The following is a 144,179-nucleotide window of genomic DNA, read 5'->3' as shown; positions in this document are numbered from 1 at the left end:
CATGCTGCAAATTGAAAAAGCCTTTGAAAAAGAAAAAAAAATAGGAAGCATACGCACTAGGAACTCAGAAAGCAATTATGAACTTCACTTGCCTGCTGACACCTTTTTACATTTCTTTGTATATCTCCCTTTTATCACAGCAGATAAAAATCCATGGTATTGCTAAGTGTTGTAGAAGTTTGTCGAGTATGGCTTGAGTTTTACAGAGCTGCTTCTTCTTCTGTGACTAATAAATTGACTGTCTTGTTTTTTATATTTACAATTGTCGAATATTTATCCACTGTAATTTACTTTAATTGTTTTACATAAACTTGCCTTTAATAGTGGCCTGGATGATTTTTTGAACAAGTATAACATCCAAGACAATGGTGATCTTAAGATCACTATAAGCATCTATTATCCAGTAATTCCGGGTGCAGAGTTTCAGAAGGGGAGGTGGAATGAATGCACTGGTGCCAAGTGCCATATAGGAAAGTTCAATAAGCAGCTTTGCTCATAAGTAGCTTTAATGAATGCTGTCAATGTCAGTTGATTACAATTTTACCAACAGTTGTTGCTGTGGTTGAAAATGTTTCCTGATGTATGTAGATTTTTATTCAATTAGCACTGTACAGTAGAGGCTAATGTTGCACACACTTGTGCAATATCAGGCCAATATCCACGCCATGTATTCAGTTAGCAGGCAGGTTGCATTCCTGACATTGAGAACATAATGTGGGTAGTAGAGGGCTAAATAAGAGGTTTTTCCACTGGCAGAGAAAATGCTGCATGTGACATTTGCCTTAGTTCTTACAGTCTTGATTTCCCATGGTTGAAGATTCATCCCGGCACATGGGCTTAAGTTGCCTTGAGTTCATACAGACACAAAAGGTGTACTATTTCTAGCCTATTTTTTTTTAAAGGGTCAGTAAAACCAACAAATGAAAGTGTATTTAATTAAACTATAATGCACTGTTGGCCTACGCTGGTAAAACTGCTGTGTTTGCTTAAGCAACTCTACTATAGTTTATATAAACAATCTGCTGGGTAGCTTTGGGGGCAGCCATTAAAATCTGAAAAAGGAGAAAAGGCACAGGTTACACAGTTGATAATAGATAAGCCCTGTAGTATACAAAGAGATTCTACATATCTTATCTGTTATCTACTATTTGTCTTAAGCTTGAATTGGTGCCCCCGCCACTACACTGCAGCTTGTTTATGTAAACTATAATAGTCTTTCTGAAGCAAACACCCCAGTTTATTCAGTTCAAGGCAAAACTACATTATTTATTCATTACTTAAAAACACTTTCATTTTATGATGTTATGGTTCCTTTAAGCTTTAATCTATGCCTGGCGTGTGTATTGCCCTATGGTAGATGGATAAACAGTAATTTCCTTACTGTACCTCTGGAATATGATCCTGCTGTTTTAGCTTTTTTAATTAACAATATTAATGTGAAGAATGCTTTTAAGTATTTTCACACTCATTATGTGTGCCACTTTAAATTGTGATTCCATATTTAGAATCTTCTTGAATGACATCACATCAAATGCATGTTCCCAAATGTCTATCAAGAAGCACATTAAGTTATGTAAGATTACTGTCAGTCAAACGTTGGTTGATAACACAGTTGATTTGGGAGAATGATGAAACTGTCTTCTTCATTCCTGTTCTGAGTTTGAGCTACTGATTTATTGCTTCATATGCAGCAACTGTTTCACAAAATCTGGCTCAAGGATAGACTAAGTTCCAGTCAGAAACCCATCTTTACATTTATTTATTGTCTTCCATGTGAAATGGTAACAATTTATTTACATCTCATTCTATCCATCTGTAAAATTATATGATATCCAAAAGATGAATGTATAAAATAATACCGATATGGTTACTAGGGATGATGTCAGTTTAAATATATGAGAAGTTGTATGTCCTGACTTTGCTTCTAGTGTGTGGGGTTTACTTGAGGAACATGTCAAAATCTTAAAGCAGCAACACAAATCAGCAGCACACCAAGGCCTCTCTATGGCAGCAATCTTGGTGCAGAGGTCGTCAGCACCCTTTTCATCTATATTCACTTCAGCAAGTGCAGTGCACCGTCCTACTGGCTTCTATATACCACATCTTTCTTCTGTAGGTGACGTGGGGGAGAAGCAGGAAGGGAGCAGAGCCGACAGTGGGGGGGGGGAAAAAGAGTTGGGGTGATGCGCCCGGATAAAACGGCCTGAGATAACAGATAAGCTCTGTTGTATACAATGTATCTAGAATGTATCTATTATCTACTGTTTATCCTGTACTTGAATGGCCCCCCCATGGCTGCACAGCACCTTGTTTATATAAACGTTTTCTGAAGCAAACGCAGCAGTTTTACCAGTGCAGGGCTACAGTACATTATAGTGTCATTCTTTTAAAACACTTTCATTTCTTGGTGTTACTGCTCCTTTAAGTGCAGGCCTACACACCAATATTACAGTTAAAAAAAATTCACTTGTTGTTCAAGGAATAAAATGTTGTTATCTGGTAGAGTGAATTATTTGTAATACAAAAACAGTGTAATTTAGAAATAAAAACTACACCTTAAAAATCATAACAGAATCCTTAAAAGGTTTTTCTTTCATGTATATTCTCCAAAAGTGTGTGCAAACCTATAGTAAATAACTCCCATGTATGGTACCCTTTGAAAAAATAAATACCTGTGCATTTCACTGCAAAGAAGCAAAATGTAGGCATGAGTAGTTTATACCAATAAAGATTTCTATTGATTTTTAACTCTACATTCGTCTGATCCATGCGTGACCTTTTAAGTGCCCTGCTACAACATTTTGCTTCTTTGTATACGGTTTATCCGCACCCTTGAGCCGAGGGCCGGGGGCAGAAGCACCTGGGCCACCTACTCCATTTGGTGAGTTAGTTATTCTACTGGCGAAGCCCAGCTTAAACACATATGTTTGTTTCGCATTTCACTGCAAAGTCATGCTGCTCATACAGTAAACATTAAAGGAACAATTCAGTGTAAAAAATAAAAACTGGATAAATAGATAGGATGTGCAAAATAAAAAAAATGTTTTCAATGTAGCAATTTTCTTGTATGCCTACAACAAAGTTCAGCATGACTAAAATACCCTCTTGCACTACACAATGTTCTATGCGTCTTTATAAAGTGCATCCGTATGGTCCCAATGCATTCCTGAACTCTATCGGACTACACGAACAACATCGCCATGACAACAGATATCATTTACAGATAGGGTTGAAGCAGACTTCAGAAAACCAGCCAAAGAATTCTAATAGGGTTGGGCACTATAAGGTTACAGACATCAAAAAGAAGCAGACATACATTGTACTGCAGAAAAAAAAAAGTAAACACTAACACTATTTGTGTTTAATTTACTATAGAAGTATGGTTATCCTAGAATTTATCAGCCAGACATTTTTCAAATCAGATTATGTGCAAAGGCTTCTACTACTTTACACAAGGTACACAATACTGCCAAGCTGCTAATAAATTTAATGAATACGCTGTAAATGGCCTTACAGTTTCATTGCTAAGAAAAGGTTACCATAAATAATAAAGCGCAGGAGACGATCTGCTATTGTGCCATTTTTTTTTATTTTAAACCAAGCCTCTCGCTTGAACTACTTGCCCTTTCCAATGGATAAATAAATAATCACGAAGAAATGACAGCTGTATATATTAATAGCTGCCTTTGATGTGCTGCCATTTCAATAGCAGGAATTCACTGCTGTCTGTGATACTTCATTGTTATGCATACAGAACCAACATGCTTCTATAATAATGACACAATTGAATCAGTGTTGGACAGGTTTCATCATTCATTTCAATATACTGAAAGATCCATATCCATATCTATATCTATACACACCCAGTGGTGGCATTTTATCAAATGCATTTCAGTCGCACTTGCAATTCGTTACAGAGTATTTGCTTTTTAGATGGGGCCAGTGACCCCCGTTTGAAAGCGGGAAAGCACCAGAAGAAATCGGCAAATCATTTAAAAAAACTACAACTACTAAAAAAAAAATGAAGACCAATTCAAAAGTTGCTTAGAATTTGCCATTATATAACATACTAAACGTTAACTGAAAGGTGAACCAACACTTTAATGTGCGGAAAACAAGGGTTCTGTGTGCTTCCATAATATGCATATCACATGTAAAGGTGTTCACAGCCATGCCTGCTTACTCCCATAACGTTAACACTTTGTATTTATCTAGACACTGGGCAATTGTTGCTCAGTTTTTGGGTTACCACCTTTGCTTCTATTTCCTAGGCATACTGCTCATCATAAAAAAAAAAAAAAATACCAATACACTACTAACTAGTTACATGTTGCTTGACTTACACTAATGTCGTCTTACATTGCACTCTCTACACTAGGAAGGTAGCCCCTCCTCATCCCTGTCAGAGTACAGAAAAAGTATGGGGGGGGGGGGTAAGTGGGGGCAGCATTCATTAAATACTTACACTGTAACCTTGATAAAAGCTATGCAAATGATGCAAAAAGTTGGGTTACACTGATCCAGTAGCTTTTTCAATAAATTCATTTTCATCCTCAGTTCTGCCAAAGATACATGCAGTACACAGTGCCTGGCTAAATGACACCCCACTCATGCACCCCCACCCTCATGCTGCCCAGTGGTGACGTCAAAGCCCCCACTACTCATCTCTAGCTAGGCTTAGCAAGAAATGTTTATGTCCATCCAAACTTTTCTACCACTCCCAGCACTGATGAACTTACAGAAAGGCCAGACTTAGGGGTAGTCAGGCAGAATATTTGTGTGTCTAGTCTCTAGGGCCACCTGCCTCACAACTGTGCCCTAGGAACACATGTTTGTCAGCAAGAAAAAAAAAAAAAGGAAATATAGAACAAAAGCCTCAAAGCCATATGTGTAAGAGCTATTACCTGTTTTTGGCCACAAAGCATTGACAGCAATTTCTCCTTTATATTCCTCAGACATTCCCAGCGCACACATAGACATCCCATATTTTGCAATGGTGTAAGCTGAAATACACAAGTATTAAAGTATTCAGGGCCATAGAAGGATTAAAAATGACAAACACCTAAACTTTGTTATATACATTTGTAGTTCACAAATAGGTCTCACAAATATATACATACACACTGTATGGCGCTAATAAAATGGGACTGACTTTTCCCTACAATTTTCCACATATTCATATAAAATAATGCAAAATGAAAGAAAGCAAACCACATTTTTTCACTATTTTGCCAGAAGCTGCAATAGTGATTTTGATCAAGCTGTCAATTCTTTTTTTATAAAATAGCCCTTAGGTAACAATATATTGTCAGTTATTTGTATTATATATATTTTTTATTATTATTAGTTATTACTAATATTAATATTTTCCAGTGCAAAACATCCTACTTGAACTGGGTGGACTATGTGGAAACAATGATTTAGTACAAAAAATGTAATTAACATACATTATGATGTATTAGTTCAATTTTAGTTACACAGAACAATCTAGGTTTGTTCAAATGAAGACCATACCCAGATATTGGAACTTACCACAGTGGTTCTTGAACCACATTGGGTTGAGGTTTAATGGAGGGCTCAGATTTAGAATATGGGCCACTTTGCTTTTTTTCAAGTATGGGATGCATATTTTTGATCTGAAAACAAAAAAAAATTTTTAAATCGAACAATTGTGATAAAATATTTTTTACAGTATTAGCAATGCGCATACATGCATTTTACCTATGTCATACTACAACTGATGCATTTCAAAGGGAACCTGTCACCCAGACATAAAAAAGCTGTACAATAAAAGGACTTTCAAATTAAACATGAACTCCAAATTCTTTTTTTTTTTTTACATACCTGTTGTAAACTCACTTAAAAATCTCAACTGTCACATGTATTTTTGTATGTTGCATGTGTAGATAGATAGATAGATAGATAGGATAGATAGATGTTGGAAGCTAACAAAAATCACAGAATGTTTAAAATTCAAAGATCTCTGGTTACAGCAAATAACGCAAAGCTATTAAAGGCTGAGCTATTTGAAAGGGAATAATTATGGGATCCACCTAGCACATTCAGAGAGGGTTTTTTTTTACAAATTTTATTTTATATATGTAGATATATCCTGCTTAAAATGTCACTGTCCACCATGTGTTCAGTAACCTAAATCACAAACCTTACAGTTTCTAACTTTGCATTGTAAGTAACATACTGCTTGTTTTAGGTCTGTTGTAAGTCTACATAGCCCCTAGTAAACGTGCATAGCACCCACAGCCAAAACGAAACGTCACAGGCACAGCAGACAGGCATAATCATGCCAATTAAAATTTCAATTGAAGCCATTTTGTAAAGTTTAAATGCAAAATTAATTAGATGCCTCCTTTTTATCTATTGTCTCCTTCTACAATTACACATGTGAATGTAAAACCTTCCTCTTTGTCCCTTTCTGCAGCACAGCTATCATTCCGTGATCGTGGTTATTAGAATCAAAGTGCTCCCTGACAACTTCAAGCAGCACTTGAAACTCAGCTGTATACATGCAAAGGCAGATTTTAATCAGGATATTGTTGCACAGACACAATCATTTATATACAGACAAGATACGGAAGCACATTCTATTGTGCCAAGTTCAATAAAATATTCAAGTGTAGACAATAATTAGAGGCTTATCTGCTCTAGGCTGGCATTTTGTGCTAGGTTAAAAAAAAATTAAATAAAAAAAAACATTGATTAGACAAAAGGAAAAAAAAACACACATACAGAAATAGCTTAAAAAATATATGTAGTGGTGGATAATATATAATCCCTATAACAATAAAGATTTTAGATGTTGTTCCATAACTATGAAAATGCACAAGGTGGCAAGACCAAGTGCTTTTAACAGGCCAGTGAATTCAGACGTCTATTATTTTTATATACACTGTATAAGTACATTCTGCAGCATTGTATGCTATATTTGATTAAAAGAAACAAAAAAAACAAAAGCCTTTGCCTTTTTTCCCCTAGTATCTCCATTGGTGGAGCAAAACACAGATCCTTTTTGGTCAGCCACTTACTATCTGACTGCCTAGTGGAAATACCCTTTACGCCTATACACACTACTGCTCCTTAATGGTAACTGATAATACAACAAGAAAAACCGATAAAGATACAGAAGCTAATTTACTAACAAAAGTGCTAAATTGCAACAGTGCAGTAGCAACCCATCAAATATTTTCTTTTCATTATCAAACTCATTGCTGTCCAACTTCTGTGGCAACAATGGCCGGAATTTTTCTGGGCTACATGGTGGATGAACAATAATGGAAGCCAGTGTTGAAAACCTCCTTTTTTTAAACTACAGACACGTTCCTAACAAGAAGTTTAAAGGAAAACTATACCCCCAAAATGAATACTTAAGCAACAGATAGTTTATATCAAATTGAATGACATATTAAAGAATCTTACCAAACTGGAATATATATTTACATAAATATTGCCCTTTTACATCTCTTGCCTTGAACCACCATTTCGTGACTCTATCTGTGCTGCCTCAGAGATCACCTGACCAGAAATACTATAACACTAACTGTAACAGGAAGAAGTGAGGAAGCAAAAGGCAGAACTCTGTCTGTTAATTGGCTCATGTGACCTTACATGTGGTTTGTATGTGTGCAAAGTGAATCGTACGATCTCAGGGGGCGGCCCTTATTTTTTAAAATGGCAATTTTCTATTTATGATTACCCAATGGCGCATACTACTAAAAAAGTATATTATTATGATACTGGTTCATTTACATGAAGCAGGGTTTTACACATGAGCTGTTTTACTGAGCTGTGTCTTTTAATAGAGACCTACATTGTTTGGGGGGTATAGTTTTCCTTTAAGACCATGTCAGCATTAATGGTGGTAACACACCAAAAAAACAAATGGTTTGTGCTCACTGCAGGGATATCACATGTGAAAATTTAAGTCATATTAAAACATACCATTAAATCCACATGCCTCCTCCCCTGTGGATAACACAGCAACCCCCAGCAAACAATCAACATATTAAGGGCCTCTTAACAACAACTGCCAAATGCTAAACTCCCAGAATAAGCCCTACCAGGCTCACATCCCACAGATAGTGTAGGGCAGGCAGAGTAGGGCACACATGGAGCATAGGGCAGTCAAAGTATAGCACACACAGGGAGCATAGGGAAGGCAAAGTATAGCACACACAGGGAGCATAGGGAAGGCAAAGTATGGCACACACAGGGAGCATAGGGAAGGCAAAGTATGGCACACACAGGGAGCATAGGGAAGGCAAAGTATAGCACACACAGGGAGCATAGGAAAGGCAAAGTATAGCACACACAGGGAGCATAGGGCAGGAAGAGTATGGCACACATAAGGAGCATAGGGAAGGCAGAATAGAGCAGAAGACAGGGAAACCTATCAGGACTCTAAAATGAACAGTTCATACTATGCTACATACAGTGACACCATTCTGGTGCCCCTCCAGTAGTTTCCCTGAGCTGTGAACAGATGAATAACGGGGGGCTCTTTTAGTCTGGTGTGTGAACAATAGAGGTGTTACAGGTGTGAAAAATGCAGGGGGATTACAGGTGTGAATTATGAAGGATTTTACTGTCTGAATCAGTTAATCTTAGTATTGATACCTTTTAATTCTTCCACAAGGTAAACAGTCACAGCAAGCAGACTTTCAAATGGGCAGCCAGTTGGACAGCACAGATCTAACTTGTAGTAGACTGTTCAACTCACATACCCTGCCTTAGCTTTAACGCACAAAATATAACATTGATATTGTAATAATTTATTTTGCCCAAAATTACACCTTGTGAATAATGGATAATATACTTCCCTATATATAACATACATTAAGGTGGCCATACATTATAAAATCTGCTTATTTGGCAAGGTTGCCACACAAATTTAGCATTCACCCAATATGCCCACCAAAGGTGGCCAATATCGGGCAAATCCAATCCTTTGACCCTAGATCCAAATGATCAGGAATAGGGGCTGTCGGAGCAAGGAAGCATCAACAAGCCGATGCGGTCCTTCAAGATTCAAGATGAAGATCAAATGTGTCCGATCAATATCTAGTTGATTTTTGGGCAGATATCTGTCTGGTAGCCCAGTTGGAGGGCCCTGTATACGGGCAGATAAGATGCTGACTCGGACTAAAGGACTCGAATCTTCAGCTTAAATGTGCCCATGCATGGCCACCTTAACTTTATACAAGTAACGCTTATACAAAAAGCAGCAAACTATTTGCTATTAATGGTCATCCAAAGAACCTGAAAATCATTCCTGCAGCACCACAGCTTTCATCGTTACCTAAATATCACAAATGCCAAGCGTTCAGGATTTTAGTAGAAAAAATGGGACAGCTAGGAGGTACGCAGTATGTCAAACTTGTTCCCACACTATGGTTTACTCTTCAGCACTACCGGGAAACCCTGCCCATTATCACGCCACTTAAATATAGGTTAATAAGTATGACTGAAATGCTAAATTGCATTAAATGAACAAAACACATTACAGTCTTACAATACTTACGTAAGATATGTGCCTCTCGTGTTGATTCCCATCATAAGATCCACTTTCTTCATGGACGTTTCCAAGGTGTTGGTCAGACTAATAGCACTAGCATTGTTCACCAAGATGTCTATGCCTATTTTTCAAAAAAAAGCAAAGAATGTTACCGTTGCAAGAAACAAAATCAAACAGCTACTTTTCTCCCTATAAATATTCCGAATCTGCTATCAATCATTATCTGATACTAAAATGTTTAACGAATTAAAGAGGATCTGTACATAAACATGTAAATATGGAACATACTGACTTCCATGGAGCCATAAAGTTTCCCCTCACATTTGCCAGTTGGTGGTTTCTAAGATTTGTAGTCCAGCAACTTTTACCATTGACATTTTATAACAGGTGGGTTAGTTTTTAAATGCCCTCTTGACATTGCCATAACTTGGCTGCATGATCTTTGTCAAGTAATGGGCTGTGGGTTTATTTGAATTCTGATCAGAAGACACTACCAGCAGTGCTCCTGTCACTTACTACAGATATCCAGAATGGTCCGGACCTGAGGTTTTCTGGATAAGGGGTCTTTCCTTAATTTGCCTTGCCATTCCTTATTTTTACTTTAATTTTTTTAACTTTAAAGGGGTTGTTCACCTTTAAACACTTTTTTGTTTCAATTTAGAACAGTTTACAGGGTCGGCCCCCCCCTTCCAAAGCTGCTTCCGAAGGTGAAAAATTACACTTTACACTTCAATATTAGAAAAACCGTCACACATAGAAAACAGAAATTCATTGGAAAAAGTCATTATTTCTGGTGATCTATCTGAAAACAACTAGTTGTTTGAAGGTGAACCACCCCTTTAAGTAAAATGGATTGGATGATTTGTCAATAAGGATTTATTATAGCTCAGCTGGGGTAAAGTACAATGTCCTATATTATTATTTCAGAGAAAATTTAACGCATTTTCAAAAGTTAGAATTACCTGTATATATGTTATCCTACAGACAGAAAAAAAAAAAAGAGGGTTACACATCACACTACACTGTATTGGTGTTCTGACTGCTGCTTTAGAATTCAAATCATGCACAGTTCCAAAATGCAGATCTTACTTTATGACAATAAATGGCCTTCTGTCATCAAGGGTTAACAATTGAGAACCTTATTTTATATGAAGTGAGCCTCGATAGATAGATATAGATAAAGATATATATATATAAATCTAAGACTTTTTCCTTTGGGGATTTTTTTTAATGCATTTTATTATGCCATGATAATCCCTAGATTTCCCACCTACTCCACAGGATATGATTGAAAGTGAGGAAAAGGTAATATGGTCAAAGGGAATTTTCATGTGTGTTGAAGGTGAACTTAACCTGTATATTACAGTAAGGTCACGGTTGCATATATCTGTTTAAAAAGTAGTTTTCCATAAAACTTAAATATCGTTTAGCATTAGAGTGCTTATAGATGAAAATAAACTTATACCATACAATCATATATAGCAGACACATGCAAACAGGGAATGGGATCCCTATACAGAGAAATGCAAAGATTCTCTAGGACAGTAATGATAATGCAAGCAAGAGCTTGCTTGTGCCTACAACCAATTATAATACTACCATACCTCCAAATGCATCCACAGCTTTCTCCACTGCTGCACTGATTTGGTTCTCATCTCGAACATCCACAATGCAAGGTAAAGCCTTTCCTCCAGCTGCTTCAACTAATGCAAGGAGAGAGAATCAAGGTTTCCACTATTTGTATATCACAAGGAAGCACAACAAGATACAGCAAAGTATAAACAAACTCTGTTACATAGGGTACAAAGACATCTGGTCCAATAATCCAATACAATTAAAGTATAGAAATGTAAAACATTGCATAAAATAATTAAAACACACTAATATACAGCAAAGTATAGCCAGTATTTACCCTACTCATAATTTATTCCTTGGTATTGCACTGTAGGGTATGAAATCCTAACTGGAAAGTAGTGCACAAATTAAAATCTTCATATTCATTAGCTATCATCATAAATTAAGATGAGATTTTAATTAAAGTAATCTATGAACACAGTTGCAAGTGTGGCTGTCATTCCTCCTGTATAGTTGTGCTAAGGGCATTGTGTCTATCCGTCTCTGCTGAATAATGCAAAAGTGCCTACCCAAGCTTCTTAACCCTGAAACTTCTGCCAGGGAGCAAATCCATTAACAGCTGCAATTACTCTGGGATACAGAAAAGTGTACAAACAAACAACACTTACTTTCACTAGCTGCTGTATAAATTGTGCCTGGAAGCTTGGGGTGAGCTTCTGCTGTCTTGGCTGCTACAACAATGTTTGCTCCATCCCTGGCAGCCTTTAGTGCAATGGCTTTGCCAATACCACGACTTGCTCCAGTTATAAATAGAGTGCAACCAGCTAGTTTTCTGGAAAAAACAAAAACGGTTGATAACAGAACCACTGTAGACTGCAGCACTTAATTTCCTTCTGTTTGTAGCTGTAATTTATCCATCCACTCACTTAGATTGTAAATTGATAGAATCCATTGATACAATTAAGTTTTGTTCCAAACAAAATAGGTGAAGTAAAAAAAAAAAAGCATGGCTAACATGAAAAGGCCAAACCAGCAGCATGTGGCTTTCAGCAGATGTAATAAGAGCCACTGCTCAGCAAGTTGGAAAGCCCTTATCTGCTTCATTCATATCAGCTAAACAAGCTAGCACACAGGCAGATTCGGGGAGATTTAGTCACCTGGTGGCGAATCGCCTCTTCTGCAGGGCAACAAACTCCCCAAAAATTTAGTATTCAAAAATAGGTATACACTAGATATAGAATTCTGATAAATCGCTTAAAAGCTTGCAGTTTGCTAGTATTCTGAGGCAGTGCTTGGAAAATTTGGTAGTGTACTACCGGGAGCTCTCAACTTCTAAATTTCCATAAAAATATTTGGAATCTGTAAATTTGGGACACATGGGGCATTGCAAATTAGTTTCATACATAAAAGATGTTAGGGGAGTGAACTACACAGTAAAGATTTAGAAAGCTCAGGTTGATCTGAAAAACAAACATGAAATCCTGCTGGCACTTAAAAAGCTAAACAGGAAAGAAGTTAAACATGTAATATGCATGCAATTAAAACAAAGTAAACTCTTATTGACATTGAACAGAATGCCATCCCACACGTTACAGTCACAAAATGCTTACCCTGTATTTGGCAGCATAGTAAAGGACTAGATAAGGCACACGGTTCCAGACCAGGTTTTTGCTAAAGGTACAAACTGACAGCAGCTCGGTTTCTGTTCTGTAAGGTAAAGCAGGTGATATGAGACAGTTATTTGTATGTGCAGTATACACAGACAACCTTTGCCCTACATTACCAAGTTCGTCCAGGCAATTCAATGGATTAAAGGTCAAATGCAAACCAGTGTTACAGAGGTCATAGAACCCAGCATAGTTATAACCCACTTAATAATGATATTTGGGACATGCTGCACACATTATGGCGCTGATATAATGAAGATAGCAGGCATACCTTTACACACTTATATTCTCATTGCCAAGAAGAATCACCAAGCTGCTTCCTTTATACACACAAGTCCCAGAAAGGTATGCAAGCAGGAAGCAATAAGTTCCAGCCAATCAGTGAACGCTTGAGACAACTGAGTTGCATCTAATTGGCTGGTTCCTGCCAGCTAAGACTGAGGCTTGGAACGCAGGAAATTATGTAGTGAAGGCAAATAGCAGTGAGTGTAGTTAAAAGAGGCAAGGAGTTAGACGTATTGGGGGAGGGAGCTTAGCTACTCTCAGCCACTAACCATAAATGAGGGAAGGCAGGATTTGTGCTGCGAAAAAAGTGAAGAGATTGGGTATAATATGATGCTGTGCTAGTGCTACCCGATTCTGTCATCTCTAACTGCAAATTAGTGGAGACTGAACAAAAACAAGGCTGAGCTGCTTCTACCAGAAAGAAGCTTGAATCAAAAACACAAAGGAAACTAACAGCTAAAACAGAAACACTGTCACCAGCTGCATAAGGTGGCAAAGAGGAAAGACACTGACACTTATGTTTCTCACTTTGCAGCTTCCTCTCCCTACAGTAACACCAAAAAATGAAAGTGTATCAAAGTAATTAAAATATAATGTACTGTTGTCCTGCACTGGTAAAAGTGTTGTGTTTGCTTCAGAAACTACTATTGTTTATACAAACACGCTGCTGTGTAGCCATGGGGCAACAATTCAAAATGGAAAAAGACACAGGATACACAACATATAACAGATTAAATACCATTGTATTCTAAAGGGCTTATCTGCTATTTGACCTGTGATTTGAATTTTCTCCAGCTTGAATGGCTGACATTCACTATAAACTATAGTAAAGATTCTGACGCAAACACCAAACTTTTACCAGTGCAGGGCAACAGTACATTATACAGTAGTACCCCCATTTTACTGGTGTAAAATCCAGGAAAATGTAAAATCAGGGAAAATTATTATACATAAAATATATATATAGATGAGACCACAAAAAAATGGTGTAAAATGAGGGAAAACTTAAAATCAGGGGAGGTAAAATTGAGGTTCACAGTATTGTAATTACTTTGATACACTTTAATTTTTTGGTGGTACTGTTCCTTTAACCAGCGAGTGTGCATCAGGTAACCCACAAAATCTGATTATTGCTCTATGGCCTACCCACAAAAGGCAGAGGCATGTTTACCATATAGGCATTTGAGGGCTTGTGCCAAGGGTGGCAAGTCTAAGGGGACGACCCTCGGACACCTTTCCAGGGGGAATCTCCCGCTCACTTCCACTGCTGCCAGATATTTTTTTTATCATAACCGGCAGCAGAGGGGGGGGGTAGGGGGTCCCTGTAGTGGTGCAGGTGGAAGTAATGCACCATGACATCACATGTGCAGTTTGAGAGCTCACAGGTCTGGTGCATGAGGCAGCTCAGGACCTAAATATTTTTATGTTTAAAAGCTTTTTATGGATTAGTGGGATTTGGTGTTTACTTGAAAAGTGGCATGCAGGACGGTAGCATATGTCATGAAATGGCAGGCAGGAATAGGAATCTAGCTTTACTTGAACTGTTTTCCATAGCAGAACTGGTGGAAATACGGGCTGATAAATTGGAGAACCAATCAGTTCTCTTTGAGTCAGACAACATGTGGTTCACATTATTAACTACCAAAGGAAATCGGCAAATGAACTGATGTTGTCCTTGCGGCACCTAAATCAATGGTAAGTAATAGAGATGCACCCTGGCCTTCAATTAGGATAATCCCTGGTGCACAGCAATGGAGGAATCGGCGTCCCACCTTGTAACAACAGATCAGAAGAAAATTCACTGGCACACAGGTACTGCTAGCAGGGTAAACCCTTGCTGATTTATTAAATGGTTTGCTGCAAACCATTTAATAAATCAACAAGGGTTTACCCTGCTAGCAGTACCTGTGTGCCAGTGAATTTTCTTCTGACCTTAATCAATGGTGTTACTGGGACTCAGGGTTCACCTCTTCTATACAGGGGCCTGCAACAGGGGACTATGGGAGACTCATGATGCACACAATGTGCACTGCAGGGCATCCACAGTTTCACTTGCACTGTATACCCCCCCCCCCCCACACACACATAATTTCACCTGCTGCACTGCATATCTTTATGTTTTCATTGTGGGCATGCCTTTATTCACTGTGCTTCTGCGCCCTGACATCAACATTAAAGCTAAAGACCCATGGACTTTTTGTCAGTTGTGGAAACTTTTTATACACATGGACGACAAATGAACTGGAATACCTTTGCACCAGGAATGGAAATCACAGTGGGTAAAACACATATATTAGGTAGACATTCAAAGTTACCTTGGAATGAAACATTGTGCTATTACCTTTATTTTCCAGTTGCAAAAGTATTTCAGGTGGTTTGTTGGCCACAGTTAGTACAACTCCAGGAGACACTTAAGGCTATTATATAATTGTTGGGGGCAGTAGGAGGTCACACCTAGGGACACAACCGCATCCTGGGTGGTATTACAAAGCCCTACCTATTGTGAACAATGCGTGGCCTAGCTGAAAATGCTACAGTCAATCTATTACCCACTTGGACACCATAGAGATAAAAAGAAGGTGGTGATAGGTGTGCACAAGCTTCTAACGTATATCCCACCTCCAGGGGGTGGGCTCTGCATGTGGTGGTTTGGAACTTCTGGGGTTAAATGCTGTGAATTATTAAGAAAATAATTGAAATAATATGTCAGTTCTGTTTTTGGTTAGTATTTTTATTGCAGAGCCAAGAAGATGTTATACACTAGTTATTTTCATTCAACACTTTCAAGAACGTTATCATCTATAATTGTGACATTAAGCTAATTGCACGCACGGCTACTTTAAGGTACTAGTTGGCCTGAAAGAACCCCTTGGTAAACCCAGTTATTGTGTCATATTACCCCTTTCCTTCCTAATCACACACACAAATTGGCAAAAAACTAAAGTCATCCTACACATTTTTAAGGTAATGGGGCACAGGGGATGTCCCCTCTAGCATATGGTGTCCCTTCTTTACCTGTCACCTCTCTGTGTGAAAAACAGTTAAGTGTTCAGTGTTCATCAGCCATGGCTCTTTGAATAAAATCAGGAGTGCTTACAGGTGGAGAATGTTTTGTTTGATAGTTTTCCAGATGGCATCTGTGAACAAAACGCCTGTTTGCCATATGCCTTATAGCGGATGTTGAGCAGTATATTTTAGATAATGATGCACACATTGTAGATTTCGGTGTGAAACCACACAACTAAGCATTTTCATGCCAAAATCTACCCTGTGTGCGCACTGCCATGTCAGTCAATGCTACAGTAACACAGGGTGGAGAGGGTTGGTGTGTTGCCACTACTCTTAGTGCTTTCTTTTCCTTCTCAAAAGTACAGGTGTCATAAGTTATATCCTGAGAACAAATCCTTAATGAAGTAAATGAAAAACAAAAACATATTAGCGAACACTTTTATTCCTATTTTCTACCTAACTTTACAAAATAGTTTCTTAAGCAAGCATGATTTAGCGCTTCAAGTGTCAGCAAAATTTAACATTTTATTAACACTCAGTGCCAGACATTTATGATATTTCTCTTCAGGGGCTTTCTTAGGCTAATGTAACATGGTTTTGTTTCTTTTTTGGTGTATATATATGCCATCCAATACCCTGCCTTCCGTACACTTTTATAGCATAAGATTAATACTTAAGCGTTTCTGCATCAAATCTGCTATATGTATGTGCTGAAGGGCAGGGCCAGAAATATGGTAGGGGTAGACAGGAGGCACAAGCCTAGGGTGCAACACAACTGGGGGAGCAAGGTGCAAGACCCCTTTCTGTCTACTCAGTTTAGCATTCTATAATCTATAAACCAGCTGAGGTCCCTGCCTCTGACTATAGTGATGAGAATTGCCGTTCATTCGTGTCACATGAGCAGGGTGATGTAGGGTTTTCCAAGTCGCCAATAGTGATGTCGCCAAATGAGCAGATCTTTGAGTCTATGGCCAGCTTAAGCAACTGCAGTGAAGTCTAGTATACCAAGATAGACAAGGAAAGAAACTCACTATGATCTAAGAAAAATCTGTAGAACCTCTGTATATGCAGCACTGTTTTACCATACCTCCCAACTGTCAGTCAGTCGAGATTTTGACTGCTCAGTCCCAGATTTTTATTAAAATGACCCAAGTTTCTCTTTGATCTCTTGTACAGACGCCAGAAAAAGTTCCCGAAACTTCCCGAGACTTTTTGGAAGAGAACCCAGAATATTCAGCACCTTCACTTAGATACACCTGTAACTAATAAGAAAATAAGCCTTTTAAGAGAACTGTGACCCGGGGCACTCCGTAAATGGGGCGAGTTGAGAAACTCACCTCAGGCAGCAGCGCTCCCCCTGGCTGCCAGGGGCGGCAAAAATGCTGCTATTGGTAACTTTAAGAGCCAAATTTTAGTTTTTTAACCCAGAAATTTGGCTCTTTTAGTGAGGTATCTGCACTAGCAACATGGACTCCCAACCCCTCCGGCGCTGAAAAGGTGAGTGCCTTCGGGAGGGAGGGGGAACGGCAGAAGGAAGGCTGGCTCGGCCGCAAAATGGCCAGGATCGTCCCTGACTGTGACTGACAGCTTAAAGGCCAATTTCAGCTTCATTAGCAAAACTGCTATAACATAAAACATGGCCTTAAAACTCTCAGAAATGTGTTCAAACCTTGACAACCTGCCAAAATGTATTTGTTAAAGAACATGGTATGTAGGGGGTGTGGCAATAAAATTGGCAAGGACAAAAAATTTTGCCTCACTACGCGCGGCAGATCTTTTTGTCCCTCTTTTAATTTTTTTAAATGTTGGGAGGTATGCTTTACTATTACTAGGCAAATTTACATTGGTGCGGAAATTCATAGCAGGTAGACTAAGGAAAGTGATCATGGGATTTGTTGATATTGGTTAGTGCACTAAGGTGAATTTACCCCAGTGGCAGTAAGAAACAAGCAATGTGCCTATAGGATACAGTTTTAATCAGAAGCTTTTGAAACCAAATTTATGAACAATGCTGAAGCGTTAATTATTAGAAAACTGGTTAAAATCTACAATTCTAAGAAAAATACATATCTTTCAATATCATAAAACAAACAGATTTAAAACTCATCAGGGAAATGCTTTATATGTCTGAGCAGATATAGTAAACAACATAAAAGCTTTTTATAATTGAAAATAAAATGTGCCATCAAAAGAAAAAAAAGGAAGATGCACAATGAACGGTGTACATTCTGTTATTAACTAACAAATGCTTCGCTTAAAATGACAGCAGGTAAGACAAAAGGCTCAGTAACGAACATAAGCAAAACGGAAGACCAACAGGTTACCCAAGAATCAGGTTGTCAACAGACAAATTAAAGATTTCCCAACCTGAGAACAACACCATTTTAAATTTAAATATGCAGTTTAATATTTAACACATCCTATCCCAAGTAAAAGAAGAGAGCACAGTAACATGCTATATACAGGTATGGGACTTGTTATCCAGAACGCCCGGGACCTGGGTCTTTCCGGAAAACAGATCTTTCTGTAATTTGGATCTTCATACCTCAAATCTATTAGAATATCATATAAACATTAAATAAACCCAGTTGGTTCTGCTTCCAATAAGGATTAATTATATCTAATATTGGATCATTAACAAGGTACTGTTTTATTATTACAGAGAAAAAGAAAATCCTTTTTAAAAATTTGGATTATTTGGATGACAGGTAGTCTATGGAGTCTGTAATTCTGAGCTTTCTGGATAATGGGTTTTAAGGGATCCCATACCTGTACTAGTAAATTATTTCCCTTGCCCAGATAAGGTAATAAAGAGATTGTAGAGTTCAGAATGGAGTCCCTCAATATCGTTTTATTGTTTAAAAACAATTACTTTTATTAATCCACATTAAAACAGCATGCAGAGTGTGTCATCTGACGCGTTTCTGCACTGCTTATAGGCAGAAATGGATGTGTCTGTTTGAATGGTTGAATATAATAATATTATGTTTATGTTCTTGTATATGTTAAAAACATCAGGAAACTTGGAACTCCATACTAATAAGGTAGCAGGGCTATGCCCTATTACTAATTCATTGGTCACTAGGGCATCCTGGACAAAAGGCCTTCCCAACAAATAGATCTTGATCTGTTTTGACCATGCCCCATTATGACAAAAGCCTGCCCTGTCCCCCTTTAAGTCCTGCCTCCTTCATGACCCACCCTAACTGCATTTTTGTGTCCCCCTCTGCCACAAGGTCACTGCTCAGAGTCACCCCTGACGGTGGCCCTGCTTTACCGTTTCAGAACTCTGCCCAAAACATCCCAGTCCACATGGAAAAGTATATCACTGGCATATTTCAGCATACTGATTTTAAAAGTTCTTGGTAGATAACGAATACTTTTGCCTTTTATTATTGGTCATAACCATTACCACATTTAAACTGCAAAGAGACAGGTTAATCAGCTTCTGATAAAATTAACCACAGCTTGTAAATGTGATAGGGACCTTAGACTGTAAGCTCCAGTGGAGCAGTGATGATTTATATTCTTTGTAAAGTGCTGCTGAATATGTCAGCATTATATAAATAAAGAATAAGAACTTAATTAGGGTAGCTGGGTATCCACGTTGTCATAATTGCCTTCATTCTGAGTTATTGGCAAATACCTCTATATTACCTTCTCAATGTGTCGACTTTTCTTGCATTAGCTTTTGACTAATGTGATTCTTTTTTCACTTTATTATATTTAGGTTGCAGCAGGGTCTCGCAATTCACTTCATTCACCTGACACAAAACTTACTTGCTATAATGGGTTACATAGTTACATAGTTAAATTGGGTTGAAAAAAGACAAAGTCCATCAAGTTCAACCCCTCCAAATGAAAACCCAGCATCCATACACACACCCCTCCCTACTTTTAATTAAAATTCTATATACCCATACCTATATTAACTATAGAGTTTAGTATCACAATAGCCTTTAATATTATGTCTGTCCAAAAAATCATCCAAGCCATTCTTAAAGGCATTAACTGAATCAGCCATCACAACATCACCCGGCAGTGCATTCCACAACCTCACTGTCCTGACTGTGAAGAAGCCCCTACGTTGCTTCAAATGAAAGTTCTTTTCTTCTAGTCTAAAGGGGTGGCCTCTGGTACGGTGATCCACTTTATGGGTAAAAAGGTCCCCTGCCATTTGTCTATAATGTCCTCTAATGTACTTGTAAAGTGTAATCATGTCCCCTCGCAAGCGCCTTTTTTCCAGAGAAAACAACCCCAACCTTGACAGTCTACCCTCATAATTTAAGTCTTCCGTCCCTCTAACCAATTTAGTTGCACGTCTCTGCACTCTCTCCAGCTCATTTATATCCCTCTTAAGGACTGGAGTCCAAAACTGAACTGCATACTCCAGATGAGGCCTTACCAGGGACCTATAAAGAGGCATAATTATGTTTTCATCCCTTGAGTTAATGCCCTTTTTTATGCAAGACAGAACTTTATTTGCTTTAGTAGCCACAGAATGACACTGCCCAGAATTAGACAACGTGTTATCTACAAAGACCCCTAGATTCTTTTCATTTAAGGAAACTCCCAACACATTGCCATTTAGTGTATAACTTGCATTTATATTATTTTTGCCAAAGTGCATAACCTTGCATTTATCAACATTGAACCTCATTTTCCAGTTTGCTGCCCAGTTTTCCAGTTTAGACAGATCACTTTGCAAAGTGGCAGCATCCTGCATGGAACCTATAGTTCTGCACAATTTAGTATCATCTGCAAAAATAGAAACAGTACTTTCAATGCCCACCTCCAGGTCATTAATAAACAAGTTGAAAAGCAAGGGACCTAGTACAGAGCCCTGCGGTACTCCACTAACAACACTGGTCCAATTAGAAAATGTTCCATTTACCACCACTCTTTGTAGTCTATCTTTTAGCCAGTTCGCTATCCAGGTACAAATACTATGTTCCAGGCCAACATTCCTTAATTTAACCAGTAACCTTTTGTGTGGCACTGTATCAAATGCTTTAGCAAAGTCTAAGTAAATCACATCCACTGCCATCCCAGAATCGAGGTCTCTACTTACATTCTCGTAAAAAGAAATTAAGTTAGTCTGGCAAGATCTATTACGCATAAAACCATGCTGGCACAAACTCATAGTATTATGATTTGCTATGAAGTCCAGTATCTTATCCTTTATTAACCCTTCGAAAAGCTTTCCTAATACTGACGTCAGACTAACTGGCCTATAGTTTTGAGGCTGAGAACGGGATCCTTTTTTGAATAGAGGCACCACATTAGCAATTCGCCAGTCTCTTGGCACAATACCAGATCTCAATGAATCCTGAAAAATTAAGTAAAGAGGTTTGGCAATCACAGAGCTAAGCTCGCTAATTACCCTGGGATGAATACCATCTGGCCCTGGACCTTTGTTAATCTTAACCTGTTCAAGTCTCTTTTGAATTTCTTCTTGTGTGAACCATGCATCATTAGTTGTATTACTAGAATTGGTAGTGTTAAGAAGGAAACCTTCACTTACTGGTTCTTCATTTGTGTAAACAGATGAAAAATACGAGTTCAGAATCTGCGCTTTTATTTTGTTTTCATCAACCAGCTGATCCCCCTCTGATAGTAAGGGTCCCACCCCTTCCTGCTTCATTTTTTTACTATTGACATATTTAAAAAATAATTTGGGATTTTTTTTACTGCTTGCTGCAATATCCTTTTCTATAGCAATTTTAGCTTGCCTTATAGCTTCTTTGCATGATTTATTGGCCTCCTTGTACCTTATAAATGTTTCGGCTGTACCAGCTAACTTGAAAGCCTTAAAAGCACGTCTTTTCTTACCCACCTCAACACCAACGCTTCTATTGAACCAAAAAGGTTTTGCTTTGCAACGATGTTCCTTGCTTACAAGTGGAATATACTGACAAGTATATTTATTAAGCAGCATTTTAAAGACTTCCCATTTTTGTTCTGTGTTTAACCCTGTGAAAAGCATTTCCCACTTAATATGTTGCAGAGATGCCCTTATACTGTCAAAGTTTGCACGTCTGAAATTTAGTGTTTTAGTTACTCCCTTATAGAATTGCTTCTGCAACAGAATCTCAAAGGAGACCATGTTATGATCACTATTCCCTAAATGCTCACCCACACAAATGTTAGAGATGAGTTCAGTATTGTTAGTTATTACAAGGTCCAAAAGAGAGTTATTCCTAGTAGGTTCTTGAACGAGCTGGAATAAAAAGTTGTCATTCAGCATATTTACAAACCTACTAGCTTTTTCTGTCTTAGCAACCCCATTACCCCAGTCAATGTCTGGATAATTGAAGTCACCCATAGCAACAACTTGACCCAGCTGTGAAGCCGCTTGTATCTGCAAGAGTAGCTGGGCTTCATACTCGACACTTATACGAGGTGGTTTATAGCATACACCAATGATAATTCTTTTTGATACCTTTTGCCCAGTCGAAATCTCTACCCAGAGTGATTCTACACCCTCACCAGTGCCAGCTATTTTTATTTCTTTAGCGCATGGCTTTAATTCAGGCTTTACATACAAACCCACTCCTCCACCCTTTTTAATCCCTCTGTCCCTCCTAAAAAGGGTGTAACCATTTAAATTCACAATCCAGTCACATGTTTCATCCCACCAGGTCTCAGTGATACCAATTATATCATAATTTTTAGAGCATGCAATTAATTCTAGGTCTCCCATTTTACCTGACAAACTCCGTGCATTTGCCAGCATACAGCGGAGGTTACTACTTTTACTTTTGAAATGTGCATTACTTAGTGAAGAATTATACGTTAAGTTAGTATTATTCTGTTTTCCTTGTAACAGAGGGACCTCCTTAGCTGGTAAACTGTATGCCCCCCTCACTCCTCCCCCATGACCCCTTACTAACCCCACTACCCCATCTACACTAGCTTCCCCATAATCCTTTATCTCACCCACCCCCCTCTTGCCTAGTTTAAACACTCCTCCAACCTCTTAGCCATTCTTTCCCCTAGCACCGTGGACCCCCTTCCATTGAGGTGCAAACCGTCACGGCTATATAGGTTGTACCCCAACGAAAAGTCAGCCCAGTGCTCTAGGAACCCAAACCCTTCCTTCCTGCACCAAGACTTGAGCCACGCATTAAGCTCCCTAATCTCCCGCTGTTTTCCTAAACTTGCACGTGGCACAGGCAAAATTTCAGAAAAGATTACATTGGAAGACCTTTCCTTGATCTTAGAGCCTAGATCCCTGAAATCATTCTTTAAGGTCTTCCATCTACCATTTATTTTGTCATTAGTACCGATATGCACTAAGACAGCTGGGTCGTGCCCAGCCCCACCCAATAATTTGTCTATCCGATCAACCACATGCCGAACCCTGGCACCAGGTAGACAGCAAACTGTTCGGTTGTAGCGATCCGGACGACAAATTACCCTATCCACTTTCCTAATAATTGAGTCCCCTACAACCACAATCTGCTTAGGCCTGACTCTACTCTCCCCCCCACCACTACTAGAGAAACTGGTCTCCCGGCTGTTAGAGAGATCAGCCCCATCTAGAATTGCCAATCCAGAATTCATACTCCCATCATCTTCACACAATCTGGCAAATTTGTTGCGATGTATAATCTCCGGATCAGCCTCCATTTTCCTTTTGCCCACCTTAGATTTTCTAACTGTCACCCAGCTAGCTGCCTCAACATCCTGCTGCTGTTCTGTTCCCCCCAAACTATCTGACCCCGCTAGGTCCTGCTCAGTGAGCAAAAGACTCCTTTCAAGATTGTCAATCGACCGCAGTGTTGCAATTTGTTGCTCTAGTGCTCTAACTTGAGCCTCCAAAGTGGCAATTTGCTCACAACCACCACAGAGGTAAGCATTTTGGATCTCTTGTTCCAAATCTGCATACATATGGCAGACTGTGCACTGAGTCAGACCTTCAATCTTGCTAGCACTCATTATCCCAGTTACAGATCAAAACAGGAAAAAATATAAATAAATATATAGAAAAAAAATGAGGGTTTAGAACAAACTTTTGACCTACAGTAGTTTGAACCTCCTTTAGTTTTCAACTCCGGTGTTTGTAACTCCACTTACAGATCCCCCACTTAACTCCGGTGTTTGTAACTCCACTTACAGATCCCCCACTTAACTCCGGTGTTTGTAACTCCACTTACAGATCCCCCACTTAACGAGCAAACACTTAAGAGAAGCTAACACTAGAGCAAGCTCCACTGGAGTCCCAGGGGTTCTATTTATACAGTCTGTTCAGGTGCAACTAATCAAACCCCACCCCCTCAAACGGAGGGAAAACTGCAAAGTAAAGCAGGTTGTGACAAACTTGCTGTAAGCACACTAGCACACCAAACTTTGCTGTTTAGCACCCAAGACAGAAAAAAAAAAAAAAAACCTTTTAAAAAAAAAAAATTAAACCACAGTAGTTAAATATAAACCTTAATATAAAAAAGCAGTTAAGAAATACGTATCCTTTTCAGATGATTTGTTTGCTTTAAGTTGCTTTAAACCTGTCAGCAGCCTGATTCAAACAGACTCACTGGAGTCCCAGGGGTTCTATTTTTACAGTCTGTTCAGGTGCAACTAATCAAACCCCACCCCCTCAAACGGAGGGAAAACTGCAAAGTAAAGCAGGTTGTGACAAACTTGCTGTAAGCACACTAGCACACCAAACTTTGCTGTTTAGCACCCAAGACAGAAAAAAAAAAAAAAAAACCTCTTTTAACCTCTTTCTTTATACTTTCTTTTATGTTGTTAATAAATATTGCTCTTGTATCTAAGGTGTTTTACACTCTCCATGTGTATTCAGTATTGGTACTTGGCTTGCCCCAAAACTAGTGGAACAATCAAATTAAACATGGTTTATAAGGGAACATCTTGCAAACTAAATATTGCTGGTCTTTAATAAATGGGGTAGATAGGTCAGGTGTCCACAAAGCAGTTTACTATTGTTTTATTATGTAATGACCTATACAATTATGAGTAAGGTACCATAACGAAGCACCTATATGTTTAAATATATAAGGGGAACTTTAATTAAACACTGATGTTTTATTTAGCAGTGGGTCCTTCCAGCAGTTGCAAGGGCATCCACTGAGATTAGAAGAAAGGATATTTTATTTTATAACACCGAGTACTATGATTTCTTGAACTTAAAAGAGGTGTACTAGCAGCTACATTAGATTCAAGAAAGTATTTCTTAAAATGGAAGTTGAGCCACACATTTTATTGACTCTACTTACAATAGAAAGAAGGGTAACAGTGGATTTAAAATGTGAACTACATCAAAAAATAGACAAAATACATATAAATTACAAATGCTGCTAAATTAGCATGATATACAATGTTTCTATACAAGTTTTACTATCCCTTAATATTTGTATGAAAATGTTAATTTTATTATCTCATTCAAATATCCATTTTGCCACATGTATAGGAATACTGGAAACATAGTATCAATAGGCTTCTTGTGTAGACATAAAATAAATGGCTTGCATTTCCCCTGAAAAGCTAATCGGGGTGTAGTGCATGCACTGACCTTTCTGGTTTTAAACACTTTAGATATGAATTTGCTAGAGAATTACTACAAAATCGTTGTAACTTGCAGATCTGATAGTGATTACTTTACCAGACAATTTGACAAATGGTCTGCTCATCTCAAACCTCCATCAGCCAGTATACGCACACACAAAAAAAATCAATTTTAATTGAATATTCTATGAATTAGAACATCCATTACTAGAAAATCTGTGCAGAGACTATAAATATAGACTTGATTGTGAGAAATGTGCCTCTTTATTTCCTTTGGGATGCTCTGGGGCGTGCCAAACATCTGATGCTTTCCAAGTATTGTCACATCTGTATTTGAGTCATGGCTTCACCCACATTTCACAGAAGCTAAGCATTATTCTATAAAAAATTTCAGTTCTTTCAGATTGATAATGCGGTAGCTATAAAAGACACAAAACAGATGTAGTTTACAGTGGCTACAGATAGAAACGCACTGAGACATTTACCATTCCTAACATATTTCCTTACAGTTTCTAATTGTTTTGTGCCTTCAAGCAATTGCTATAACAAGCACAGTTACTATTACCCCCAGAAACACATGATCCATACTCACTAGAATGTTATCCTGTACTGTGCACTTGCTTTATTTTACATATTTATTTATAATCCACAAAAGCCATGAATATCCTGTAAATTATATCCTTATATACAGCTTAGTGATGTAGTCAGTTATAAACGGAGCTTAGTGTTGTCATTTTTGTCACATGACTCACTAAAAAATAAAGTACCCCTTGTTGGAAAATATGAGGATATTAGAATATATGTATATATGGTCATGGAACTCCTCATAGACTTATAATATCCTCATATTTTACAATAGGCGATACTTAATTCACTATATATGTGATAAATAACTCAAGAGCTGAAGCAGGAATTATACTACTGTTGGACAACCTACAGCCATCCACATTGATGAAATATTGCCCATGTTTATCACATTATTAAGGGCTAAAGGAGAACTTAACCATAAAAACAGATATGGCTTAATGGTTTATATACTGAACTTACAGCAGCACCCTTAAAAAGTTGTGCACAAGAGCTCACCATCTTGGAAAATATTAGGAGTGTCAGTGACAGGCATGCTGAATGCATAATCCTGGAACATAATGGGTGTATGTAATTTTTTTGCAAGCCTTGAACAAATGATCAAGATATGGTAATAGCCAAGTCAAACACAAAATAGACTAAAGGATATTTTCTGTAGTATATGATTTAAACAATCCTACAGGGCCTTCTTCCCAGCCCCCAGTTTGTATGTTAATGATAACAGGATTCTGATGATGCTCTTCCATGCATGTCATCAGAAATGCACCTATCCCCAAACACAACGTACAAAACAGCCAGGCAAACACTTGGTATGCATATTTTAATCCACTATCCCCAAAACAACGGACACAACAGCCAGGCAAACACTTGGTATGCATATTTTAATCCACTATGCAAAAAATATGGCTGCAATAAAGCCATGATTAAAGCCATGTTTATCCTAACATTATCAAAAGGTGTGCGTGTGTGGAGGGGTGTTATTATAACTTTAGTTTCCATTTAAGGCAATACTGCTTGATAAAATATTATCCAGATCTCTAGATCCTCCAATGAGAACCTCACCTAATCTGTATAAATCTGACTCCATGGTTTTTCTTGCTGCAGCTGTAGTTGGTAACATTAAACACTGTATGGTTAACTCATTTACTACCATAGGTTCTACATTGTACAAGTGCAGTTGCCCATAGCAACCAATTAGAAATTAGTTTTGAACAGGCTACTACAAGTTAGCAATGATCTGTTTCTATGGGTAACTGTAATTTAGTACTTTCTCTAAAGTAAGTATAAAACAATAAAGAATAAGCAGAAGCATTCTTATACAGAATCACTCCTTCTTGTGAAGCTGGGATGTGCCTGCTTATGAACGATATTATTAGATGTAAATTGTTAGGACCACTACATGGCTAAACAATTTTATGAACTGTACTAAATTACAGTTACCCATAGCAACAGATCATTGGTAACTTGTAGTAGCCTGTTCAAAGCTAATTGCTGATTAGTTGCTATGGGAAACTGCAAAAATCCCTAGTTTTGGAAAAGGTATGCACTTGCAAAATGTAAATTACTAGTAAAAAAATGGGGCCCTGCCATTTTTGTGTTACATAAGGAGATTAACTTTTCTTGAAAGGTTCAGTAAAAAATGCTTGGCATTATCATCCACAACTACCCACTCTGGTGAACCGATTATTAAAACAAGTATGGCACATAACTGTTGCCTGTTGGCAGCTACCCACCTAACTTTAATTTTGTTGGGCTTACTGGTCAAAGTTATGAATATATGTAATTCAAATTATGTATAACATTTAAAGAATATATCAGCTGCTGTATGTAAAAAAATACAATAGTGCTTACATTTAATAGATGGGTTGCTAAGGTTGCTACCTGACAGGTAAAATATGCCAATTGTATTCATAATAACAAAGCTTAAGATTACAAGGTTGATCATTTTACAGAAAAGGTAGCAGATATTTGCTGTTAGGAAAATGAATAGATAATATAATAAAATAGGGATTTAGCTTTCAAGAAGATATAACCATATTTAATAAAAATAAATATATAAGGCCGGTGATATATAACCATATTTAATTAAAAAAAAATATATAAGGCCGGTGGTCTGCTTGGGTAAATGGGGTCTGGGTATACTTTGATTACTGTTGTGGAAGACAGACATCAATGGGGCAAATTCACTAGAGCGCAAAGCGGCGAACGCTAGCACAAATTTGCCAGCGTGACGTCATTTCGTTAATTCGCCAATTTACTAATGGGCGCTGGCGTAAATTCGCTAGCGAAGTGGACCTACTCTAGCGCTACTTCACACCATTACGCCAGACGAAGTTGTGCTATGGCGAATCGGACGTAACTACGCTAATTCACTAACTTGTGCATTTTACTGAACGTTACCTCTTGCGCCAGACTTGCCTTCGCCACCTGAGACCAGGCGAAGTGCAATAGAGTAAATAGGGCTTGCTTCAAAAAAAAGTCTAAATTTTTTCTAAGTCCCATAAAACGCTGGTGTCTTTTCCTTTTTTAAGGGTGATAGGCTGAAAAAGATCGTAAATTTTTTTTGGGGTACCCTCTTCCCCCCCTACATTTCCTAACATATGGCACCTAAACTATACAGTGGGCACATGTATAGGGGAAAATAACAACTCTATTTTATTTTATGAAGCTTTATATACGTCATATACGTCCATTGTACTTTAACTTGGTGCCGTATGCAAATTAGGCATCGCTAGCGTAAATTCTCTTTGCTTGACGAATTGACACTAGCGCAACTTCAATACCGTTCGCCTCCCTGAGAACAACTTCGCATTTTAGTGAATTTGCGTATCGCTGGCAAAACTACGCCTGGCGAAGTGCGGCGGAGTGCAGCGCAACTTCGGATCTTAGTGAATTTGCCCCTATGTGGTTATACTGAAATCTGCTGCTAAATTCACAACAATCCTATGGCTCTCTGCTATGTCTTAGTATAAAAGAACCTAACTATATCTAGGAGCCAGGAGCCATTCATCCTTCCTTACTGGCTAAAAATGTGTTTTTATGGCTGCATTTCTTACTAGACAAGTAGGCATACTGGAGCCAATGCCCCCATGTTTTTCAAATTTGCTTTGTTTGTGTGTTAGTATACTTTTTTGAGTTATTCTTTTGGCTTTTTCCTTAAGTAAATTTTAGCTACTGAGTAAATCTATTAACCTGTTTCACATCTCTTGGGTATAACAATCATGTATGGAGGCCTTTTCCCCCATAAAATGTTTGAAGTTAAAAATTTTAAAAGTTCATTGGAAGGAGCAGAAAGGTTTGATTAATTTGTTCATAACTCATAGGATAGCAGAGACTGCAAATGTGTTTTATATGTGTAAGGTGCTTAGTTACCCAACAGGTATGGGTATGCTCATAAGACTAAGGTATTTGGCCCAATACATTTGTGAATCCAGGGGAAAAACTGGGGACATCTGAGACCCCACAATTTTACCCACATCGGACAAGAGCTTGCTTGCACTGCCTGGTAATATTTTTCTAGCTCTGGAATTCCAAGAGCACCTCTACAGCTAGCAGCTGTCATGTGAGTTTAGATACTCTAGAAGGCTTTGAGGCCCACATAACTTTTATTATTCTTTGTTAGAGGGTGCCAAATCTTTCTTGGGAACATTAATTGGTAAAGTTCTAAAATAATATAGGAGTTTAGGGAAGATAATCATGTGAACCCCATGTATCCACCCTATCCATGAAATTTAATATTTCTCCCATTTTTTCCAGCATTGTAGCTGTAGATCTATCTAAAGGGCTGGGGGTTTAGTGGTTTTATAAAGATCAGATGGGGTTATTATTTTAACCCATAGCTATTTCAAATATGGTGTATTCAAGTTGAAAGTAGCTTAATTATACCCCTTGGGAGGTTAATATTCATTGCTTGTGTTGTGTTTACTTGACCCTAAGGGCAGCAATGGTTTTAATAAAAGGCCAATGAAAGATAAATATCATGCTAACTTTAGCATCAAATGCTATGTGAGGAGTGTGTAAACTTCACTGCCCAGCTTCTGGAAAGATCATAGCTAATAGACTGTCCATATAACTTCAGTTAGTTTTCTGAGAGACAGTCCAGATTTTTACAGCTCAACTCCCAGTCCCGGGTTTCTTACTGTAATGTCCTGAGTTTCTCTTTGATCTCCTGGACTGACCAGACAAGCTAAAGTTTCTGAAACCTAATTAAAATAAGAGGCTTTTGGCATAAAGCCCAGAACATGAGCAGCTGCACTTCGATACATTTGTAACAATTTAAGATAAGCAAAGTAACAATTGTAACAATTTAAGATAAGCAAGTCTCTTGGGGAAACTGTGACTAACAGCTTAAAGGACAATTTCCACTTCATTAGCAAAACTGTTATACCACATGGCCCTAAAACTCTCAGAAATGTGTTCAAACTTTCATCTGCCAAATTTTATAAACTGGACATGGTCATTAGGGGATGTGGCCATAAATGCGTGTGGCAATTTTTCTCCAATGCAATACATGCAGCTGATGTTTTTGTCCGTCTTTACATTTTTCATATGTTGGGAGGTATGCCATAACCCTTTGCCTTAAGCCAGTTATGTGCATATGTGGTACAATGCCCTAAGGTATCTAGTAGATAGAAATCTAGAGCAACTGGACTTTCTTTCGAGGCAGATCAGTTCAGTGCCACTGAAGTGAATAGAATTAAGTCTGGTTGGTACACAAATGGTCAATATTAAAGTATGGTCAGCAGCAGAGTGACCACATGGCAGTGAGATAGGGGATGGTATCTAGAAACTGAGACAAAGAAAACTTCCTTTCTAAGGAATGTATAACCCCATTCATGAGCTGCACTCTGAAACTGTTTTATTAGTACATGTGTCTTCCATGAGGTTGAGGAGGGTCTTTTCCCTACATAAGAAAACGGATATGATGTAGTGAATGGGAGGAGGAAACAACTATATACTGCAAGGGACATGAGATCATCTTCCACTTTGGATCCTGGCCTCTTATATCTGTGATGGCACAGGTAGAGATCTGTAACATCCGCAGCGTGCCAGCGCCTAAACGCTGGCGCGCATCAACTTAGGTGCCGGCGCATAAACACCGGCGTCAATTTAGGCGCCAGCGTCAAAACGCCAGTGCACGGACGCTCCCGCCAAAACACTTAGGTGTAATGACCTCATAATGGTGTGTCTATTCTTCTATTGGCTGTTGATGTGCCTGTCCTTCCTCAACCTGCTCCTGATTGGTTCCTGCTCCCTTAAATACCTTCCTCTTCCTCCTCTCATTGCCCAAGCTGGATTCAGTTTCTACTGTTCCGCTAAAGCCCTGGTTGTCCGTGTTCCTGTTTGACCCTCTGCCTGTTTTCCTGGACCTTCGAACCTTCGCTGCCTAAAACCTGCCTCTTCCCTGAAACTTGACTACGCTTTTGTTTGATCCTTTGGTACCTCGCTTCTCTGACTTCTGGAACTGACCTTGCCTGAACTTGACTACCTTCTTGCCTGATCCCTTGTACTACGCTTTGGTAACACGCTTGGCTCCTTTGCTGTCTCCGCCGCAGAAAGCCCAGGGCCCCAAAAGGGCGTCGGTGAAGACCAGTCCTCCGTGGACCAGCCATCTTCCTACGGGATCCCAGGTAACAGAATGTTACAAGATCTTTTGTAAATCTGCTTTACTGCAGGTAACGAATCTACCAGGCCCGGACTGGCAATCTGTGGGGCTGTTATAAGGTCCCATAGAAAGTCAGTATTTAGTGGGCTGGTGTGGACTGTTTGGGCCTCTGCGTGGGCTGATTGGGCCTCTGTGTACCTGAAATGCCAGGGTCTACTTTAATTCTCAGCCCGGACCTGGAATCTACTAATTAGTATAACCATGGTTAACCTAAGTGGCAGTTCCTGATTATTTTGAAAAACCAGTGCAACTGGTTACTCAAATTGACAGCATTTGAAGGAAAGATTTTCTAAGAAAATCCCCTCTGGATATTGTCTAAGGCTCTTTCTGCTGGTATAGTTTTAAACTCGTCCCATCTGGATGAAGAAATAACTACCCATTGCCCTTGTTAGACAGACCCTGTCTCCTGAAGAATGTCTTGCAAGACAAATACTATATTTTATTTGAGGTGAATGTAATAACTGGTCTACTTGTTCTTCTCTTATCTGTTCAACTACATTAGTGTTTCCTTCATCTTCTTCTCATATTCTCCATTTCTCTTTACTCAAGCCATTGTTAACTCTGAGCAAGTAACTGCTTTTTGGACATTTCTTTTGTTCAGTATCATTATATCCCTCTATCTAAAAAAAGTTTACTAAAAAAAAAAAGTTTACTTAAAAAAAAAAGTTCACTATTGAGATCAAAAAATATTTCAGCCCAACTATACTCCTAGGGGCACATTTACTTAGCTCGAATGAATGATTAGAATGAAAAAGACTTCGAATTTCGAAGTATTTTTTTGGCTACTTCGACCATCAAATTGGCTACTTTGACCTTCGACTACGACATTGAATCGAACGTTTCAAACTAAAAATCGTTCGACTATTCGACCATTCGATAGTCAAAGTACTGTCTCTTTAAAAAAAACTTCGACCACCTACAACCTACCAAGCACCAATGTTAGCCTATGGGGACCTTAGGCTAACTAAGGTGCTGTTGACCACCACTGGTAAATTTGGTGTGTTTGCTTCAGAAACACAACTATAGTTTATATAAACAAACAGCTGTGTAGTCATGAGGGCAGCCATTTAAGCACTGGATACACAGTATATAACATATAAGTTCTGAAGAATCCCATTGTATACTACAGAGCTTATCTGTTATCTGTTGTGTATCATGTGCCTTTTCCCCTTTGAATGACTGCCCCCATGGTTTCAAAGCAGCTTGTTTATATAAACTACAGTAGAGTTTCTGAAGCAAAAACACCAGTTGTATCAGTGCAGGGCAACAGGGCATTATATTTTAATTACATTAAAACACTTTCATTTTTTGGTGTTACTACTCCAAGTTTTCCAGAATGTTAAACTAAAAGCCAGGGACACAAAAGCAGCAGGCTGCACAAAAAGTAAAAATTGTATAGGTCCACTTTTCACTAGTCCATTATTAAACCACGCCACATCAAGACCATTGTTGTATATATGGTTTGTCAACCATTGAACTATACAGAGATTGGTCTTGTTACTAGTAGTGGGATTTCATCTCTCAAGAGATGCCTTCTGACTCTTTCCAGATTTCAAATGGGGGTCACTGACCCCATCTAAAACAAAATGCTCTGTAAGGCTACAAATGTATTATTATTGCTACTTTTCATTACTCGACTTTCTATTCAGGGCCTCTCCTATTGATATTTCAGTCTCTTATTCAAACCAATGCATGGTTGCTAAGGTAATTTGGACCTTAGCAATCAGTTTGCTGAAAACTGGAGAGCAGTTGAATTAAAAATTAAATAACCCAAAAAACAGTAAAACAATGAAAACCAAATACACATTTTCTTAGAATATAGTTGTCTGCATCATGTTAAAAGTCAATTAAAAGGTGAATACCCCTTTTAAAATCCCAGTGTTTGCAAACCCAAGTCAGTTGTCTGTCTGTGTGAAAAATGTAAGGGAAGTAGGTACACGTTTCAAGCCTAAATATTCGGAAGGGGTTTTTTACAGTGAGAGCTGTGAAGATGTGGAATTCTCTCCCTGAATCGGGTGTACAGGCTGATACATTAGATAGCTTTAAGAAGGGGTTGGATGGCTTTGTAGCAACGGAGGGAATAAAGGGTTATGGCAGATATCTCAGGGACTAGTCTGATTCTAGACTAGACTCCATTTTGGAGTCAGGATGGAATTTTCCCCCCTCTGAGGCAAATTGGAGAGGCTTCAGATGGGGTTTTTCGTCTTTCTTTGGGTCAACTGCCAGTTAGGCAGGTTAAAAATAAGTTAAAAGGTTGAACTTGATGGAAGTGTGTCTTTTTTTTAACCTAACTTCCTATGTAAATGTGGATTTGTGCTGGGATACTGTATTATTTTCATGTGCATGACACACTTAATTTAAGTACATTTTAATTACTGGCAGAAGCTAGTAAGTTGCTTCTTTATGTATGTCTTTTTCCTTTGAAAGTGTGTAACTATTAGTATTGCATATTGCATTACTGCTTTGCCCTGGTGTAAAAATGCAATATTTAAGAGCATGTTGAAATCTACCCCACTGTCATGTAAAATATTTGTTATGTATATTTTAATATCATTGTATGTGCAGCAATGTACATTTTAACAGTGCATTTATAGGACATAATGCACTGTTCTATAAATATATATATATATTTGCAAACATTAACCCCTTGCCTCATGGGCCTTTGGAAAAATAAAATCTATGGTGATGACAGTTGGGTCCTTGATAACCAAGGGCACAAATTATACAAACAGAGACACAGGAGAAAGAAGGTCCTCATCCTATAGAGTTCGCAATCTTATATTTAAACATATTGCATGCATGCAAATACAACATTTTGTTTAATTATAAAAAAAAGAAAACTAGTTCCATATTTCTAAAAAAGCTAATTTAAAAATAATATTTTGAAACTGGCATTGGAATGATCTCAGATTGTGGAAAAGGAAACATGGATTTGTGAATAGAAACAGCACCACCTAAACACGAGAAGTAGTAAAATGTGACTGAAATCCCATTATCAGATTATCACAAGATTGTTTTCTTATTATTTCTTGGCTCCAGTTTAGCTAGCCATCATTTTTTTAACTTTCTTTATTTTTCATTTTTCAACAGTATAGAAAAAGCAAAGAAAGCAGAAAGTATAGGCAAGAAAGGAGAAAGTATATGAAAGAAAGGAAATGTAAGAAGGAAGATGATGTACAATACAAAAGCCATTAGTTTTCCAGGTAATCAGAGTGTGCAGGCATTTTCGCTCAACACTGCATTACAGACAGGGTTCACTTAGATAATACATGAGTGAAAATATATACGCAATAAACATTCATTACAGCCTTATTAAGGTGTGTGTACTCCTTGGCTTTTCCTGGGTACCCTGTATAGCTGACATATATTTCTCATTCTCATTTTCTTTCCTATTTCCCTAATCCATTCAGCTATTGAGGGGTCTGTACTGATTTCCAGTGCTTAGGGATAAATGCTCTGGCTGCCTGTAGTGCAAATCTAACAAATAATTTTTTGATAATGCTCATGGTGCCCAGTAGCATTGAAAGCAGGGGTACTTCAGGGTATCCGTGTAGATCTATGCCATTGGCCTTCTTTAGATATGCTAACCATTATTTTAATATAATTTAACTCACAGTTCTTTAGAATATTTTTTTTTAAGTATTTTGCCCGCTAGGAAGAAAAGATTGGACAGCACTAAGGTTCATTTACTGTATAAATTTGCTCCAGTGCAGTAACCCATAGAAACTTTTAAGGAGCAATGTAATAATTTGTTCAGTTCAGTGAATTGGTCTTTTGCTGAACATAATTGTGTCTATAGTTTAATCAGAGCTATTGTTTTTGTTAGTCCTTCAGCTAATCAGGGCAAACAGGGTAGCTAAAGTTTCTCCATGTTTGGTCCTTGCAAGGTAGATAAATACAATTTGAATAACCTATTCCTTCACTGTTTTGTTAGCAGGAGCCCATTATTCAGAGGAATTATCTGTGCAATTACCTTGCCAACAGAGAAAACCCCTAGCATGACACAATCCTTATAGTGAAAAGAAATGTCTTCTAAATAATGTGTGTAGGCATTTGTTATATGTTGCTGAATAATTTGAATTTCTACAACCACATAGTGGCCCTGAGACACTGAAGTCCAAAGTTTCCATGGATTGCCTAGGAACCATCTTTACACAATCATTCTGCTCACTAGTAAAATAAAAACTCTGATTATTGCAATAGCTTGCTGTTTACTGAGGATTCTGTTTCCCCCATTAAAGTGTCCACTGATGGTTCTGAGTAGTCTTGGGAAGGAGCTTACTGTGCTATACAACCTGAAATCTAGTTCTTACATTTCAAATATGATGCTCAATGTCCTTTATAAAGATAAACCTCTGTAAAATGTGAAGCAACCATGCAAGGGTGTCAGCCATTGTTACTGAAATGAATAATACCTTTCAGCTTAACACAGTGCCGTGTCATCTAACAAAACACCCACAATCTAGAAAAAATGCTTATTGATACATGCTCCATTTAATGTTCTGAAAAACATTTGCTCCTCAGTGATACTTTCTTTTCAGCTGAATATTTATTATCATGCCATGGAAGAATGTAATCATCCCTCCTCTCTCTCTCTCACGCACTCACTCAACACTAGTCACTGGAGAGTCTCACACACACAAGAAATGTAGTGCACTCATGTATACTACTGTCCATTTTTATTGCAGACCTCTGAATGATGCCATGCATAGGACAGTATTGACTCAAATATGAACCTTGAGTGCCATCTTCGTCAGTATATACATACATACAGACTTGCTCACTAGCTTTCTAAAACCTGAAAACCTATGGTATTAATACTGTATGTGTAGCAAGTTATACATATTTAAATTATTAATATTCATAGCTAATTTTTTTCTCCTGTATTAGTAAATAGATGTCACATTTATACTCTGGACTGTGTAAACCAGAGAGAGCAGATAGAAAGTGTAAGATAGGGATGTCCTGAATATTCAGATTAGACCATTGTTGAATAGAATTCCTTTTACTCCTGATGAATAACAAAACTGATTTCTACAATAGTAGAAAAAGTAATAAGAGAAAAAGAGACATATTCAAAGACAGTTTTATAGCAAGTCTTTTTGAATAGACCCTATCAAATTATGCATGTACTGTGTTTACAGCTCTTTAAATAGGCAGTACAGCATCTTACTTAAGATTACAGGAAATTACATGCATAATTTGATCCAAAAATAAAAATATGAAAGCAAAGTACTTCTCGGTTGCAGACTGCATTGTCCTGGCCTGAAAAAACAAGAAACATCCAAAACTGTAAAATGATAATGATGATGTTGGTGTAAACACTAGGACCCTCTAAAACATATCTGCACCTTAGTCACACAGCTCAGAACAACAAAGCTAATTGTTTTTCTGCCATACATATAGCAGCAGCAAATTTCTTCTTTGGTCATTCTGCCTAACCTTGATTCTTCGTGGGGGTTTTTTCATGAGCAGCACCTTGGAATGAAACTCATATGCCAATGTCGGGACCTAGAACTGTCTAGTGACACAGCCTTGTAGGAATGCCCAATAAAATCCAACCTAATGGTAAAACAGATTCAGCAATTTAGATCCAGAAAATTAATATTGTTTATTAAAAGGGTTGTATCAGTTTTATTACCCCATTACCGTTATTATATCGTTATTTATTTTATTATTGTACTTTTTATGTTTTGCAGAGGTTACACATCAGTCCCTACCCTAGTGGATCTTACAATCTAAATCCCTATAACATTAACACACATTATGTTCAAATTTTATAAACAGCCATTTGCCCTGCCTGCATGTTTTTCAGGGTGGACGAAATCCTGGACCTGGACTTAAGACCCCAGCACTACAGGGAACACTGACCTCTGCACAAGCAGCAGATTTGAAAAAGTGCTGTACAACTAAAACAGTATTTTGTAATTTATAGACCACAGTCTTCTTTAATAAAAACAAAAATTGTTACAACCTTTGCTATATCAATGTTACAAACCCAAATATTTTATCTGTTACCAGTTGAAAGGGTGGTTCACCTTTAAGTTAACTTTCAGCATGTTATAGAATGGCCAATTCTAAGCAACTTTTTAATTAGTCTTCATTATTTATTTTTCATAGTTTTTGAATCATTTGTTTTCTTCTTCTGATTCTTTCCATCTTTCAAATGTGGGTCACTGACCCCATCTAAAAACAAATGCTCTGTAAGGCTACAAATGTATTATTATTGCTGCTTTTTGTCTCAACTTTCTCTTCAGGCCCTCTCCTATTCATATTCCAGTCTCTTGTGCATCAGTGCATGGTTGCTAGGCTAATTTGAACCATAGCAACTCATGGTTGCTATGCCACAGTAAATGTATGTACTTATTATTGCGGAGTGCTCACCTCACAGATACACACTTTTGTAGTGTCAGGTGAAGAAGACCCACTCCTGTGGCCGGGTCATAATAATATGCAAAAAGGAAACCAGCAGCACACTGTGTTGAATTGCAAAAGTGCACAAAAAGATATTTATTAAGCCCACACCATACAAAAAGGCAAAGTTTCGGCCTACCAGGCCCTTTATAAAGCTTGATAAAGGGCCTGGTAGGCCGGAAACGTTGCCTTTCCATATTGTAATACCTGGCTTCTGACTACAGATATTTTTTCTCCATGTATCATGTGTTAAGATGCTCCTTTTTTGTATATAAACAGCTTTCAAGAGTCACTTTGTAGCTTCTCTACATAGTGAGTGCATTTAAATCAATATACAGTAGATGATTTACTTGTGCCATTATCTTGATGTGCTACAGATAGTTTTGCAGGCTTGAAATCCTACAGCAAATCTGATGATTGTCATGAAAGATCTCCTGCAGAAGCAGTCAACGGGATGAGACAAGAGTGCATGTTATCCCTCTCATTCACCTGCTTTTATATATACAGTTTCAAAATGTAGGATTCACAAAGGACTTTTAATAGATCATGTATCTTGAGATTTGTCCAGCCTTGACATACTATACCTAGTACAATGTAACGTACACAGAGCCATATGTTAGCTATTGGGAGCAATATTTTCCTTAACTGAGCTCACTTTTACTATGTACAGGCCTAACCTGGTGGTCACCACAGTGTCATTATATTGTGGTTCAGTGGCATACCCTCCAAGATTTTCAATCTAACTGATACTGAGAAAAAAAAATGAATATATAGTGAATAAAGTACCCCCTCTTGTAAAATATATGGATATTATAAGTTACCGAGGAGTTTCATGACCATATAAAAACACGAGGCCGAAGTGAGATTAATCACCTGAAGGAGTGATTTGTCGCTGGGCGACTAATCTCCCAAATTAGCAGCGTCTGTCTCTGCCCTTAGGTTTAGGCTAGTTCTATGCATAAGCATGCTAAAGGAAAACTATAACCCCCGAAAAATGTACAGTAGGTTTCTATAGAAATATATTGCATAAAACAGCTCATATGTAACCCTGCATCATGTAAATAAACCATTTTGATAATAATATACTTTTTTAGTGGTATGTGCCAATGGATAATCATAAATAGAAAATTGCCACTGCCCCCTGGGATCCTATGATTCACGGTGCACACAAACAAATCATACGTTAGGTCACATAAGCAAATTCTGTATTTTACTTCCACATTTCTTCCTGTTACAGTTTGGGGCTGATTCACTAAGGGTCGATTATCGAGGGTTAATTAACCCTCGATATTCGCCTGGGAATTGAAATCCTTCGACTTCGAAATATCGAAGTCGAAGGATTTAGCGCAAATAGTGCGATCGTACGATCGAAGGATTATTCCTTCGATCGAACGATTAAATCCTTCGAAACGAATGATTCGAAGGATTTAAATCCAACGATCGAAGGAATATCCTTCGATCAAAAAAAGTTAGCCAAGCCTATGGGGACCTTTCCCATAGGCTAACATTGAGTTCGGTAGCTTTTAGATGGCGAACTAGGGGGTCGAAGTTTTTTTTAAAGAGACAGTACTTCGACTATCGAATGGTCGAATAGTCGAGCGATTTTTAGTTCGAATCCTTCGATTCAAGGTCGTAGTCGAAGGTCGTAGTAGCCCATTCGATGGTCGAAGTAGCCCAAAAAATACTTCGAAATTCGAAGTTTTTTTACTTAGTGAATCGGCCCCTTATAGTTGTAGTATTTCTGGTCAGGTGATCTCTGAGTCAGCACAGAGACCATCACGAAATGGTAGTTCAAGGCAAGCTTAAATATATATATACCAGTTTAGTTAAGTTTCTTTAATATGCCACTTAATTTTATAGAAACTATCTGTTGCTTAAGTATTAATTTTGAGGGTATAGTTTTCCTTTAAACAACGCATTGTTAGTAGTTCCTAGCTGTGTGGCAAGCAAATGGGCAATTCACAAAGAGTGTTGTTTGTTAAGGCACTTGCCCATGCTTCTGCTTGTGCCAAAAATGCTGAATAATATGGCTAGTAGCACCAGGAATGGCGAAATATTAATGCTTATTTGAGGTGGAATTAAATGGGCTGTTCAACTTTTGTGTTATCTTTTAGTACAATGTAGAGAATGATATTTTGAGGCAACTTGCAATTGGTTTTCATGTTTTATTATTTGTCGTTTTTGAATTATTTTGCTTTTTATTTGGTAGTTTTACCGTTCGCAGTTTCAGCAGTCTGATTCCTAGGGTAATTTATGCTGTGATTTGAGAAACTGTAATTTGAAAGCTGGAAAAAGTCAAAGAAAAAGGCAAATAATTAAAAAATCGTAAATAATAGAAAATTAAAGCCAACTGTGAAGTTTCTTCGAATCTGCCATTCTTCACCTTTAAGGTAACTTTTAGTATGTTATAGAATAGCCCATTCTAAGCAACTTTCCAATTAGTCTTCATTATTTATTTTTTTATAGTTTTTGAATTATTTGCCTTTTTCTTCTGACTCTTTGCAGCTTTCAAATGGGCGTCGCTGACCCCTTCTAAAAAGAAAATGCTCTATAAGGCTACAAATGTTTTGTTATTGCTACTTTTTATTACTCATCTTTCTGTTCAGGTCTCTCCGATTCATATTCCAGGGGAAAATATTTTTACTTCCTTGTTTTGTGACAAAAATCACGTGATTTCCCTCCCCACCCTAATTTGCATATGCAAATTAGGATTCGGGTCGGCCTGGCAAAAAGATTCGGCCGAATCCTGCTGAAATAGGCCGAATCCTGGCTGAATTCCGAACCGAATCCTGGATTCGCTACATCCCTATTTTATAAACATCTCTTGCTGGAAACACCATACATATTTGTATCTTTCCCGTCTCTACTTATTAATAAACAGGTTCCTGTGATTGTGTTATTACAATAGCCCTCACAATGGTATACTAAAGCCCCAAAAATGCCATAAAAGTATGTTTGTGAGGATGAGCCTCCTATATACTAGTTTCTCTAGCTTCTCTTGGGTTCCATGGGTTGGGCAATACTGAGGGTGGGTAGGGGGCATTAGTATCTCCTAGAAACTTTTATCCATATACCGTTCTAGCAGCAAAATATCCATCACGTGCGTTGTTTTTTTCTTAAACTTATTTCACTCAAACTCTTTAAGTTTTTTAATAAAGTTGTGCCTCAGCTTGCTCTAGTACTAGCCTAATTGAGACAACTGCGGCCATTCCTCCGACAGAAACGAACCTTGGCTTTCCATGGGGTACTGGTGACACTTGTGTGTCAGTCAGTAATGGCTCCTGTGTAGTTGGTGTTTTGTGGGAATCCCCGGCAGTGAAGCTGTTAAACGCTACTTCCCCCACCTCCTCCTCCTTCGGGCTCCGGTCGCACCTCTGTGCCTGCCTTTGCCTCCTCCTCTCATCTTCCTTCTTCCTCCGCCTCTGCTCTCTATTCTGCACTGGCTCTCTCCGGCTCTGTCTCCCTTTCTTCCTGATTTCTCTCTCGTCCTCTGGGCCATGGATGGGTAAGTGACTGGAAACCTTCTCTGTTGTATTTCATTACCAAACTCAGAGCACGTATATGTCATGTTTGCAGTCGGAGGTGGGCGCTTCTCTCCGTCTCTTTCTCTCTCTCCCAACAAAACAGCTCATTAAACATCCCTCTAGGGGTGGGTGGGTGGTTGTGTGCTTGTTAATGGTTCGACTCCTCACACTGTACAACTTTGTGCCCAGACAATTCGTAGTTTAAAACTTCTCAGTTGTAGTAATTGCGACAGCTGAAAGCTCAGGCATTATAGACATATTGTACATTTCCCCCTGCCCTTCCCTGATATGGCCGAGCCTGTCATTTTGTGAGGATCTTGTTGGCTTTGATTATTCAGTGAGAGAGGAAGGGAAGAAGCCTCAGCCCATCCCTGGTATCCAAACACACCTGGAAAGCTTCACCTCTCAAAGGCCTGGCCACATACTGACTTCTGGGGGATTTTAGCACTGCATGCAAGTTGCTATAGTTCAAAGTTATGTTATATATGAGGTTAGTCATTCACCGAAACCACTATTTTGGATTCGGCCGAATCATTTGCGAAAGATTCAGCTGAATACCGAAACCGAATCCTAATTTGCATAATATAATTTAAACATAAAATGCGTATGCAAATTAGGGGTGGGAAGAGGAAAACATTTTTTTTTATTTCCTTGTTTTGTGACAAAAAGTCATGTGATTTACCTCCCTGCCCCTAATTTGAGTATGCAAATTCGGATTTTTGTCGGGCAGATGGATACAGCCGAATCCTGGATTTGATGCATCCCTAATTTGAGAGAAACCTAAATACATGTACTCACAAAACAAAATATAATGTGTATCATCTGATTACTGTCAATAAAAATGTCAGGGAGAATGTGAAAGTTGTAGCTCAACAAGATCTTCGGGTTATAGGCTGAATATCAAGTCATTTCCGACCTGCCATGTCACTATTCCTTTACCCATAACGGCTGCGAGTGCATTGTCATGGGGCTTTGTTCCTTTTTTTCTTTTTTGTATTGTATACATGTCACTTTTTGAATAATTTCGTTCTGTAAAGATCCATTATCTGGAAACCCATTAACCAGAAAGTTCTAAATTGTTCAAATTATTGTTCTCCCATAAATTGTATTTTATGAAAATAATTTAAATGTCAAAAACGTATTTGCTTTTTCTCTGTAATAATATAACCGTACCTTTTATTTGATCCTAACTGAGGTATAATTCATCCATATCGGAGGCAAAACAAGTCTTTTGGATTTTTTTATGTTTAAATCAGGGGTGCCCAAACTTTTTGCAACGAGGGCCAAACATTCAGCCCGACATTCTTTGAACCATTAACATTAAATTACAGGAATCGTGTAGCCGTAGCAGTAATATTTGGGCACATTAGTGAAATGATCTGCCACTTAGTCTATACTGCTGCCTGTGTGCTGAAGGTGTTAGCAATAGAATCTTTGGAATGAGCCTGGCATGTTTGTGCATGCGCAGTTGGAGCAATTTTCTGTTTCGCGACTGCGCATGCGTGAAACTGAAGAAAATTGTACCGAAGCATCTGAAGATGGCCCATGAACTCAGCCGCGCCACTTCATTTTCCGAAGATGCCTCACAAGAAAACTTCGGGCGACTTCGGAAAACGAAGCGCCGCGAGTGCCATGCCGCAGGCATTTTCTCACTGTAGCAGGCGGAAGACAGGAGGAAGCAGTTTGGGGAGATTAGTCACCCCAAAGAAGAGGCAATTAGTCACAGGGCAACTAAATCTCCCCGAATCTCCAGGTGTGACATTACCCTTATGGTCACAATATATCGGTAGATCTATTTTCAGGGTCTCTTTACTTTTCTTTTTGAGTATGGCACAAGTGTCATTGATAAATTCATTTTCTCTCTGATGATAATCATTACTGCTTAGAAGCAGATAAACAAAGCAAATTACTCATGCTGTATATTTGCATCTGAATGCCTCTGAGTGAATGGCGACAAGGATGAATCTGTTGCATCAATTTTATAATTGCAACTGTTCTGTTCTTATTTGCATCCTACAGGACCACTGGTAATTACATCAAATACATCAGCCCTTTACTTATGCCTGTGCACATCTACGCATTAACAAAAGTGCTATTATAACTATTAACTACTACTATTAACACCAGTTTCTGTTTCATTGGAGCTTACAATCTAAGCACAAGTAGATTACATCACTTGTACAAGCTTGCTGCATCCCTAAAGATACAGTATGTATTTTAGTGAATAAAGTACCCCCTATTGTAAAATGTAAGGATATTATAAGTTACCGAGGAGTTCCATTAACATATAAAAGCACGAGGCCGAAGGCCGAATGTTTTTATACAGGTCATGGAACTCTGAGGTTACTTCTAATATCCTCATATTTTCCAACAAGGGGTACTTTATTTATTATAATACACAAGTTTTAGTGAGTCATGTGACAAAAATGACATCACTACTCACCGTTTATAACTGATGACATCACTAGTCACCATTTATAAGGATATAATACACAAAAGCCATGAATATCTTATAAACGGTGAGTTCTGATGTCATCAGTTATAAACGGTGAGTTATGATGTCATTTCTGTCGCATGACTCACTGATTACAATAAATAAAGTACCCCCAGTTGTAAAATATGAGGATATTAGAAGTTACCTCGGAGTTCCATGACCTGTATAAAAACACTCGTCCTTCTGCCTCGTGTTTTTATATGGTCATGAAACTCCTCTGTAACTTATAATATCCCTATAATTTACAAGATATTCATTGCTTTTGTGTATTATATAGTGAATAAAGTACCCCCTCTTGTAAAATATAAGTAAATTATAAGTTACCGAGGAGATTCATGACCATTTTGCAACTGGGGGTACTTTATTTATTATAATACACACACGTTTTAGTGAGTCATGTGACAGAAATGACATCAGAACTCACCGTTTATAACTGATGAAATCAGAACTCACCATTTATAAGGATATAATTTATCCTTATATTAACTGAAGTTCCAAGATATCTGATTAGTTGTCCCATAGGTAGATATTAGTACAGTATGAACAAAGACACGAATGAGCAAATTTACTTTATGTACTGGATTGCCGGGTCACTACATAAAGTTGTGGGGAGCATGAACAGTGGATTTATTGGTTGGCCAGTGAAATGATATGCATCATCAGTCATCTGGTTTTTCATTTTGGTTGATCAACTTTGGTGGGATTCCACCATGATTAATAATTACATATTTTATGTAATGACATAAGAACAGGAGAACATACAGTTTGGTCAGAAATCAATATAACTGTTAAAATCTGTGCATGTTGCCAGTTTGGTCTGAATGACAAAGCTATGGAGTCAGACGCAATTTTGGGTACCTGGAGTTGGCAAATATGTATTGAATCAGACTCCTAAATAAATATAAATTGTAATGAAAAAAAATGTACAAATACAGGCTTGGATGACCAATAGCGTAGTACATCATCTTTCAAGCCATTAGTTCTTTGGTTTGTTCCCAAAAGCAGATACCATCTTCATATAGCTTGAAAATTGCTGAGTTTAGCATACCTCCCAACTGTCCCGTTTTTTGCGAAACAGTCCCAATTTTGACAGCTCAACCCGCAGTTCAGGATTGTTACAGAACTGTCCTGACTTTCTCTTTGATCTCCTGCACTGATTAGCTTTTGGCAGAGAGCCCAGAATATGTGGCAGGTGCTCTTCAATACGTCTGTAACAATTTAAGATAAGCAAAGATACAATTGTAACAATTTAAGATAAGCAGATCTCTTGGGGATCTGTGACTTGCAGCTAGGGCGTTATTCATCATAGTTGCTGCTTTCTGCCATAACCACCATTTTCATAGTACAGGTATGGGACCTATTATCCAGAATGCTCAGGACCTGGGGCTTTCTGGATAATGGGTCTTTCCGTAATTTGGATCTCCATACATTAGGGGGGCACATTTACTAAGGGTCGAATATCGAGGGTTAATAAACCCTCAAATTCGACCCTCGAAGTAAACTCCTACAAATTCGAATATCGAATTTGAATGATTTACCGCAAATCCTACGATCGAACAGTGAAATCCTTCGAATCTAAGGATTTTAATCGATCGATCAAAAGATTTTCCTTTGATCAAGAACACCTTAGAAAACTGATGGGGAAGGTCCCCATAGGCTAACATTGTACCTTGGTAGGTTTAAACTGCCGAAGTATGTAGTCAAAGTTTTTTTTTAAAGAGACGTACTTCGACTATCGAATGGTCGAATAGTCGACCGATTTTTAGTTCGAATCGTTCGAGTCGAAGGTCGTAGTAGCCTATTCGATGGTTGAAGTACCCAAAAAAATACTTCGAAATTTGAAGTTTTTTTTACCTCGAATCCTTCACTCGAGCTTAGTAAATTTGCCCCTAAGTCTACTTATATAATCATGTAAATATTAAACCCAATAGGATGGTTTTGCTTCCAAAAAGGATTAATTACGTATATCTTAGTTTGTATCAAGTACAAGGTACTGTTTTATTATTACAGTGAAAAAGGGAATCATTTTTAAAAATTTGGATTATTTCATTATAATGGAGTCCGTAATTCGGAACTTTCTGGATAACGGGTTTCCGGATAACGGATCCCACACCTGTACCTCTAAATCAATGTGATTTGAGGAAATTCCTCTGGTTTTATTGCTATATTTTTTTTTATTTCTATATGTCCCTTGAAAAAATGGCATGTGTGAGACCTAGTGCCAACAGATGCTTGTTATTGGTGATATTAGTTTTTTTTTTCCCCCTCCAAAGGAAGGGAAATCTGCTGCTTTCCGTCTAGTTTTTACAGATGGACTGACATCTGTTAGTCAGGTGCACACACACAGTACAGATTTTTCTGCGAAAATGCAAAAGTATGAGTTTTGTGCCAATATTCAACACCTGTACACTGATATGGGAACATGCCTATCAGCAAATGTGTAAACATGGGATGGGAGTCAGCAGATTTTCTTTTAATTTTTTGGTGGATGAAACACACCTTGTGACACTAGCCGTAGAAATAGGATTGCCTTCCTGGCATTGTTACCAACATTTTAACATTTAGTGGTTAATATTCATGCAGTGATGCACTGGATCATGTTTCTAAGCATCCCTGATTAAAGTGATGTATTAGCAACTTGCAATGACCTGTTGAAAGAAGCAGGGCAGCATGACATCCAGATGGGCAAATCTCCTTTCTAATTTCCTGTCCGTGATTAAGTAATTTCTGACAGAAGCTGTGATTCAAGTGGTGACAGTTGTACTTCTGACTATGCCCAATACTTGCATGACAGCTACACTGGCTGGTCTCTTATTCAGAGCCTAGCGTTTATATAGTGAATAAAGTACCCCCTTCTGTAAAATATAGGGATATTATAAGTTACCGAGGAGTTTCATGACCATATAAAAACACGAGGCCAAAGGCCGAGTGTTTTTATACAGGTCATGGAACTCCGAGGTAACTTCTAATATCCTCATATTTTACAATTGGGGGTATTTTATTTATTATAATACACAAATTTCAATGAGTCATGTGACAGAAATGGCATCAGAACTCACCGTTTATAACTGATGACATCAGAACTCACCGTTTATAAGGATATAATTTACAGGATATTCATGGCTTTTGTGTATTATAATGTGTTATTCATTTTTGGAGCCTAGTACGTTGAGTTCCAGTGCAGTCAAAATTTATTTACATTTTTACTGTACATGTATGGGACCGGTTATCCAGAATGCTCGAGACCTGGGATTTTCTGGATAATGGATCATTCTTTTATTTGGCTCTTACCTTGTCAACTAGAAAATAATGTAAACATTAAATAAATCCAACAATCTGGTATTGCGTCCAATAAGGATTAATTATATCTTAGTTTGGATCAAGTACAGTCTACCGATTTATTATTACAGAGAAAAAGTAAATTATTTTTTAAAATTTGGATTATTTCCTTATAATGGAGTGTATGTGAGATGGTCTTTCTGTAATTCAAAGCATTCTGGATAACGGGTTTCCAGATGACAGATCGCATACATGTAGTAGCATCTTGTGGCTGCAAACCAGAGGTTCAAATGGTACATATTTCTCCTTCAAAACAGAGAATAGGACAATTTTGTCTGTGGTCGTCCCTTGTTTGTAGTGACAGGAATGCAATTCACCTGTCCCTTTGCAAGTGGGGGTGGATTGTGGCCAGATGACACCCGTGTTTGAATTTTCAGGCCAAAGTCTTGTTTAAAAATGCAGGGTGCCATAAGCCATAGGTGTAATTTTTTTTGCAAAGATTACATTCCCAATATAATACAACCTTATTTTAAAAATATAACATTTAGGTTGGTGGCACACCTGAATATTCGGGGGAGATTAGTCACCCAGCGACAAATCTCTTGTTCAGGTGACTAATCTCCCCGAAATGCCTTTCCAGCGGCAGGATTGCATACGGTTCGCTTCGGTTTTCCTAAATCACCGAAAGTTTCCTTGTGAGGCAACTATGGAAAACAAAGCGAACCAAATGCCATCTCGCCCGGCAATTCACATACTTGGGAAGGCATTTTGGGCAGGTTACTTGCCCAAAGAAGAGGAGATTTGTCGCTGGGCGACTAATCTCCCCCGAATCTTGTGTGCCACCACCCTTAGGGATAGCCATACATAGTAGCATTCCACTAAGGGGTTGTTCACATTCTAAAAACTTTGTTTCTGTTCAGTTGTTTTCAAAATTGTTTCTAAGAAATAAAGAATTTTTTAAATTACTTTCCATTATTTATTTTTTACTGTTTTTCCAAAATCTAAGTTTAAAGTTGAATGTTCCTGTCTCTGCTGTTTGTCTGACAGCTTAGTAATTCAGGTGCAGACTTACAACTGTTACAAGTTTGCAACATTAAAGCTCCCCATAGACACAAAGATTTCTCTTGCCGAATGACGGATTTTAGGGAAGTCCGACAAATCCATCGAAATTATCGTGTGGTTAGTGGGATTCGAACGATCGTACATCTTACGATTTTTCGGCCGACATCTGTCAGGAAATTGATCGGCCAGGTCAAAAAAATCTTTGTCGGTCCCAGTGCAATCTATCTATGTTTGCAGGGCCAAGCAGGCAGCTCCCCTTTGTTTTCCTGGCAAATTGGTCTTTTTAGTTGATGGACAATTCGTACGATCGTTCCGAGAAGATCATGGTCTCACGATCAGGATCTGATCTTTTAAAAATCTCAACATCTATGGCCAGCTTAAGTTGATACATTTCTCAGCAGCATCTCTGGAGTATTAGCAACTATTGTATCAATTATAAAAGCTGCCTTTAATAAAATCCAGAATGCTACTCAGCACGGACAAAGACAAGAAACGCATCAACTAAATGTATCCATTTAGAACAGTTTACAGCAGGAGTGCCCATACTTCACTTTTAGTGATGTTGTCCCATGATGATCTACATCCATAAAAGCACTGTTAGCTGTTCTGTTCCATGGAAAATATTACTTGAATACTGATTTATGGGAAAATGTATATTGCTATATTTAACAAAAAACTATTTCTAATGTAACATTAACATAATAAATATCTGAATGAAAAGCATGAAATAGGAGGGTAATTTAGACAAGCTGTTTGTTGACAGTCATGGAATCTACTGATCACCAGCTAAAGATCTACTGGTAGATCCCAATCTACCTTTTGGGCACCACTGCTTTACAAGGTCAGTGACCCCCTTCTCAGAGCTGCTTTAGAAGGTGAAAAATGACACTTTACACTTCTATATTAGAAAAACTGTGACACATAGAATATAGAAAGTAATTGGAAAAAGTCATTATTACTGGTGATTTATCTGAAAACAACTAGGTGTTTGAAGGTGAACAACCCCTTTCAATACTAAAAATTTCACAAGTTTTCCTTTTTCACCAATCTATTATAAGCTGACAGAAGCAGTGTACTCTAATGTAGTTGGAACAGGCCCACATCTTGTAGTTGGGAGAGAGTAAAGGAAAACAAAAAGTATTTATATAAGGTAATAATCCTGAAGAAGCCTCCATCCTGAACTGCTTCACTGCACCCCCAAAACTGCCCCAGAGTAATGCAGCGAGGGTGGTGGGCCCAATATTGTGGCACGTTCAGAGATCTTGCATCAGGAGTATTCACAGCTGAATCCAAACCAGAACTAGCTTCAACTGTGGACGCTCCAGGTCATTGATTGTTTAGAAGGTAGGTGATTGTGTAGGTGGCACAAGATGGTTCCCACCAACTGCAGTAGGATGTAGTATCTGTTTTAAAACAGGTAAGGCAAATTGGGAAGTATTGAAAGGGACAGTGGTTTGGTTCAGTATGGTGCAGGGAGGCTTCTCCAGAGTTACTAACATAAGGTCCCCATAGACGCAAAGATCTTTCGTTGGTGAACGATCAATTTCAGTGCAATCCGACCAATCCATCAAATTATCATGAAGTTAGTGGGAATCGAACGATCGTGCATCTTACGATTTTTCATCCGACATTTGTCAGAAACTTGTTCGGCCAGGTTAAACAAATTTTATCGGTCTCAATCTGTGCAATCTATCTATGTCTGCACGGCCAAGCAGGCAGCTACCCTCAGTTTTCCTGGCAATATCGCCTGAAATGGTCTTTTTACTTGATGGACACATCGTACATTTAAACGATTGTTTCGAGATAATCATGGTCTCACGATAACGAAAAGATCTTTTAAAAAATTTTAGATCTATGGCCAGCTTAGCATTAATACATTTCATTCTACTTAAAAGAAATGATACATGTAAGAAGGAACACTGGGGCTGTTACTTGCAGCCCCCCCCCCCCCACCTGAGGTACAGACCAATAAATAGAAATACTGAAAACTTGTATTTGTTTAAAATGTCTTTAGTTAGACAGTGTTACAACCTCTGTTCCCTCTAAAGGTGGCCATAGACGCAAAGATCTTATCGTACGAATCGAGGATTCGTACGATTTACTGACTGTGTGTGGAGAGTCCTGACATTTTTTGTCCGGCAGAGATTGGTTGTTTGGTCGATCGGACAGGTTTGATTTTGTCCCGACCAATCCCGCCAGAGCCCATTGTGCTCTCATCGTAATCTGATCGTTCGGCTATAGGGCCAAACGTTCAGATTACCCCCGATATAGCCATGCCCGTTAGTGGCATATCGGGGAAAGATCGGCTCGTTTGGTGATGTCGCCAAACGAGTGGATCTTTTAGTCTATGGCCACCTTAAACTGTGTGCTCCGGAGCGTGCACACAAATTTTGAGACCATAAATTCTGGTGCACACAGAATTTTGTGTGAAAACACATAGTTTGATGTGCCGATAATTTCTCTGCATGTTTTGCCGATCTGAAGATTTTCAGTGGGAGACTGTCACCAGCTTTGTCGGACATAACTTTCGTACGATTGCTGTCAGGGGCAGAACATAGGCTGATTTGTTCTTTTACTACTTTACTTTGCATCTATGGCCAGCTTTATTTTGCAAGCTCTACCAAGAAGAAAGAGGGATTGATTACACCATTTTGAAATGTCTTTTGTGACAACCCTGGAACATATAATAATATCCATTTGTTTGGAACTATAGACCTCACACACTTGTAAACCTGTATCACTATGGAGCCAAGAAGTTCATCACGAGAATATAGAAAAATATAGTATATAATACGTATAGAAATTGGTGTTGGTACGCCTTTACATGTAGTTAGAAGATGAATTCCAGAATGTAGTTTAAAACCTATCAATCTGCAAATATACTGTGTAGGACTGTTAATGACTATGTATGTTTTTATAAATAAGAGCTATTTTATATGTTCTTTCTTTATGTTTTGTTCAGTGCTGGTAAATGTGTGTACTACAGGTGGTGATCTTAGTGTTTACAGAGAAATCAGAGTAAACATGGTTAACGGATCTCTTCTTGGCTCCCCCACATTTGTGTGTTTTAGTGATTTTGCTTATAAAAGTTAAAGGGTTGCAGCTGCCCACTTGCAACAACAAATATGTCACAGGAAAGGTAAATTGTTCTTTTCTTTTCTTCTGCACACAAATGTTCTTAAGGGGAGTAGATATTGGCATACACCATGTTTGCCCAGTGAAGGAGCAAATGGAATGTGTGGTATGACTTCCAGACCTTTTCTTACAAGAAGTAATAAATCATACATTCTTTCCCCCAAGTGCCAAGCTAATGAGGTGACCCTGGTTGATAGTTTGGGGTCAAGCAAATAAAATAATTCTTTCATTCAGTAAAGATCTTGTCATTTGACCAGATAGAATGCAGTTAAAGGGGTAGTTAACCTTTAAAATGAACTTTTAATATGATTTAGATAGCAGTATTCTAAGACAATTTGCAATCTTTTTTTTGGTTTTTGATTTATGTGTATTGGATTAATTATCTTGAAATCCATTATCTAGAAAATTCAGAGGTACAGTATGAAAAGGCAATCTTTTGTTTTAGGCATACTCCATGTTTTTTAATTATTTATTTTCCCTGTAATAATAAAGGTGCCTCGTACTTATTGGGTAAACTAAGCTGCATACATTGTATTGTATTTTTTTTAAAATGTTACATATTTTTGGTATATGTAAAAGGTGGGTAGGTCCAGGACAGCCAGAAACGGCAGAATAATCTTGACCAGTTAATAATAATAAATTCAGAATGAGTTATCTTCAAAATACTAAATAACTTAAAGGTATAATTCCACTTTTACATGAGTTGTATTTTGATTAGTTAATGATTATTTAATGTTTCTACTCCTGGTCAGCAAAGAGGAATACCTATGCAGTCTTAATGGCATATTTATTATGCTGTGTAAAAAGAAATTCACTGAAAAAGCTGTGTAAAATAAATGGTGAGTTTATCAAGGTGTGTGTAATTTTACGCCATGCAAAACACCAGAGGACGTTATTTAACATTTTTCTGGGGAAGTCACTTGTAAATGCGTAAAAAAGTTTCGCCATTTTTTTACATGGCGACGCCTGGAAATGTGTGATGTATTATCCCACAGTTTTTTACACAGCATAATAAATATGCCCCTAAGTTTTATGATACCACTATGGGTTACGAAGTAGTCCATTTACTGCCTTATTGCATGACCTTGTCCCCAGTGACATCAAACTGTGACTTGTTATAAATGCTTGTACAAAACGTTGTGATGCAAGTGTTACCCTCAGTTTTTAATTTTTGATAATGTTATACATTCAACATTTTAACAATCACCAATGTACTGCTGAAAAGTATTAGTACTCTTGGGGGCAGATATATCAAGGGTTGAAGTGAAAATTAGAATTTTTGAATTCCAAATTGAATTTTCAAGTTTTATTATGGCCAAAACAGTCAAATTCGACTTGGGAATTGATAAAATTTGATTCGAGATTTTTTAAAGATTTTAATTAGATGTTTCAACATTTTCATACACTGGCCCTTTAAGAACTCGAATTTGACACCTTAAATCTGCCGAATTACTGTTTTATCCTATGGGGGACATCCTGGGATCAATTTGTTGTTGCTGCCTTCCTGACATTAGAGTTTTTTTTACAAATTCGATTCTAGTTTCAGGGTCGATCCCATTCACCAGAGTTTGAAAAATTATTATTTTTTTTTTAAATTACAATTGATCGAATTTCAAGTTCATGGAAGTTTTAAATTATTCCCATGAACTCAAAATTTGACCCTTGATAAATCTGCCCCTTGGTGTCAGGTATAGGCAGCCGCAATTTAAAATGCCACTGAGAAAGTCCAGTGCTGAATCAACCTAATAGTCTGTTGCCCAGAGGTAGGGTTACCACCTGTCCAGATTTCACCCGAACAGCCCTGTATTTGGAAGTGCCTGTCTGGATTTCCAAATTAGAAAATCCGAACAGGACATTGAAGTTAATGACATCGTGATCAACTGATCACCACGTCATCAGCCCTGCCCCAAAGTCACTGGCCCATCCCCCAATGCCACTGCCCCGCCCGACATTATCCACCCTGCCCCCCAGCCCATTTCCCCTCAATTGAAAAGGTGGCAACCCTACCCAGAGGTCTAAGGATTTCGCTTTGCAGGTTTTCTTTAGATTTTTTAGAAACACTTCAGTATTTTATGTGAGGCATTGAGCTTTAAAGGAAAAGTTCAATGTGAAAATAAAAACTGTGTAAATAGGTTGTGCAAAATAAAAAATGTGTCTAATATAGTTAGCCAAAAATGTAATGTATAAAGGCTTGGATGACTGTCTAACATAATAGCCCGAACACTACTTCCTGCTTTTCAGCTCTATAACTCTGAGCTATTCAGTGACTTGAAGGGGGGCCACATGGTACATTTCTGTTCAGTGAGTTTGTAATTGATCCTCAGCATTCAGCTCAGATTCAAAAGCAACAGATATGACCCCCCCCCCCCAAGTCTCTGCTTGGTTACTGCCTGTTAACCAGGGTAACCAGTCAGTGGAAACAATAAAGATGAAAAGCAGGAAGTAGAGTTCTGGCTATTATGTTAGACATCCTCTCACTCCAACCTTTATTCATTACATTATTGGCTAACTATATTAGAAACATTTTTTAATTTTGCACAGCCTATCTATTTACCCAGTTTTTATTTTTACACTGAACTGTTTCTTTAAAGGAGATTTACAGCATAATTGAAACCCCACAATCTTGTAGGCAATAATGAATGTTGTTAGTCTCAATCTGGCTTAAAATGATCATTATCTTAAAAACATACCCATTATTGGAGCTGCCAATGATGGACATGTCCTATTGGTACCTGCCAGAAGCACAGTAGGTAGCCAAGCACAGCCTTGCAGGCTGCAGTTCCCTGTCAGATCTGCCTAGTTGTTGATTAGTTCTCATTCTACAGTGCAGTTTCCGGAGTACTGGTGGCTCCCCTGCACAGCATGTGATAGTAGGCTGGAAGTGAAACAGATAGGCGGGACTAATATGGATTTTGGAGAAATTTTCAAAAAATCAAGCCAAAACTCAATTTTTCATGAGCACATTTTTTCTGTATAGAGGAGTATATTCCAATGGCACATTCTAAGACCAGTGCTAATTTACTTGCATAGGGGACCTTGAGAACTTTATTAAAATAGGATATTAAGGGAAATGTCTTTACCGTTCTTTGACCCTTTCTGAATAATGGTTTTATAGTAGTGATGAGCGGGCCAGATACCCGCGGGTTTACCCGCAGGTCGGGGGGGGGGTTTGGGCCAAACTCGCTGTACCATTTGCAGGTCCCTGCCGGGTTTGGGTTGAGCTTTTCTGCCTGCTCTCCCCTCCCGCGACCTTACACTGCCGGCTTCCGACTATAAGCACTCGCCTGCCCCCTTTGTGACATTGACGTGGCGGCGCAGATCTATAATTGAAGGGGGGAAGACAGGCACGGGATCGGGCTGGGAGTAGGTCGAATTTTTCTCAACCTGTACATCACTATTTTATAGGTAAAATATCCCACACCTGAAAAGTACAAAGTAAGACAAACCTTACCAAAAGTATGACAGTAGAACTCTGCTTTTATGGTTTCCTGGAACCACAAAAAATCAGCAGAAGTTCTGGGAAAACTTAAAATCTGCTTACCTGCATTAGACCACAAATAAAGAACATTTCCAGGAAAACTTAATTTCAGGGTACATAAAAATGTGGTAATGATGGAGTCAATATTTGCAACAAATAGGCTTTCAAGGAATACAGGATTTGATTCTGGATTGTAATGAATCCCAGGACGTTTTGCAGGAGTTGGCTATGGCCACCAATGGATGAGGTTTAGTTTCGGGTAAACACAATTAAACTCTTTGGACAACTAAATAACACAACGTAATATGCAAAGAAAAAAAAAAATTTTCTTGAGAACTGTGGATTTGACCCAAACCAAAAATTATGATTAATCTTTAATGACAAAGTATATAATCGTGGTTCTTCCAAAGTAAATTTCAAGTACTGGTATGCCTCAGCTGACAATTACAGTTTTAATTATACATAAAGAGTAACCCTGAGGGGTGTAATACAGGCCTGTCAAGTTGGTTTATTAAAAAAGAAAAGAAAAAAAGAAAAAAACATTAGTCTTGAAGTATACAGTGGAATGGGATTCTGTTGGAAAGTTGGAACAACATTGTCCAGAATCAATGGTATTGGCTTTGAAATCTATTCTGATCTAGTAAACTGGGATGGCTGTGACTTGTTTTAGATGGGAAGTTCGCAAAATAACTTTTATTAAAAATATTATAGCAATTTAAATAAATAAGAAATAAAGCAGCTTGTCTTCATAATTTTTATTTTGATTTATTTTGTCCAAATTGTATGTAGTTTTGGTTTTAACCCCGTAATCACAGCTTTATTTCTAATACTGGAGTTGGAGAGGCCCTGAAACTGTGTGCCAGAGTTGTACTGAAGTTGTGGCATCCACTTTATACCGCTTTGGATGCTGCACCCGTCTCTCTCTCGCTCTGGTTTCTGTCTTATGTTCTAGGACCAATCCTGTGCTGGAGGCACTAACAGACTGGAGTACCAACTATTCACACTTCTCAAACTATTTTTTAGGGCAAGCCTTGGAGGGGCTAATGTTCTAACATGTTTTATTCTTAAAAAAAAAACCAATGATGTAGTCTTAGGGCTTTTGCACAAACATTTTATCATCCATTGGCCTAATTGGCCAATGTGTTTCTAATGAACCTATTCCATCACCACTCAGTGCATTGCAAGAATACAGGCAACAGAAAAAAATGGACTCTGTTAACACATTATACACAAGGCTTCTTACTGTACTGCAGATTTGTTTTGATTTATAGCTATGGGGATCAGTAACCAGAAAGCTCCAAAATACGGGAAGGCCATCTGCCATACAGTCAATTTAAAGCAAAATCTTGGCATCTCCGAGGGATTATGATAACTTGCCTAATACCCCAGAGTACTTCTGAGACAGTACCACAGAACAATCTTCTTTGCATCAAATATACATGTGAGAAGAGTAGAAAGCTGAACTTTAAACAAAAACATTGCTTTCTCACTCATGAGCAGACCAGTGGCCAATGAAGAACAATAAAGCTGAAGAAGATGAGTTCACTGTGGTGCTTGTGAGGAACACTGGCCCAGGGTATAAGGTAAGTGATTATAATCATTGGGGGTGCCTAACATTTGCCACTCCCCAGTGATTAACCTTTGCTTCTATTTTTCTTTGTAACACAGTACCTTGTACTTTATATTGTTGTGCTCTTTGCAGCCTCTTCCAGACAGCTTTTCTAAATCTGCGTGCATTTTTGTATAACTTCACTTCTGTAGAAAGATGTGTTCCCCCTACCAAAATGTATATTTTACATAATTGAAAAGCACAGCAATACTGAATATAAATAGGTTTGTACAGATCTCGGACTTCTATAGATGGAAAATTACACAGCAGCACAATACCAATGTTTTTTTAAGATTTTTTTTAATAAATTGCTACAAGCTTTCACATGTAGGTGCAAAAATGAAAACATCATAAATATGAATGGCAGGAGTCTTTTGTATAGCAGGCTGTACTATATATACTTAGGATTACCAAACATAGAGAACCAAAATGTATATTGTACATACATATTTGTATGGCTGATATTTGATGATGCAACCAGTAACTCATTGTCTGAGATTTATGTATAGGAAAACCCCCTTAACAGTAACTGCTAGCATAGCAGGATTTGGGGGTGTTGCCAAAATTGTTATGAAAAAAGCAAGAATAATTGTAATCATTCTGTATCACTGTAGTGGATGTGATACATACAAAAACAAGTTTGCTGTAGATGCACTCTCTCTCTCTCTTTCCTCTCTTTTTTTTCCTCTAAAATAAGTTGGCTTTAATCCAGTTCAGTTGCTTGGCTTCTGTTTACCCTAATATGGAAAATTGGCTAGGAGAGTTATTGGAATCTCTTTGTTTTCTTATTACATAAATGGGTTAAAGTAGCAATAACTGTTATCTGTATGAGGTGTCTTCTTTCATGTCAGGCCTGAGTAAGCGAGAGATGTCCATGTGTAACGTGTCTACCACTTACCAGTTCTTAGGAAGGCAAGCTGTACACTGGAAATGACATCTTGCTGGAAAGAGATAATCAAATAACATCTTTTCAGAAAGGACTTAACTATAGTACATTTTGAAGCTACTATTGGAAATTAGACATCTGTTCTGTCTCTAAAATAAGGTAACCAAATGCTGCAAGTCGCAAGCATTTGACCTGGATATACAGATAGCTTACAAAAAGGTTCTCCTTTAAAAAAAAAAAAAAAAAAAAAAAGTAGATATGTGTATATTGAGCTAAGCCATGCTTGCTATTGATACCTTTTTACACGGTTTCACAAGTAGAGCGTGTGGGGTAGCTAATGGCTTCACCATATTGTTTTATTGCAAAAATGCAACCATTAAATGTTTGGCCCAACAGCCTTCAGATTGCATATGTTTTAGGTGAAACATACAGTGCTTGAATTACTGAAGTAAGTCAAGTCTTTGCCTGCTCTCTGGGTGAAATATAAAGGTTATATATCTGTAATTGATTACAGACAACACAGCTTGTCTGTTGAAGGATTTCCACTGCAATTAAAGGGAGCTCTGATCTTATGCGTAAAGTAGTCTATATATGTACTTGTGATGTGCGAGTCAGCCCAGGACTTGAGAATAAGATATGCCTCCTCTAATGATGTCAGAGAAGGGGTGGATTGGGCACAGAAATATAAAGCATGAGTTAGGGTTGGATGTGCGAGTTGTGCTCCAAATTTATGACGGCCACTTTTTTACTGTGCCATAATGTTCCTTTCAATCGTGCCAATTTAATGCATGATTTATACAGGTTACTTGCCTGTAAAATTCTTCTTCCTCTTCTGGTCTAGTTTCTCAACAGTCATAAAACCCCATTTCTTCAAGTTCCCTAAATTTAACATTACCACGTTTCCAACTTTCTTTGGATATACAGTAAGGAACTTTCGACTCATTTGCTTTCATAGCTATTCATACTCTGCAACTCTTTAAAATTCTTAAATTCTGATTCATTTTTAACAGCAGCAAGGTCAGCCTTTCCCTAGCATACTTCCTGTGATTTACTATTAAAGCTCGGTCAACTGTTACTATTAGTTAATAACATTCTTCTGATGCTGCTGAGAAATGTATTAACTAATGTAGCAAATTACAGTTTAGAGAATTGGCATCATGGCTTATGGGACTGGGAAACACCACATGATGCAAAATAAAACTTTAAATTTACAATTTAGAAAAATAGATAAAAAAAATAGTTTCTGGTGAATGAATTAAAAACAAATGAAGTACCCCTTGAAGTACATCTTGAAGTTATCCAAGGACTCCTCACTAACTAGGTTTCATACATACTTGAATTCATTCTCTATCCTGGAGTATAGATCCACTCATCCAGGAACTTTAGATAAATTATTGGGAAGATTTAGACCCTATACCAGGAGGAAGCTTAAGTCATGTGCCTTGCATCTACATCAGCTTCCTGGGTCTCTGCCTGCTAGTACTTTTACTTTGTCAATCCATATTTGTCTCTTCTGGATTCAGCATCGTACTGGGCCAGCGGGACACCAGGAGCAAACCCGGTGGGCCCCTGCCGACCCAGGTCCGCTGCTGGAAACCTCTGTCTCATCATGCATAAGGTATGTGCGGGGGGGGGGGTGTTGGTTTAACTTGTGATTGGAGGCGGCACTTGTGACCAGGGGTGGGCCCCCGTCCGACACTGTCTCGATTTTCCTCCTTATTCCCATCCCTTTTTACAGGTTTTGTAGCATTAGTGCTATATTTGAAATTCTTTGTGTATTTGAAGCCATGCTTTACGAAAAATCACTTTTGATGACTCAAAATGTATGTATCTCTATAAACCAATGCACAGTATCTCCAGGCTATAGCATGTCTTAAAATGAACATGTTGTTGGTCTCGCAGTCTAAAGATCACAGAAAGGGCAATTAGATTGTTTCAATGAACATTTTATTTTCCTATCTTCTCCCCCCCCCCACATACAAATGCATTATTGCTGATGAGTTAAAGGGTCATCGTAAAGTCAATAGCTTTTCTTGCATACACACAACACACGCAATATCCTACTGAACTGCACAACAATTTATGAATTCAATTTATAAATTTATAGAATAAAATTATTTAGTTTGCATGGGCATACTGTACCTTTGTTGCTGTAGTTGCTATTACACTAAAGAGAATTTTGTGAGTTCTTCTTTAAAAAATGTTATCTGGAATACTGAAATGTATTCCAGATAACAAAAATAAATAAATATATATATATATATATATATATATATATATATATATATATATATATATATATATATATATATATATATATGTCTCAAAAATCTTCTGACCAGCACTCCCTTTAAAAGTTTAATAATTTTATTGTCATTCTGTAATATCCGACGTTTCGGTCTACATTTGGACCTTTTTCAAGTGTGGACCGAAACGTTGGTTATTACAGAATGACAATAAAATTATTAAACTTTTAAAGGGAGTGCTGGTCAGAACATTTTTGATACATTAATTACCGTGCACCCCGCCATTGATAACAGCTTTGGAGTGCGGATACTCATTGGAAAACATACACACATGTTTTGATTCAGTTGGGACCTGTATTTGGGCAATATTTTGATAACGTAGTTACAGGCAAAGTCATAGAAAAGTTATTACAAAGGTTATAAGATTATATATACATATATTAATGGTGGCCTGGAGGTTAATAAGCAAAGGGTAGTACCTGCAATGAGTAAAGTGTAGAATAAAGTGGAGGAAGTCGGAGAATTCAGTATATATCTATTACCCACAGTCAGAAAAAAAATCGAAACATTAAAATGTGTGGGCAAAGTAGGTTTATAACTTTCCTATCAACCTCATCTAAGAAGCAATTGTAAGGAAAAGTAGTTGTTACATATTGTCAGGATTTTGCATATCTTTTAAAACTCTATAATTAATAAATACTCCCCTTGGAGAGAGACCGTTTTTAAAATACCCCTTGTATTTAGGGATGTGAATAGATGGTTTGTCTGCGGCAAAGCAAACCTAAGGTGATGCAATGGATAGCCTGGGGTTCTAGGTTTGATTTCAGTTAGGGGCCCTATCTGCAAAGAACTTTGTTAGTTATATCTGTATCTGTGTGGGGGTTTTCTCTGGTTTCCCCCCACATTCCAAAAACATACAAGTTGGTTAATTTGCTCCTCATAAAATTGACCATAATTTGCTTGAATGTGATATGGAGCATATATTGTAAGCACCACAGGGACAGGGATTGATGAAAATAATGCATAATGCTATATAAATCAATAATAATAAGAACCTGAAAACCCAGTATTTGGATTGTTACGGTGAAGACAGCAGTCTAGGTATGTGCGATGAAACTACAGGTAATGTCACTGTAAAGCCGGAATCTTTATTGTCCAAGGGTAGAGGATGGTGAAAAAGGAGTCTTAAAGGGGTTGTTCACCACACTTTTTGGAGGTATTTTAATATTGTTCACCAAAAATTAGGGATTCACTGAATCCACTATTTGGGATTTGGCCGAATCCTGATTGTCATATACAATTATGGGTGGTAACGTAAAAAAGTGGAAAATGTTTTTTACTGCCTTGTTTTATGACGAAAAGTCATGTGATTTCCCTCCCTGCCCCTAATTTGCATATGCAGATTCAGATTCGGTTCGGCCGATTCTGAAACCTGATCAAAAAAGCCGAACCCTGGCCGAATCCCGAACTGAATCCTGTATTCAGTACATATCTACCAGAAATAGACTTTTTTCAATTGCTTTTCATTTTTTGTTTTTCCAAAATTAAAGTTTAAGTGATACTGACACAAAAAACTTTTTTTTTTTTTCAAAATATTAATCTATATTAAAAGTTACATTTTGGTCACGTTGATCGTTTTTTGCTGATATTTCTGCTTTTGTAAGTAATTATTACTTGAAGTTTCTAAACCTGACTGTTTTGCCAACCTGACTGTCCCATCTCAGTCTGTTAGATTTTCTAATGCTAACCAACAACTACTGCACAAACATGGGGGTAGGAAAGGTAATGCAAAAGCATCAGGCAAATACTTTTATGAAATTATAAATAGCATTTAAAGATAATGTTATTATGGATATAAAAAATGGTTATTTTATGGTGTCAGTATCTCTTTAATGTTCCTGTCTCTAGTGTTTCAGTCTTGCAACTCGGTAATCCAGGTGCAAATTCTGAACTGTTACAATTTGGTAAATTTAGTGTCTACATTAGTTAATACATTAATCAGCCGTTTCTTTGGAATATTAGCAACTATTGTATCTGTTCTTACAGCTGTCTTTGATGAAACTCAGGGATTTTGCTCAGCAGGGACAGAGATAAAAAAAATTATCAACTAAATGTATTGAGAACAAATTGAGAACAGTTATTTCTGGTGAACAATATGAAAACAACTCAGCTGAAAAAAGTGTTTGGAGTTGAACAACCCACTTTAAGTCCCAGAATCCATCACTTCACAGTGGAACAGGGCGAGGGAGAGGTTTCATTACATTTGGAGCCTGAAAAATGTAGAGAAATAGTAACATGGGTTTCTTTCTGCTATAAGTGTGTAAAATAAAAAATATATTTTCAGATAGTATTTATGCACCTTTTTTGGCACAAGCCCAACTGAATGAGCTTCTATCAAAATTATATTTTTAATGAGGAGGTACAGACGTTCAGAGGGCTGTACTGATGACAGTCCCTGGAGCCAACAGTGTGAATGTGGAACAGGAAGAGGATCTGGAGAAAACATATAAGTAACAAAAAAAATACAACAAACAAACAAAAACTTGTAGCCTTTCAGTCAGTATTTTTTGGTATCCTGGGGAAAAATGGATATTTAAATTCCAGGAAAGATAACTTTGATTCACAATATACTAAGGGGCAGATTTACATAGGGTCGAATATCAAGGGTTAATTAACCCTCGATATTTGACTGCCGAAGGTTAATCCTTCAATTCGAATATAGAAGTTGAAGGATTTACTGCAATTAGTTCGATCGAACAAAAAATCCTTTGAATCGAACGATTCGAAGGATTTTAATCCATCGATCGAATGATTTTTCTACGACCTTCCCCATAGGCTAACATTGCACCTTGGTAGGTTTAAGGTGGCGAAGTAGGTTGTCGAAGTTATTTTTAAAGAGACAGTACTTTGACCATTGAATGGTCGAATAGTCGAACGATTTTTAGTTCAAAATGGTCGATTCAAAGTCGTAGTCGAAGTAGCTAAAAAAACATTCGAAATTCTAAGTTTTTTTTTTTCTATTCCTTCACTCGAACTAAGTAAATGTGCCCCTAAGTATTAAAAATGAATCTTTCAAACATGTACATAAAAATAAAAACAACAAGTAAACTAACAATTTGTAGAATCATTTTGAAATATTTATATTTGTGACTTTATTTCAGAGACTTATTGGCTATCCTGGTTGAATCATTCCTTAACATTAAAATGTTCAATGATATTAACAAGTGAATTTCTATGATATAACTCTATTCATGATGATAGTCAGGACTTTGCCACATGTGTAAACAAAATTACAACACAATGGAGAGCCAACCGGAACTATAGACTCTGAGGCTCACATATTCAAAACCGGTTTGTTTTTTCTTCTGAAGTCACTGATAATGAGCTTGGTATAAACAAACCTCTCCCTTCTCTAAACTGCAGACTTGTAATAAGTCATTTGGATTATCTGTAACTTATTTTATCATTCACTTTGACAATCCATTACTATGAAAGAGGTTTCATTTTCTGGTTCAGTGCGAGAAATTACAAAAGCAATAGATATATCTTACATGTCTATTCTTTTAGATGAAAGCTATAATTACAAGGAACAAATGAGCTGCAAAGAATGCATGTATTGTGGTTGTGTATGGAAACTGTTCCAGTTCATGAGAATGCCTTTTAATTATGAGAGTTGAGCCTAGTTCCTATATGGAGCTAAAACTGATTATGCTTTATTCAGAAAGTATCACGCAATAGAGCAGTGCTTAATTCTTTCCCTACTTCCCTGCAAAACCAAACATATGTAAATAGAGCAAATGCCATGTTATTGCTTTGTGTGTCTAGAATAAATAAGCTGACTTGGGTTTCGTATGATGGCAACACATACCCAGTTTACAAGTACAGACCAAACTATATTATTTTTGAAGTGTAGGTCCCATTTAACAGCTGTTGCATATGGCAAAAAAATTCTGTTACAACAGAACTAGCCTTGATCAGTCCATAGAAAAACCTGAAGAACTTATTCACAGCATATATGGGATAACTGGTTGAGCTGCAACGGTTCCATGTAACAATTTATCTCCAACCATGGTTGTTTGACCATACAGTGTGGCTAAACTGAAAAAAATATCTGATTCTGCCTGCAGACCAATTGGTTTTTATGAACCCATGTGCCTCTAGTATGTGCATTATTCTTCACAAACCTACTACAGTAAGTAAGGTAGCGAAAGACAAGTGAGTTCTGTCTCAGTAAATTCTAATGGAAACAGACATCTAATAGTGTGCAGAGTTTGCAGTAAATCCTAGTCGTGCACACCAGGACTGATAGCCTTGTGTTGTTCTATCCATCTCAGTTATCTGTAATTCTACAAGCTGAAACAGAGGAAAAGGACTGGAACACTGATGTTGGTAGAAACTGGCAAATGTTTAACTAGCCCTAAAATCTCTCTCTCTCTCTCTCTCTCTCTCTCTCTCTCTCTCTCTCTCTCTCTCTCTCTCTCTCTCTCTCTCTCTCTCTCTCTCTCTCTCTCTCTCTCTCTCTCTCTCTCTCTCTCTCTCTCTCTCTCTCTCTCTCTCTCTCTCTCTCTCTCTCTCTCTCTCTCTCTCTCTCTCTCTCTCTCCTCTTTACTTTACTGGGTTGCTTTCTAACTTTGTTTTCCATTTCTTTTTATTTCTGCTTTCTGTCGCTGTGCAGTGTTGTCACAGATCTTATATCAGTCGGTGCAAAGGTAGGACTGCATTATGCCACCACACATGCCTGTTCCCCTTCTCCTATCTGGTTGCCAGATCATTCTGTTTCTGTCTGTGGTTATATTTGTTCCTTTAATTCTGGTTTTAGAGTTTTAAGTGTATCTGAAATATGAAATAACTGCAGAAATTTGTATGATCTCTTTTATATCTTGAGTATTCTACGTGTTTTAATGTAATCTATTATTGATGGCAAAGTTATATATAGCAATTATATGTCCTTATTAAATTGCATTTGAATTATATTCCAAATAGGAATATGGCTCAGATTTTGTAAAATTAACCATTTGTGTGGAAGATTCAGCTGATTTCTCAAATAATTTGTTGGCTCTATAAAATAGTCCACAAAAAAAAAGGCATGCTGCTTAATAATGCCAAGTTATTCTTTCTTATTATAGTCCTAACCAAACATAAAGAAGGACAACAAAAAGACATTGAAGGGCATAATAAAAGTTACATAACCATCCCTTTCGGTTTGTTTCTGCACAAAGCCATTGAACAAGCTGTGCTGCAGCCATGCCAGATTCTATAATCGCTCTCATTACTGTATTTACAGCCCTTCAGACTTCCGCTGTTATAATAGTCTGCAGCTAATATACTGCTGGTGCCTGAAGCAGCTAATATTGTCTGATATTTAAAGAATTTCAGTATTTATTTTCAGCTCTAAATAGATAAGAAATCCTGAATAAATGTGCATCTTATTTTACTGGTGTTGCATTTTACATTGCATGTCAATATCAAAAGTATAAAAGGTGTTTTGATACATTAACAGGTATTTAAAAGGATTCTGCTGGAGATGGCTACAGTGGAAGCATCAGTGTCTGAGCATTCATTGTTGATGTGTGGGGAATTAACAAATCATGTACTGTATGTATGACATTTGCCTCCTATAGTAACACTTGGGAACCTATCAGAATTGTCTTTAGCATTGCTGCAGTAAACCAATCAGAGCAAATTGATGATTGGTTGCTATGGGTTGTTAGTACAGGGTGGTGCGAGTTGTTATAGTTAGTAATTGTCGGTGGACACCAATCCTGAAACAGACCATTGAGAAAACATCTATTAGAGATGTAGTATCAAATTCAGACTCCAAAAGGGAAAATATCTTAATAGAACCATTTTGCACATTTTGACTTTTGCACCTGCCATCTATATTTCACGACCTAAACTGGATTGTTTTACCTGCACAATTAGGAGCAAAGATCATGCATCTGTTATTTTAATACAAAAGCCTCAGTAGTGGTGTAGAATGACAGAGTTCTACTCATTCAGGGTCTCCTGTTTCAGTTGTATCAACATAAGCAGGACTGAAGCACTTCTTGTTTGTACCTTGAAAGATTTATTACAACTGTTTACTTGCTTCTTGACCCTCATGTAGTCATTAGAGATGCTTATTGTATACTCTTCTTAGATCATTAAAGGAGACTACACCCTTGTTGAACATGAGTTCAATAAATAGGACTTGTGCTGAACATATGTTTTGCCTATTATTTTAATAATGAAAAATCTATTAATATTTTTTGTGGCTTATTGTGAGATAAAGCTACTCCATGACTGGTCTTTGTGAGGTAGATAATTAGATTACCACAAAACCAATTAGGACCACTTCAAACTCACCACAACTTGGCTGCTCCCCTGAAATGCCGGGTCCTCAGTCCGCAGCGTCCCCACTGCCAACAATAGATAGAAACACGAACATGAGGACGTCACTCCGGTAAAAACACAGGTTTTTATTGCTGGGTACTGTAGGAATACATAGGCCTACAGTACCCAGCAATAAAAACACGTTTTTTTACCGGAGTGCGGTCCTCCTGTTCGTGTAATTAGATTACCGTTGAACAAGTTCCTCTCTTGACTAGGGATGAGCAAATGGCGAGTTTCGCAGCGGAAATGACGCACATAGACATCAATGGGAGAAAAAAAATGATGCGTGTCAAAAAAAAAAAAATGACGCCCATAGACAGTGCTGCGAAATATGTTGGCGCTATATAAATACATATATTAATAATAGACTTTTAATGCATTTTCGGTGAATTTTCACCTCAGGCAAATTTTTGTCGTAGTGGAACGGGTTAAATTTGCTCTACTCTTGACTCTTGACCTCTATGTTGTGTTTTGGCTTACAGATAAGTAGGAGTGTGTTATACAGGGGGATTATCTGTGCACTGTCAATCTAATTATCCACCTTACAAGGACCAAAAAAAGAATTGCTTTAATTTACCTGTTTGTCATGTTTAGCTCAAAATATAACAATAAACATGTGTAAACAGGAAACATTTTTAAAGGGATATTATGGCCTCATTAGATGCTTTGTTAGACTCTGAAATTGGGAGCAGCTCAAAATATAGGGGATTTATTTGTTGATTAGTAAATCTGTTTTACCAGATTCTCATGGAATATATATATTAGTCCCAAGCTTGGTGCACTCCAAACAAAGTAATTATCACATGCCTAGGTGCTGTCTCAAATTTCATAAATATGGTAGATACCGCCAATAGACGCACTCCAGGACTTCATAGTGCATATGGACATGAATATATATATAGAAGCTGTGCAGAAGAACGGCACCCCAGGACTTGCTTAATCAATCTTCCAAAGGTTTATTTTGCTCAACCTTTCAGTCCCCCCACAGGGACCTTCGTCAGGAATCGACCAGACCCACAGTAGTGTGACAGAATTTATACCCTCCTTAGTTTCCACCCCTACAACTTCCTTGCGCCAAAAGTGGTTGCTTAGAGAACACAGGAAGTTTACATTGCAGGCATGTCACCTGTTGCAACTGTTCATGCAGACATGCATGTGTATAATGCAGCAGACATAATCTAACATTAGTTAGAAAAGAGGAATAACAGAAATTATAGGCTTATATGAGAAAAAATACCAGACTAAAAAATCAAGCGAAAACTACCCTTAAATGCCATACCCTTTTAACAAGCAATCATAAGTGTCCAAGTAATGATTTCCGAAAAGGTTTTGTAGGACTTATATCTGGCAGTGGTAAGTGTGTGCATTTCTGCATACCAAGTCTCCATATCTCACCCTTACACATGTCATTGCTAGGCAACACATCCTTAGTTACCGGAAGCATACAGCCATTTTGGCCTACTCCAAGGCCTTTCTCAAAATGCCTAATCATCAGTTAACATGCCATAAATACACAACTGGTGGGAAAACAGCCGAAGTAATGATGACGTATCGTCGTCACCACTTAGCGACTACCATTTAGACATAACACAGTAAATGCATCCAGACATAACACATTAAATACATTCATAAAATAATCCATATACATACCACAGAAGTTAAAAAAAAATCCTAGTTTCAACAATCATCTAAACCAGGGATCCCCAACCTTTTTAACCCGTGAGCAACATTCAGAAGTAAAAGGTGTTGGGGAGCAACATTAGCATGAAATGTTCTTGGGGTGCCAAATAAGTGCTTTGATTGGCCATTTAGTAGCCCCTATGTGGATTGTCAACCTACATAGAGGCTCTGTTTAGCAGTGCACCTGGTTTTTATACAACCAAAACTTGCCAAGCCTGGAATCCAAAAATAAGCACCTGCTTTGAGGCCACTGTGAGCAACATCCAATGGGTTGGAGAGCAACATGTTGCTGTCGAGTTACTGGTTAGGGATCACTGATCTAAACCATAGATAAAACCAAGATACAGTACATTGTAACATTGTTCTACTTATAGTTAAACTGTAACAGCTTCTCACATTATCTATAATGGCAATTAACATTGTTGCCTGTGTTACTAAAGCATCATTCTTTGAGCTGTGTTTAAAGTCTGACGCGTAGATCTATATTTCCCGGTTAATAGATTAATTGCTAGATTTTATGTTCATCCCCATCCCACAGGTACATAGCCTTATTTCCCTTAGATATATTTAGTCCCTTTACTCCTACATCTACAATGTACCACCTTTACGGCTAATGGTATCGCCAGTACTGTTTGCAGCTCACGTCACCCTCTATACACTTGCCCCTCAGCACCGACATTACTCTCTCCGCATCCCTCCAGAATTTGTCTAACACCTATTAACAAACTCATTCCTGCCCAGTTTCCTACTGCTATGTTCTTTATCATGTGAATCTGTGATCGATGGGACCCTTCTAGCACTCACACATTTGGATGATCTAAACCAAGTGTCAATACTATGATTATTTAAATAACGTGCAAGTTAAATACATAAAAAATGTCATTAGTGTATACTATCTAGCATTAACTTAAGCCTTTAGTCCCCATAATTATGCATATCAAGTGCACAATAATGCTAATTTAAACCACCAATATGTGTATATTAATACTCTAAGATTCTCATTAAATCATAATAATAGTGCATACAAAATACCACTGTGTCCTTGAAGTCAGGAAGGAATTTTTTCCCCCTCTGAGGCAAATTGGAGAGGCTTCAGACAGGGCCGGCTTGCCCGGGCGCCCCAGTGGTAGCGGATAGGTGCAAGCCACAAGGTTTTTACTCTCATGAGAGCGGGTTTCTCTGTCTGGGTGCTGATTAAATGCCAGCTCCATTTGACACCAAGAGGTTAGCACTCATGGGATCCCCCACGTATGTTTATAAAATGCATTTGTATACAGATTTTTATGATTTTATATATATATAATCCAGTAAATGGACCCGCACTCGTTCATATTAGTGAAATAAATGTTTTTTTATTCACAGGTTCATTTCCAACGTTTCGGTCCTCTCTGGGACCTTTTTCAAGGATATATATATATATATATATATATATATATATATATATATATATATATATATATATATATATATATAATATCAAAACAGGGGGGTTGTGGGAGCACTCTAAAGGCTTGCTGGCTGTTTTTTCACTGAAGGCTAAATCCTCCCCAGCCAGCAATCAGGCTTTTAAAGGAGAGATATTCCCAAAACAAACGCCCAATTTTAAAAGCATAGGATCACCACTAGTTTAAAGGGGGGGTATGGGGTGCTACAACCACTGAAGCTATGCCACAGCTCCTGGCTAAATATACAATATCAAAACAGGGGGGTTGTGGGAGCACTCTAAAGGCTTTAAAGTATATATATATATAAGTATAATAAATGCTATTGCATATGTACCCAAAACAGGGGTTATTTTGTTACAAAGTTATGATCATAAAATTGATAAAATATATTTTATGTGCATTTTAGCATTACCTGTAATCAATGTCCGTTGAACGCTGTTTTTTCACTGAAGGCTAAATTAGCCCTCAGTGAAAAAACAGCGTTCAACGGACATTGATTACAGGTAATGCTAAAATGCACATAAAATATAAAACAAGTTAGGGACCGCCATTCGGGGTTTACCTTGACGTGGTATGGTGGCTTATCAATTTTATGATCATAACTTTGTAACAAAATAACCCCTGTTTTGGGTACATATGCAATAGCATTTATTATACTTATATATATACTTTAAAGCCTTTAGAGTGCTCCCACAACCCCCCTGTTTTGATATTATATATATATATATATATATATATATATATATATATATATATATATATATATATATATATATATATATATATATATATATATATATATATATATATAATTTGAGCAAAAAAGTTATGCAATAAAAACTTTTATATATTCTTTGAAGCAGACATATGGCCGTGAGTGCTCTTTTTTGCTCAAATTGGATATTCCTTTGGATGAGCACCCGGCAGGCTGATCGATTGAATGGAGAGTGCCTATAGAAGCGGTGATTATATATATATATATATATATATTAGAGCTGTATAGAGCTGATTCTTGCTACCTCCTCCTTTTTTAGCAATTGCATCCCTCAGACTTCGCTTTCTCTGGGGAATCATTTAGCATATGTTTTGGTAATGGATAAACAAATGTCAAACAGTACAATAAAAGGCCCTATTAATTTGTTTTACTATGCTATAAAATGGGTCTTGCCACTTGAGGACAAAAGCTGGATAACTCTCAAAATATGCATTTTGTGCATTTATTGGGACTGTATTTATTGCTGAAAAAATTACAAATGCATATACAAACAAGGATGTTTCATTTTTCATAATACAGTATTTGTTTGCAATGTGCTAGCAACTGAATATTTCTTAACTCTGCCATACACACCCTTATACAGGTATGGGATCCATTGTCTGGGAAACCCGTTATCTGGAAAGCTCCATCTCCTATAGATTCCATTTTATCCAAATCTAAATTTTTAAAAATGATTTCCTTTTTCTCTGTAATAATAAAGCAGTAGTAACTTGTACTTGATCTAAACTAAGACATACAGTAATTTAGCCTTATTGGAAGCAAAACCAGCCTGTTGGGTTTATTTAATTAATGTTTACATGATTTTCTAGTAGACTTAAGATATGAATATCCAAATTACAGAAAGATCCATTATCCAGAAAACTCTGACAAAATAAAAGGTTGCAGTGATTCACAGTACATATTATAGCCAAATACACATAATATTTAAACAGCATAATCAAATACATTGCTCTGCTAATGATCTTTGGAAAACAGACTTTTGTCTTAAAAATACTTCTCCCTGTGCACTTACTTGTCTCTTTAGCATTAATTGCTGCCTTTTTATTAGCATAGTATACATAAATGGTTTACATATAGTTCTTTAGTGGTGGTATGGTGATGATAAAAAAAAGCGACTGCAAAAGTATGTTAGCCAGAAAAACATTTTGATGTGCTTTTTTCCCAGCAAGGATTCTGGTAATTACTATTTCACATTTGAAGGGGACTTAAAGTATGCTATAAAACTAACCACAGTAGCTATAGGAGCATTTCTATCTATATAGGCAACTCTCTGGCAACTTTTTGCATCACTGTCTTGGCTAAAAAGATTGGAATCTGTACCAGGAATTGGCAATTGGTGAAGAATCATCGAGGTGATGACTTTAGCAAAGCCATTGCATGTCATTTTACCGGATTGACCTTTAACATCTCTTCCCCATTGGCTGCTGGTACTTTCCCTGCATTGACTTAACAAAGCATTAATGACTAAGGAATTTTATGATGCAGGCTTTGAATTTAAACTCATTGTCCATTGTTAGGTCTAACTACATTAGTTTCTGGGTGTTTATTCTTCATGAATCCCATTATGACCCTTGCCTGCCTACCTGACTATTCTGAACTGTGTAATCATGACCCTTGCCTCCCTGCCTGACTATTCTGAACTCTCCAATCCTGATCCTTGGTTGTCTGACCTTACTTGAACTCTGCCTGTACCGTCTGACCATGATTGAATTCCGTTTGTTCCTTCCGTGTTGAGTTGCCTTCTGTCCTAAAATCCTTGGTAAACAATCGTGCCCCTTTGCCTGTCCAGAACTCTTGCTTTGCTCCTCTTATTAAGACCTGGCAGAATCTGAGTATCTGAGGGGTCCTTCCGAGGCCAAAGGTGGCTGATACAGGTTGAAACAGAGCACCTGTTCTGAATTTAGGGAGCTCATCGTGACAAACGGACAGTGGAAGTGATGGGCAATGCTGTTATTTTAGATATTAATAGGTATTGGTATGTATAGATTCAGTGGGTGGTTGTAGGTATGTGCCCTGTATTTCATTTGGAGGGGCTGAACTTCATAGACTTTGGGTTTTTTCAACCCTACTTAATTTCTTTTTTCAAAATAGAAAATACATAAAGGTAACTGTTAAATTCTATTTTATGATGTGGATAATGATTTTGTGCAACTTTTGCTATTGACTCTTTATGCCACCTTTGACAGTATTAGGGTAGTGGCACATGGGAAGATTTGTGTCTTCTTCGAGTGCCATGGGGGTTCTACTTACTGAAGGCCTTTTTTTACATTTCTGGCCATTTGCATTAGAGAGACTAAGTAGTGTTGGTTTAAAATCCTATAGTTGTCATTTCCCCTATGTTGCCATGCTTCCAAAATAATGTCTACATAATTATTCTTTCCAAAAAACGATAATGCTTTGGGCTGACTTCTGCTATAAACCATACATATCTGTACTCTACAATACATAAAGTGTAAAGAAGAGGTTCAAACTACCGAAAATTACAGATAGAACAGACATTTAAAATGCATTGTGGTTCAGTGTGGTGGGACATGCTGGAGTTGATCATTTTCTGCACTCTTGGCATTTTCTTTAAACTCGCATTTTACTAAACATCTAAACTACTAACAAAGAGAGCAGGTTTTAAAGGCGGTGTTCATTTTGCAGAAGTAGCACTTTTCCAAATACTTTTATTTAGAAGATATCAATTCTTTTAATGTAATTAATACTCAAAATCAGAGCTGATATGAAGCACAGATGCAGAGATTGGCAGCAGGTATGAATCCTTAGGAAAGTGCAGCATTATTCGCTTCAGATGCTCTTGCCACCCTCATTCACTTGTACTACATTGATCTAATTGGCTGCTGGGCAGGAACATATGGTCTGGGCATTTGCAGTAGGACTTACTGTACATACGTGATGTCCTTCATGAGGATTGGTTACCCACTGACGATCTGCAGTTACATGGTGGAGTAGGGGGTCGGCGGCCCTCTTGCCTAAAGGGAAGAGCTACTTTGGTAGAACTTTGCAAAAAGGTTAACATCCCCTTTAAGAATGCATTTATACATACAAGTACATTTCTGTTGCAGTCACATAGATTTAGAAGTGCAAATAACAATAAGGCTACTGTCACACAGGCTGAAGGTCCCGGCTGTTATCAGCCTGTTTATTTTTGCAGGCTGAAAGAAGCAGATCTGTTCAGTGCCTTTGCAGAGCTGAAGCTGAGGTCAGCCCAACAATGCAAAAGAAGACATCTCCAGGCTGACCTCAGCTTCAGCTCCGCTGTGTGTGAGTGCACAGAGGCTGATCAGATTCAAATCAAAGGAGCAGGGGCACTGAGCAGATCTGCTTCTCTCAGGCTGCAAAAATACGCAGGCTGACAACAGCTGGAGCCTTCAGTCTGTGTGCCCTTAGCCTAAAAGCATGCGTCCCTTCTATTCACCAGGCTTTTAAAACACAGGACAGTAAGTTGAAAAGTATACTATATTTTTAAATCAGCCTGATACCTGTGCTGTTTGATATATCTAAATACTGCACCTTTAATGAGAAGTCCGCCCCCAAGCCCCATCAGGCAGTCCTTCCTCAGCCTTTGCAAGGCACAAAGCTTGAGATCTAGAAGGGTCTGGGGGAAACCCATACAACAGACCTTATGGTTGGGCTCCTGCTTATTGTGCTTTATGGTAGTTACACCACTAAATGCTGCTACTCTACTGATCTTATATTAGGCAGATGCCATATGGAACACTGGCTGAAAAATTGCCTTATTGTCCTCTGCAGCCTCAGATTCTTTTGCAAGGAAAAATCCTGACCATAAAATGAAGCTGTAATATTGGGTGAATATTATAACACATATCTGCAACTAACAGGAAGGCTTTCGGGAGAAATAAGACATACCTCTGTAGCAGGTTTTCTTTTGATATTTGGATAACATTGCATAATCTTACCACCATTTAATGGTGGGAAAAATGGTGTTACAGCGACCATCTGCTGCTCTAGTCAGCTAGTTTATAAAAAGGAGAGATTTTTAGTTTAGCAGAACTTATCGCCCAGGATTTTGAATACTTGGTCAAATAGACAGCATGTCCAGGCTCTGTTTTCTCCTTTCACATTTCTGTGACTAAAAAGTAGTTGTTGAGCTCATCCCTAATGAGAGGGTGGCATCTTCATTTTGTGTCCAAATGCAACAAAATGATATGGGGCCCTGGGATATGCACACAGGTACCTCATGGTTTTTTTTAATATAAAACCAAAAGTACCTGCTGCTCTTGCTTAGAAGTTTCACTTTGTCCGAACCCATATATAACATGCAAACAAACAAATAGTCAAGCTTTCCTCTTTACACATAAGATGTAGACAGTACCTTCAATAAGATGCTGATTTGCATGCTGCTTATTGGGAACTTGGACAATTTATAACTGTACTGACAGCTGGATGGAAGGAGCTTCCCAGGAAAACCTTTACATCCCCTATTCACTCTGGTGATTGACCTGACAGACTATGGGAAAAGCATCTTAAAGGAACAGTAACACCAAAAAAAGTGTGTTAAATTAATGAAAATATAATGTAGTATTGCATTGAACTGGTAAAACTGGAGTGTTTGCATCAGAAACACTACTATAGTTTATATGAAGAAGCTGCAGTGTAGCCATGGGTGCAGCCATTCAAAGCTGAAAGAGGAGAAAAGGCACAGGATACACAGCAGATAACAGATGAGCTTCGCTGTATACAATGTCTATCCTGTGCTTGAATGGTTGTCCTGTTTCATGTTTAGCTGTTGTCAGGACTAGCACTAGGTACCACCTTTAGCAATGCAAACAAGTCCTTTAAAAAAAGGTGTGGTGATGCTGGGGTTGCTGCTGCCTGAGGCCCCGATGCCACCCTCTCGGCCCCCGCTCAAAACATCAGCATCGGCGTGGGTCAAGGGGGGGCATCGCTAGTGCAATGAGCATAATGGCACTCTCTGCACTATTGGAGCTGAATTTGTGGGTTTTAAAGATACAAGAGACTGCTTTTTGCTGCCCCTTGTAACTGACCAGTTGCTACCCCCTGAGGCAATGTTCTCACCTTGCCTCATGGCAGGAGCAACCCTGAGCAGAGGTGTCAGGTAGCTGCTATCTGATTCTCATTGTTCTTTTTGATAGGCTGCTGGGGAGGGAAAGAGTGACTGAAGTTTGACAGAGCACTAGTTGCATGACCTGAGGACACCTGGGAAACTGACAATATGTCTAGCCCCATGTCAAATTTCAAAATTAAATTGAAAAAAAATCTGTTTGTTTTTTTAAAAAATGGATTTAGTGCAGAATTCTGCTGGAGCAGCACTATTAATGGATGTATTTTGAGAAAAACGTTTTCCAGCAACAGTATCCCTTTAAGTGATTAAGGCACAATAATAGATAAAGGGATTGGGTTAACTGACTGCATGGCTGCTGCAGAATTACAATGAAGGGGACAGGGCCCAAATTTGTCACTGGAGCGCCATGTACTGTAGTTAGTCCACTTTGCATATATCACTTAGTCTACCAGATGTAAAGTACAGCTGAGAATTGTAGTAAGACTACATATTTGTTGCATGATAACAAAGATAATATACTGCTAAGATAAAAATGCTTTCCCTGTCGTATGCTAAAAGTTTTCCTCTGTCTGCAAGACCACTTGCAAAAGGCAGAAAGTGGTATAGGATTTACATTGTTTCTCTTTTCAAAAGATACTATTGACAAGGTTGGATGAAACATTGTCTCTGCAAGATTATTTCTTTGCTTTTGAACAGTCTTGCACCTGTCTTTCTATATAAACAGAAACCATCTGCTTGGTTTCGAGATGAATGACAACACTGAGTCAATCATATCTGGAGTGCTTTACCCATTCAGTTGGAAACAATACGGTCAGGTTGGAAGCATCGCATAATGTGGCAAACTAAAGTCACCGCAGCATGGAAAGGTGATTTGTGCAACAACATTCTAATTAGAAGCGATGCAATATAAAGTTATTACCAAGCTGTGTGATCACGGGCAACTGAATTTTACAGTTGTTTCTATAAGCTTGTGTTTAGAAGCAGCATAAATTTCACATGCAGGAGTTGAAGCCTATGGATGAGGTGCGGGTATGGAATATAACACTGAGGTTAAATATTGTCTTGATTGTCCAGAGGTAATAAGGAAAGGAGCATGGATAACATATAACACAAATATATTGAGCCCCTAATGATACCACAAGTACAAAAACAATACAGCCCGATAAATGTTACATGCCCAATTGGATCAACATGTTTTAGGCCTAAGCGCTACACTTAAAACATACAGTTACAACCAGAAATGCTCCTGATCTGCTTTAAACCTTTCCTACCCCTGGCAGTAGCAGTACCAATTTTCAGGTCCATGAATTATGGAGGTATGGAAATATGTAAACCTCATTCTAGTATTTTTGTCACCTTTGTGTGTTCTTCAGGACTAAAATCCAGGCAAACTGCACTTGGGAGGTAAGCTTGGCATTACACTCCCAAGAGTGCATTACTACTGGGTTTTGATGGAATGTACCGTTTACCACATTACTCAATTGCTATAAAGATGTTTAAAAATGTTAATTTATGGAAATAAATCTAGGTAAAGGAAAGATATGTCTAGAAAATTCTACTTATATCTTCATCCATTCCAAGCCAACCTAACTTGGTTGTTCAGTCTCACCTTTTCTTCTCCTTTACACAACTAGAAAATAGTAAGGCCTGTGGTACCCATGTTTGTTCACCATATCAAAAGCCACCTTTCGGCAACTATCGGCAACTATCACTTGAAGTGATATTCCTTTCAAATCATGTAATTCTGGGACAGCATCTTAAAGGGAATATATACCCCTTTTTTGACATAAACTCATAGTTGTTTTTTTATTTACCATAAATAGAAGTCCTGGTAAAAAAAAAAAAAAAGTGGGTCTTGGGCTCCCTTCCCTGTTGCCTCAAACATGTATATCCACAGTAATAACCAATTTATTTCCATTATTCCATTTATCTATCCAGGCCCCAACTGGCAATCTGTGGATTCTTTCAAATGCCACAGGGGCTGCTGTAAGATGCCATGCAAAGTTACTATTTATTGGGCTGGTGGGGGTTGTTTGGGCCTCTGTGTACTCTTAATTCCAGGGCCTATTTTTTATTCCCACTCCAGAACTGTATCTAATTTTGTGGACTGATAAAAGCAACAATGCTCTTTTTGGGTCTAGGGGCCGCAGACAGTTTGTCAGACTGAATTTAAGCCACAGTACACTGTGAAGACAGTGAAGAATAGTGGCACAAGCATCATGATATGAGGATATTTCTCATACAGGGATCGTGGATCAGTTTCAATACATCAAAATACTTGAAGAGGTCATGTTGCCTTATGCCAAATAGGAATGCCCTTGAAATGCACCAGTAAACCAGCAACATCTTGGTACCAGACTAAAAAGATTGACATTGTGGAGTGGCTAGCCTAGTCCCCGGACTTTAGTCCAATAGAAAACGTGTGGGGTAACTTAAATAATGCTGTTTCTAAGGCAAAACCAAGAAATGTGGAAGTTGGTCGACTCCATGCAACACAGATGTGCAGCAGTTTAGTTAAGTGATTCAAGTGACAACACTTCAGAGTGTTGTTCTGGAGCGTGATCTGCATGCAAGGGGACCTTAATGCCTTAGCACTGTACACACTGAGGTCCCTGGGATTTAGGTGGTGCAGGAAAAACAAGTGTTATTATGTCCCACTATTCCCGGACCGACACAACCTGTTGAAAATGAGTCTTCTTGCACTGTGAAACGTGGGCTTCCCCTCCACTTTCACTGCAGTATCTGTAATGAAAAACACTTAGCATGACTGGCGGTCCTAGCATGGCTCCTGGAATAAGGGTATGTGACCCTGGATGCAATTTGGTCAGTTCCTTATGTAACTGAATAGCATATTGAGTTAAGCTTCCATTGTTCATGCATAGCAGATCAGTAGGAGGAAAGTATTGGGCCATGTGTGCTGGTCTCCCAAAAAGTATCTCATGCTGTGTGAGTTTAGTTAGGCTTTGGAGTGTAATAGACATGAGAACTAGGCTAAGGGCATCAGGCCCTTTTCACACACTTTGTTGAGTCTAATTTTAATTATGTCATTTAACCTTTCCAGTTCCCACTAGCTTGGGGTTGTTATGGCATATGCAGTGCTTGATGTATCCAAATGTCTTTTTCATAGGACATGCAATTTCATTATCTGTCCTGTGAAATGTGTACCTTGATCTGAGGACAGTATCTCGGGCAGTCCATATCTGCACACAATCTCTGCTAACAGCTTCTTAGCTGTGGCTTCGGCTGAAGCCTTAGCAATTGTCCATGCTTAAGGCCAACCAGCGAATTGGTCAACACAGTGCATATTCCACTGAATATAATCTATCTGCAACATCTGGAATGGATACATTGCTTTGAGAAAATGTTTAACAGGTGTTGGAACAGTTTTACCTGGATTATGTTGTGCACAAATAAGACACTCGTGTGTCTTTGGCTGCAATTGATGTGAATCCTGGAGCAAACCACAATTTTGAGACTGTGTCACACATCCTCCCTTTTGAATCATGGGAACGGGCGTGTGCAACAGCTGCCAAATATGGCAAGAGAGCATGTAGTGCAATGGGATGATCGTGAAGGTGCCAAACTGACCATCTTGTGTAGCTGTACATCCAGCTTTAAGCCATTGTTCCTTCTCCTCAGGCCAACTTCCTTACCGAAGGGCTGATAAAACAGCACTAGCGTTAACAGGTTGAGCAGGTTCTTTTACAACAAATGCTTTGAAAATCTTACCATGCAGAGCTGCTTGTTTAGCTGCTGCATGAGCATTTTCTTGTGGTATGGGGTCAGAAGATCCAGTATGTGCCTGATATTTAAAGGGGAAGTAAAGTATAAAATAGAATAAGGGTCGAATAAGGCTAGAAATGCTTTATTTTGTATACTAAACATAAACATGAACTTACTGCACCACAAGCCTAATAAAAAAATGATTTATACTTTCAAAGTTGGCCACAGGGGGTCACAATCTTGTAACTTTGTTAAACATCTTTGCAAGACCAAGACTGTGCACATGCTCACTGTGGTCTGGGCTGCTTAGGGATCGTCATAAATTATCAAAAGAGCACAAGTCAAATAATATCTGTCAGAAGCCGATACAGCAAAACTGATTAATAATCAGAATAGACAGACTGCACTAGGTCCTGTGTTGTCATGGAATCTTATGTGGATTTTATAGTTTTTGTATTGTTTAATACAAACTTTCTCCAAGTCTGCAGAACCATTGGCTGCAGCAAAATAATCCTCCAAATAGAATCACAGTATATCTGTTTAAATCTGACTCCATGATCTTTGTCCCTGCAGCTGGGGTTGGAAACAGTAAAGGGGTTGTAAAGCCAACATAAAATCCAATACAAATCTCTACACCGTCACGACTGCTCTACAGGGAAAAAAAAACTGCTTGAGTTCTGCATGGCTGGGAAGTAAGGTGGGTGCTCCCCCTGCTGTTCATAAGTATGATTGTTTCCCTGCAGAGCAGTTAGGGACCGTCTGACAATTTTTGCCTGCAGAGCAGTTAGGGACCGTCTGACAATTTCTATTAACAGCAGTAAATGAAAGGGGGAATTTCACTGCATAAAGTCAGGTTTCTTAAAAATACACATTTTTTAATTAAAGTATACTGGAGATAGGTTTCTTTTGTATTAAAAAAGTTAAAATTGTATTTTCTTTTTTTTTTTGCCATTACATGCCCTTTAATGACAGCTACCTTTGTGGGTTGCTGGTGAAAAATGGTACTGGAGCTGCCTCGCACCTTCAGTCGAAGTTCACGAGGGCAGACTCACTGCAGGGAGAGGCAGAATTACTTGCTGAGGAAAAGACTTTCTTAAGGCCTTGTCAGTCACGAGCTTAGTGACCTGGTTTATTGCAATTGTAACAAGTGAAGTTCTTGCCATTTACGCCATTGTTGCCACTTCTGTTATTTTTGTTGTCTGTTCTATTTGGTCTCATGTTGTTCCTATAATTGTTCCTGTTGTAGTTTGATTGGTGAGCTTGCTGAACTAACATTACTTGCTGGGTTTTGACTCATAGTGCTCAAAGCTTGTGGCAAGGGCAATTACTTCAAGTGTTTTGCACACAGCAAGAGCATTGATTGTTTGTGAATACTTTGTCTTTAAGGTTCTTTAGTCATCGTGACACAAATGCTGTAACGATTAAAACTTTTTGTCCTGGATCTGCAAGGGAAGCAGGTCCACCACAGGCAGTGACCTGATCTTTTAATCTGGCAGCAAATTGGATAACTGACTCTTGGGCACCTTATGATATTTTAAAAACTGTTTTACAAGAGGCTTCAGGGAAAATAGTTGTGGTTAAGTGGTTCCCTACTTCTGCAGGCCCGGCAGGATCAGTATCCCAAGTATTTTGGTGTTGGTAATCCCCTGGACCACAAACGTGTGGAAGTAATGCTAGCATGTTGCTACCATTCAGGTTGTGTAAGGCATGGACAAATACAAGTTCCTGCACAAATTAGTGAGGATTGCTGAGAGGATGAGGAACATCCTGAAAGATCCTTTTAAGTTCTGAAGCCTCCTCCTTCTTACTCTCTAGTTTCTGTAGTCTGTGATCCTAGGTGAAACTGTGGCTTTAGTAAGCAGATGGTTGCCAAGGACAATTAACCATCCGGTTGTCTCTAAAGTACTTTCTTGACCTTTCTTTTCCTCCTCTGCTGCTTCCTCCTCAGATTCTAGTTCTCCCCTACAATTAGTTGTCATTGGGTATATACCAGAGTAAGGTGATGGTGCTGTTGGAGCTGGTTCTGATGGATTGAGATGTCTGGTCTCAATTACCCAAGTTTGTAGGGCGAGTGCTTCCAATTTCTCTAAGTTTAGATATGTATTTGGAAGCTTTTAACCATATCCCATGATCCCAAGTACCCTTAAAAGGGATTTCCCATGGCTTGCTTCTCTTAAGCAAGTGCCACCTCAGCACTTAGGACACTATGTCCTTACCATAATTGCCTGCCATCACCTCTACCGATATGCGGTTGAAGGTCCCAGACCTTTGATAAACAGATTCTTTCCCTACTGGGTTGGAGGCTGCAAGGGAATCATGTTCTCTGTGAAGTCTCCCCAAGTTGCTGGTTCGGGGTGCTGCACCTAGACCAGAGAGGTGGAGCGGTGAGTGAACTGTTAACATCAAATGCGTACTGAACTGTGAAGTTGAATTTTAAGCGTCGGGTAGGTCCGGGCAGCTGCACCCACCCACTCACAGGGTGAGCGGCGTAAGATTTATGCCTGTTTATCTTAAAGGGCTTGTAATGTAGTAGGATTGGAGCTCTCCCTAATTGGTATATTGGATATTTTGCTAAGACAGGACAAAAATAAATAAGAACCATTTTAGTTGATCAATATATGGCATCGGCTGAGACAGCAGCAGTCATATTTATTTAGCTCCCCAAGGTAGACACAGGGCTGGATTTACATAGTGGGCACCCCTGGGCCCGCTGCCGGTCATTCCCCCGTCCCCCCCATTTTTTCGCGGGACATTTAAAAAACTATTGTATCTCCTGCGCATCCCCATTGTTTCTGAACCGATGTGATTGGGCAGCATGCCACCTTAGGCCCTGGTCTTTCCACAAATTTGGGCCTGTGTAGACCCCACATTGGTAAGATGTGAGCACCCCTGGCATAGGCCAAAAAAATAAAATATCAGTCAGGGTAGTCCTAAAAATGTTGCGATTAAAAAATGGTATAGAAAGTTTTTGTGGCTTAATTTAAAACAGGCATATGTTGTAGAGGGCACAGACACTGTGCAGTTATAGGAAGAGAAGGGCCACAGCTCTGAAGATCAGGAGAATTTTGCCGTCCGAGCCAGTTACAAAGTGGCTCTGCCTTTTGCCAGTGCGTCACAGATCTGATTACAGGATGATGAGGTTCCCTTCAATAATTGATTTGTGGGGCCGGCCTAGTAGGGAGGGAGACGGGCAGGCCCAGGCATCGGCAAGCCATTTGAGCGAGGCACGACCAACCTGTTGAGAAGAGAGAGAGAGAGAGAGTGTGTGTTTTCCGTCCCTCCCCTCTCTCGCCTGCTCTTGCAAGCTCCCCATTCATCTGCGCTGTGTGCTTGCAATGACAGCCCTCTTTTGTGTCAGGGTAATTTGTTTATCTACTGCGTGCAGCTCCCACTGCTTCCTCTTTTCTCTACTGCTTCCCTCCGGTCCTGTCTGCCTCTCCTTCTCTCTCTCTAAAATCTGCTTCTCATGCTAGAGGCCTATACATGGCAACTCGTATTGACTCTACCGCCTGCCTCACTGAGCACCCTGCTGAGCACCCTGCTGGCCCGCGGCTCATCTTGCTGCCACCCCTGATGCCGCTGCTGCCTTTTTGCCATAGTCTTCTCCAGCCTCTCGTCTGAAGCAGTGCCCAGCTTATGAAAGGTATTAACCCTGGCAGAGCCTTTTTTTTGGGGGGGGGGGTGATGGGGCAGGCAGGGGTTGCCACGCTTCCTACTTTTGGGGGGCGTTTAACCATCAAAGTGACTGAGCCCCTTCACTGGACTCCCTTCTCTTTCACACTTTTTGTTCTCGGGGCTTTCGCAGTTGATTTTCACTTTCTGGTCATGAGGAAGCCTCCATGATTCTGCATTATATTTTCAGGACAAAAAAGACATTGCTCAGGTTTTTCAAGTTCCACTGGCTATGTACATGTATACACATGCACACATATTCTACAGGGGTTTGTTTCAAGTTGTTTCCATGCAAGTTTCTTATAGATGTTTACCACTGATGCCAGATCTTCAGATATTGTTTAACTACAACTCCCTCGATGCCCTGATAGAAGGCTTTTAGAATATTTTAGCAACTGGCTGATCACTATTTGATATTCCTTTTGAGTTTTCAAGTTTGTCTGCTGACAAAACAAACGCCTTGTATTTTTACTCAATTTACCATTTTGGTAGACAGACATTTTTTATGGGGTGTTTACTAGCAGCCTCCCATGTAAATTAGTACTTATACGTTTGTTTGTGTAGCCTCTCTGATCTATAGATCTAATTTTCCCTGAAAAGAAACATGTAACTTCATGACTTTTTCTTAAATAGGCTTACTGGGGAAAACGAATGAGAATGAAACTGCCAGTATTTGTGCCAAAACTATGCTGGAAATAGTTTATAATACTTATTTTGTGACTTAATGTGTCCCTTTAAAGAAAAAGTGCAAATATAATGAAACAAAATGAGTGTGAATAGACTCTGCTACTTACTGTTCCTTTTTTTTTGGCTTTAATTCATCATAGTGTATTCCCTACGTCTACACTTGCAGAAGCTCTGTCATATATAGAATTAAAATATGTATGGTTCATCTTCACATGCAAGTAAACTATATTTAGAATGTTTGTGTACTTAAATGGAATCCCTTTAACTTTATAGGTAGCATTATTTATCCACGTAAGCTAGCAACTTTTTAATGAAAATGGAGATAAAAATATAAATGTACAGCTGTATGTAATACTGAATTGAAACTTTGCCCAAGCTTTTAAAAACATGATTGCAAGTTAGAAATGGGTGGAGTAATTAAGTTCTGCTTTTTAACAGCTTAGTAAAACTTGCTGACAAACACACCCATTACACTTTGTTTCTTATGCCTGACTTCCCATGCTTCATATCTGTAATACAAAATCTTGCCTTGGTTGTTGGTATTGATATATAATTGATACATAGTTTGAATAACAACAGTTAGTGTGTTGCAAATCCAAAAGAAAGTAATTGTGGTAATCACAAAGGCAAATGTGCAGATCAAGGAAGTGTGCTCTGATTTGGTTGTGCTTAAGGTTGATAAGGCCTTGGTTTCATAGGCGACGTTAAGGGTGGAGCATGTATGTTCATGACATGCCACAAGCTCTGTTTTTTTTTTTTTTTATCTTCTCTTCCGCCTTCAGTGTGCTGGCTAGACACAGTCAGGTCTCAGCAGGTATTAACCTAGTGTAGCTGAGATACTTGTAAAGTGTTAATTCAAGTTGTTTAGTCTTCACACTGCCTGCAAAGAACCAAAACATTTGGGAATTTTCGAGGAGTTTTTGCTGCATCTGAATTGCTTATGTTACACAAATATAACACACTTGTGACTGTCCCTGTAGACTACATGACTGTACTTCATAGGCCAGTGGAAGGAAGTGGATTGTGGCAATCTAGGCATGTATTAAATGTTGCCTGTAAAAGTCTTTAAATGTTTAGAATTTTCTGTCTTAAAGAGACCTATGCTAAGCTTCTGTCATAATTAGTTAGCTACAATGAATTTTTGTACGTGGCAAAGCAAGGGGGAAAAACCTGTTTCCTGCATACATAATCTGCTTCATAAAAGATTTGTTACATTTCAAGGAAAATACATTTATAAAAGATTGCAGATATTTTGAGGGGAATGTTTAGTTCTCTAAATATGTTTGCAGCGTGTGTAACACATTTTATGTCTTTCTATCTTCAGATAAGTCATGCAAAGGGAAGCAATACACTTATTGTTTACAGCTGTTTACTGTGTACTTACTGCAGACTGGGAGCTAGTGAATGCAAATGCCTTTGAGTGGCATACTTTTCAGTTGTTTCATTTATTTGTGTATTCATTCGAAGTAAACACACTTTTGGTTTATTAATCAGTAAATTATGTACTCACCAGTGTGTTTAAAATAATTCTAGTTGTATTATTTAGGTTACAGTACCTATTTACTTTCATTTATTTGTCATCAATTTAATGTTGATTAAAATATTACTTTGTATTGCATCTGGTGAGCTATTTGCATTGCAGAGATAAATCGATATAAAACTGAAAGCTGTTGAATATATATATATATATATATATATATATATATATATATATATATATATATATATATATATATATATATATATTTTTATTTTTATTTTTTATTTTTCACTTAAAACCTCACACATGATGCACACAATGCATTCTCTTTCTGCGGATATCTTGCACCCTGTGTTTGTATTAATAGCCATGAATTAAATTTTTATGTCACCGTGCACACAGGCTAGATTTTGGGTAGAAAATGCACATATGTGTGGCCTTTTAATACCTACAACGGCCAGCTTCAGCATTTTCTCTGCTGGTGGAGAAAATGCATTGTGTGATATTAGCCATAGACTTAAAATGAAAGCTCTTATACATATGACTAGATCCTGGTATCCATTACCCTATTGCTTCAAATGTTCATATAGTCTATGGGTGTTGCAATGCTGCATGGTTCAAAATTTGCTCAGTCCAGTAACCCACATCAGTGGATCAGAGCATTTATTGTTCAAGACCAGTGTCTTATGGGTGTGTAGTGCCCAAAGAGTATGGAGTGGGCTTTGGTCAGAGGGACCCACCATGTCTTTTCCTGGTATCCCAGCCCAGAAGACAGCGATTTTAAATAGTAGCAATTTCAAAAATAAGTGTGTACACATCAAAAAGAACCAGTGGTGTGGAGGCTCACTGCACACATGGTGACACTGTACTTGCAGAGACACGCCTGAGCTTAGCGGAGTGTGTCGGCTTGTGTGAAATTTCAACCAAGAAATTCAGATCTGCCCATGTGTACATTGGGCAGGCTTGCCTCTGCATTACTGACAGACTTGAGCTTGCAAAAATTACATTCCTGGCATGCTTAGTAAAGACGTTTTTGGCCAACTAACTTGACAGTCAAAGAAGGGGACCACCTCCGTAAACTAAAGGGGCAGGGCTTCAGATTTTTGCTTGTGTGAAATTGGTTAGACTGAACACTGAGAGTGAAGTATGTGATTTTGGTGGATAGATAGCAATTTTTTTTATACAAAGGTTTTAAATCGTAACATTGCTGTGCTTGTGTCTTCTGTGCTTACTTTCATTGTAAAGTATTGGAAATCCTAAACACAAGTCAAAGCACTTGGCATGATGTCTTGCGTTGACTCCTACAACAAATGTTCCCTCTAATTCCCACTGTGGGAAAAAAACTTTGTGCACACATTTTACACTGCAAATTTTTAAAAACTGTATGCTCAGGTCAGAATAAATGCAAAATTTTGTGTTTTCACACAAAATTCTTTGCTTGCAACACAATTTGTTGTGTGTGCTGGCTTCAACATCTTTGTTTACTTAGAGCAGTGATCCCCAACCAGTAGCTTGTGAGCAACATGTTGCTCTCCAACCCCTTGGATGTTGCTTCCAGTGGGCTCAAAGCAGGTCTTATTTTTGAATTCCAGGCTTGGAGGCTAGTTTTGGTTGCATAAAAACCAAGTGCGCTGCCAAACATAGCCTTAATGGAGGTTGACAAACCACATAGGGGCTACTAAATGACTAATCACAGCCCTGATTTCGCAGCCAGGAACATTTTTCATGCATATGTTGCTCCCCAACTCCTTTTTCTTCTGCTCGCGAGTTCAAAAGTCAGGGGACCCCTGATGTAGAGGGTATATTGCCTACAACCCTTTTGCGATTTGGACAAGTCTCTTGTTCTCTGGGTCTTTTGTGCCAGTTTAAGTTTGGCTGTGTCACTGATCACTTCTATCTAGGTTGGCAGCCAGCTGGCAATTTTATGGGCTCAAAATCACCCTTTCTGACTGATATAAAATCTGGCACCTGTAAGATATTGTTTGCAATGCAGAACAGTATGCAACTCCTGCATTGGAACATGGATGTGGTCTATGGTTGCAATGTTGGCCCATTGACTGGACAATTTGATTTTCCCTCTACTGTATGTTGTCCACCAAATTGGGCAAGGGTGTTCTTGTAACCTTGCCATTTGATTGGATATAACTTTTGCACGCCTTGAAGGGATGATCAGTATACATTTTTTAGATTTAAAGAAAACATGTGAAGCTAAAATTTTCATTGAGACCTTTTGGCCAGAGCGTTTTCAGTTTCCATATCCAAAAGGCCTCAGGTCTTAATAAAGACCTTTTATTATCTTTTCCTGCATCTTTGTTTACCACCTCGAGAATCTTAGTTGACAAATGTTGTGTTTTACTTCGAAAAAATGTTTGGCCAATAAGGTCTCTCTTTTTTGAACCTCTCTTTGTTTCTTTTTTTCAGCCAATCTCACTACCTTCCTCTTTCACTTCTGGTTTGAAATTTCTTATAACACTTTTGTGTTCATTTAGCGTTGTCTTAAATGCCCTGGATGTCTGCCCCACATAACAGAGTCCAAATGGGCACTTCAATAGGTAAACCACTCCCTCTCAATTTGATGTCATACCCAGTAACATAAAAACATTTTTTTAAAAAAATTTGTTTGTACATAACGAAAAAAGAACCCACCAAGACACATTTAACTTTAAATTTGCAGTCTTTATTAAGAAATAACTTACTGATACTACGCATGCGCTCCTCTTCAGAAAAGGCGACAGGGCAATGATCCATCGTGCGGCGCTCGATTTCTCCTCCCTGGCTATCTCCTGCAATTGTAAGCAGTATTTGGTTTCCCCTTTAGTTCTCTTGGTCTTACTCTGGAAACAATGTAGCCAAAACCAGTTCTTCTCCAGCACTTTTAATAAGCTGGCTTCTGGTACCTTGTTTCAGGAGTCAGAGCCAGGAGTTCAAAGAATATAATTGCCAGACAGATATTGCTTGGGGCAATATACCCCCTTGTTTAAAATAGCGCCCCTCTTCTTTCATCATCTAAAACATAGGAAAGTTGTATGTAAAGGAAATCTCTCCCAAAATGGTGTTTTCCCTCAACAAATTTCAGAAATGCAAAGAGTCTGTACTTTCACAGACTGCTCTCTCTCACTGTCAAATAGATGTGTCAAGCCTCAAAATATTTAACAGTGAGTTACAAAAAACCTGGCTTATAGCCTAGCAGCTCGTTGTAAATATTTTCAAAGTTGATTGCATTAGGTGATTTTTTTTTTCAACTTGGGCTTATGCCATCAGTTGCACAATGTCCTTTTGAGATACCCTTTGGGTATGTCTTGCCCTAAATTTAGTAAATTTTAGTCTTCTGCCCAGCAGTGATGGGGGTTGTTTTAGAAAGGGACATTTGACACCAAACAGAAAACAACTCTAAAGCAGGATTGTGTTTTATTGGCTTTGCTAATTTTTCAAACCGGTCTTCTTGAGTCCAGAGACCCCTCTGTTTGCCTGCAAGCCAAAATATGCAGCTTCTACTCTTGACTAGAATTTTCCTTTTATTACTTTTTTATGCATTAGCAAATCAAGAATTTTGTCGCTTGAGAGGCTTTCTTATGTTTAATTATTTGAATTTAGCTTTTGTGTTTTCTTAAGATTCTTAAGAATCTATTTCATTTTACCATGTTTTGCCTATTTTGAAAATGCTAGGGTAATTTAAAAGTAAAATAAATGCCTTTATAGTTCTATCTGAAAAAAACTGAAGCAGCTATAAAGGTTGCTACAAAATAGGCCATTTTTATATAGGAGGATGTTTTAGCTTATGCTTCTGTGCTGCACCAGAGTTCATCATTGCTTTACTGGCACTTTCAGATTGAAAAATGTATATGCATTTGCACGCAGTCAAGTGTTTTCTGTATACATCCATCTTGTTACATATCAAGAGTGAGTTTATTGTCATTTCATCCATATACGTTTGTACAGTACACAGTGAAACAAAGCAACGTTCCTCTAGGACCATGGTGCTACACAACACAACATAGATGTATAATAATAAATAATAATAATAAAGAGTAATAATAAATAGATGTACCGGACAACAGACAAGAAGTGCAAAAATATGCAACTCCTGCAAGACAGGTCAGCACAGTGCAGAGACAGGACAAGACAGTGCACATCAGCAGATGTAATATGTTAAGTAAATAATGCTAAACGTCAGACATGATGGGTGTATCATTGTGACACGACAGTAGCAAGAACATGATAATGACACAGTAGGGCTTATTTATTAACACTGGGCAAATTTGCCCATGGGCAGTTACCCATAGCAACCAATCAGTGATTGGCTTTTTAAAGCAGTGAATGCAGCAATTTGGTTGTTATGGGTTACTGCCCATGGGCAAATTTGTCCAGTATTGATAAATTACCCCCACTGACTCACTGATGAACACAGTTATAGAAAAAATCATTGTTTGTGTGTGTAATATTGTTTATTAACAGTGAAAATGTGATCAGAACCACACACATGTATTTATATGCATGTTGAATGGGGTAAGCTCCCCAACTGCATATAAATGTGAGTGTGTTAGGCTCTGTTCAAATTTTCACTGTACTGCAAGGACCTAATCGGCCAAACGGAAAGCCTGCAGAACCCACGCAGTTCATGGTTTGACTGGTGTGCTGTTAATCAACTGCATTAAAATATTGCTGATTAAACCAGTTACCTTTGTTTCTGAGAGTTAATTAAGTTTTTTTTCCAGATATTGATCCCACTAGATTATGCAAATGAGGTATAACTGGTAGCTCTGTTGAGAGAGTATGGTAGCTTGCACAAAGTATTTCTATAAATATTTTAATACCTATGTGGATAAAAATGATCTTGCCCAAAATGGATTAGAAATTTTCATTTGAAGTTGAAAATACTTCTGATGGAAAATCCCATATTTCAATCCCACATGAGTTGAGAACAATTTTGTCCCAATAACTAGTATGTGTATGAAAAATTAAAATCCCTCACTGCACGAGTGCAAGTGGGAAAAAAAGTTAATTTCTCAGATTTTTGCAAAATGTTATACTGGTTTAGAAAAAATCATGGTAGGGCTTTCAGTGCAGAAGTCTGCTATTAACTGATGCATTTTGAAAAAAACATGTTTTCCCATGACAGTATCCCTTTAATGGAGAATTCAACCTGTGGGCAAAAAAACCCGTACCCCCACCCCACGTAGACCCCCCCCCCCCTCCCTTCTCCCCCCAGGCTAACTACCCCCCCCCCCAGGGAAATGCCTCATACTCCATACTTACCCTTCGTCGCAGATTCTTTAAAGAAGTTCCACGCATCCATCTTCCGCATCCTCTGTAAGCTGACCACAGGTTGATTTCTCCTTTAACTGTTCTATACTGTTCTACTAAGCAACAGTATAGCAGCACCCATATATACATATATGCATTGGATGATTTGTGATATCTTCAACTTGTGTGACACATATAAGAAGAATCTTCCTAGAATTCTTTCCTGGTTTAATTTGTACTGTAAAGGGGCAGTGTAACTTGAAAATAAGTATGCTGTAGACTGGTATTCTGAGACATTTTACTGTTGGATTTTATTTTTTGTTTTGAACTATTTACTGAACGTGAAAGCTGCAGAACAGAATGTTAAGGGCAAAGACACGTAGTAGATTTTGAAATGAATTGAAACAGCTGATCGCCAACTGAACGCAAATGTCCTGCAACTCGATGCAGTGACTTGTGCACTAACCTGGCCTGCTTAGTCACCTTAGCAGCATCTCACTGCAATGACTGTGTGTCTTCACCCGAAACAGGTATCTGATTGCCAGGTCCACACTTATCACGCCAACCAGAAGATTTCACTGTAGAAATCTAGCTGTTCATGGATAGTATTTTATATTTTTGAAAGAGTAGAGGCACGGCAGAAAAGCAAATGCTACAAGCATCAGTATGAAAACCAAATGGACATCCAGTGACTCATATTACCTTTAATTAGTGCATGGGACAACTCACTTTTTTTAAGCGATCCCTTTTTATCACTCCATCAAGATAATTATTCCAAAAACACGTGAGATGCACCAATAAATGGTCATTTGCATTCAACAGAGGATTTCTATACTGACTTATGTGAATTTTGCACAATGTGGATAGTAAGCGTGCAGAAACCTGTAGATGAAGGACTAATGTATTACCACTACAGCACATTACTCTTTTTATAGAAAAACAAACTGCTCAAAACCCTCAAGTTGTCTAAAAAAATAATTTCAAGACGAGCCTGCAAACTACACTTTACATATAACTGGCAGAATTTAAGGTCAAGTTAAAAGAGCCTAGTCCTGCCTGCTAAACAGCACATCGAACAATTCAGATCAACCCTGTAAAACTAATTGGGCAATGCTAGAATTCACAGAGGCAGTACAAATGGCTTTGAACTGGTGCTACATTTCTGATCCACACTTTGTTGTTACAGCTGTAGTGAAATCACTCTTCAACAATTAGAAAAAAAAGCTGTATATGATCTGCATTGTTTTGTGTTACTCTTTTTTTATTAGCTGTAGGTGGATGGTGTCTCTTAGACCTGTTGTAAATGATCAAATGCCAAATCTTTGGCAGTTTGTTTTAACACTTTTTTTTGTTACAGGTACATTTGTGGACATTCCTATCCATGTATGGATGTATGTATGTATGTATACATATATGTTTGTCCATATATTGCAATATATTTAAGCTGGCCAACTACGTCAAAGTCATCCCATATCTGGCCAGTCCTATGCTCAATTTTATCTGATTCATTAAGAATTCTATTGCTTCATTATACATTTTACAAAGGGACTAGGTTTTACCTGCAACTTACTTGCTGCTTTCAAAGTAAACCTCCATACTTGGCTTGGCTTAAATATATTGCAATATATGGACAAACAATCCCTGTTTTGTTTAAAGGGTAAGGCATTTTTTAGTAGCAGTATGCACAAAATGTCGCTGTCTTAAATATATTGATAATGGGTTATTTATATATATATATATATATATATATATATATATATATATATATATATATATATATATATATATATATATATATATATATATATAATATCCCCCTAATAAAGAACAAGAAATGCAAAACTAATCTAATATTAGTAGAACCAGGCAGAAATGTACGGTAGTTTACCTGCTATATTGTTTGTTCGGTTTTTGTAACATTTTCTAAAGTCTAAGGTCTTATCTATATTGCTGAAGCTATATGTGTTCTCTGTATTCCATCTGTCTCTTCTACAAATAAATGCCTTCGATTAAACTCGGAGCTTAGCCATGCTTATGTTAGGGAAAATACCTGTTATTTATCTGGCAGCCATACAAGGCTGAATTTTTGTATGCTGTTTTGTTTCATTCTTTTTCTGTTTTGGTTTCTAGACCAAAATGTTGTTTTGTTTTGAACTTTGTCGCAATGTTTTTGTATTGTTTTGAATGTGGTAAAAGTCTGTCTTTGATTATGTGGCATACAATATTGATAGAACAAATTGGTTTCATGCTCTGTGTTTAAAAATTGCGTAACTAGGCCACAGCTATTACTGCTAGTTATCACATAAATACGTTTGTTCCTATTTAGCTTTCATAGTTGCAACAACTTCAGAATAAACAGCTTAAAGGAGAAGGAAAGCTACGGAGGCATTTTATTGCCAATAGATTAGCTGCAATAGTGCAAGCTAGAATGCTATATTTATTCTGTAGAATGTTTTACCATACCTGAGTAAAAAGCTCTAGAAGCTCTCTGTTTGTTTAGGATAGGAGCTGCAGTATTAACATGGTGTGACATCACTTCCTGCCTGAGTCTGTCCCTGCTCTGGGCTCAGATTACAGTAGAAAAGGGAGGGGGTGGGGAAGAGGAGCAAACTGAGCATGCTCTTGCCCAGGGCAATGAGGTTTAAGCTGAAAACAGGAAGTCTGATACAGAAGCCCATGTGTACACAATAGAAGGAAAGAAATGCTGTGTTTCTTTTGACAGGGAACTCAGAGCAGCACTAGTTTGGGGGTTTACTGGTATATTTAGATGGACTTTTCTGATAAGGCTTACTTAGTTTTAAAACCTTTCCTTCTCCTTTAATAAATTACAGTGTTATAGAAGAATAGAAGAATAGTTGATCACTGCAGCTTAGTTTGTACTTGATCTGGTGAACAAAATTATTTCTATAAAAATATGCTAAATATTTCTTTATCAGACATTTAAAATTTCATTTTAAATGGTCCTTGTACTTTTCCAGTTGTGGATTTTGGCTCTAAACAATTATGTGACATTATCTATAATGATATGCAAGTCTCAAATCATCAAGCTTACCAAAAATATTGTAGAATATGACTTATACAGTAAAATTAAATACACATACAGTAAAATGTTTATTAAGGACTAACAAAATGTTGTAGCTGCAATTTGCTGTAGGCTCACAATTTGGCATGTACTGTATATTAACCCTAGAAAGACATGGGTGATACTGTCATTCTCTCTCGGCAATTTAAGGTTTAAGATATTATCTACAGCAACAGACTATTGCAGTCTGAAAATGAAGGATGCACCGGACTCTTTTTTGTCATAACTGCTTTCAGCAACCTCCTATTGTAAAGATTATCTGGCCAGTGTTATGAGAGATCATATAGTGGTGTAGATATGTCTATTTCCACTAGCCCTTTACTTCAGTGCCGTAGAATGAATCATGTTGGGAGACATGACTTTGCATTCTTGAAAGCTGGTCAGCAATAGAGGGCAGCAGAAAGAATCCCAAGGCACACAGGATAATTGCAAGCAAGCTGCCTTGCGTGTTTATTGCGAAGTGCACTTCGCAATAAACACGCAAGGCATCTTGCTTGCAATTATCCTGTGTGCCTTGGGATTCTTTCCGCTGGACTGTTTGTGAGACGGCCGATCCTCTACCTTCGTGCACCAGGTGTCGTTACTTTAATTTACTAAGGGTGTGCAAGAGCCATAGTTGAACTACAGCAGTAGAGGGCCTCATGACTAAGTTGGCCATAGACGTGCAGATTTACCTTCACATTGGACGAACTATCGTTCAGTGCCATCTCCCGACCTGCCACTAACCATTCAGATCAAATAAAGTAGTAAAAGAACAGATCAGACGAAGTTCTGCCCCTGATAGCAATCGTACAAAAGTTACGTCCAGATATACATGCAGAGATTTTGTCGGTAGCCGACAGAAAATTTCTAACCTGTCCGATCAACTGAACGTCCGATCGCCATGTCACGAAAAATGTCGGGACACTCCACATACGGCCCGAAAATCGTACAAAGTGAAGATTTGTATGATCAAATCTTTGCATCTATGGCCAGCTTTAACTAATATTGTCCCAACAGGACATGAAGTAATTAAATACAAGCTAGAAAACTGTAGCTTCCATGCATTGCTAGATGGGAACATTGGTGCTTAGATTTTGTAATATGATTAACGAGTCTTTGCTGAGGGGTCAGTTACAGAATTTGTGACGATTTATTCATACTACTTATTTATAAGTTTCAAGTTTCATTTTTACCTTCTTATAGGATAAGTAAGTCTTTTTGGTAAAATCCCCTAAGATTACACTAAACATCCCCAGAATAACATACATTTGTCCTCGCATTGAGTCTCATTTGGTTTCTAAATTACATGCAGCTAAACTTCAGTTCTTCTATCTACTTCCTTAGCTAGCATGAAGTCCCGCTATTTTTTCCTTTCTGAGCTTTACTTCTCTATTCAACTATGAAGACTGAAAGAGGTGTCTACTGGACATGCTCACTACCTCTGATCCAATAGAAATCAATCTGGAATATACAGGAGGCACCTCTTTGAGGTCTTCATAGTTGTAGAGAGAAGGGGAGCTCAGGGGACAGAGCTTCATGCTAGTCAAGGAAGTAGATAGAAGAGCTGAAGTTAAGCTGCTTTTAATTTAGAAACCAAATAAGACTCAATGCATGGAGGAAGGTATGTTATTCTGGGGAATGTTAACAGTAGTTTTAGAGCTAGAAAGAAAAGTTTAGTTACAGTTGCAGTTACATGCATTCACATTAGCAAAATTACAATGGGTACCCAAATTTTTGCACAGCCAGTTTTTCACATTTGATTTAATTTCATACAACTGAATACTGCTTTACTAAAAATCTTTGTTCAGAAAACACCCCAGTACTCCTGTTGTTCATACCACTTTTTTGTTGAAAGTGGAGTAAATTATTATGCAGGCTGAGAGGGGTTCCCAAACTTTTTCATATGACTGTATTACTTGATACATTTCTTGATATATTTCTTATCTTTGGAACTGCTTAGCAGAATCCCTGAGTTTCATTAAAGGCAGTTGATTAGGTGAAAGTCATTGATCCCATAGATGCTAATATTTTACAGATGCTGCTGAGAAATGTATCAAATGTAGCAAATTGTTCACTTCAGATTCTGCACTTAGATGACTCAGCTTCCAGACTGAGACAGGAACAATAAACTTTAAAATTTGGAGAAAACAACTGAACTAAAAAAGGGTTTGGAAGGCGAACACCCTCCACAATATAAGATTGTTTTAATTAAAACAAAAGGCAAAGTATATGTCAAGCACACACTCTATTTACTGAAGGGGTTGTATAAACTCTCTAATATTCTTGCTTTAACTTTTTGTCTAAGGATGTTGTCATACTGTAGGTTTCATGCACATCTAAATAGTTATTTTATCAGTCAACTGATCACCAACTATGATTTTTTTTTCCCTGTGGCATTTTAACAGTTTGTTTACATTCCTGGCAGCAATATCCCAGCCCCGCAATATGAGGCAAGGTATATAATTATGACTCATGGTAAAACTGCCCCAGTGCACCATAAGAGTAAGCTAGCCAGATTCCACAATATCCAAGCACTTGGTATGCAGGTAATATGAACTCCCCATTGGCTTACATTTATCCCTAGTAAAGTAATTTTTTTTGCAAAGATAAACTAATGTGCAGTATATTAAAATAACTGACATTTTCCAAAAGAGGAGTTTTGGGAGTTAATTTCCTACACATGTTCAATACAAGTATGCAATTTTTAAAAATATAATTCATTTAAATATGCAATAGTCAGAAAAAATCATTTACACTGATGAATTTGGCTTGCCAAATCTATTATGGGTTGGTCTAAATGTTTTTTATTTTATTATTATATATTTTTTTCATATTAATTATACTGATCCTAAATTGTTTTATTTTTTTAGCGGGGATCTGACGAACTTCTTTCTTCTGGTATCGTTAACGGGCCTTTTACCATGAGCCATTCCACTCCAGCTACAGGTACAGTGAGACAGTCTGAGTCAGCATGCTATGCTTTGCTGGTCTCTAGCTTATCACATAATTTCCATACATTCCCATTATGGGGCATAGAAACTCTTCAAATTCAGTGTGCTGTCAACTTTTCCTTCTGTTTTCTGTGTTTTTTCTATCTTGCTCTAGTTCATTTATGAAGTTTTAAAATTACTCTCTGTCCTGAACGTTTGCTTCTGCTACATACAGCCTGTTATTAGAACCTATTTTCTAAGCATTATTAGGCTATGACTCCCTCAAATTTATGGGAACCCTGTATAATAATTGCAACAATGTGCGTAATGAAAATTGATTACTAGCCAAGAAATGTGTTCTGTAATTTGTATTGCTTTCATTGAATATCATTCTCCTGAGGTAGAAGGGGGTCTTGTAGCTAAATAAAATTGGTCACATGCTATTTTTAAGATGCTTTCTTGAAATGGGACAACAGAAAAAGAAAACATGGCCAAACTTCTTTTTTATGTCTAATACACAGTTGTAAAAGAGAAATAAACCGTGAAACTTATATTGATAGAAATGCCATGTTTAATATACTGATCTAAATGCATCAGCGTAAAGGTTCAGCATTTCTATAGCCATAATGATCCAGGCCTTCATAATTTTTACAGAAACTCGCCATTTTGGATTCTTTTGTACATTTTGATAGAAGTGTCAGACACATGCTCATTGTGCTCTGAGCAGCTGTTGAGAAGTTAAGCTTAGGGGTCATTGGTAATCATAAAGCAGAAATGAGACTGACCTGTCATAGAAGTTCATGTTATAGGGCTGATTTTTCAATTCTGATGCTATTTACACTGGTTTTATTAACTGCCATGTAAGGTGCACCTGAATTAATTACTAATTACCCAGCATTGTATGGTGACTTTTATATTCTATATATTTACTGTATATTTTGAGTTGATCCCTAAACTCAGGGAAATGACAGCAAAACATGTGATGTGAATAAGCAGAAAAAAATACGGGGAGCTACTGGAGGCTTCTTCAGAGGCACAGATCTTAAAGTTAAAGGGCTGTTGTTCCCTTAGGCTGGTTTAGAACCCCAAAACATAATGTGTAGCATTTCTGCCCTACTTCTTTGCTTAACTTTAGGTTTTTCTAAAGACCGCCATTAATTAACACGTACATGGGCATGACCTACAAATTTAGAAGTATTACTGATTGGTGCCTGCCATCATATCACAGTTATCAAACCACAACTTATTTTACTTTACTTCCTCTAAATTGGAAAAAAAATCAGCAAACTGGTACTATTCATAGAGGCACCAACTTTTCTTGCCCCAGGGTGACCCCCACCTCACCCAGCTTCCCTCCAGAAAATCAGTGATCCGGGTTTGGGGGGCTGCATTGCTAGTGCAGATTGTACAGTAAAGCCTGTTTGAGCTAGAAGAGGTTACCACAACTCGCCTCATGGCAGCAGTGTCCCTGGGTAGAGGTCACTGCCCTATTGTATACTGTTTAAAAAGGTTTTCAGGCTGCCCATAGTACCACCAAAAGATACCTATCTTAAACATAACATATGTATATATGGTGTTTCAGGACTGCACAAAGATAGTAACTACAAGATAAACTGAGATGAGATATAACTACAGTATCACAGGAACCTTGCAATCAAGCTGATGTGCATTTGTGTTTTCATTTCCTAAAGATGTACCACTTGCGGCTTTGTTCTTCCTCTCTAAATAAAATCTGCATTATTAGATCAGTACAATTATGTGTGCAAACATATTTTGCCTAAAGGAACACTGCGGTACACTTAAGATGTCCTATAATTTGTTTCTTGTGTCTAAATGATTACATCAGAATTTAAGATAAATTTCTATTAACAATAAATATAGATAGAAGGCAACAATTGCAACGATGATTGGGGCTAAGGCATGTCCAGAAACGCTAACGGTTTAATAGGATAACAACTGAAGTCGTTTTTTCTTACATGAATGTTTACTGTAATGGAGGGTTAAAAAAGAAATAAAGTCAACAATCACTGCGGGTGCCAAAAGTAAGGCACCTCCAGTGATTGTTTTCACTTACTTGATACCCCAGGCCATTACTCCTAATAGCCCAGAGTTCTTCTCAGCAAGCACCACAGAGCAGTCCTCTTCCTGATTCTTCTTTCTTCATGTGGGTGCGCATTGGCAGTAAAGTGAAAAGCTGAACTTTATCAAAAAAAAAAAGCCAGCCTTTTCATTTTACTGCACATGTATCAGTCCTCGGGTTGCAAAGAAAGAAGAAACGGAAGATAAGGATAGCTCTGTGATGCTTGCTGAGAGGCGGCTGCAGCCAATGAATACTATCTAAATATTTACTATCCATTCTTAAGCAGTCTTAGCTGTCGAGTGCACACTGGTAGATCATCAGCTATTTTAAAAACACGACCGCAGGCATTTTCGGGCCAATCTCTTCCACTCCAATCTGCACCCACCCTCTGTGCCCCTGGCCTGGACCAGATTCAGTTCAGTGAGGAATCATCTCATGGTTTATCATGGGAAAACTTATGGACGAGATTCATTTAGAGGACAAAAAAAACTTTTCTCCAAATTCAGTTCCAGTTTTTTTTCTTAGACCTCAATGGATAAATCGTGAGAGAACTTTTACTCACTGAGTTGAATCTTGCCCAATGTGTGGATCAATTTGGGCAGTTTCCCAAACAATGGGTTTAAGGTCTGTACAGTGTGCTACTAAATAAAGATGGACATGTAAATCAGCCTGCATGTGAATTATGGGTAGGGTATATAAAGAGGTTAAAAAAATGTCAGTGCTCTATGAAATATAATTTTTCCATCTTAATTTCATAATTATTTTGATGTATTTTGTGTTTTTTATCCATTGTGACATTATGTGTAGTCTGATTTCTTAAAATTGTAGGGACAGGACATAAGTCGCCCCAAAAAGCCTCTGTGGAAGTAAGAAAAGGCCATGCAGTGCACGTCCCCCTCAAAATCGCTCCAGAGGATACAACCCCAACCTTGACAGTCTAACCTCAGTTTAAATCCTCCATCCCTTTTGCCAGTGTAGTTCTATACAATTATGTCTGGCATCTCATTGCCTTCCTGTTTTCTAACATTTACTAGCTATTACCTTTGCACCCTCACTGCTGCAGATGATAATGTATATCAGCACCTATCTAAAAGATTAAGAAATAACACCCAGGTCTTAGTGAGCAACCAAATACAGCAGGGGCACCACAGATAAGAACAGACCTCCTGTGTGGGAGCATGTGTTTTTACTGTCTCTGGCTTCATTGTATTCTTTGTTAGGCATGCAGGCATAACCGTTGTGTTATGTTAATGAAATAAATTACAGCTTTTATAATGAATGCTAGAAATAGTGACTTTTGTAGCTGGCATTCCACCACTGGTACCATTAAAAGATTATGAGTGCAAATTTTTCAGTATTTTTCTATTCAACTGAGTGTTTCTTTAACTTTTTTAGCTAATGGGAACGACAGCAAAAAGTTTAAAGGAGACCGTTCCCCCTGTTCTCCATCAAGAGTCCTACACATCAGAAAAATTCCAAATGATGTCACGGAGTCCGAGATCATCTCTTTAGGTCTACCTTTTGGCAAAGTTACCAATCTTTTAATGTTAAAAGGAAAAAGCCAGGTATGTTAATTTGTAATTGATGTTTTTGGTTTTTAAATAGAACATATCCATAGGATTTTTTTTTATTGGCAATAATATCTTTCATAGATATACATCTTACTTTAAATAAGCAATAATCATTTAATTTTTAAATACAAACAACTTCTATAGAAAAGTTTATATTAATCTATAGTTGTGTTTGTTGGGCTATAAGATATGTATAAGGCAGAATCAAATGATCTTTTTTTAATAAATGCTAAAATTTGCCTTTTAGAGTAAATTTGTTCAATTTTCCCTCATCTTGTGTTGCCTAGTGGCAGCCATGTAAACATGCTCTCTGAATTTCCAGGTTATTAAAATGTGATGCATTTGTTGGTGCATTTCTCAGCAACCTCATAGAAATGCCTGAAATTAATGTAGCAAATTGTAATTGCTGCTTTAGGTTCATCTTCAGTAGGGATCTGAATCTTCTGCTACAGATAAATGTAAAAGTTTACACTGGATAATCACTTGGGGTGCATAGCATATTAGCACCCATAGTAATGTACTCTTTCCTTGTCTTTTGAAGTTATGTGTGCATTTAATTGCTGTTTGGCTGTATATGAATTTTGTAGTTCTGGATCTGAAGCCAGCTGCAGGAGAAATTAACTGAAAAGGACAAAACGAAAATAGATAGGCAAAACCTGTGCTGGATTGCAATTGGATTTGCAAATAACTAAAAAAAAAATTGAAAATGTTTAATGCATAGTTTTTGGAAGGAGAGCTCCTTTACGTATTTATGTAATTTAGGCATTAATCACTGAAGGTGACAAATGTTACAAACTTACTAGCAAAATTGATTGCATTGTATCACTGAGCAGAAACACTATGGGGCCCATTTACTAAGCTCGAGTGAAGGATTGAATGAAAAAAACTTCGAATTTCGAAGTATTTTTTTGGGTACTTAGATCATCGAATAGGCTACTACGACCTTCTACTTTGACTTCGATTCGAAGTAAAAATCGTTCGACTATTCGACCATTCTATAGTCGAAGTACTGTCTCTTTAAAAAAACTTAGACTACATACTTCGGCAGTTTAAACCTACCGAGGTACAATGTTAGCCTATGGGGACCTTCCCCATCACTTTTCTAAGCTTTTTTTGATCGAAGAAAAATCCTTCGATCGATCGCTTAAAATCATTTGAATCGTTCGATTAGAAGGATTTTATCTTTCGATCGACCGATTTTTATTTGATCATTCGATCGTAGGATTTGCACTAAAATCCTTCGAATTAATAAATGTGCCCCTAGGTGGATGTGGTAAATCCAAACTTCATATCCATTCAAACTTACATGGAACATTTTTGGCTTAACAAAGGGGTGTGCTTCCTAGGCCTAGCACAAAGGTAAGCCCAAGGTCCAGTGATTTAAAAATAAGTATAAAAACATATGAATTAATCTGCTTTAAAGTTTTGGTAATGGGGGCAACATATTCTATATTTCTCCCAGAACATAAACCTTTGTATAAGGACTTTATAGAGGGAGCTGTGTCAGGTATCTTCTAATCTATTTAATTACTTATTATAAAAGGTCCTGTACAAATCACTTGTGGGTTCTCCCCGTTAATAGTTCTATACACAGAAAATCTGCTCATTGTTCAGGGTTGCTAAACAAGTGCATATTTACTTGTTTTGTTATTCCTGTGGCATGCCAACGTGGGGCTGATATCTTTTTTCTCCCATGGACATTACACATGGGGCAACCATGCTAAGCAATCTACCATACCATGCATGAATTTGCTTAAAGTTACAGCAGTTTATTTAACATGGTTGCTTTTAGTGAAAATGTATTCTTTCTTTTGCTTCCAAGTGGTAGGTCAGTTGTTGTCCTTGTGTTATTGTCTTGTATCTGCATACCATTATTTCACATATATCCCTTTGTACAAAACAGGTTTTCCTTTTCGCCTTTAGGATTTTTAAGAAAAAGAGTTTAAGTATCTAAAGACCTATATCTAGAGAATCTAAAATATTTTAGAAATGTAGCAGGATCAGGATTATGTAGAATTTCAAAGTCTTTTACAAGGTCTTTATTTCATGAGGATGACCTATGCTGGAAAACTGAATAACTTGCTTACTACAGGGAAATGACTACTGGTGCAGATTTATTGTAGCTTTTATTATAGGTTATGGATGAAGACATTTGTCAGTACTATGGAAAAATACAATTTATGTTAATAGTTCAATAAGCAGCATGGGACTAGAGTGCCAGTGAGAGTATGGCTGCTTAAACAGTAATTGGCAATGCATGGTCCAGAGTGCATATTCTTGTAGGTATAGTGGTCTTTTAAGGGTTCAGTTTCACATCAGTATTGGTAAAATAGTGGTTCTAAGAAAATCATTGAAAACCATATAAAAATTATTAATTTGGTGTTCTACTATTTAAACCTAATATGGTATATAATTCCATAGGGCTGATTTTCTATCACAACTGCAGTTGTGGTCACACAAACATGGACACAGCCTGAGTTTATAAAAGGGGTGGTTCACCTTTGTATTAACTTTTAGTATTAATATTTGCAATGTTTTTCATTTTTTATAGTAACTGGATGCAGGTGCAGCTAGGGTAAAGTGTGGATATCATTATGTGTATTGGAACTGTCAATTGGGAACCAACATCCAGTCTTGTACTGTATATTATAACATGCTTTATGTTACCTAAGATAGCAGTAATGCACTTAGATGTCAAAATTGTGGCGGAATAATGCACAGGCTCTCCTAGGCTATAGCTTAGGGGCCCAGTGTGATCAGAGACCCATCTATCCTTTTCATTATTTCTATTTTATTTGTGCTGCTGGGTCCAGCCAGGTGCACCTGCTGGTAGAAGATGGTCAAGGCGCAAAACCACCTGACCTGGCAGAGAGAGCTCGGATGCAAGCATGCCTGTATCTGTGACCATCCAGACCCAGCAGTAGCCTAGAAGGGTCTAAAAGGTCTGTGGATGTAGCCTAGTAACCCCATATCTCATTTATCTGTCACTGGTCAAAATAATATTTTTAATGTTGTAGTAGCCTTAAAGTATTGTTGTTTTTTTTAACATCATAATTTTTTTCAGGCCTTTTTAGAGATGGCATCTGAAGAAGCAGCTGTCAGTATGGTGAATTACTACACCCCTATTCCCCCTCATGTCCGCAGCCAGCCTGTGTATATTCAGTTTTCAAATCACAGAGAACTGAAAACAGACAACCTCCCTAATCAAGCTGTAAGTAATGTGAGAGGAAAAGAGTAAAAAAAATGTATTTGACATAACGTATACCATAGTATTCTTCTCTGGTTAATTATTAATCATGCACAGATTTTTCTTTTCAGATAATATAATTCAGTAGTAATATAAGCAACATTATCACTTAAAAAAAGTTTAGGTCTTTTGGTCTAGCAGCTTCACCTCCTGCAGACTAATGTTGATATTGTTCATAGTTGACAAATCTATGTTTTTTCAACAAGTTTGGTCTTATCAACTGAAAGTCAGTGCATGGTCTCACATTATCATCACAAAATATGAGAAATTCAATTTGAGTGTGAAATAAGACATGGAAATTGTATATTATAGTATAATGTGTATATATAATTATATATACATATTCTTGTATATTATTTACAATTTTAAGAAAGACATTAGCTATACTCTATATAACTATTTTATTATATAGAAATAACTTGGAGAGTTACACCACGGTATTGTGTGTAGATATAGTTTAAACTGTGATTTTTTTTAAAAAAAATATTTCTATATTTTACATATATGTTCAAAATATCTCCAGAATTATTTTAATGTCCAAATTATTGTAATGTCCAAATCCATAAATACATATGGACAGAGAACAATACCAAAAGTCATAAAACATTTTTAAAAATGATTTCCTTTTTCTCTGTAATAAAAATACATTACCTTGCACTTGATCCAATTATAACTAATATAGCTATATATAGCTAATCCTTATTGGAAGCAGAACCAGCCTATTGGATTTATTTAATGTTCACATGATTTTCTAGTAGACATGAAGATCCAAATTACGGAAATATCCGTTATCCGGAAACCCCCATGTCCCGAGCATGCTGGATAACCGGTCCCATACAGGTTAGGGAAATGTGGGAGATGAGCTGCATCAGTTTTGAGACGGTTTAGTTAGTATAGTTTGGTAGAAAGCAGAAGACATATTTGAATCTGTCGGCATGTATTTTGTATGGTTTTCTGGGTAAACTTACTTTTAGTGGCTAATGTATCTTCTGCCTTGGTATTTCATAACCACTTTTCTTCTGAAGGCTACTGTAAGTATCGCGTTACAGGATTTTAGCATTTTGTGCTTCACAGTGCTTCACCTATTTAAAATTTGATCACTTTCCTAAGACATTTAAAAATTTATAAGGCTTGTGTCACACAGCAGTTTTTCCACAATAGTTAAAAGATAGACTGCCAATGTTTGTTAGGATAATCTCAAATTAATTTTTTTGTCCCCACAATTTTTCTCGAGAAAAAGCTGGGCATTTTTGTATGAAATATCAGACAAGGGATACAGAATAAAAATGGCATGAGAGTGCCCTGCTCAAAGTCACAATAGTTTGTGTAAACCATTCCAGAGTAAATGGTGCTACCTAATTCAGTGGAGCCTTTTGAGTCATGCAAGAAAACCGACTAGATGCTTGAAGGACAAGGAAAGTCATAGGGGGGTGGCCCCCTCCCTGCTCCCTCCCCACAGAGTCTATAACAAGAAAACGTGTCTGTAAAGCTGACCTATAAATTCAGAGTAGCACAGTGGTGTTCACAGACCCCATCTTCTGTACCTTTGAGTTTTCTTCGGATCAGTTCGCTGGGATGGAGCTTGCTGGCATATGTGTAGTTGAAGCTCATCCTGGACTATCTTCAACTGCTTCAAAAATGTCAGCTTTATAAACAGGGCATTTTGTCTTGTAATGGTCTCTGCAGGAGGGGACTATGGAGGGAAGTTTGGGGGGGTTAATTTCTCCATTTTGGATCAAGTTTACCTACAAAGTGGAGAGAAGATGGCATCCCTCTGCCCTAAGGAAACTTACCTTGTGGTGGTATGATTTATTAAGAAGTAGAGCATCAGCCTGGGCTAATGGTATACAATAAACGCCATCAGGGGTGCCAAATAAATTGACATGCCTATTGACTTTAGCGTTCCTTGCCATTTTATTTTTGGCTCCAAACAATGCTTCTGAGTGATTTTCAAGCAAGCATTGCATGAAATTTGCCCATGCTGGCATTTCTTCACCATTGTCAGCTATATCACTATCGCTATGTAGCCTTTGGTGAAAAAAGGTGAAAAAGGAGAAAAGGCACAGGTTTACATAGCAGAGAACAGATAAACTTTGAAGAATACAATGGGATTCTACAGGAATTCTCTGTTATCTACTGCGTCAACTATGTATTTTCTTTTTTTTTCAGACTGAATGGCTGCCCCACAGCTAAACAGCAGCTTGTTTATATAGAAAGGAGGTAATTGCAGGAAGTCCACGGCAGCAAGCTGAGTCTGCAAGTGTATCTTTATTGGGGTAGTGAACAGCACACTACATGTTTCGGGCTAGGCCCTTTATCAAGTGTTAAATAAAGGGCCTAGCCCGAAACATGTAGTGTGCTGTTCACTACCCCAATAAAGATACACTTGCAGACTCAGCTTGCTGCCGTGGACTACCTGCAATTACCTCCTTTCTATCACATTGATCTATTAGGGTATCACCACAGGATACCCTGCAGGAGTGCCACCAACACATCATACAACTTGCCAGAGTTCAGCCCTGCTACTTTTTAGCTTGTTTATATAAACTATAATAGAGTTTCCGAAGTAAACAATGCAGGTTTTACCAGTTTAGGGCAACAGTACCTAATATTTGAATTATCAACATGTAAAAAATCTATTTACAGCACAAATGAATAATCAACTAGATTAGATAATTCCTGTTTGAACCATATAGGCCACATAAAAAAATTTTGTGTAAAAAAAAAAACTCCAAAAACTTTAAAAACTTGCATGTTCACATTGATTTTGTTTATTTCAGAGAGCACATGCTGCATTGCAGGCTGTGAATGCTGTCCAGTCCAGTGGTCTGACACTTGCAAGTGTACATGGAAGTGAAGGTTTGGTCCTTCCAGGACAGAGTCCAGTCCTCAGAATAATTGTGGAAAATCTATTTTATCCAGTCACATTGGAAGTCCTGCATCAGGTATAGTACTGAGCACTCATTTATTATCTGTTGTCTGATTAGGCTTTTTTTTTCAAAGCCGTTCTAAATAAATTGCAAAATCAGTCACCTACTTCTGTCTAGTGAGGTAGCGTTTATTCAGGTCGCCATGGCTGCATACCACATTGTATAGGTGGGAACATACTAGCAGGTAATAACATACATAAGCAAGTGTTCTAGCTTTGTTCTATCTTGTGGTTTGGCCTTTAAAGTGTCTTTTATGTTATGATTAAGTTTACTCTCTAGATTGTGTATTTAAACTAATTAATGTGTTGTAAGTATGTGTTTTTGACAGATGTTTTAATTCAACACTGCAGATCTTTTCAAAGTTTGGAACTGTACTCAAGATCATCACATTTACTAAGAACAACCAGTTCCAAGCTTTGCTTCAGTATGCTGATCCGATGAATGCACATCACGCCAAAGTGGTAAGAACATAACATTATTGTATGGTTATACTGTAAGTCTTTGGGTTTCATTTGCATGTTTGCTGTTATCCATGAGTTTTGGCAGCCATATGTTCTGCATTATCAGAGGCACAAAGCAGCTTTGTGTAATGATGTTCCTAGTAAACAATGGTCCTAAGTAATGAATGTGCCTGAAGGGCATTGGAATCCCGCTGTACAATTGCTGACCTATTTACAACATTGAGATAAGTGGCAATAACTGTGCAAACACTGTAACATACATCTGCACCTTTTCTAGCATCTGTGAAAAGTTTCGGCAATTGGTAATTAAATTAATGTTAGTCATGTATTGTAGAAAGCCATAAAAGGTTTGTTCGAAGGTGTGCTGATGTACAGGTTGGGAGGTGAGTAATTTGTTGGAAATGTTGTCCTGCTGTAGAGCTGCAGAGCTGCTGTATGACTTGGCACATCTAGTTGCAGTACCAAAAACGGAGTTTTTTTATTTGAGCTTTAATTGCCCTACAAATAAGCACACACACATCTGCAAGGCATCTGTAGTATGCTTGTTGTAGAACTGTGACTAAGCCCATGTAATGTATATAGCTGTAAGATGTAAGACACAACTTTTACCACTGTGCCTATTGCTTAGTCGTGTGTTGTCAGTATTATTATTATTCCTCATTTAAATAAGTGATGTTTAAACTATGTAAAGCACTGCGGGATTTGCAGCCATTAAGAACATGAGGGTGCTAACCACACTTTTGTCAGGATGTTTGTATTTTAATTAAATTATGCAAGCCACACATGGTATGGGTGATTAACTGGGATTTCTCCTCAATTGACCACTCAGAATTAAAAAACTGGGCTGACTGATTCATTGCGATTATTGCACATCATCTGACCAGTAACTACATTGCCCTCCTCTTTTGCAAATTTGGCACAGGCAATTGCTTTTTGTGATGAAAGACTTAAGAGCTTGGAAAAGTGGGGTCTAGCAGATGTGATCTGCATTATGGTTTTCTTTATGAACGAAATGACGTTGATCTTGGTATGGCAGTTTGCACATGGATATTAACCTGGCTAAAGGATCATGTACAAAGGTCGGTTTTCAGTGATACATTCTAAACTTGGAGCAGGATTCTACATCAGGTCATCTACAGTTTGTTTATTAATGGCTTGGGGAGAGGAATTATGGGAGCCATTTAATTCCATCCAGAATATTTCATCCTTACAGGGGTATATGGATAAACTGACAACATGGCAAGTTTAGTGGTAAATGATCAATCTAAGGTTATGCAATTGAGATTAAAAAATACAGTATGCAAGCCATTAAAACCTTAATGGGAGTAACGCAAATGGGTACTTGTGCACAATAACCTCAACTATAGCAAGCAATGCCAGTAAGCAACAGGACAATTTTAAAAGTGTATTTAATGAATTACAGAATCAAGAGAGGAGCACTGGTAAGTCCCCCTTTAGCCCCATTTAAAATATGTAGTGCAGTTTTCGTCCCCAATACATAAAAGGGATAGACAAGGAAAGGGCAGTAATGAATACATATTCATTGAAAAGCATACATCCAGTGGTGTCTTTCTTATGCCATTTGTGTTATCACAAGCATTATAGTATAAAAACTGAATGATTCCCAGGATATTCTGCGCAGTTGTTCAGGTCAGAAGGTGGCGCATACGCATTGTAAACTACTCGTGAACGCTTGCTAAGAGAACGTACAAGAATCACTCACCCACAACTATCCTACAAAGCCCTCCCTCCATTATGTGCGCCCCTATACCAGCTAAACTACACGGTTGCTATGTTGAGGCCCAAGCCAAGCCGGGATTCTGCATCTTACAATTCAGTATTCGTGTGTTTCCTTCTGCCTCCTTCATTATTTTGGCTGTTATCTATTGCAGCAATCAACTTATAATGGCACACAAGCTATTATCCAGGGGAGGAATGGTTTTGGTGTATGTGCATTAAGTTAGCTGATGCTTTAACTTTATTTGTTCACCCCAAAGAAAATGTCGGCAGAGAGAACAATAAAAAAATAATAAAAATAGTGATACCTTCCAGAGCGCGCTTCAGTATACAGGATCAGTTTTTGGAGAAATCATGTTAGCCATCGGGTACACCCTGGGGCCTTCAATTAGATAAGGAGATAAGTACTAAAAGCCTTTCCTTGTCCTTTAATGAAATAGAGACAGAAGAATAACTACACTAATATAGGACATGGAAGGTCTCAATTAGTGTCTGTTGGAGAAAAGTTGGCCAAGTTGAAATTCTCACACTGGAGAAGAGGTGATTCAAGGGGATATTATAACTATATATAAATATACAAGGACAGCATACAATAGACTCTCTAATGCTATATTCACCAGTAGATCCATCCAGTGGATGCAAGGGCAGCAATTCAGATTAGAAGAAAGGAAAAGAAAGGCAGAAAATGCTTTTTTGACAGTGAGAGCTGTAAAGTTGCGGAATTTTTCCCTAATGCAGTTATACTGACAGATACATTATATTGCTTTAAAAGATGGTTTGAAAAGTGAGAAAATATGTAGTTACTGAACTTTTAATACAAAGTTGTAACATGTACTGGTCCAGTTGCTCTTGGAGTCAGGAAGGATTTTTTCCCCATGATGATGCAATTTGGAGAGATGGATTTTTAAAATCTTCCTCTGGATCAGCAGTTAGGCAGGTCTCACCTAGGTTCAATATATAGACTTAGTCTATTATGTAACTTTTCATAGAGAAAAGACAGTATTGTTCTCTTACACAGCAACTAGGTAATTTGGTAATGACCAATTAGGTGACCATTGGTCCATTTTGGAATAGAAATATACATGGTGTTAGCTAAAAGCAACTTGTGCCCAAAGTCTTTAGTTCATAAGTTGCGTCCAGTGCACATTCCGTACAATAATGTGCCCTTGACAGTTTTACATCCTCGCATACCTGTTACTGCAAATATGTTTTCCTAATACTTGCAGTCATCACACAACTAATTTGTCTGAGAAATAAAATGTGAATTTTTGGAGCTTGCAGGTGAGAGAGAGAGACTTTTAATTGATGACGCTTGGTATAAGCTGCAGGAAAGTACCACTAGCATAAATTTAAATAAGATCAAGTGGATAATCTCCACTGATAAAAATGTTCAGTGTTATATTAATGTATGTTGTATAAACTGTGTAAGGTTGATGTGTAAGGTTGATGACCTGTAACTCAAGTACCCACTTAACTCTATAGTTGGGTATCCCATATTAGAATGAACATCATAAACAACTGAGGAAACTGCCAAGAAGACCCCTGCTCTTTTTCTACTTCTTGTTTTAAAATCAAATTGAATATAATCACTCCTAATTCTGAAGAGGAACAGATACTTTACTTGAAAACAGAAAATGAAACAGGACAACTAAATACTAAAAATTAATATGGTTAAAATGCCATATTTTATATAGTGTATCCAGGCCTGGACTGGGAGTCAAAATAGGCCTTGCCATTCCAAGTACACAGAGGCCCAAACAGCCCCCCACCAGCCCAAACAGCCCCCTACCAGCCCACTATATGGTATCTTTCTATTGAACCACACAGCAGCCCCTCTGGCACTTGCCAGAACCCACAGATTGCCAGTCCGGGCCTGAGTGTATCAGCCTAAAGTTTCAGCAGTATCAATGATCCAGGACTTCAAACTTGTCACGGGGGGTCACCATCTTGGAAAGTGTCTGCAACACTCACATGCTTGAGAAGCTAAGCTTAGGGGTTGTTGCAAATTATCAAGCAGAAAATGAGGTTGGCCTATAATATAAGCAGATGCTACAAGGCTGATTATTAAATTCTGGTGCTAGTTGCACTGGTTTCTATGCTGACTTAATAATTATCTATATTATTATTATTATTATTATCTGTATTAGCATCTGTACTGATTAGCCTTATATTGTGGCATTTCTATTCTGTATATACATTACTGTATATTGTGAGATGGTCCCTAAGCTCAGTAAGTATCAACACAGAGCAGGTGCAGTGAATCGGCCAAAAAGAAGATGAGGATCTACTGGGGCATCTTCAGAGGCACATATCTTTACTGCTAAATGGTTGTGGTTGACTTGGGCTGGTACAGAAGCCCAAAACATTATGTACAAAATTTCTAGCTACTTCTTTAGTTAAGCTTTAGTTCTCCTTGAAGAGCTGCATCCATTTGTGCTGCCACACACCCTTAAAGTGTTCAAACAAACATGACATCTGGTTTAGCAAAAAAGCATTATAAGTAGAAGCCAGAGACTCAAAATGAATGCCACTTGAAAAGAATAATGCAAAAAATACCTTGATCTACTCCAGACCTCCATTTTAATTAGCTGCAAGGGGTGGTCTGTCTAAGCAACAAAGTAAACTGATTTAATGTTTCCTTCAGATTTATTACACAGAAGTAAATGACAATCTCTTATGCTAGTTGTCTTGCAGTCTTTAATAATAGGCAATTTAAGAGTTAAGCCATCATTTTTACTTAGTTAAGTGGATTTTTTTTTCCAAGTATGATCTTTACAATTTAGTCACACTGTAAAATGTAATGGATCCCATATAGCTGTGTTTTTTTGGTAGTTTTGCACTAATAAGGTAATCAAACAATTATATTTACAAAATGAATACTTAAACATGTTTAATGTATATTGGTTCTTTAGAATTACAGAATCTTTTATAAAATGCAAAATAAAAATTGAGGCCGAGTTTTTGCTTCAATAAGGTACAGATTCAATGTTTTTTTGTGGCCATAGGTACATAAATGAGTAGATATAGATACTCTGGAAGGCCAGGCTGAATCTGCATAGAAGGTTTCTTGTGATAACCTTGTACAATTCAAGCTGCATTGCTGAATAGCCACTAGTGCAAGAATAGCTTGTATTTGATAAGCTTAAAATCTGAATTGTTGTCACTATTTGCTGATGCCTGAAATAATGGCTTTCTCCAAACAGTGGGAAAATTTATTTACACCGGTTTTAAATATGTATTTTTTTAGTAGGCCATCTTAGAAGTCCGTTACCAAAAGTATAGCAAGTAGATTTCTACAGCTGTATATTGTAGCTTTCTCTAAAGCTTGACCATACAGACAAAAGCGTTGGTGTTGTACTCATATAATGAGTTTTGCTTAGCCAGCAGGTTTTATGCTTATGCTGATTAATGCTTGAATTTATGACAGCGTAATTGGCACCCATATAAATATCCTCTTGACGGAAGGCTTCAGGGTAATTTAAAATGTCAAAATAAATCATTCACCATAATTACAAAAATATACTTTAAAACATAGTTAAACATTTATTAAGAACTTTGGCAATTCATGTTCTATATACCTGCAGTGCACCATGGCCACAATTGTGGGCCTGATTTAGTTACATGTACTGGTATGCATGCTATACATTAAAAAAGGTACACACAGTCAACCTTGAACCTTAAAAAAAAGAAACATGTATATTTGCCCAGTTGCCAAACTGTAAAGTCTGATTCCAGGTTTAGCAGAAGCTGTCCAGTTCTGTACAAAATGTCAGGGTTTAGAAAAAAACCAAAATGAAACTATTAAAGTTGTTTTCCTCCACACTGTAAGTGTCCCCTAAACTTTTGGGGATACTGCTTCACTGTCTGAGCTCTCTGACAATATATTTTCAGACCACTACATAGAGACTGTACATTTGGTGACAGCTTCACTTCTGGGCAGTAATGGGTTATTGGTATGAGTCATGATGAGGTGCCCCAGAAGTAATTGATCTACTCTATTATGGCCAGTGATTTTTTCTATTGGATACTATGTCAGTTCCAACCATGAGGAGAAGCTCTTCTTCTGGGCATATCTTTTACTTAAAAGTGCAGTCAAACATATTTTGTTCTATGTAAATGTATTGTCAGAGAGCTCATAGTGAAGCAGTATCTCCAAAAGTTTAGGGGACACTTACAGTGTGGAGGAACACTATATATATATGTGACATTTTGGTCCTCTCTGGAACCTTTCTCAAGGCAACCACTGTCCACACTTCATCAAGATTAAATACCCAAATTTGCCTATTTAAACTTGATGAAGTGTGTGGGGGGTGTGGTTGCTGGTCTTTTTGGATGTTGCATGTTACTTCACCATGCACTCATAAAGCAGGATGCGGCACTCACAGGGACTTGATGCAAAAACCAAAAAATCTTTATTAGACTCAACATTTCGATCCCCCACAGAGATCTTTGTCAGGAGAAATACAGCAAAACCTGACAAAGATGCTTTATGTTCTATATATCCTTTATGCTGGCATCCGGGCAATAACCTAGTCAAGGGTGTGCACCTTGGATTTGGGAATATAAATTATTTTCGGAGTTGACCGCAGCCATCTTCCTGGTATTCGGTAAGCTGAGATGGAGACCAGCAAAGCGGCGCATGAGCAGTTGAAACAATGTACCGGTTTGCGACAACTGCGCATGCCCCGAAATTGACGAAAATTGCCAAAGCGCTGGAAGATGGCTGTGGAGAACTCTGATGCTTTGACTCTGCACTGAGGGGTAAGTAAAAAGTTAGGGGGGGCAGAGGAGGAAGGGGGGTCTACGTGGGGTGGGGGGTAGGGTTTTTTTGGTAAAGGGTTTGTTTCTCCTTTAATATCTCACAAATATAATTCTCACTTTTTTTCTGAAGGCTCTAGACGGACAGAATATATATAATGCATGCTGCACTCTGCGCATTGAATATTCCAAGTTGACAAGCCTTAATGTCAAATACAACAATGACAAGAGCAGAGATTTCACACGTCTTGATCTACCTACTGGAGATGGACAGCCTTCTCTCGATACCACAATGGCTGCAGCATTTGGTAAGACAAAAACTGATATTGGGACATGTTCTGTGTAATTCCTGAAGGTGTTTTTGACAGCGCAATTACTCTGGTCAAAATGTTTGACATTCTAATATTCTGACCCGTGCCTAAGCCACTGCTACCTTACTGTAATATTTTTAAAAATAAATTTTATGCTATTTAGAAAGGTGTTTAGATCTCATTTGTTGGTAAAACATACTGGCATCAGTTATTCTGCAGAGACTTATAAAAAAAAAAAAAAAACTTTTTTTTATATATATATTTATATAAATTTAGATGTTTCAGTCTGGCAGCTCAGTAATTCAGGTGCAGACTCTAAACTGTTACAATTTTGCAACTTTGAGTTGATACATTTCTCAGCAGCATCTCTGGAGTATTAGCAACTATTGTATCAATTCTACCAGCTGCCTGTAATGAAACCCAGAGATTCTGCTCAGCAGGGACAAAGATAAGAAATGTATCAACTAAATGTATCCATTTAGAAAAGTTTACAGGATCGGTGACCCCCCCCCCCTCCAAAGAGCTGCTTCAGAAGGAGAGAAATGACACTTTACACTTCAATATTAGAAAAACTGTCACACATGGAAAATAGAAAGTCATTGGAAAAAGTCGTTATTTCTGGTGATCTATCTGAAACCAACTAGTTGTTTGAAGGTGAACAACCCCTTTAAGAGTCAGACAAAGTCACTCGCAAGACAAACACTAGAAGGGACTCAAGGCAGGCTTTGAGAATATTTGTAGTAACTGGCCAATTTAAAGCAAATTGCATGTGCAATTGTCTATTTTTTTATGAATCTGATACAGTTGTACTGGATGCAGCATGTAAGAGTGAAACTTAGCACAATTGCATTCAATGCAATGATGCATGAATTCTGGAGAAAACCGATGCATTGTGTGAAACAAACATGGCACTTGCGTCTGAAACTGCCCTATTAGTTTCTGTGGCAGGGTAAGTGAATGAACCCCAAGTGTCCAGTTGGTCTAGTCCAAGTTACCCTGCAATGCTAGAATTTATAATGCACCAGCTTAGTTTTCATATGGCTGGCTGGTACATGTTGTATGTAAGAGGTTTCTTCTGTTTTTTTCAGATCTCATTTAAGGAAATGTATAAGAACGTTTATTTAAAGAATCCATTACACCTTACAGCTTTATCTACATAAATTGAGACTGTCTTAAAGAGATTGTTCATCTTTGACATACCTTTTAGTATGATGTAGAGTAGAGAGTGATATTCTGATTGAAAAGTTGTTAAGAATGGGTCGTTCTATAGCATAATAAGTTACCTGAAAAGTGAACCACCCCTTTTAGTGGAAACTGTGTGTACCATTGAGAGCCACCTAAAATCAGTGAGGTTATTTTAGGAACGTTGATTCTGTTTCATTCCTATTTGTTATAGAAAATGATTACATTTAAAGTGATACTGACACTAAAAAGTTTCTTTTCAAAATATTAATCTACATTGAGGGGGTTATCTATCAAAGTCCAAATTTATCTCAATGTTTTCTGCTACAAACTCTGATCTAATCCACTTGGTATTTTTACGCTTATTTATTACAAAATCCCCGAAAATTTGCTAGCGGGAAAAAAGCAGGAATTTTCACCCGAAAACTCAGAAAATTCAGGGTATTGCATGAAACCCAGCGCACATCAAAAAATCATTGGGACTACCATTGACTTATATGCAACCCCGACAGGTCTGAAATGCTGGATTTTCAGATTCTAAGTTTTCCATCGTCGGGGTTTAGTAAGTTCCGAAAAATCCGTGATTCGTGTAAAGTCAGATTTTATAAAGAAAAAAATCACAAATTTTTCATGATTTTTGCATTCGGAGTTTAGTAAATAACCCCCTATAGGTCATGTTGATCGTTTTTCCGGAAAGTTCTGCTCTTTTTAAGTAATTGTTACTTGAAGTTCCTAAACCTGACTGTTTTGCCAACCTGACTGTCCTTTCCTAGCCTGTCAGTTAGAGTTTCTAATGCTAACCGACTCCTGCTGCACAGATATGGCAGCTCCCTCATAGAAAAACTTTGGGGTAAGAAAGGTAATGTAAAAGCATCACACAAATACTTCTATGGCAAAGTTATAAATATCTTTCAAAGACAATGTTAATATATAAAAAAAGATTTTCTGGTATCTCTTTAAGAAATTTATTTCCTCTTTCTTTTGTAAATTATAATCTCCGAACATTTGTTCATTATATCAAAAAAACCTTGTTCGACTTGTCTTTTGCGAGTCTTTTGTACTCAATGAGCAGTTTTTATGACATAACACCTTCTTATTGGAATGATCCTGAATTATATTTATGCAGCATTAAGATCCACTTTATACATAAAATGCACCATGCTGTGTTGCTAAGCAACAAGTTAATTCTGGTAAATGTAAGCACTGTGAACGGCAGCCAGAAGTAGTCCCCTGAGAAAATGGAAACAATGCAAAATTACTCAGAATACTTATTGAATAATTTCAGACAACATATTATATCGGCATTCTCTTGATTTGTACAGGCAAATAACTAATCTTTGTGTGAGAGAATAAATCCAGCTCATGTAGCTACTTTGTTGGGAAGGGTAGGATTTTATTCCACTCCATTCTCTGAAGTGATACCGATATTGTATGACTAATTATCAGATTGAGCTTTGATTAAATTTAGTCATTTCTTTGTTTGCATAGTAGAAATATTACAAGCCAAGCATCAATTGATAAGAAAAGAATCATTAAAAAAATTACATCAGAATGACCCAATCAACAAGATTACTACAAAAAACAAATAGGCAACCAAACTGAAATTATATGCACTCTATCATCATATTATTAGTCTGCTAGTTTGCAGATTACAGAATCCCTTTCACATAAAAATCCTGTATTTTGAAATACTGTTTACAATAGCAATTCTTCCACATAAATTTAATATTGCACCTTTTGTTAATTTGCTTTTTTCCTCCAGGTGCTCCAGGGATTATGTCCTCCCCATATGCAGGGTTTGCACCGGCTATTGGCTTTCCTCAGGCAGGTAAGCATTATCAAGACCTGAAGTGAAACTGCACAGTGGCAAGACTGGAGCAGTTTTCAATTTCTAATATGTAAAAATAGCAACACTGGTTTTTTTCTAACTATAGCATAACAATTGTCATGCTACTGCTATACAATTTATATAGTTATTATTATAACATTTGTTTATAAAGTTTGAACGTATTCCTCAGCACTGCACACAAGGGTACAAAATAAATAAGAAAAAAACGCATTTATAAGGCAGTGAGGGCCCAGCCCTGCCCAGAAGGCCAGTTCCCGAAGAGTTTCTTTCTTGAAGGACATAAAGAGCATGTTGCTGCTTTTCTGTAAAGAACCGTATTATTGATAAGGGACTGAAGGCAGCTCATTACTTTTGAAGTCCCAAGGTGAGAGTTTTGTCCTTTCACACACTGTCCTGCTGAGTTCTACAGTACTGTGGAATAAAGCAATCTGATTGGTAGGATGGCAAGCGTGTTCATTTGAAAACCCCTTGGCATTTGTTTTGTTACTTTTAGTCATACCCTGTGGAATGCTGAAATAAGATTGGTCAGAAAGAATTGATGGCCATTGTGGGTAGGGGTGCAAATTTTTCTGTACAAAAATAGTTGTTGACCTTATGCTGAATGAGAGGCATAAAAATAATATGGTACTCCGTGTCTAAACAAAATGAGATGGGGCCCAATGATCTAAAGGCCATTGCTTGAAGGGGCTCTATGTTTTTTGACCCCAAAGTACCTGTTGACCTCCTTGTGGATGAAAGTTTATTTACACTGAGTTATAGTGAATCTGAATTGCGATCACTTGTTTGCTTTGATATTTAATTGATTTTAAAGCTAGTTTAAATTGCAACGATATGGTATGGAAAAAGAATCAGTTGGCATGAATATGGGCTTTGACACGAATAAGCACAAGTGAAATAAATTACAGTATTTAAAAATAGAAATGCTTATACTGCTCCACCCATGCAAAATCTAAATCTTATAAAGAAGAAAATAATCAAACATTTCAGCATGGGTTTGGATTTCTAACTGGAGGTTGGCCGCACCCCCTTTGGCTTTTCTGTAGAAGAATATTTTTTATTGTTCTCTTTATTGTTCTCTTTTTTATTGTTCTAGAAGGAAGTGCCATTTTTTTTAGTTTGTAGTGTACTGCCATGCTGTTTTTCCTGATAGCATACATTTATGAAACACTTAACTTAATTCTTCCTTTTCTCCTCTATGAACTGCACCAAGTAAAAGATGTATCTTTGCTATAACCCCAGTCTGCATCTATAATTTTTTTTAATGCCAGATCAGCTCTTTTGTTTCCCATTTGAGAATTGCTGTCTTTAATGTGCTGTAGTTGCAGCTGTACATTCAGAGTACTTCCCTGAGAATCTTGGGAGTTTTCTTTTTGGTCTGTTTCCCTTGTTTTTTTTCTGTGATCTGCACCAAGTACAAAGAAACACTTTTTTTCTGCTGTTGTGCTTGTCATTGTTGACCAATTTCAGTTTGACAGATCAAAAAAGTCATGTCTGCTTATCTTACAGGAGAGCACTTTTACAATGAAAAATAACATGACGCATAGGTATAACTTTATTCTCTTAACAATGTTCAGAGCATTCAAGCTAGTTACTGGTTATTTGTTGGCTTAAGCTAGACATACAGTTGTGCTAACACATTAACAACAATTTAAAAAGTAAATAAAGTTCAAAAGCCTTATAATAGCTTTTATTTCCATACATGCTGATGCATTGGGAACACTGCACATTATATTACAAATCAAAATATGAAGAAATATTTATCAAATTTGTGTTATTCCTTCACAGGAAGTAAAGAATTGAATTTTAAGCTGTTCCCTTAAAATAGCAGTATCTGCATTCTTCTTTACAAACCCAAACATTCACTGTATAAACTGAAAAATGTTTCAAGATTTTGCTTTCTTTGAATCACTGAACTAATATTTAGTTGTATAAGCAGTGAGAACTGTTGCATATCTGTGTTGCATGGAGTCCACCAACTTCTGGCACCTGTTACATTCCACAATTCTTTTGCATTTCTTGGTTTTGCCTCAGAAACTGGGGATTGGGCTGGCCACTCCATAACGTCAATCTTATTGGTCTGGAGCCAATATGTTGCTCGTTTACTGGTGTGTTTGGGTCGTTGTTTTGTTGAAACACCCATTTCAAGGGCATTTCCTCTTTAGCATAAGGCAACATGACCTGTTCAATATTTTGATGTATTGAAACTGATCCATGATCCCTGGTATGCGCTTAATTGGCCCAACACCATATGGAAAACATCCCCATATCATGATGCTTGAGCCACCATGCTTTACAATCTTTACAGTGTACTGTGGCTTGAATTCACTGTTTGGGGGTCGTCTGACAAACTGTTTGCAACCCCTAGACTCAAAAAGAACAATCTAGTTTCATAAGTCCACAAAATGTTGTGCCATTTTTCTTTAAGACTTTCAATGTGTTCTTTGGCATATTGTAACCTCTTCAGCACATCTTTTTTTCAACAATGGGACTTCATGCCGATAGCTTGGCTTCACATAGGTGTCTTCTAACTGTAACCGTACTCACAGGCAACTTTAGACCACCTTCTTCATCTGTCAGGTTTCTGTTGCCATTTTAAAGTATTTGTGATCATTTTATCTGAGCAGTCTATCATTTTCACCCTATGTTTTTCCCCTCTCCAATCAAGATTTTAATCAAAGTACGCTGTTCTTCTGCACAGTGTCTGGAATGACCAGATTTTCAGAGAGTAATGCACTATAACCAGCATGCACAAAATTAGCTGCCTTCCTTCTTTAAATAAGGGCCGTAATGGACACCTGTTTTTTCACAGAATGAATGACCTCACTAATTGAACTCCACACTGCTATTATTTTGGAATATTTCACAGAATCAGAAGAATGCATGTCATGACTGTTGGGTCTGTTGGTTTTACTCTACTACACCTACTAGTAAATTATTTGCCATATAGAAATATAATTTCTACCAAAAATACCACCATGCTATTACACTCTTACATACTTTTAGAATTTAAATTCTGGATAGCTCACTGGGTGAAATATCTGAAGTTAAAGCTGGTGTATTCTAAAATGAAAGTTCACAGAATATTATAGTACATTTATGTTTGTAATCAATAAAAAAAGGTGATATTGTTATTAATAGATATTTTTTATACTGAAAAATAAAGTTTTCTCCACAGGACTTTCAATTCCAGGTGTACCAGGACTTGGACCTCTTGCTCTTACCACTTCTGCCATCACTGGGCGTATGGCCATCCCTGGCATGACTGTAATTCCAGGTCATTCTGTCTTGTTGGTTAGCAACTTAAACCCTGATGTAAGTCAATTTATAGCATGTAGAAATATACAGGAAGAACTTAATTTAAAGAGCTGTAGTAGAAGTCTTTTACAGTAATTTTTTTTTCTAAAGCGGAAGTGCCACCGTAACAATGATATGCTATATGTCAGGCATGTCCATATGTCAGGCATGTCCAAAGTGCGGCCCGGGGGCCAATTGCGGCCCGTTTTCAAATTTACACCGTCATGAAATTAATGATAATAAGGCCCCCCAGCACTGTGCGATCATGAATCCCATAGCAGTAATATTTGGGCACATTAGTGAAATGATCTGCCACTTGGTCTATACTGCTGCCTGTGTGCTGAAGGTGTTAGTAATAGACATGTACTGGCACATAGTGAAGCTGTTTTCGCATACTTCTTTAGGGCTGAAGGTGTCAATAGACATTCTAACAAGCCAGTACAGTAAACTAAAGAAGTATGGAGCATCACTACGTTCCAGTACGGGTCTATTGCTAACACCTTCAGCACACAGGCAGCAGTATAGACCAAGTGGCAGATCATTTCACTAATGTGCCCAAATATTACTGCTACGATTACTCAATTCCTGTATTTTAATGTTAATGGTTCAAAGAATGTCAGGCTGAATGGTCAGCCCCCACACATTTTCACCTCACCAAATCTCGCCCTCGTTGCAAAAAGTTTTGGCACCCCTGCTATATGTCATCACCATTTCTTTACAGTTCACTGCTGCTTTTTTGCTTAGCAAAAAGTCTGCACTGAGACTGGTGACAGGATTATTACAATGATGTGTTGAATATATTATAAAGTAGAGTTTATAGTAACAAATTCATCACGGGACCCTCTAAAACTACCTAAACACAATCACCTCTAGATACATACTATATTTACATAGTAACATAGTAAATTAGGTTGAAAAAAGACATAACTCCAACCTTTAAACTTTTTTTAACCTGCCTAACTGACAGTTGATCCAGAGGAAGGCAAAATACCCCCATCTGAAGCCTCTCCAGTTTGCTTCAGAGGGGGAAAAAAATCCTTCCTGACTCCAAAATGGCAATCGGACTAGTCCCTGGATCAACTTGTATTATGAGCTATCTTCCATAACCCTGTATTCCCTCACTTGCTAAAACGCCATACAACCCTTCTTAATCTATCTAATGTATCAGCCTGTACAACTGGTTCAGGGAGAGAATTCCACATCTTCACAGCACTCACTGTAAAAAACCCCTTCTGAATATTTAGGCAGAACCCCTTTTCTTCTAATCTGAAATCTAATCTTCTAAATCTATTATTATATTTATATAAGAAATTATTTTTTTCAGTTCAAGGATTTTTTTTATTTTTGGTAGTAGCTCCTGCAACACGTCTGTTGCATAACTGCATGTAGTGCATTACATATCTTAATATTTATTTCCACAAGATGGGTTCACCATGTTGAAAGCTGGCATCTCTGATATGGCCACCAGAGGGAGCTACAGCTACATCAAACATTTAATTAACATATGCTGGTTAAAACAACCCATAGAGATGATGAAATCAAAACAACTGTTGGTAGGAAACAGTATTAATCTTTTAATTCATGCTGGTGCATTGAACTAATTGGTGGTAAGGCCCTTCAGGACTTTTATTGTTACTATTAATTCATACAGGCTGGTGTTATTACTAATAATACATAGTTATAAATTGCCAACATGCATGTTCCACAGTGCTGTATAATTAAAGCGGACCTGCCACCCAGACATGAAAAGCTGTGTAATAAAAGTCATTCTCAAACTAAACATGTAATCCATTATAAACGCATTTTTAAATCTCGGCTGCCAATCAAATATTGTCTACCCTCCTCTATGCCTTAGGCCATTTAATTGTGTAACCACAACATGGAGATGGACATCAGGTCCCTCATTCTGGTGCAAGGCTTGCCTTAATAACAGTGTCCACAAAATGGCTCCTGCCTGATTGTGAATTCCCAGACCGAAGAAAATAAGATTAAAATAATTTATATAGTGTAAAAGTAAAGTTTATTTTGCTTGACTAACGTGATAAAATAGGATTTGGAATATTTTTTTCGGGTGACAGGTCCCCTTTAATATATACTTCCTTGCCCTACATGTACTTTCTGAATTTGGATCACATGCATTACATTCTGTTTAACACAAGTTTCTCTACGTGATCAATAATTGTGCAGGAAAGTTTTCGTGCATGTGCCAGTCATCTAGGACTGGAATCCCTCAGCTCTGCACTTTTTTTTATGGAAAATTGTATTGTATGTCTTTAAATGTTTAACAACGTTTTGAAAAACATGATTGTGCCTTGTAAGCATCAAATAAAATCCGTCTTGCTTATAACTATTTATTCATTTCATAGGCTATTTTACCTCATGGGCTGTTTATCTTGTTTGGTAAGTTCTTAAAATCTGTTCTTAATTAAACTCCCTTTATGTATTTCAATGTTGACATCTTGCCAGTAATTGTTTTTACATTGTGTTGTACACACTGTAAAAAAAATCTATATTAAAATTCCTTATTTTGTATGAAGGAGTGTATGGAGATGTCCAGCGTGTGAAAATATTATTCAACAAAAAAGAAATTGCATTGGTGCAGATGGCGGATGCAACCCAAGCACAACTTGGTAGGTACTTGTTCACTGTAGAAACTCTCTCAGTAGCTTACACTGGGAAACTCCTCTAGATCACTTGTAAACCAATAACTCTTGCAGATGCTCTGTCCCAAGAATATCTAAATATATTGTGAGAGAATAGAGAAAAAAATATGAAAAGAATAAGCTGTGTGAAATAGATACACAACATGTCTTACTAGAGAGAAAACAAGAATTTAGTGTGTTACTGTAACAAAATGTACGAATACAGTGCAGAAGAAATAGTATAAACTTCAAACAGAATTTTTCACAATGCGAATGTCTATAAGAGCTTTTTTAAATATGTAAAAAAACGCAAATTGCGAATATTTATGTGCACACTGCGCTTGAATTAGGCTACAACTTTGGTGGTGGTGGAGAAAATATTTACAAAGCAGTTTCACCTCGCACAGTGGGTGCACTCACACAAACACTCGTCTCATTTGCAAAACATTTACGAAAATGTATTCACATTGCGAATTCGCAAAAACCGGAGAGACGGGCAGAGCAGTGCAATATATTAGCATTCAGAAAATAACATGGGGAATACAACCATTTGCAAAAATATATGCGCTATGCGAACTTTTTAAATAACCCCAGTTTTTTTAAGGGAAACTGTCGTGGGAAAATGTTAATAGTGCTGTTCCAGCAGATTTCTGCACTTTTCCTATGATAGGTGCCCCTTAATTATGTCTGTTTTTTCTTTCATCTGTGGCTAGTTAAATTGCATCACAAAAAAGTATTTTGTGTGTGTTTTTAGCCATGAGTCATCTAAACGGACAAAGACTTCATGGAAGAGTTCTTCGCATTACCCTCTCAAAGCACCAGTCCGTTCAGCTTCCTCGGGAGGGACATGAGGACCAGGGTCTAACTAAGGATTACACGAACAGCCCACTTCACCGTTTTAAGAAGCCTGGCTCAAAGAATTTCCAAAATATCTTTCCCCCCTCTGCGACGCTGCATCTCTCCAACATTCCGTACGTTTACAGCAAACTCATTCCTTTCTATTTTATTGAGTTACTGAACAATAAATGTGGGCCCTTTAGGTTTTTTTGTAACAAAATATGTTAACCACTAATTATCATTTTAAAATGGCAAAAAAATGTTCTACAGATAGCAACTACAGTAAGGACAATGGCACAGACTGCAATTTCCACTATTTCAAGCACCAAATTTTAAAGTTATTGGAGCCAAAAAGCTCTTCCACTGTGCAGAAAAAGCTGAATTATTAGAAAAGGTATTGGCATTCTTAAAAAACAAAAGGTTGGCTTTCAGTTTATTTTTTTTGTGTTTTTATAATTTTTTTAGATTTTAATTCAGCAGATCTCCAATTGTAGCAGCTATCCATTAACCTAGAGGGAATGAATAGACAGATAAGCAATAAATGTGGCAATAGCATTACAATTGTTGCCTGGAAAAGCAATAATGTTTTAGCTGCAAGTCCCCCATCCCATTTGAAAGCTGGAAAGAGTCAGAATGCAAATAATTCAACAATTTAACAAAAATATGAAGACTCACAAAAAAGTTACTAAGATTTTGCTATTTAAAGTTTAACCACCCCTTTAAAAATACAAAAATTAGGAGGATTGGAGCTCTACCCAAGAACTATATCTTGCATAGTGCAAGCAAATACAATTCTAAGCACCTTTCCATTGCATTAAACATGTTAAGTGGTTTTATAGTTGTATGTACATGTGATTGCTATTAAAACATTATCTTTCTGGCTGTTTATAGTCTTTATAGTCTTAGTTCTGAAGCAATTCCAGCTAATTAAAATACTTGGAGGAGAGCTGACTCCTTTTAAATTGTTTTAAAAGTCCTAGAGAACAGAAATGCATACATAAATACAATTTTCTATTGTAAATACATTCCCAAATAACATTAAAACCACTGAACATTGTAAGCTGCTTACAATTACATGTTCTTTCATTATACAAAAAAACTGTTTTTTGGTGGCGATGCAGTGGCATGGCCCCCCTGAAAAGTTGGACTACAGGTTCACTGTAAAATCTAATTTTCCTTTTTTTTTTTTTTATTCAGACCCAGAGAGCAGAATGGGTTACATAATCAATCTTCTCTCTTCACTCATAGCACTGTTCTCTTAAATGTTTTGCCTTCTTGTTTTTCTTCTTTTTGCTCTTGTATATAAATGGCCATAGCATATACACATAAGTAAAATGGTTGGGTGAGAAGGAGGGTCCACTGACACCTGGGCCAACTGGGAGTTTTCCTGGTGGGGATCCCCCTCTTACTTACAAAATCAGACAGGCAAATAACTCCATTGTTACTGTGACCAACTATGCCTTTTGAAACTGATTTACTAGTGCATATACAGTCTAAAGATTCAGAACCCAAGCTAAAATGAGAGGTCTTAACTGACTCAAGAAGTTATCATGGGTAGTATTCAAATAACTTTAAATATTCCTGTGGCCAGTTATGCAGTTACATACAGCAGTCAAAGCATTTAAAAAAAAAACCTGTGTGCCATTGTCCTGAGTTCTTAAAGTAAGATTAAAAAAGAAATAAAGTATTTAGTTGCATGTAGGGTTAGGGTTAGTGGAAGAAACTTCAGAGAAGCAGAAAAACAGCAATCTCCTCGTACAAATCTGTTTCATATATTTTTTTCCTAAAGGCCTTTAGTCACTGATGAAGACCTTAAAATACTATTTGCTAGTACTGGATGCACAGTGAAGGGTTTCAAATTTTTCCAGTAAGTATATATATTTTTTTTTCTTTGTATCTTCTTTTTCTGTTATGACAAATTTTATTTTGCTAACTCTGTAGTCAAAATACATAACTTTAAGAAGTTGTATCATATCTTAGTGATTCTGACACACAAAAAACTACTTTTTAAAATATGAATGTACTTTAAAAGTTACCTATAGGTCATGTTGATTGTTTTTTTGCTGAGAGGTTTGTTTTTGTAAGCAATTGTTAGTTGAAGTTTCTAAACCTGCTGCACAAATATGGCAGCCCACTCATACAGGAAAATGGGACATCAGACAGGTAATGTAAAAACATTGTGCAAATAATTTATGGCAAAGTTATAAGTTGCTTTCAAAGGCAATATTATGATAGATGTAAAAAAGAGCTTAATTTCTGGTGTCAGTATCTCTTTAAGGGCAACTACACCTCTCTGTTTTCCTTGCCCCAGTAGTCCATTCCTCATTTTCATGATAAACCATTATTGATCAGATACATGAGCAGTAGCCCTTTAGCTTTGTTAACTACTGAAGCTAAAGAAGAGAGGTTGTAAATAAAATGTACAACGCCATACTCTTGTTCTCCTTTGTTGTTCCATTTTTCCTCCTATCATCTTTATCCCCTTCACCCACTTTCCTTTACTGTGATCTCTGCCACTTTTCTGCTTTAGTGTTTTTTCCCTTTGTATAGAACACTGTTTTCTTTCCTCATTTCTCATCTGTTCAACATTTTTTTTCTCCCTTTTAAACTTTCGTTCTCATTTCTGATCTCACTTTTCAATTTGCTCTTTTATTTCCTTTTCATTTATCTGTATATCCTCTTTTCCCTTCTTCTAACCCAGGGATCCCCAACCTTTTTCACCCGTGAGCCGCATTTAAATGTAAGAAGGGTGGGGGAGCAACATAAGCAAGAAAATAGTTCCCGAGGATGCGAACGAAGGGCTGTGATAGTGTGGTAGTCCCTATGTGGACTGGCAGCCTACAGGAGGCTCTATTTGGCAATACAACTGGTTTTTATGCAACCAAAAGTTTCCTCCAAGACTGGAATTCAAAAATAAGCATCTGCTTTGAAGAGAGCAACATCCAAGGGGTTGGGAAGCAACATGTTGCTCACGAGCTACTGGTTGGGGATCACTGTTCTACCCTATTATCTTCAGTTTGTTCTTTTCCTTATGCCTCTCTTATCTAATTTTTTAAATCTTTTCCTTCTTTTACACTTTTTTTTTTCACCGACACTGCCTTCTCCATTTCCATTCGCTCCTATCTTAAAGTGGACCTGTCACCATAAAAAAATATTTCAAAATTCTTTTCAATTGTGTTTGTCAAGCAAACTAAAAATTACTTACACAATATAATTTATTTAAAGGTAAACTATACCCACGGAAATGTAGGTCTCTATGCAAAAATACTGTATAAAACATCTCATATGTAAAACCCTGCTTCCTTTACAAAATCCATTTTCATAAAAATATACTTATTTAGAAGTATGTGCCATTGGGTAATTCTAAATAGAAGGCAGATCATACGATTCACGGTGCACACAGAAAAACCAAGGGCATACATACATGTTAGGCCACACAAGCCAATTAATGGACAAAGTTATGTCTTTTACACCACACTTCTTTCTGATACACTTAGGGGCAGATTTATCAAGGGTCAAAGTGAATTTGAGGGAATTTTCAAAGTAAAAAAATTCGATAGTAATATTTTGGATACTTCGACCATCGAATAGGATACTACGACTTCGACTTCGAATTCGATTCAAAGTAAAATAGTTTGAATATTCGAGCATTCGATAATCGAAGTACTGTCTCTTTAAAAAAAAACTTTGACTTAATACTTTGCCAAATTAAACCTGCTGAAGTGCTATGTTAGCCTATGGGGACCTTCTAGAGCATTTTTCTACGTTTTTGGAAGTCGAAGTAAAATCATTCAATCGGTCGATGAAATCCATTGAATCGTTCGATTCGAAGGATTTAATCGTTCGATCGAACGATTTTACTTCGACCGCAGTATACCCAAATTCGATAAAAAAAAACCTCGACTTCGATAGTCGAAGTATTCCAATTTGATGGTCGAATTTCGAAGTATTTTTAACTTCGAAATTCGACCCTTGATAAATCTGCCCCTTAGAGTCAGGTCATTTCTGGAGGAGAATAGTGGTGGCTTTAAGGTAAAAAATGTAAAAGGGCAGTATTTACTGATATCTATATTTCAGGTTAAAACTCTTTAAGAAAATCTTGTTTATGTGCTAGAATGGGGCCTGATAGACACGCCCATGCACTGTTTGCACAATTATAGACTGTGGGGGCAGAGGGGGAATGTGGATAGTGCTGTGACATCTAGAAAGTGCTGAGTGCTTATATTTTACAGTTTTATTTTGTCTGGGTGGCAGGTCCTATTTAAAGCACCCTGTTGTGTGTAAGGCTACTGACACACCAGGCAGATTCTCAGCCTGTGGATTAACAAGAATCCGCTCCCACACTCTTATCGGTGTTCTGATATACCCAGATGCAGGAACCCAGAGTGGATTTTGCATGTCTCGCTTTGTTAAACTCTTCCATGCCCCTGAATGGAAGAGTTCTAAAATCTGTAGCTCTATAATAAATTAATACAACAAACGGGTCAATACTAAATATATAGTGAATAAAGTACCCCCTCTTGTAAAATATAAGGATATTATAAGTTACCGAGGAGTTTCATGACCATATAAAAACAGGAGGCCAAAGGCCGAGTGTTTTTATACAGGTCATGGAACTCCAAGGTAACTTCAAATATCCTCATATTTTACAACTGGGGGTACTTTATTTATTATAATACACAAGTTTTAGTGAGTGATGTGACAGAAATGACATCAGAACTCACCGTTTATAACTGATGACATCAGAACTCACCGTTTATAAGGATATAATTTACAGGATATTCATGGCTTTTGTGTATTATAAACAAATACAAAGTACACTTTCATTAATAATTAAGAGCCAAGTGTCAGAGACCATACTCATTGCAATGAGCCTGCTAGAGAGTATTATGATTTCAAAGCATCATGTGTGCTCATTGTCACTCACTAGGATATGGAAAAACGGAGACACAATAGTACCATATAGCCAGACCAATCCAGTGCCCAATCTTTCCTTTGCATTCCTCTGAATTTGCCATTTATTACTCCTTTAATAAGTATTACTTGAAAGCATCAGTGCAGACATTTCTCAAGTAATTCAAGCCTGAACCACATTCAGTGCTATATTTCCAAGAGTGAATCACCTAGCAAAATTGAATTTTCATAAAATTACATATGTTGAAAAAAAACTGTATGATTTGTTTCTCTCACTAGTTGCTTAGATTTCTTTCTTTGGCTTTACTTCAGAAGTAAGGCCAAAATCAGTTCAGGGGTTCTCCTAAAAAATTGTTTGTGGCAGAATTTGCAAAAATTTTGTCCATCATGAACAACTAAAATTGTCACAAAGAGTTATCTAAAAATACAGATAGTAACATTTTTAGGCAATAGTTCTTCACACTTACTGTACATGAAGTAATTTTATTTGTCCATAATGGGAACTAGCAGGTTATATGTTTCGTGGGGGAGCCAGTTGCAGACTTACAGTCAGCATTCTCCCAAAATTTTGTTAAAATGAAAGGGATGTACAATTCTATTTTAAGGTTATTGGATTATTACAAACTTTACTTTTTTTAGGTACCTGACTTATTGATTAAGAACCTGTCGTAGATTATAAAGATGAGAAAGTTCCAGTGTGGAATAATATCAGCAGGCTGATATTTTGGAGACACTACCAGATCTCTTAACTTTCTAGGACCTCTCCTTATCTATTAATATAGGAAATGTTAGTTGAATTCAGTTTGCACTAATTGAAAGATAATGTTTGGAGCTACCATTTCATTTTGCCAGACTTATTCTACTATCCTTCTAGGTAACCCTACTGGCAACAATATTACCTCCTTATAAAACTTGTATGCTGTCCCTGATGCCTTCTTTGTATTAATCCTGCTGCTGCCCTTTTCTATTAACTCCTACTTCTGCTGGCCATACCATTTCCATATTAAACCCAGATGTTATCGCAATAAATTTATTAACATGTACAATAATAGTAGCAAAACCTGCTCCAGGTCTAGCACCAACTACTCGGTTGGTAGCTAATCTTTCTGGAAATATCTGCTTGGTTGTGTTGGGCTATTAGACCTGGAATACACTTTGTTCCTGTTATTATATTAACAATTAACTTGGTAAAATTACAAAGATACAGAAAATTCAGAGTTATACTAATGAAATACAAATATACCCTTTGTATAATTTGATAGTATCTACAATAGATGCACCCCAATGAGTGATTATACAGTAGAAAACATAATGGAATTTAGTGCAAAAATGATACAGTAAAAAAAAATCAATCGAGGTACACAATTGCCACCTCTGTTTTGGTGGAACAATTCTGGCTTGTGAAGGAGGCGAAGCTCACCCAAAAGTGAACATGGTTTAAGTTGAGTTTTGGGGATTATTATGAGGCCTAAAACATGGCCTGACTTTTTCAAATGGAAATTTTGGAAGGTATGTCAGAATGGGGAATAAAGGAGAATAAATAGCATTCTCATTTTTGTAACACATACAATGCCACATTTTATTGAAGGAGAAGTCACAATGAATGCAGGGTGCCAAAAGTTAGGCCTCCCCCACCAGTGACTGTATTCACTTCCCCCGGGGTGGTGCTCCTGTTAGCAGAAAACTGCACAGACCTGGGATTCAACAATATGGAGCAGTCCTCTTCTTCTGCTTATTCTTTCTTTGCTATCCTGGGATCAACAAATGCACAGTAGAGTGAGAAAGCTGCCTTTTTGTTAAAGTTCAGCTTTTCACTTCATATGCACACCCATCCAAAGAAAGAAGAAGCAGTTGGAGGATTGCTCTGTAGTTCTTGTTGAGAAAAACCCCAGGTGGTACAGTAATCTCCTGATAGGAGCAACGGCCCAGGTATCAGGTAAGTGAATACAATCGCTGGTGGATGCCTAGCTTTTTGCACTCTCTACTGACTCACTTTCCTTCTCTTTTTATGTTAGAACTTTTATACAGTAGGATTTATTTTTACTAGTTTTTATTTAAGTTGTATTTTTTATTATAAAAAATATCCGTATATCTATGTATGTAAAATTTATATAACATTTTCTTTTTCTCCTAAAGAAAAGATAGAAAGATGGCTCTCATTCAACTTGGATCTGTGGAAGAAGCCATCTTGGCTTTAATAGAACTACATAACCATGACCTGGGAGAGAACCACCACCTACGTGTCTCTTTCTCGAAATCGATGATCTGAATTTCATTTTGGCAACTTTGACCCTACATTTACACACTCACCTTTTTAGACTGGAACACTGTTTCAGCAAAAGCCCTAAGACAAAGGCTAAAGATGCTAGGCCAATGCTGCCTCTTATTACTGAACTTCTGTAACAAGGAGAAAACCGTACACATGTAAACACTGACTAAACAATGCAGAAACCTCAAGACATGAAATAATCTACTTGCTACCAGTGAAAACTGTAAATTCTATGAAAAATCACCAATCTCCAAAACACATTTTTTTTCTCATTTGCTTACTCTTAAATGACCTGTTCATTTTTTGTTCCACTATAGCTTTATGCAACATCTATATGACAATCACCCAGATGTTAAGTTTTGATAGTTGGATGGCAGTGAGATTGTCACAGCCTTCTTTCATCTTCTTTTTAAATTATTTCCAGATGCTTCTGGCCTCTGACTTCATCCGTATAAAATTATACAATGGTGTTTCTACCAAATCTGTCCCCATGAGAGCATTGTGAATGTATACCTGGATAATTTGATTTAATCCGATTTTATTAAATATATTGCCTTCTAGGGGTTTTATCATAATGCTCACTACACTAATGAATGTAGTTTGGCGAAAATGTATCTTAATACTTTTTTGATAATATTTGGTCTGTGAACCAATCTTCAAATGAAATGGTGCTTGCAGAAATACAATTATATAAAAAAATATTTTTTATGCCGGTTCTGGCATATATTTTTTTTTCTGTGTAAATCAACAGATTTTTTTTTTCATTTTAAGATTGCTCTCATATCATGAGCACATCTTTGTCTAAGGATAATTTATTATGTTGAAACTAAGATAACTGATAAATCTGAAATGTAAAGGCAGCGTTGCCTACGTGTATAATTTGAAAGCAGTACAAACCTTAATATTTTGTTGTGTAACACTGGTTTTGGAACAAAATGAGTAGGCCACTTTGTGAAGAAAATCATGATTTTTATTTTCAGTTTTTTTAAGAAGTTTACAGTCTTGAGGAAACTATTCAGGTCTATCATTTGATTTGATGGATTTTTAAAAATTATTTTTGGTAACGTTAAAAAAAAAAAAAAAGACATAAACCTCAAGGTTTTTTGTACCACTATAGTAACACAATACTTTAAATAATATTTACTGTGTACTTAATTTACTTATGTGCCTTATAATGTGCTTATAATGAATAATAGGTTAGATTATTTTCTTAAGTATCTCTAAAAACTGTATTGTGGGCTTGGTGAGAGAGATTATTTCTATTCTTTGTTTCCTTGTACTAAATGTTGTGTGTTCAGTTTATTTTCTTGTTTAAAGTCTGAAATGCTTATTTGCTTTTCTAGCAGATGACATGTGCCTGCAAATGGACTATAACCCTGCACATAGTCTGCTGGATTTTTGTTTTTCCAGGTCCAGTTTAATAACCACCAAGTAAAAAACTGTGTGAAAACAGAAGCTTGTGTAGGCTTTAAATGAATGTTAAGTTTTCCTGCACAAGCCTCATGACATAATAGAATTTGACTGATAACATTTTTGACTGTATGATAGAAACCCGTGCATTTGTGATTTTCATTGTCTGAGGCTGATCTATGTGCATACCAGCTTTATACAAATGGCACACATTACATAGTTTTGTTGTAGTATCAAATTAATCTAATATAACTAAAACGTACAGGCGGACCCCAACAGTTATCTGTATGGCTCTATTAGAATATCTCAGGATACCTTGAATATGCTTTCTCCTTCTTTGCTTACTTACACAGTACAAAATGCAAAATTACAAAACATATCTTCACGAATGTCTGTAAATCAGCACTGAGTATCAGCATCTGCTGCTGTTTGCAAGAATATGTAGAGGTGTTTAAGGTTATGAGATTAGTTTTTAGCTGGTCTAAGTACAAACGGTGGAATTAATCAAGTTCCCAATATAAGGACTTATTTTCACAGCACTGAATATGGTTTGTCAAATAAAGTGTTTAACTTTTCCACTCCAAATTATTATAGAAGGCAAAAAGTTCACAAGCCCTAATTTCTTTAGTATTTTTTTTCTTATTTATGGACCAACGATGAGAATTTTACGTAACTTTAAAAAGAAAAAATTGAACAAGCTAAATTTCTATGTGAACAAAAACCAAAATGTTGCATGTTAAGGGTTGATAAATACATAAGCATTATTATGAAAGTGTTATACAATAAAAGTGGGTGGGATAATTATAGCTCAGTGTGTATTTTATCTGACCCTGTAATAAAACTTTACTTTGTGTAGTGTTGTATGTTAATACTATTTAGATCTCAGGTAACATTACAAAAATGCAGAAAAGGTTTTCCGCCACATCTGAAAACACCCCCTTGAAATGTAAATAGTGTAATTTTTATTTTGTAGCTGGTTCTTTTTATGTGACCAACTATAATTAGACATGGGGGAAACTTGATCAATTCCACCCATGTATTTTCCTGTTTGTTATGGAAAAGTTAACTGAATATTTACTTTGCCCTTTTTACTTTAATTCTAAACATATTTTATTGATTTCCCATTGGATTTTTTCTTTTACCCTTGTGCTTGATATTCATTTGCAATAAGATAGAGAGGTGCTGGAAGATGAGTATTTTCCATTCATGGGCATGTGCAATTGTCCTCTGTTGCTGGTTGATTGAAAAATCAGTTCCGCAAAAGTATCTTCCAGTGTCAGCAGTCAGGAGCCCCCTTTTTTCCTTTTTTTTTTTTCTTGCTGGAGGCCTACAGGACAGATGTGATTCATCCAAGCAATTTTATGGGCAGGCTGTGCAAGGGCTTCACAGACTTCTTTGTATGACATAATGCTTTGCATATATCTTTTTATTTATATATATATATATATATATATATATATATCATTTTTATTATATATTTTTTTTAAATTCAGCCCTCTGTATTTAAAAAATATGGACTGTGCTGCCTTATTGGACTGTTGTCTAGATTGTTGAGTTAAAGTATTTCTCCGATTATCATTTAAACCTGGACAGTTGATTGATGCTGATTGTTTTTTCAGAATGTATTGTATTGAAGGGCTTTCTACTAAATGTTTAAGTCTTCCTGAGTCCAACAGCGGTTCATACAAGCTATAAGCTGTTTGTGGGGAAAAGATAATCAGCATTAATTTACTGTATGATGTGTTGGTAGATGGTACTGTCACAAAAGAATATATTTAACTATATGTGTGAAGTTAAAGAGTGTCACTATAATTCAAAATCATTGACATTTAGAATGCGTTTTCTCCCACATTACATTGTTTGTTTAATCCAGCCCTATTGCTATTTCTTACTGTTTCAGAATGCATCAGAAGCCTATTTTGCTTTTTCATTGCTTCTGTGTATTTACAAACCACGCATTTAAAAAAAACTACACACAAAATGTGCATTTTGTTGCAGCTGATAACCTCTAAGGTATTAAGACATTTTATCTAGTTAACGTGAGCGAATTAAGTGCACCTTACTAAGGTGCCCGGGATTCTGAGTGTATATTTCCGTAAACCCTCCACTACTCAACCTAGAAGCAGCATGGCATGGCAACCCACACTATGCATTGCATGACCTGTAGAAAATGACCATTTCTGTCCAAATACACAGGCAAACATATTCTGGTCTTATAACAAATTCCATATTATCAGTGTTAAGGCCAGACGTTTGAGATATCACTTGAGATGCAAAATGTATAACTTCTCAACTAGTTCTCTTTAAATTAAGTCTTATTTAAGGTGTATTTAAATATGTATGTTTGTTGTTTATTGTAGTGCGAGTTAGTTATAATCTTCATTAAAAGCGATAGTGAATTATCTGTTGCTTCTGATTGGCATATGTATTGTTCTTCATGACTACAGAATTGCTGTTCTGTTTTATTTTAAGCAACTTTTTCCTGTTTAACTTCCAGTGTGATTGTATTTTCTTAATAGAATTCTCTTTCTCTATTCTGACTAGACCATAATTTGCATGTATTAGAGTTGGATTCAGAAAGGGGCTAACATGTTAAATAACTATTTGCTATAAAAAGTGGTAGTTTAAGGATGGCAGTATGCACAACTTGTTTCTGAATCCTGAATGCATCTCTAAATAGTTAAAATTCCAAAATGCATCTCAGTTTTTCCTAGAGCAGCTCACAAATGTATTGCTTTATATGGATATTTATAATGATTTAAAAGTAATGCAACCCAGGAATTCTCAAGTACTCTTACATAGAAAATCATATGACTGACTTCAATTATTTTTCTTGACCATTTGCACTTCTATGAACACCTCAGTGTCCTGGTATCCGTTCTGATTTTTTGGTCTGTCCAATATACCATTCTCTCTAATTGTTATTTTCAGTGGAGCATTCAAAGAGTCACTTCCCTAATTTTGTCAATTTACATGCTCCAAAATAATGGTGTCATGTTTTTCATTAACACAGTGTGCCCAGTTTTATGAGACCTTGTTGGAGGGAGTTTTAAATTATTGTTTTCCCGATAAATGTAGCATGCAACATAAAATGCTAATAATTTGTCAATAGAGCAGCGAATTAACCATCAATCTGCTTCCTTCTGCCCCATCATCAATAGAGACAAGCTAAATTGAAGTAATACCATATTTTGGTTGCCGCAAATGCATTTCAGAATATATAAATATGATCTAGAAGAATTTCTTTTTTTGTTTTTTTAGGAAGGGACACCAGTACACCTTACCTAACATTATTCCTGTCAACCCCTGGGGATGATATATTTTATTTAGGCCAGTGGTGTACCAGGCTGTTTAGCAGGCTAAAGCAAATTGATCCTCTCACATTCCTCCTCACTATAAGTGCACTGACAGCATGATGTTGGCCTGTGTGTATTAAGTGGATTTCAGTGCAGAAGCGTAAAAGTGTGCAAAATTGTCTGTATCTGTAACAGCTCAAAATTTTCAAAGAGATGTATACAGATTTGAACTAAAAAGCTCATATTTCATATTTCACTCCTTATTGTACTGAAATAGAAGTTTTAGTTTGCTATAAAGGAGATAAATAAGTCATATGATTAAGCATACAAACCTAAAAGCAAAAAAAGTGTCAGTATATTTTCTAACAATAAATTGAATCCGTTTCCCCCCAAAATCACATTACCTTTCATTATATTGTACATTATTTTCTGGCACAAGTAACCCCTTTTTATTCTGTCCCTTTAAAGCAGACATGTTTGTTGTTTTGTTAATATCCAGCTGTACATAATTTACTTAAAATCATAAAACAGATGGCTGATGCCTTTTCCTTGAAGAACAGATTGTTAAAATAACATTTTTCTTTTGGGTCATTTGTCGCTTGTCTAAATGTGTCCGTGAACAGTGGCATAACTAGATATTAATGGGCCCCACAGCAAATTATTTTTGGGGCCCCCAAATTGTCTAGAGGTTGACTTGTTTTGCCAATATTGATTGAAATTGTATATTAATTAGAGCCTCATGGGGCCCCCCGGGAATGATCAACTAGTAAGCAGAACTGAGACAGAATTTAGTTATGGTTTTATTTTTGTCCTTGTGCATATAAAGGTTTCCTTAGACAATTAACTGAAGAGCTAAGGTAGGAAGGCATACCATGAGCTAATGATGCAGCAGATCTCAACCTGTAGAGTAACATCTGTCACTGCCGTTGACTTGAATGACAACATATGTGTGTGCTGGTAGATTTCAGCTTGAAGTCCCTCTCTAATAACAGAGATAGGTGGTTGACATTCAAGTCAAGGCACAGCACTGGCAGTGACCATTGTTTCTCCAATAGTATGTCTGATATGCCATTAGCCTTATTGAGCACACATCATTATAACTATATTTGTGAGCAGTATCTTCTCAGTTTTCTTTGCAGATATCGCCTTGATCCATAAGTGACAAATAAACATCAACTGTAGGGGGCCATGGATGCTGTTTCCATTGTTGACTATACAGAGTCGAGCCTTAACTCTGCCACGAAAACCAATATTGCAAATCATTCTTTTCGTGTAATGATTGTTATTTCTGCCCATGCCTTGCTGTCAGCCTTTTGTATGAGAGAAGAAAATCCTACTCGCATACTGTGACAGGCTTGTTTTTCAGGGCTTTATTAATAGTAGCAGGGTGGAATGAGGACCAACTTTTATGTGCCTTCAATTTTATATTTTTTTTGGTGAAATCAGTTTGATTTTTCAGAATGGGTGGTGTGCTGATTTTACTGGAAATAAACACTGTTGGGATGCCTTTATACAATCTTGAGGCCTGCAACACTTTCCTTTAACTCATGATTGATGTTAACAGAAACATAACTGATCTCTCACAGTACAACCTGTACCCTAGGCCCACCTTCTTTACAGGTTATAGCCATGTTCTAAAGCTGTGAAACACAATAAAACAATCTCCAGCTGTAAAGAAAAATGGTCTCCTCCAAAGCATCAGTAGCATTAGATACTATTTCTCTTGGGGTTGTGCAATTAAATGCAATGGTCTACCTCACTACAGACCTGTCACTTTGCTTGCGGCAAGGCTTCCTCTAGTGTGCTGCTTGTCAATGTGTGCTCAGCTCTGACAGAGAAGAACGTTCCTATCTAAATAAAGTGTGTGTCAGAGCTAAGTACTATACACAGGCAGCACCACAGATATGTGGTCCAAAACAATGCTCTGAGAAAGTGTCAGGACTGCGGTGGGCTAATTAAATACATATAGATAAATAGATGTGTTGGTATCACTAAAGAATGGCCCACCAATATTCTTCAGGGCAGAACATCTGTGTTGATATTTGATTTGATTTTTTTTCCCAATTTTTATTTGTGTAAGTTTTGTTCTTGAGCCCACAGTAACACAAAACGTTTGACCAAGTGCATTCTCGAACTGTATCTAGAATGTCACCTCATTGCTCTGACCAAAGATGTCTGTCCTGTTATTATGAAGACACTGATAATAGTGGCCTTTACAGCTTCTGTTCTTTTCCAACTTCACCTGACCATATAAAGAACCAATTTAATTGTGAACAAAATAGTTTCTCTTATATAAGCAGACAGATTGAGGGGCAGTCTGTCAGTACTGTATTTCCAGATATGACTGGCTGGCTTACTTAGCATTCTCCTTATTTGAGGTTTCATTACCAAGAATGTTCATCTGACTTTCAAAGAAAATGCTGTAAATATTTGTAACTTTTTTTTTTTTTTTAAATAAAACAGGCAGAAAAAAAGATGGTTTTGGGAACAATTTAAAGTAAAAGTGCTTTTATAAGAATAAAACATCACGTATTGTATATTTTGATAAGCAACCGTACCAGCTTTTGTTTGTGACAATGGGGTGGGTGGGCGAAAAGATTCCATGTATGTTACGATGACTTGTGTTATAAAATGAAAAGCGAAGACAAATATTAAAAACATATTTTCTAACTGCGTAATGCATGGTTGATTCAGATTTATGTATACATTTTTTTGTGTATTTACTGAATACTACTTAAGAACGTAAACTTACTCTTTTCCTAACAACTCTAGTTGTTTGTAGCATGCCTTTTAATAAATGTCATTACATCTATACTCTCTTAAATTTTCCTGCGTTCTTGTCTTCTACTTTGGGTTTACCTTTGTCTTTAATTGTAAAACTACTGATGTCTTATCATATTTTTATTTTCTGTATATTTTTTTGTTCCTGTTTTTATTTTACTTGTAACCAGTTGCCCATTTCATTTTACCTACTGAGAAAGGACAACCACGACTCACTCTACTGTTTCATCTTTCATTTCAGTGTCAGACTAAAAGGAAAATACCTTAAGAATAAATACTCAGCCAATTGTCATTGATCTATCAATGATTTTTTTTACCAAATAGGCATATACAGTTGTGTTCAGAATAATAGCAATGTTTTTAAAAAAAGGAAATAAAACTCAAAATCCTTATAGCCGCTTTTATTTCCATACACTCAAATTCATTGGGAACACTGCACCTTCTATTCCAAATCAAAAGATTACATTTATCAAATTTGTGTTATTCCTTTCCAGAAAGTGAAGAAAAGGGAATATACAAAAATAGCAGTGTCTGCATTCTTTTTAACAAACTCAAACATTCACTGTATAAACTGAATGAATTTGCTTTCCTTTGAATCACTGAACTTCCTCTGCATTTTTTGGTTTTGTCCCAGAAACAGCATTTTTGATGTCACCCCACAAGTTTTCTATTGAATTAAGGTCCGGAGATTGGGCTGGCTGGGAACCAAGATGTTGCTCATTTACTGGTGTGTTTGTCTTGTTGAAACTCCCATTTCAATGGTATTTCCTCTTCAGCATAAGGCAACATGACCTCTTCAAGTATTTTGATGTATTGAAACTGATCCATGATCCCTGGTACAGTAAGTGATAAATAGGCCCAACACCACAGTATGAGAAACATTCTTATATCATGATGCTTGTGCCACCATGCTTCACTGTCTTCACAGTGTACCGTGGCTTGAATTGTTTGGGGGTTGTCTGACAAACTGTGGCCCATAGACCCAAAAAGAACAATCTTGCTTTTATCAGTCCACAAAATGTGCCAATTGTAATAGTATTCACAGGTAACTTTAGACCACCTTTGATCTTCCTGGAGCTGATCATTGGCAGTTTTTGGCAGAGTTTTTGCCATTTTGGCTATTCTTCTATCCATTCCAATGGTAGTTTTCTGTTTTCTTAATTTTAAGGCATTTGAGATCATTTTAGCTGAGCAGTCTATAATTTTCTGCATTTCTTTTATGTTTCGCCTCTCCAATCAACTTTTTAATCGAAGTACACTGCTCTTCTGAACAATGTCTGGAATGACCCATTTTACTCAGATTTTCAGAGAGAAATGCAATATAACCAGTGTTATGGAGCTTCCGGTAGTGAAACCCTAGGCCCCGGCACAGATTTCAGCACATAAATGGAGACTGACCACCTTAAAGAGTTCAAATTGCCGCTTTGCTGGCTTTTATTTTCAAATAAACACAATTCTTCAGCCCACTGGCTTCACGTGGGGAATCACATTGGAGCTCTCTCCAACTCAGGGGAATCACTCTTGTTCCTGGTGCTCACAAGCACATGTAGCCCCTCACCCTCCTTCACTCCAGGAGGTCTCTATCAGGAAGCAGCAGCAGCCCTGAGGTGTTGCTCCACACCTCCTTTTAACTATCCTTAACTAACTCTAACTGCCTTTAGCTTGGCAGCTGCAAAACCCTTACACGGAGCAAGGGATGGAAGCCTACCCTGCTCTCTTCCATCCACACCAGGGACCCTTAATCCAGCTTTTACCAAGCCAGTTCAGAATTTCCACAGCTTTACTTGCTGCAGCACCACACTGTTCCCTGGAGTTTTGATTTCACCACCTTAATGCTGGTGAAATACACACAATATTGTGCCCTTTAGACACCCATATCTTACACCAGCATGCACAAGATTTGATGCCTTTCTTCCTTAAATAAGTGCCGTAATGGACACCTGTTTGTGAATGAATGACCTCACCAATTGAACTCCACACTGCTATTATTTTGAACACTCCTCAATAAATGATTCAATCAAACAGAATAGGCAGCATTTATGTCATGACTTGGTTTTCTATTACTCTACACCACCTACTAGTAAATGATTTGCCATGTAGAAATATAATTTCCACCAAAAACAGTGATTGATCAGGTTAGTGATGTTGGACTGCTATTATTCCATATACAACTGTAATTAACAAAAAGACAGCGTTTTACCAGAAGGACTAGAGAAGAACTGTAAAGCATGGTGTTGGAAATGTTCTAATCGGGGCTACTTTACAACATCAGTGCCTGGGCAGCACACCTTCACAGAATCCACTTTGAATTCTTTATTGTGCCAGAGGATAATATAACTCAATCTGCCTGCTGATTGAAGCATAACCATGACAGTGTCCTAAACATCCAGAAAATTTACCAAGGAATTGCTGAGAAAGATGAAATGGAGGAGAAGCCTTGTCAAAGCCAGATCTACTGTAAATCCCATTAAGATGCTATGAGGGTAGTTAAAACAGGCTATGAATGTAAGAAACCCTCAAACTTCACACAACTGGAAACAGTAAAAACAATTTCTCCCAGTCACTCAGTAGTGTAACTACCAGGCCTGCACAAAGATGTGTCAGTGTAACAAGGAGGGTGGAACTTTAAAGGTGTGTGTTCATCCAGAGGGAAAGGGGTATGTCTGGAGGGGGACCACAACCCTAGTTATGGCTCAGTCAGTAAACAGCTACTCAAGGTTGTTTCTGCTAATATCAGGATTTACTTAATTTTTGTTGAATTAATAATTGCAAATTACATTTTTCTTTTTTAGTCCAATTAAATCACCATTAGCCCTTGAGATGATCAAAAACTTTTTTAAGGGTGCAGTATCCCTCAGCCTGAGTCAGATAGTTGGGTTGAAAAAAGAACAAAGACAATCAAGTTCAACCACTCCAAATGAAACCCAGCATCCATACATCGACCATCTGGCAGAATATTCCACAATCTCACTGTGAAGAACCACAGAAACGTAACTAGAGGGGGGTGGGCCCTGGCGCAGGACGCGCAGCCAGGCCCCCCTCCGTATGCCCGGAACTGGCCGGCAATAAGCGGCCCGCAAACTGCCGGGGGGCCCTGAGGGGGTGCGGGCCCTGGCCCGCTCGCACCCCATGCTCCCCCGGTAGTTCCGCCACTGAAGAACCACCTACGCTGCTTCAAATGAAAGTTCTTTTCCTCTGGTCTGGGTCTTTATGGGAAAAAAGTTCCTATCCTATTTGTAATGTCTTGTAATGTGTAAGCATGTCCCCTTGCAAGCATATTTTTTTCCACAGAAATCAACCCCAACCTTGACCGTCTACAATTAGAGTTTAAGTCTTCCATCCCCTTAACCAGTTTGGTTGCACATCTCTGCACTCTCTGCAGCTCATTTATATCCCTCTCAAGGGCTGGAGTCCAAAACTGCACTGCATACTCCAGATGAGGCCTTACCAGGGACCTATAAGGAAGCAAAATTATGTTTGTGCCCTTTTTTATGCAAGAAATGAAAATTCAGTGCTGCACACCACTTACTTGCATATAGGGTGTATTCAATTCCTAGACTGCCCCCAAGTCCAAGCTATGTAATTGGAAGAAGCACACCAATTCACACGGGCTTAAGCCTTCATCTTGCAAATATGTATTTGTAAAGTATTTGCACCTGAGGAAGGGGTTGGTCCCCGAAAGCTTGTGCCACAATGTCTGCAATGAACAAGATGAAGGCTTAAGTGCGTTTGAATTGGTGTGCTTCTTCCCCTTACATAACTTATTTATGCAACATAGTACCTTATTTGCTTTAGTAGTGACACCACCTGGAATTAGACAACTTGTTATCCACAAAAACCCCAATTTCTCAATTGAGGAAACTCCCACCACACTGCCATTTAGTGTATAACTTGCATTTGTATTATTTCTGCCAAAGTGCATAACCTGGCATTTATCAACATTGAACCTCATTTTCCAGTTTTCCAATTTAGTCAAATAACTCTGCAAAGTGGCAGCATCTTGCATGGAACTATGTTGTACATAGGGCAAGCCCCTAGCTCAGCTGCACACTTCTGCAGGACTAACTTCTTTACAGGACTTCATTTATCAGACTTAGTCTTAGTTCAGCATACTTTTCAGCTTCATATCATTCACTCTTCATGGCCGCTCCCTAGCACCCAGCTAAAAACAATATAACAGGTCCTGGGACAGATGTTTAGCAGGATTTCTTTGAACCACCAACATTGCACTGGGGTTCATTGTTGTGGATGTCACTAAAGGAATAGTTATAGAAGCACATGAAGTGATGTGTGCATGGAAAACAGTGGGGGGATGCTGCAGGTGATCTCAGTTCACTTTCCATTTGTAGCACTTCAAAAAACAGTGTGAAGCTGTATTACATGTTAATGGTTTTAGAGCTACAAAGAACCTTCTAAAAAATGTATATCAATTAAAAATGATGCACAATTTCCCAGTCAAGTTATTCTTTAGTATGACCCTTCAACAGTTTGTATTTTTTCATACTGAAGCCAGAAGTCAGGTCAAATACATTGTGCTTGGAATGTATTGAAGCTATTTCTCTTTCAAAATAGGCAATTCTGATGGATGTAGAGAGAAAGATTTTTGAGACGGAGATAGTGAAACAGTTCAGAATGGGAACAGAATTTTAATTGATTAAATTTAGAAATTAAGATGAAGCTTATACTGTATATAATGATCATTTATGCAATAGCCCCCCCCCCCCCCGCATTTGAGTGTCTATGGGAGGTATAATGAAATGGTCTGCTTAACTGCTCTCACATGTCAGTAGTCATCATGCTTATGGCTGAATGTATCTTAATAACAGAACTTTTAAGCAAATGGCTCATGTGGATATTTGAATTTTTCCCAGGAGGAACCGAAACACATTTAATTTCTTGTAAGAGCTTCTGTATGAAAAGCATGGGAAACACTCTGCCTACGACAGATAGGCACTTTCTTAACAAGGCACAGGAAACAGCTGCCAGCAGATTTAAAGATAGCTTTATAAAGCTAAATATATTCTGTACTTATAAATGTCCATATTTTTAAGCCTTTGTGTGCCATCAAATGTAGAATCTATGGCTGTGATATGGAACACTGCTCCAGAGAAGTAAATTATACATCTCCCTAAGAGAAAAACACATGCACTTATTACAATTACACTGCATATAGATTTGGCTTTGCTCATAGACTCCTGTCATCAACCAATTTAAGAATCTTTGGTTGACACCTGATCTGAGGAATAGAAAGCCTCATTAAATGTGTTTTTTAGACATAACAGCAGCAATATATTGAGGTCCTTACATTTTATAGTTATTCGTTCTATTATACTATAATAGAATATTTTATAAGCATTAGTACTTTTGCTGGCTGCTGTGGTCAATGTGTGGTTTAATTGTGCCTTTATCAGATCTGTTGCTTTATTGGCTCCTTTTGTCAGTTGGTGGGATTCATATGGTCATATATAGGGAGACTAATATAAAAAGACAAAGTGTGTGGGTGTGGGTGGGGAGGGGGAGTGCATATTATAAAAACAACTTTGAAGATAAGAAAAAAATAGCAGCAATAAAAATGAAAGTGTTAGAATTATGTCCCAAAGAGCACTATGTATAAATTCATTGTAGGAACACAATAGTTGCCATTAAGACAACGCTATCTTCATTTGTCACTGTGCAGCTTCTGTCAAGTTACTATAATTACCCTAGTTCTTATATAAATGAACAGTTCCTATGGTGCCTTCCTATGCTGTATAAACAGGCAAAAATAGTCATTATCAAAATGCTCTGTCTCAAGCTTCAAATGGTAGCAAAAGAGTAAAGAAATAATTACCACAACCTTTCACATGCTGGGACACAATTGTCTTATTTGCATGGAACAGGGGAACAAAATCTTGAAGGGGACAATAATTGGGCTTGTAAATGAATTAGAGCAGAAATAATGACTGTTTTCCCTGTGGGAAAGGCCCATTAATTTAACAGGGTCAGTGCTTGTTTTGCTTGTAAATAGCTTTCATTTGTGCATCTGACAGCTAAAGCAGCATGCAAACAGTCTCACCGCAGTAGGCTCACACGTGTTTTCCTTCTATTTCTAATTATATCAGTGCAGAGCACAACCACAGAAATCCAAACTAGAATGATGCTTACAACACACAGGTAGCTGGTGGGATGGATCATGCTTTTTCACATTTCCCCTAAATTCGTGTAACGGGGTACAGGGGGTACATTTTTGCATGAAAGGAAATTTTCTTCTTAGCACATTTCCTATATTAATTATATACACATTTTCAATGATTTTAAAGTTTTTCCTAAATGTATTGAAAGCCAAATATGTGTAGGCTTTCACCTTAGAAATGACATCTTCTTTGATTGTACAACATGTTTTTTAGGTTTTACATCTTCTTTACTTCAAGTAACTCTTGTCCACCACTTTAAGGAAACAGTGTAGGGTACTGTCCTCGTAAAAAGTATTTCCATAAAGAAAGGTCGGCAGGATTCTTCATCAGATACGACTTTAATCT

General features: G+C 37.6%; 2 protein-coding genes across 7 annotated transcripts in view; one reads left to right on the top strand and one right to left on the bottom strand.

Annotated features, from left to right (window-relative positions):
* hsdl2.S (hydroxysteroid dehydrogenase like 2 S homeolog) overlaps positions 1–13,106 on the bottom strand; it is a 21,037-nt gene extending 7,931 nt beyond the window's left edge. The window contains 7 exon segments of one of the 2 annotated variants that reach the window (NM_001089816.1): positions 4,905–5,003; positions 5,533–5,636; positions 9,536–9,650; positions 11,134–11,232; positions 11,773–11,936; positions 12,715–12,811; positions 13,043–13,106. In NM_001089816.1, the coding sequence (NP_001083285.1) occupies positions 4,905–5,003; positions 5,533–5,636; positions 9,536–9,650; positions 11,134–11,232; positions 11,773–11,936; positions 12,715–12,731 (598 nt within the window). In that variant the 5' untranslated portion in view covers positions 12,732–12,811; positions 13,043–13,106. 2 annotated transcript variants of the gene reach the window in all.
* Positions 13,107–41,614: 28,508 nt separating this feature from the next.
* ptbp3.S (polypyrimidine tract binding protein 3 S homeolog) lies at positions 41,615–137,558 on the top strand. Of its 5 annotated transcripts, XM_041579981.1 has the most exons (15): positions 41,615–41,762; positions 64,646–64,679; positions 96,033–96,108; positions 99,568–99,737; positions 102,808–102,954; positions 105,771–105,935; positions 106,271–106,381; positions 113,010–113,184; positions 116,132–116,197; positions 119,394–119,530; positions 121,879–121,912; positions 122,050–122,142; positions 122,909–123,125; positions 124,781–124,858; positions 130,042–137,558. In XM_041579981.1, the coding sequence occupies exons 1-15, from the start codon at positions 41,755–41,757 to the stop codon at positions 130,172–130,174; spliced, it is 1,644 nt and encodes a 547-aa protein (XP_041435915.1). In that variant the 5' UTR covers positions 41,615–41,754; the 3' UTR covers positions 130,175–137,558. The 5 variants fall into 5 exon arrangements, with proteins under 5 accessions (XP_041435915.1, XP_018095453.1, XP_018095456.1 ...); XM_018239964.2 differs by lacking the exon at positions 64,646–64,679 and having other exon boundaries at positions 41,621–41,762; XM_018239963.2 differs by lacking the exons at positions 41,615–41,762; positions 64,646–64,679 and adding an exon at positions 81,886–82,658.
* The last annotated feature ends 6,621 nt before the right edge of the window (positions 137,559–144,179 follow it).

The sequence above is a fragment of the Xenopus laevis genome, chromosome 1S (assembly GCF_017654675.1).
Source record: "Xenopus laevis strain J_2021 chromosome 1S, Xenopus_laevis_v10.1, whole genome shotgun sequence".
Taxonomy (NCBI): Eukaryota; Metazoa; Chordata; class Amphibia; order Anura; family Pipidae; genus Xenopus; species Xenopus laevis.
The sequence above is the reverse complement of the archived record's forward strand: the minus strand, read 5'-3'. Positions and strand labels throughout refer to the sequence as shown.

Coding starts and splice junctions, on each gene's coding strand:
- ptbp3.S (XM_041579981.1), top strand. Junction 102,955..105,770: donor ACAACCTCCCTAATCAAGCT/GTAAGTAATGTG, acceptor TGTTTATTTCAG/AGAGCACATGCTGCATTGCA. Junction 123,126..124,780: donor CTGCATCTCTCCAACATTCC/GTACGTTTACAG, acceptor TTTTTCCTAAAG/GCCTTTAGTCACTGATGAAG.